This window comes from Ovis canadensis, chromosome 1, assembly GCF_042477335.2.
Source record: "Ovis canadensis isolate MfBH-ARS-UI-01 breed Bighorn chromosome 1, ARS-UI_OviCan_v2, whole genome shotgun sequence".
NCBI lineage: Eukaryota > Metazoa > Chordata > Mammalia > Artiodactyla > Bovidae > Ovis > Ovis canadensis.
In genome coordinates, this window is record NC_091245.1 from 112,726,021 (window position 1) to 112,870,199 (window position 144,179).

General features: G+C 42.1%; 3 protein-coding genes across 6 annotated transcripts; 1 reads left to right on the plus strand and 2 right to left on the minus strand.

Annotated features, from left to right (window-relative positions):
* Positions 1-2,858: 2,858 nt before the first annotated feature.
* Positions 2,859-12,350, minus strand: LOC138416622 (T-lymphocyte surface antigen Ly-9-like). Of its 2 annotated transcripts, XM_069546128.1 has the most exons (6): positions 12,193-12,346; positions 7,971-8,312; positions 5,553-5,825; positions 4,929-5,273; positions 4,560-4,826; positions 2,859-3,284 (listed from the first exon to the last, which is right to left on the minus strand). In XM_069546128.1, the coding sequence occupies exons 1-6, from the start codon at positions 12,239-12,241 to the stop codon at positions 3,211-3,213; spliced, it is 1,350 nt and encodes a 449-aa protein (XP_069402229.1). In that variant the 5' UTR covers positions 12,242-12,346; the 3' UTR covers positions 2,859-3,210. The 2 variants fall into 2 exon arrangements, with proteins under 2 accessions (XP_069402229.1, XP_069402239.1); XM_069546138.1 differs by lacking the exon at positions 5,553-5,825 and having other exon boundaries at positions 12,193-12,350.
* Positions 12,351-41,919: 29,569 nt separating this feature from the next.
* Positions 41,920-83,018, plus strand: LOC138438129 (T-lymphocyte surface antigen Ly-9-like). Its single transcript, XM_069586358.1, is given in 10 exon segments — positions 41,920-42,041; positions 42,074-42,119; positions 60,442-60,765; positions 66,663-66,938; positions 67,433-67,771; positions 68,928-69,197; positions 70,267-70,374; positions 71,340-71,393; positions 74,925-75,247; positions 78,236-83,018. Coding segments are annotated over 10 exon segments (1,887 nt in total). The 5' UTR covers positions 41,920-41,963; the 3' UTR covers positions 78,305-83,018.
* A 975-nt stretch (positions 83,019-83,993) lies between these two features.
* On the minus strand, positions 83,994-120,438 carry CD244 (CD244 molecule). 3 transcript variants are annotated; one of them, XM_069546161.1, is made up of 10 exons: positions 120,060-120,373; positions 117,568-117,646; positions 96,441-96,779; positions 96,076-96,351; positions 94,493-94,600; positions 93,979-94,043; positions 91,627-91,680; positions 89,885-89,950; positions 88,005-88,061; positions 83,994-86,464 (listed from the first exon to the last, which is right to left on the minus strand). In XM_069546161.1, the coding sequence occupies exons 3-10, from the start codon at positions 96,685-96,687 to the stop codon at positions 86,384-86,386; spliced, it is 954 nt and encodes a 317-aa protein (XP_069402262.1). In that variant the 5' UTR covers positions 96,688-96,779; positions 117,568-117,646; positions 120,060-120,373; the 3' UTR covers positions 83,994-86,383. The 3 variants fall into 3 exon arrangements, with proteins under 3 accessions (XP_069402262.1, XP_069402251.1, XP_069402271.1); XM_069546150.1 differs by lacking the exon at positions 117,568-117,646 and having other exon boundaries at positions 120,060-120,438; XM_069546170.1 differs by lacking the exons at positions 117,568-117,646; positions 120,060-120,373 and adding an exon at positions 119,818-120,012.
* Positions 120,439-144,179: the final 23,741 nt, after the last annotated feature.

Here is a 144,179-nt window from a genome sequence, read left to right on the forward strand (position 1 = left end):
CTGTGCCATCAGTCATTATGTATGTCCTGCCGCAGAGCATGCTGTGTGGGGTGCCTGATAGACAGCTGTGTGAGCAGTACACAAGATCACTGACAGCCCCAGAATGACTTCCTCAGTTAGGGCATTTCATTATCTTTTCAATAAGCATAAATATTAACTCATTAATAATGTTGAATTATGCTGAATGCATAATTGAAGCTGGATTTACTGAAAAGATATCCAACAGTGATTAAGTTTATTTGTTTCAACTAAAGCTTCACTGGCTATCCCTGCACCTTTGTTTAAACTGTTCTGAGGAACTCCCATCTCCTATCTAAGTCTTCCCAACCCCAGTCAGTTTCCTAGAACTTTCAAATATCTTGTTGTCGTTGCTGTTCCTTAACTCTTTATGTTTTTTAGTATTTTAATTTTTTAAATATTACATATATACACACATATGGCCTTTAAAGTTCAACTTAGTAACATAAAACATAACAAAAATTAGTCAACCTCTGCCACACGACGGAACTTCTCTCCCACATAGGTAACTATCATCAATTCTTTGTTTCTCATATTCCCTTGATATATAGAAATAATATATCTGGTTCTGCTATTTCTTGAGTTCAGGCACTATTTATTGACTTCATGCTATGGGAATGGGTATTTGGCTGTCTTATACCCTACGCTTCTTCGCCTTGCTCACTGCCACTCCACATTCCCCCTTAACAACACAAAAACTTTCCACAAAGTCTACCAGGAGAGTGGTGACATACCTTTTTGTCAAACTAATATTCAATATCAAAGATAATATATACTCACATTTGAGTCACATAGAGCATTACGACTGCATTTCCTTTTTAACAGCTCTTGGTTTTTCCTCAAGCCAATCATTTCTTTCTTCCACTTGTAAAACTTAGCTTAATGTGGTCAAATACAGGCATCAAGTAATCTAGCAATTCCACCTTTTCTGTGCCTTCAGAACTCTGAATACTACCAGTAGGGCTTCATAATATGTGACCTCAAAAAATGTCACTTTAGGATTTATCCTCTTAACTACTTTTACATGTAACATACATCAATTTTGATTATGTTTATCATGCTGTATATTACATCCCTGTATTTATTTATCTTATAACTGAAAGTTTGCACTTTTTAAACACCAGTTCATCCAATTCTCCCTTCTCCTACCTTACTGCTTCTGATAACCACAAATCTTATTTACGAAACAGAAGCAGATTCACAGACATAGAAAAAAAACTTTCGGTTACCAAAGGAGAAGGTGGAGGGGGTGATAAATCAGTTTGCTGTATGTCTGAAATTAACACAGTATTGTAACTGACTATATTTCAATAAAAATTAATAAATAAAATTTTAAAAATTTTAAAGAGTGGAGTCTCTATTCCCCACAGCTCTCTGGCTCTCCCACAAGTAAGCCCCAGTGATCTTCAAAGCCAAACATTCCGGGGGCTCACCTTCCCCGAGTGCAGGGCCTCTGCTCTGGGGATCTCAACATGGGGCTCAGACCACTCACTCCCTGGGGAGAACGTTTGTAATTGCAGTTGTCCTCTTATTTGTGGATGGTCTACCTGAGGATACTGGTCTTGACTATACCATGTCTCACTCTGACTACTTCCTTGTCTCTTTAGTTGTAGAAAATCTTTTCTGCTAGTCTTCCAGCTTTTCTCATTGATTGATAGTTCTCTGTAAATAGTTATAATTTGTGTGCCCATGGGCTTCCCCAGTGGCTCAGAGGTTAAAGTGTCTGCCTGCAATGCGGGAGACCTGGGGTCGATCCCTGGGTCAGGAAGATCCCCTGGAGAAGGAAACGGCAACCCACTCCAGTATGCTTGCCTGGAGACTCCCATGGATGGAGGAGCCTGGTGGGCTACAGTCCACAGGGTAGCAAAGAGTCGGACACGACTGAGCGACTTCACTTTCTTTCTTTGTTTATGGGAGGAAGAGAGTTCAGGGTCTTCCTACTCCATCATGCTCCATTCTATTCCTTTTAAAAAATGTAATATCTTCTCATGTTTCTAAGAATATTAAATACAGATGGGGGGGTATTTTTTTTCTCTTGCTCCCTGCATGCTCTCTCTTTCAAGTTTTTTTCTTTTTTCTTTTTTTAACTGATTCTGTTTGTTTGGAGACTCTCATTCACAGTTTTCCTCAAATATCTTGTGATCTTGGCTGCCTATTTATATTTCAGGATATACTTTACTAGAATCTTTGTAATGGATGGAGTGTCAATCCTCATTGTAAGTGAAGTAGAAACTAAAGTAATCGAGAGTGAAAAAGAGATGTTCAAGGTCATTCTCTCACCTAAATTATACTTTTGGCTCCATTGTTTGCACATGGTTCTAACTCTAGAGCAATCTATTTAGCACATCAAAGCAGCTTGCTGTCAAAACCTCCAGTTTCTTTCTTTTGCTAGCTATTGAACACTCAAGGAAATTTTAGGCTAAAGATTCCATTTTCTTCTTCCTTTTATCAAAAGCAGAAAGGAAAAAAATGCACAATCATATAGGACTCCAATTTTTATGAAACTTCCTAATAGTCCTCAAATCTTAAAAAGAATGTTCTCAACTCTGATCCATCTAGTCATTCATGTGTTAAAAAATATATATTGAGATATCTACCATAAACCAAGAACCCTCAATGGCTGAATGTCTTGTGGGGGAGATAGACAAAAAACAAGTAAACTAACAAATTAATGTATACTTACAAATTATGATAATTTAACAAAACCATCTGGGTACAATGACCCAGGAAGATTCACTTAAATAAGGTGGTGAAAGAATGCTCCAAGGAGACAAAATTTAAGTTGAATCTGGGCCCTCTCAGCCCATTTACATAAATTTTAACAAAAAATAATATCTATGCACAATATTTAACAATTTTATTATCATTATATATTATATTTCAAACCATTTAATTTTTCTTAAATTGAATAAGCCTCTTTTCTTCTGAACACGTTAAAACACAATTAAAACATAAGCAGATGGTTTTAAACAGAAAATACATAGCCGTTTCTTCATTGTTTTGAACTCAGTTTGCAAACAAAATCAGTTTCATGCTTTAATCAGTACAGGTGTTTCTCTCTCACACCTGGAGATTTGGGTATCAGGCCACATTCCTCTTTCTTTCTCTGTGTAGACTTCCTTATCTGTGTTTCACAGAGTGAGCTTCTTTTCACATTCCTACTCTTGGCTTTTCCGCATGTCAAGTTCCAATCTATTTAATCTGCAAAGCTCCCAGGATCAAAAAGAGAAGGAACTCTTTCCTCAGGCAGCAGGGTAGGAAGGAACCTGAATTAACAATGACCACAGGTTAGGATTACAGTTTAAACATCTATTCCAAGCTGGGTATTGGAGGTGCAGAGAAAGGTAAGCATGGGCTTTGTCATGATTCAATTGAAGAGACAGACACGTGCACAAAGGCCATCTTACAGCATGCTTGGGGTTCTTCTAAAGTCATTTACTAGAGTTAGCTGGAGGTGATGATGATTCCCCAACGGGTGGGAATTTATCCAGACCTCTTCTTCGCCATATCTTCAATGACTAGAACAACATAGGCCTTAAAAATGCTCTGTAAATGTGTGTTGCTTATGAACAAACGGGTGCTAAAATATTTATACTTTAGATACTGGGCAGACACAGAAGTGTTTTAAGCAGAAAAGAAACACAAGCACTTCTTTCACTTAGAAGTCCTAGCAGCACCATCAGGAGGGTGATTGGGAGGGGAGAGAAGTTAGGAGACCAGGTGAAGAATATGTGAAGCAAGGAAGGTGTGAGCATGGGCAGGTAGCATGCGGAAGATAAGTGTTCTAAATAACACCTGACTCTCTGCCTTTGGCAACAGGAAGAAAGGAAGAGGTGTGGGGAGAGGCTGGGCAAAGGACAGCAGCATTCCTGAAAAGGACGGTGGCTGGAGAGAAAAAGTCCAGGAGAGAGCTGCCCAGGTGGCTGAGGAAAGCAGGTTAGGGATAACAATTGAGGAGTAACCCATGAGCTTAGCCATCAGGACGCCAATGGGACAAACCAGCCATGAGGGGTTGAAGAGTGGATGGTTGGTGCGGAACCAGAGGCAGGAAGCAGAGACAACCGCTTCAGAAATCAGTGGAGAAGACGAGAGGAACAGGTGTGTTGGGACTGAGGTGGTTTCCTGCCGTGGCCTGTGAAAACCAGGAGAAGCTACCCTTGCCTACCAGAGGAACACAGTCCCATTGCCCTCTCAGAGCAGCTACAGGCAAGGAAAAGGGCAGAAGCTTCACAGGCAAGGAGGTCTGGGGCCCCTCCTCCAGGGGCTCTGCAGGGCTGAATGGGGTGAGTGAACCAGCTTTCCTCAGGGAGCCCCAGGAATGAGCCATTACCCAGCTGAGCCTGCCACACGTCTAGGCACGGGGCCGACAGAAGGTGAGCAGAGCTCCCAAGTTCTCATCTCCAGCCAGCCCAGAGACACTCCCTGTTGCAAACTAATCCAGCCCTCCTTTTCTTCAATCATTCCCAGAACCCCAAGGAAGGCAGGCAGGCATGCTGAGAATCTGGACTGGGAGAGAAGGGTTCTCAGAAGGAAGCAGTTACCTGAGCAGAGGGGCTTGACGGAGATGGAGCTGGAGCTCTGGCTGACAGGGTTCTTGACTGTACAGTGATAGCTGTCGCTGACCCCATATCTCCAGGAGATGCTGAGAGTGGTGCCCCCGTGTGACACAACCGCCCCCTGGCCTCGGGGGTCCCAGCTGTACTGAACATCCTCTCCAGCCTGGTCCAGCAAACAGGCCAGGGTGATGAAGCAGGTCCCATCCTTCATGATCTGAGAGCTGGCTGTGATTTTGGGCTCCTGTGGTTTCTCTGTGCCAAGAAAGGAAGGTTCAAGCTATGAGAAGGCTCCAGACTGGCCAAGCAGAGAAGAGGGAAAGTCAAGTCCAAACATTAGCCCTCTAACCCCCTCACCATAGACATGCAGGACGAAATCCTTGGTGATGTTGATTGGGGGACTATGCAGAGTTATCCAGGCTCTATAGGGGCCAGAGTCCTGCAGCCTCAGGGAGCTGATCTGAAGAGAGTAGCTGTGGAGGGGGATGCTCAGCCGCTGGCTGTAGGGTCCCTGAGTCCCAGCAACCAGGATTGGCTCCCCTGCTGGTCCTGGTTGCAAAATAGCAACAAGGCCTCGAGAGCTCCAGGTAACCTTTTCTACCTCCTGCCCCACTGGGACCTCCAGGGGCAGAGTGGCTGACTTCCCAAGGGTGCCGATCACTGTCTCCCCTACTGATTCCTCGCTGCCCAGGATTCCTGGCCCTGCAGATGGAGAGAGAAAAACCACAGCTTCTGCATCAGGGCCTCCCTGCCCACTCAGCGCAGCCACAGGTCTCAGCCATCCCCTCCTGCCCAGACCCCTCCAGGCTCCCCCTCGACTCCAGTGGGTCTCCCTCTCCCCGACCACTCGGACACACCCTGGCCCACCCACGCTCTCTCGAGTGTTTGCCTTTCTCCTCAGGGCCTGAAGGAGACAGGACTCCTTCCTCCACCTTCCATTTCAGAGCTGTCAAGCAGGGTACATGCTTGGATTCCAGGTACCTGAGCATGAAGGCGGCACCAAGATGGGAAGGGAGCTACTGTTACTGACTGGGTTCTTGACTGTGCAGGTAAAGTTCAGCACGCTGTCCCCAGGCTGCAAGGTGACACTCAGGATAGACCCTCCATGGGACAGAGTGGTCTGGGGTCCCAGGGGTGTCCAGCTGTAGGTCACAGCGCCTCCTCTGCTTTCTGCCACGCATGTCAGGATGATGAGGCAGTGTCCATTCCCACTAATCCTGGTGCTCATTGTGACATGGGGCTGGGTCAGCTGCTCTGTGTGTCAAAAAAAGAACCAGCTGAGGACTGGGAAACTGCTCTGGGCCTTCCCTTCATGGGGCAGAAGTAGGAAGTGCTGCCACCAAGCCCCTGCACCACACTGAATACACATAAGAAACAACAGAGATAGAATTCGGCCCACATCTATTCTAGAGCTTTGGACTTTATAAGACATGTCACTTAATATCTCCTCTGATTCTTGGAACAATAGTATGAAATAGTAGCTTCATTGATGGGTTTGATCTCCTTACAGCCCAAAGGACCCTCAAGGGTCTTCAACACCACAATTCTTTGGTGCTCAGCTTTCTTTTATGGTCCAACTCTCACATCCATACATGACTATTATAAAAACCATAGCTTTGACTAGAGGCACTTTTATTGGCAAAGTAATGTCTCTGATTTTTAATATGCTGTCTATCTCCTGAGCCTAGAAATAAAAACCCTTTTTCCTACCTGGGTTTCCCTTGTGGCTCAGCTGGTAAAGAATCTGCCTGTAATGCAAGACCTGGGTTCAATCCCTGGGTTGGGAGGATCCCCTGGAGAAGGGAAAGGCTACCCACTCCAGTATTCTGGCCTGGAGAATTCCCATGTACTGTATAGTCCATGGAGTCATAAAGAGTTGGACACCACTGAGTGACCTGCACTTTCCTACCTGCCAGCAAAGCTGTCATGGGACAACTATGACTTGGGAAATGCCCTGTGAAGCATGAAAATCTGGCCTTTTATCATAACTGTTGCCCCAGAAACCGTCTCTGGAAGACCCCAACTCTGATCAGTTAGCACAGCCTTATATCCTGTTCAGAATCCACACTGAGCTTGTCCTACCAGAACAGCCATCAGCACAGTGAGAGGGCCTCTCCCACCACCTCTGGGTTAACAGCCCTACCCCAGGTCCCAACAGCCCTCCAGCCAGTGTTCCCTTGCTCTGTCTGAGGAATGGGCCACAGTCATTCCAAGCCAATTTATGACAGAAATGCTTTCACCCCAACCATGTGAACCTGACCAGGGCAATTCTGTCAACCCAAGTTTAAAAAAACAAACAAACAAACAAACAAAAAACCTCTTCATCTATTAATAATAGGAATATTCCCTGTTCCATAACCCAGGAAATTGTATGAGAAGGTTCTCCACTTTCCCACAATCACTCATCTTCCTGTGTTCATCCTCATGATTCATTGATACCTTCCAGCCACAGCATCCTGGTGACCTTGCCTGGTGAACTTGCCATCCACGGCAACATTGTCCCTCAGGCAAAGACTGGAATCACAGCTAATCCAAGTCTTGCAAAGGCCTTGTGATCCTCCCAGAACATGAGAAGTGGGTGGCATGTGAGGCATTTCCTTGAAGCCATCTCCCACGGGCCTCCCACTGGTCCCTCCTGTCATGAGACTGTTTTTGTCTTGAGGTCCCAGACTTCCTGCTCCATCCCCACAGAACAGAGCTGCTGACTATGAAATTTCTCTGCAGGCTAGAATTGGCTTCTCAGCAACTCCCATTATGGTCATCTGGCCCCTTTAGCCTCAGTGTCACCCTTTCTGGGCTGAGGGATGAGGACCCCGGGATCTAAGCCCTTCGGCCCCTCTCCCTCTCTACATAAGTAATAAACAGGCTAAATCTAAAAGTGCCTGACTGTGTCTCCACTGGCCAACATTGCTGCTGTGTGTGCCTGGCACCCCCGCCCCACTGTATTCTTTATAGTTTCCCCTGCTAAAACAATCACTGACATTTCCTTGAGGAATGTGATAGTAGTGTTCTCCTACATCTGTACAGAGCTTTACAAAGCTCTTTCTCGTGAATTTTATTCTCACAAAAGGTAATGTTCTATTTTAGCAAGGAGGAGGCTTAAGACTTCACAAGTCTGTTGTGGCAGAAGCTGGTTCTCAGGGCCCAAAATCCCATTCTCTGCCCAAACGTAGGGATTCTACTGCAATTGGTCTGGGACACATCCCAGCCATCAACATTTTTTAGGATATTCTCCCAGGCAACTCTACTTTCCATGTTTTTCTCAGTTAAACACATGTTAGTCTCATAATTAGAAAGAAAACTATAATTGTTTCTAAAAGGGAAGTGGAAAAGGCTATAAAAGTAACTGAAAGTCAAGCTCCACACACACCCACCTGTTGCCATACCCCAGACACTCACCGTAGACGTGCAGGCTGTACTCCCTGGTGTGGGTGAGGCGGGAGCTCCGAAGATTAACATGGGCTCGGTAGGACCCCGCATCTGCCCAACTCAGGTGGCTGATCTGCAGGGAGCGGTCTGGGCCCACCACACTCAGACGACCCCAGTACCGCGAGTCTGCCTGGTGAAAGGTGTCTGGTCCTCCAGCTTCTACCAAGGTTACCGTGGCTATTGCCCCAGGGACCGAGCGACATACCCAGGAGATGCTCTCCACCTGCTGTCTATCCTGCAGCTGCAGGGGCAGAGTGACAGAGCCCCCCAGGGTCCCAGTTACCACCGTGGGGGCTCTGGAAGCCCCTGGTCCTGCAGACAGAGAACAGCCTGTTACATTGAAGGCTCACAGCAGGCCTGAGGGAGAGTCAGGGCCATGATTCAGTTCAGTTCAGTTCAGTCGCTCAGTGTGTCCACTCTTTGTGACCCCATGAATCGCAGCACGCCAGGCCTCCCTGTCCATCACCATCTCCCAGAGTTCACTCAGACTCACATCCATCGAGTCCGTGATGCCATCCAGCCATCTCATCCTCTGTCATCCCCTTCTCCTCCTGCCCCCAGTCCCTCCCAGCATCAGAGTCTTTTCCAATGAGTCAACTCTTCGCATGAGGTGGGAAAATAGAGACACACAGAATTTAGGTGCCTTGCTCAAGACAACATTGCTAGTAATAGACAGAACTAGAACTCAAGAGGGATTGATGCAGAAGCTGATGCTCCAATACTTTGGCCACCTGATGCAAAGAGCCAGCTCACTGGAAAAGACCCTGATGGTGGGAAAGATTGGGGGCAAATGGTGAAGGGGATGTAAGAGGATGAAAGAGTCCATCACTGACTCAGTGGACATGAGTTTGAGCAAATTCTGGGAGGTAGTAGAAGACAGGGAAGCCTGGTGTGCTGCAGTCCTTGGGGTCGCAAAGAGTCGGACATGACAGTGACTGAAAACGACAACCTCCATGCCACAATGGTTTCTTCCACATTTATATTAATTAATTAACATGTAAGGAAATAATCAATGAAGGCTGTCCTAAAGGTTGCAGGTGCTAAGTGCCCTGGAGAGTAAGCAAAATCCTTGAGAGGGGCCCTGGTGTGGGGGAAAAGAGGTGGATAATCTCTAATGTTTCTGTATCTCTTGCCAATTCAGGGAAAAGGAACAGAAATCATCCAGCCCAGTTGCATTCACACAAGAATTGCCTTGCAGCATCCCCCATGATTGCTTATTTGGCCACTTCTGAGACAAAAGCCAGCTCCTCTCAGGCACAGCCAGAATCTGGGAACATATCTTTCTAGAGCAGGGGGGGCTAGTGTTGTGCTGGCCAGGCCACATTAAGCATGGTGAGAGGGACAAGCATTTGGATACCAGCCTATAATGCACTTGAAAGAAGAGTGTAACTCCAGGGCGCTAGTCAGTTCAAGCCCTTGCTCTACCAAGTGCTAGCTGTGTGATCTTGGGCAAGTTACTTAACCTTTCTGAGTCCAAGTGTTCTAACCTGTGAAACAGGGTTGCCATCTTCCAGGATTTTGTGTTAAATTAGACAATCACGTAAATACTTCACTATGGTATTATTCAAGATACTTAATGTCACTGAGGGTTTCCTTGGTGCCTCAGATGGTAAAGAATCTGCCTGCAATGCAGGAGACCTGAGTTCGATCTCTGGGTCGGGAAGATCCCCTGGAGAAGGGAATGGCAACCCACTCCAGTACTCTCGCCTGGAAAACCCCAAGGACAGAGGAGCCTGGTAGGCTGCAGTCCATGGGGTCGCTAAGAGTTGGACACGACTGAGCAACTTTACTCTCATTTTTCACTTTCATGCATTGGAGAAAGAAATGGCAACCCACTCCAGTGTTCTTGCCTGGAGAATCCCAGGGATGGCAGAGCCTGGTGGGCTGCTGTCTATGGGGTCGCACAGAGTCGGACACGACTGAAACGACTTAGCAGCAGCAGCAGAGTACATCATGTGAAATGCCAGGCTGCATAAAGCACATGCTGGAATCAAGATTGCTGGGAGAAATATCAATAACCCCAGATACGCAGATGACACCACCCTTATGGCAGAAAGCAGAGAAGAACTAAAGAGCCTCTTGTTGAAAGTGAAGAGGAGAGTGGAAAAACTGGCTAAAAACTCAACATTCAAAAAATTAAGATCACAGCATCCAGTACCATCACTTCATGGCAAATAGGTGGGGGAAAAATGGAAACAGTGACAGACTTTATTTTCTTGGGCTCCAAAAGCACTGCAGATGGTGACTGAAGCCATGGAATTAAAAGACACTTGCTCCTTGGAAGAAAAGCTATGACAAACCTAGACAGCATAGACATTACTTTGCTGGCAGAAGTCCATCTAGTCAAAGCTATGGTTTTTTCAGTAGACGTGTATGGAAGTGAGAGTTGGACTATAAAGAAAGCTGAGTGCAAAAGAATTGATGCTTTTGAAGTGTGGTGTTGGAGAAGACTCTTGAGAGTCCTTTGGACTGCAAGGAGATCAAACCAGTCCATCCTAAAGGAGATCAGTCCTGAATATTCATTGGAAGCACTGATGCTGAAGCTGAAGCACCAATACTTAGGCCACCTGATGTGAAGAACTGACTCATTGGAAAAGACCCTGACGCTGAGAAAGATTGAAGGAGGGAGGAGAAGGGGACAACAAAGGATGAGATGGTTGGATGGCATCACGACTGGATGGACATGAGTTTGAGTAGGCTCCAGGAGTTGGTGATGGACAGGGAAGCCTAGCGTGCTGCCATCCATGGGGTCGCAAAGAGTCAGACACAACTGAGAGACTGAACTGAACTAAACTGTGCTTTTTGTTGGCTTGTTTGTTGGCTTACTTCATTCTGCTTCATACAAATAGCTGTGTTGTTTGTCCTTCCCCATAGCTCAGGAGTTCCCCAAGGAGAGAAGATAGAAGGGAATTAGTTAAGCAATAAAGTAGAGTAAGACTGATGGTTTAGCCGAGTGGCTAGGTGCAGTGGGATGTGTGCAGATCTTCCTTATCTGAATCCTGTTTCTGGATTTAAGTAGGGGAAAGAGACAGAAAGGGATCAGCTCAGGACATGAATCCTTGGTGCCAGACACTGGGCCAAGTGCATTACGCACACTATTTTATTTAACCTTCACAGCAATCTAGTAATGTCCATGTTCTTATTCCCACTTCACAGATGAAGACCATGACACTCAAAGATCTTAAAAAGCCTACTTGCCCAGAGTCACTGGCTATTGGAAGCAGCAGAGTCCATATGAAACCCAAGTTCGCCTGCCCCCAAAGCTGACGTTCTGTTGACTACCCTGTGCTGCCAACAGCAGGACTGTACCCCACCTCATTCCTCCCTGTGTACCACTCACCTCTACCCCATCACACACAGCGCAGCACCAGCACACCAGAGGCCTCAATAGATATTTCTGGAACTGAACCCAAGAAATATGAACATTTTTTTAAGGCAAGATCTGTCTCACCCATTTCTTCATGTGCCCAAAGGATGCCCCCATGGACAATGATCTCCAAGGGCATGACCTGAACACCACGGAAGAAGGGAAGCTGACTGATTCATTTACTCTGTGGGAGGACAGGAACGTGGCGGCAAGGGGAACCTGAGAGGAATCCGTTCTCTGAGTTTCAATTCTGTGAATTTGGTTGGAGACAGTATGGTTCTGAGTTTCCTTGTTGCTTCTGCATTCCCACAGCTGTGCTGACTTCCATTCTCACAGATCACCAGCTGTGTGCCAGAAGGTGTCACCTTATGTCTTAGTTCATCTTCTGTAAAGTGGGCTTAATACTCTCTGCCTTATCTATACCACAGGATTGTTGGAGGAATCAGACTATTTTAAATTTGAGTAAAAGTTCTTTATAAACTGCCAAGTTTTAAACACCTCTAGGGGATTCTATGGCAGGCTTAGGGCACACCCTAAAGGCTAGAGTGGGGGCCACCAGGAAGTCAGGTAACGTCCTGGTAAGGACGTCCAGGCTCCTTGTGACTCACTAGCAGTGTGAGAGTGACAAGACACAATCAGGGTTTGCATGATCTGAGATGACAGTACACACACCTCACACACACTACTTCCCTCCCTGCCTCAAACACATATACAAGCACTTACACACAGTCTGGCTCCCAGTGAAGCAACACCTCCAGTGAAAATGACCACCCAACATGTAAGGAGGTAGAGGTGCCTGGGAGGTAGTGGCAGGGACAGACTCACCAGGGAGAAGACCAAGGAGGAGCAAGGACCACAGGAGAGAAAAGGCCATTCTATACAGCAGACTGGCCCGCCTCAGGATGGCCAACGGACCGTATGTGTATAAATGTCAGCCCACAGACCTTCATTTCCGACGTTCAGAGCTCAGTTTAACCACATGTAGCTTTGAGTCACAGGATGTAAAAATAAAGGAACATGAAAGAAAGAAGCATGAGAAGCAGCAGAGTGAGCTATAAGCCAAAGCTGACAATGTCTCAGCCTCACTTTAAACCCTTCCAAAGTCCCCCACCACTTATAAGCTAGTCTAACTAAGGTCACAGTCTTGGAGGACAAAATCCTTCAGGCTCTGCTGGCTTCCCATCTTGAGCTTGGTCTCATGTTCTGTCACCAAGTCTCCCATCCAGGACTCTACTCCCCACACACGATTTCTTACTGCTGGGAATGGTTGCTGCAACCTGGTTTACCCTAGTCCCTGCCACCTAGTTCACCTTTCTCCACCACCCTCCCATTCTCCCATTAAAGTTGTGACCGCCTGGGGAAAGACTTCCTTGAAATTCCAGGCCAGAACAGGTGCCCTCTTCTGGGCCTCTCAGTTTCCTCCTATTCACCTCTATGGTTATATCCACCTTGCTTACTATAAAAGTCTACTTACTCTCATACTCTTTCCCCAGTATACTCTCAGCTCCTTGATGGTAGGGTCTACCTTTTTCATCTTTTAGTTCCTAGTGACTAACTCAGTATCAGCATATGATATGAATTTAGTTCTTACATACTGTACTTTCTTTAGCACAGAAACAAGGCTGGAAAGACCCAGGAGAAAAGACTTTTGGGCCCACATCTACTTCTAGCCACAAAGGACTACCAGATATTATTTTGCTCTCTTGGCCTGTTGGTGGTACGGTTGAGGGAGTTGTCTTAAAAGTCCTGATCCATGGGTGGATGGAGGGAAAAGGTAGAGCTGGGGCAGATATAGAGATCCCTCCCTTCTTCTCCGCACCTAAGAGTCCTGATGGCTTTGCGAGGCTATGCAAACTCTGCTGACATCTCTGTAGGATGTGATTTGACTAGTGTCCCCTGTTGGCTCCCTTACTTATCAAATTTTGACAAGCATCTCCCTAGTCATTAGTGTATGGTGGCTATACATCCTGACAAAACTTGAAGAGAATCCGTGCTGCTTTTAAGAAGGTCACATGCTATAGACCCTTTGACCCTTATCTTATGTGACTGCTTGGTGGAATTTGATATTGCAACCTTCCCTGCTTGAAACCTTCTCTTGGGGGTGCTCCAGGATGCTATTCTCACCGGGTTCTCCTCACTCATTTATTCAAGGCATTGCACTGAGACTGCTAATTCAAAGATGAAAAGAAGTCTCTGCAAGCATGTTGCTCATAGGCCAGTGGGGAAGAAACTCACATAAATAGAAAAATACAGTGATGTGGATGACTTAGCCTGGGGATTGGATGCAGTGGGATAGGTGGGAAACTTTTTGATCTGAATCCTTCCTCTGCTGCTTCCTAGCCTTGTGATCTTAGCAAACTACTTTCCAATCAATAAAACTCCCCCATTACCATTTATTTACCTAAAGATGGTTTTAGTGCATAGAAAATCATTCATAGGCTATATTTTTAAGAATTCATATTCAGTTTATAAAAAAATAAATTAAAAACCTTGGTCAGCCTTAAGGCCAGTTCAGCTTACAAGTCATGTTGGTCTATTTACTAATCAAGAAACTTTTAACAAACCTTTTTAGGGACTTTTGATAATATTTGACTGATTTTACAAATGTATAAATTGATTCTCTTAAGGACTTCAACCTATTCATAGATCACTGCCTTGTCATGGCAAAGGGGCTTGCATAACTCAATGAAGCTATGAGCCATGCCATGCAGGGCCACCCTAGATGGACGGGTCATAGTGGAGAATTCTGACAAAACATGAGCCACTGGAGGAGGGAATAGCCAACCACTCCAGTATACTTGCCATGAGAACTTCATGAACTATATAAAAAGACAAAAGGATATTGAAAGGTTGTTGTTGAATTACGACGCCAGGATTCTTGGCCCCCAGAGGAGAAGAATTTAATCCAGGGCCAGAGATGAGGCTTGATTGCTCAGAGCTTTTGTGTAACAAAGTTTTATTAAAGTATAAAGGAGATAGAGAAAGCTTCTGACATAGGCATCAGAAGGGGGCAGAAAGAGTACCCCCCTGCTAGTCTTTAGCTGGATGTTATATAGTCACCAGCAGTCTGTTAATGAAAGAAAGGAATGTCTCAAAACTTAGAATGGCACCAGACCCCTCACCCATAGGATGTATTTTGGGATAATCTTGGCTCCAAATGGTTCATCTTGGGCCATAAAAGGATTAACTTGAATCTTGAAGAAGGACAGAGCACCATACAAATAGTGTTATTTACATAGATTAGAGGAACGATATCGGAGTATAACATACTGGTTTATCAAGTAGTTTCTGAGCCCAAAAGGCGGAACTGACTTGAAGACAGAGTTTGGGTTAAATGCATAGTACATTAGCATAGCTTAAGATAAACATTTCCATAAGAAAAAGGCAATGGTTAACTTCAAGTGAAACCAGGTGTCATTATGGCAACACAGAATTTTAAGAGAAACCTCCTTTTAAATTTGTATAGAGAAGAAAAAAAAATATCGCTAGTTTGTTTCTTCCTGCCGCTTAAGGGAGATAAAAATGTCTGACACTTGCAGGCTATTTTCTCCATTTGGAGACCCCTGGCCTTCCTGCCTGTTACCCTCTCAATATGACACCAAAAGATGAGTCTCCCAGGTCTGAAGGTGTCCGATATGCTAAAGGGGAAGAGCAGAGGACAGCTACTAAGCCCCAGAAAGAGTGAAGCAGCTGGGGCAAAGCAGAAATAATGCTCAATTGCAGATGTATCTGATGATGAAAGTAAAATCCAGTGTTGCAAGGAACAGTATTGCATAGGAACCTGGAATGCTAGGTTCATGAATCAAGGTAAATTGGATGTGGTCAAACAGGAGATGATAAGAATAAACATCAACATCTTAGGAATCAGTGATCTAAAATGGACAGGAATGGACAAATTTAATTCAGATGATCATTATATCTACTATTGGGGCAAGAAGCACAGAGGAAAAATGGAGTAGCCCTCATAATCAACAAATGAATCTGAAATGCAGTACTAGGGTGCAGCCTCAAAAAAAAAAAAAAAAAAAAGAATGATCTTGGTTTCTTTCCAACGCAAGCCATTCAACATCACAGTAATTCAAGTCTATGCCCCTAACACCAATGCTGAAGAAGCTAAAGTTGATCAGATCTATGAAGACCTAGAAGACCACCTAAAACTAACATCAAATAAAGATGTTCTATTCATAACTGGGGATTGGAATGCAAAAGTAGGAAGTCAAGAGATACCTGGAGTAACAGGCAAGTTTGATGTTGGAGTACAAAAGGAAGCAGAGCAAAAGCTAACAAAATTGTGCCAAGAGAACTCACTGGTCATAGCAAACACCTTTTTTCAACAACACAAGAGACGACTTTATGTATGGACATCACCAAATGATCAATACTGAAATCAAATTGATTACACTTTTTGTAGCCAAAGATGGAGAAGCTGTATATAGTCAACAAATACAAGACCTGGAACTGACTGTGGCTCAGACCATCAGCTTCTCATAGGAAAATTTCAGGTTCAAACAAAGTGGGGGAAACCGCTAGGCTAGCCAGGTAAAACCTAAATCAAATCCCCTATGAATATGCAGTGGAGGTGTAGGATAGATTCAAGGAATTAGACCTAGTAACCAATGTGCCTGAAGAACTATGGGTGGAGATCTATAATATTGTACAGAAGACAGTGACCAATCCATCCCAAAGAAAAAGAAATACAAGAAGGCAAAGTGGTTATCTGAGGAGGCTTTACAAATAGCTGAGGAAAGAAGAGAAACAAAAAGCAAGGGAGAAATGGAAAGGTACATCCAACTAAACACAGGCTTCCAGAGAATGGCAAAGAGAGACAAGAAGGGCTTCTTCAATGAACAATGCAAAGAAACGGAGGAAAACAACAGAAGGGGAAAGACTAGAGTTCTCCTCAATCAAACTATATATATCAAGGGAACATTTCACCCAAAGATGGGCACAAAAAAGGACAGTAATGGTAGAGACCTAGAAGAAGCAGAGAGATCAAAAAGAGACAGAAAGTATACACAAAAGAACTGTACAAAAAAATATCTCAATGACTCCAGTAACCATGACAGTGTGGTCAGTCACCCAGAGACAGTCATTCTAGTGCATGAAGTAAATTAGGCCTTAGGAAGCACTGCTGTCAATAAAGCTAGTGGAATTGCTTTAAAGTTATTTAAAACCCTAAAAGACAATACTATCAAAATGCTTCACTTAATATGTCAGCAGATCTGGAAGACCCAGCAGTGGCCACAGGACTGGAAAAAGTCAGTCCTCATTCCAGTTCCCAAGAAGGGCAGCACTAAATAAGGTTCAAATCATGGGACAATTGCACTCATTTCCCATGCTAGTAAGCTCATGCTCAAAATCTTACAAGCTAGGCTTCAGGATTACATGAACCAAGAACTTCCAGATGTCTAAGCTGGGTTTAAAGAAGAAAGAATTAGAGGAAAAAATTGCCAACATTTGCTAGATTATAGAGAAAGCAAGGGAATTCCAGAAAAACATCTACCTCTGTTTCATCGACTATGCTAAAGCCTTTGACTGTGTGGCTCATAACAAACTGTGGAACCCTCTTAAAGAGATGGGAATACCAGACCATCTTACCTGTATCCTGAGAAACCTGTATGCAGGTCAAGAAGTAAGTTAGAACCCTGTGGAACAACTGACTGGTTCAGGATTGAGAAAGGAGTACAAGGCTCTTTTTGGTCGCCCTGTTTATTAAACTTACAAGCTGAGCACATCATGAGAAATGCTGGGCTGGATGAGTTACAAGCTGGAATCAAGATAGACAGGAGAAACATCAGCAACCTTGTATATGCCAATGATACCCCTCTAATGATTGAGGGCTGGAGGAAAAGGGGTCAACAGAGGAAGACATGATTGGGGTCCAATAAAATTCCAAGACAAGGAATTTGCACCATCTACGTTGGGCCACCGGCGCCACTTGAATATCGAAAGGTGCCCCTCCTTGGGCTCCTTCTTGCGTGGAACTTAAAAGCCGGGGCAAATAAGTAGACGTGGTGAGCACCCACGCTCCAGATGGGAATTCAGCCAGAAAACTGGAGAGCAAGAAAGAAACGACATGGAAGAATCAGTCTTTTCAGAAACTGATCCCATTTCTTTATTTTTTAGGTTTGCTTATATACCTTTTGTTACACATAGAGACAAATGGAAATTTTAAAGTCACGTGGGGGTCAGCAGTCCTGACCTTTATCAAAATCAGGTGCTTCACATAAATGGATTTTAAAAAGGTCTTTAGGGGTTTTACATCATCTTCTGGCCATGAGGCCTGCTGACATTTTATGATCCTTTCTTTCTGATAACCAAGAAACTTATTTCTTCCAAGGGTGTTTTTTCTTAAACCAGGCACCACCCTCTGAAGGTACCAGATAAAGTTGCATTCCTATAGGGTGAGGGTGTAGTGGGTTACAACTAAGAGAGGAATTTATTTAACCTAAAGTTAACATGATTATTCTTTTTTTTTTTTTTTTTTTAGTATTTGAGGATGGCAATATTTAATGGGAACAAAGAAATATGTATGATAATAATTGTAACATAATATAATAAAAACTCTGGTAGTCATTTGATTAATGCTATCTAGAGGAATCCTGGAATGTTTGAGAAAAGAGCTCTGTTTAATTGTCTTTTGCAAATTTATTTATTTATTTATTATTTTTTAAATTTTAAAATCTTTAATTCTTACATGCGTTCCCAAACATGAACCCCCCTCCCACCTCCCTCCCCACAACATCTCTCTGGGTCATCCCCATGCACCAGCCCCAAGCATGCTGCACCCTGCATCAGACATAGACTGGCGATTCAATTCTTACATGATAGTATACATGTTAGAATTCCCATTCTCCCAAATCATCCCACCCTCTCCCTCTCCCTCTGAGTCCAAAAGTCCGTTATACACATCTGTGTCTTTTTTCCTGTCTTGCATACAGGGTCGTCATTGCCATCTTCCTAAATTCCATATATATGTGTTAGTATACTGCATTGGTGTTTTGCTTTCTGGCTTACTTCACTCTGTATAATTGGCTCCAGTTTCATCCATCTCATCAGAACTGATTCAAATGAATTCTTTTTAACGGCTGAGTAATACTCCATTGTGTATATGTACCACAGCTTTCTTATCCATTCATCTGCTGATGGACATCTAGGTTGTTTCCATGTCCTGGCTATTATAAACAGTGCTGCGATGAACATTGGGGTACATGTGTCTCTTTCCATTCTGGTTTCCTTGGTGTGTATGCCCAGAAGTGGGATTGCTGGGTCATAAGGTAGTTCTATTTGCAATTTTTTAAGGAATCTCCACACTGTTCTCCATAGTGGCTGTACTAGTTTGCCTTCCCACCAACAGTGTAGGAGGGTTCCCTTTTCTCCACACCCTCTCCAGCATTTATTGCTTGCAGATTTTTGGATTGCAGACATTCTGACTGGTGTGAAGTGGTACCTCATTGTGGTTTTGATTTGCATTTCTCTAATAATGAGTGATGTGGAGCATCTTTTCATGTGTTTGTTAGCCATCCGTGTGTCTTCTTTGGAGAAATATCTATTTAGTTCTTTGCCCCATTTTTTGATTGGGTTGTTTATTTTTCTGGAATTGAGCTGCATAAGTTGCTTGTATATTTTTGAGATTAGTTGTTTGTCAGTTGCTTCATTTGCTATTATTTTCTCCCATTCAGAAGGCTGTCTTTTCACCTTGCTTATATTTTCCTTTGTTGTGCAGAAGCTTTTAATTTTAATTAGATCCCATTTGTTTATTTTTGCTTTTATTTCCAGAATTCTGGGAGGTGGATCATAGAGGATCCTGCTGTGATTTATGTCTGAGAGTGTTTTGCCTATGTTCTCCTCTAGGAGTTTTATAGTTTCTGATCTTACATTTAGATCTTTAATCCATTTTGAGTTTATTTTTGTGTGTGGTGTTAGAAAGTGATCTAGTTTCATTCTTTTACAAGTGGTTGACCAGTTTTCCCAGCACCACTTGTTAAAGAGATTGTCTTTACTCCATTGTATATTCTTGCCTCCTTTGTCAAAGATAAGGTGCCCATATGTGTGTGGATTTATCTCTGGGCTTTCTATTTTGTTCCATTGATCTATATGTCTGTCTTTGTGCCAGTACCATACTGTCTTGATGACTGTGGCTTTGTAGTAGAGCCTGAAGTCAGGCAAGTTGATTCCTCCAGTTCCATTCTTCTTTCTCAAGATTGCTTTGGCTATTCGAGGTTTTTTGTATTTTCATACAAATCTTGAAATTATTTGTTCTAGTTCTGTGAAAAAATGTGGCTGGTAGCTTGATAGGGATTGCATTGAATTTGTAAATTGCTTTGGGTAGTATACTCATTTTCACTATATTGATTCTTCCGATCCATGAACATGGTATATTTCTCCATCTATTAGTGTCTTCTTTGATTTCTTTCATCAGTGTTTTATAGTTTTCTATATATAGGTCTTTAGTTTCTTTAGGTAGATATATTCCTAAGTATTTTATTCTTTTCGTTGCAATGGTGAATGGAATTGTTTCCTTAATTTCTTTTTCTACTTTCTCATTATTCGTGTATAGGAATGCAAGGGATTTCTGTGTGTTGATTTTATATCCTGCAACTTTACTATATTCATTGATTAGCTCTAGTAATTTTCTGGTGGAGTCTTTAGGGTTTTCCATGTAAAGGATCACGTCATCTGCAAACAGTGAGAGTTTTACTTCTTCTTTTCCAATTTGGATTCCTTTTATTTCTTTTTCTGCTCTGATTGCTGTGGCCAAAACTTCCAGAACTATGTTGAATAGTAGCGGTGAAAGTGGGCACCCTTGTCTTGTTCCTGACTTTAGGGGAAATGCTTTCAATTTTTCACCATTGAGGATAATGTTTGCTGTGGGTTTGTCATATATAGCTTTTATTATGTTGAGGTATGTTCCTTCTATTCCTGCTTTCTGGAGAGTTTTTATCATAAATGGATGTTGAATTTTGTCAAAGGCCTTCTCTGCATCTATTGAGATAATCATATGGTTTTTATTTTTCAATTTGTTAATGTGGTGAATTACATTGATTGATTTGCGGATATTGAAGAATCCTTGCATCCCTGGGATAAAGCCCACTTGGTCATGCTGTATGATCTTTTTAATGTGTTGTTGGATTCTGATTGCTAGAATTTTGTTGAGGATTTTTGCATCTATGTTCATCAGTGATATTGGGCTGTAGTTTTCTTTTTTTGTGACATCTTTGTCAGGTTTTGGTATTAGGGTGATGGTGGCCTCATAGAATGAGTTTGGAAGTTTACCTTCCTCTGCAATTTTCTGGAAGAGTTTGAGGAGGATAGGTGTTAGCTCTTCTCGAAATTTTTGGTAGAATTCAGCTGTGAAGCCGTCTGGACCTGGACTTTTGCTTGCTGGAAGATTTCTGATTACCGTTTCAATTTCCGTGCTTGTGATGGGTCTGTTAAGATTTTCTATTTCTTCCTGGTTCAGTTTTGGAAAATCGTACTTTTCTAAGAATTTGTCCATTTCTTCCACGTTGTCCATTTTCTTGGCATATAATTGCTGATAGTATTCTCTTATGATCCTTTGTATTTCTGTGTTGTCTGTTGTGATCTCTCCATTTTCATTTCTAATTTTATTGATTTTATTTTTCTCTCTTTGCTTCTTGATGAGTCTGGCTAATGGTTTGTCAATTTTATTTATCCTCTCAAAGAACCAGCTTTTGGCTTTGTTGATTTTTGCTATGGTCTCTCTTGTTTCTTTTGCATTTATTTTTGCCCTAATTGTTAAGATTTCTTTCCTTCTACTAACTCTAGGGTTCTCCAATTCTTCCTTTTCTAGTTGCTTTAGGTGTAGAGTTAGGCTATTTATTTGATTTTTTTCTTGTTTCTTGAGGTATGCCTGTATTGCTATGAACTTTCCTCTTAGCACTGCTTTTATAGTGTCCCACAGGTTTTGGGTTGTTGTGTTTTCATTTTCATTAGTTTCTATGCATATTTTGATTTCTTTTTTGATTTCTTCTGTGATTTGTTGGTTATTCAGAAGTGTGGTGTTCAACCTCCATATGTTGGAATTTTTAATAGTTTTTCTCCTGTAATTGAGATATAATCTTAATGCATTATGGTCAGAAAAGATGCTTGGAATGATTTCGATTTTTTTGAATTTATCAAGTTTAGATTTATGGCCCAGGATGTGATCTATCCTGGAGAAGGTTCCATGAGCACTTGAAAAAAAGGTGAAATTCATTGTTTTGGGGTGAAATGTCCTATAGATATCAATTAGGTCTAACTGATCTAATGTATCATTTAAAGTTTGCGTTACTTTGTTAATTTTCTGTTTAGTTGATCTGTCCATAGGTGTGAGTGGGGTATTAAAGTCTCCCACTATTATTGTGTTATTGTTGATTTCCCCTTTCATACTTGTTAGCATTTGTCTTACATATTGCGGTGCTCCTATATTGGGTGCATATATATTTATAATTGTTATATCTTCTTCTTGGATTGTTCCTTTGATCATTATGTAGTGGCCTTCTTTGTCTCTTTTCACAGCCTTTGTTTTAAAGTCTATTTTATCGGATATGAGTATTGCCACTCCTGCTTTCTTTTGGTCTCTATTTGCGTGGTATATCTTTTTCCAGCCCTTCACTTTCAGTCTGTATGTGTCCCTTGTTTTGAGGTGGGTCTCTTGTAAGCAGCATATAGAGGGGTCTTGTTTTTGTATCCATTCGGCCAGTCTTTGTCTTTTGGTTGGGGTGTTCAACCCATTTACGTTTAAGGTAATTATTGATAAGTATGATCCCGTTACCATTTACTTTATTGTTTTGGGTTCAGGTTTATACACCCTTTTTGTGTTTCCTGTCTAGAGAATATCCTTTAGAATTTGTTGGAGAGCTGGTTTGGTGGTGCTGAATTCTCTCAGCTTTTGCTTGTCTGTAAAGCTTTTGATTTCTCCTTCGTATTTGAATGAGATCCTTGCTGGGTACAGTAATCTGGGCTGTAGGTTATTTTCTTTCATCACTTTAAGTATGTCTTGCCATTCCCTCCTGGCCTGAAGAGTTTCTATTGAAAGATCAGCTGTTATCCTTATGGGAATCCCCTTGTGTGTTATTTGTTGTTTTTCCCTTGCTGCTTTTAATATTTGTTCTTTGTGTTTGATCTTTGTTAATTTGATTAATATGTGTCTTGGGGTGTTTCGCCTTGGGTTTATCCTATTTGGAACTCTCTATGTTTCTTGGACTTGGGTGATTATTTCCTTCCCCATTTTAGCGAAGTTTTCAACTATTATCTCCTCAAGGATTTTCTCATGATCTTTCTTTCTGTCTTCTTCTTCTGGGACTCCTATAATTCGAATGTTGGAGCATTTCATATTGTCCTGGAGGTCTCTGAGATTGTCCTCGTTTCTTTTAATTCGTTTTTCTTGTTTCCTCTCTGATTCATTTATTCCTACCATTCTATCTTCTATTTCACTAATCCTATCTTCTGCCTCCGTTATTCTACTAATTGTTGCCTCCAGAGTGTTTCTGATCTCATTTATTGCTTTATTCATTATATTTTGACTCTTTTTTATTTCTTCTAGGTCCTTGTTAAACCTTTCTTGCATCTTCTCAATCCTTGTCTCTAGGCTATTTATCTGTGATTCCATTTTGATTTCAAGATTTTGGATCATTTTCACTATCAATATTCGGAATTCCTTCTCCGGTAGATTCCCTACTTCTTCCTCTTTTGTTTGGTTTGGTGGGCAACTCTCCTGTTCCTTTACCTGCTGAGTATTCCTCTGTCTCTTCATCTTGGTTATATTGCTGCGTTTGGGGTGGCCTTTTTATATTCTGGTAATTTGTGGAGTTCTCTTTATTATGGAGCTTCCTCACTTTGGGTGGGGTTCTATCAGTGGCTTGTCAAGGTTTCCTGGTTAGGGAGGCTTGTGTTGGAGTTTTGGTGGGTGGAGCTGGGTTTCTTCTCTCTGGAGTGCAGTGGAGTGACCAGTAATGGGTTACGAGACATCAAAGGTTTTGGGATAATTTTGAGCTGCCTGTATATTGAAGCTCAGGGGAGTGTTCCTGTGTTGCTGGAGAATTTGCATGGTATGTCTTGTTTTGGAACTTGTTGGCCCTTGGGTGGAGCTTGGTTTTGGTGTAGGTATGAAGGCATTAGATGGCCTCCTATTGCTTAATGTTCCCTGAATTCAAGAGTTCTCTAATGTTTTCAGGCTTTGGATTTAAGCCTCCTACTTCTGGTTTTCAGTTTTGTTTTTACAGTAGCCTCTAGACTTCTCCATCTATACAGCACCGATGATAAAACATCTAGGTTAAAGATGAAAAGTTTCTCCACATTGAGGGACACTCAGAGAGGTTCACTGAGTTATAAAGAGAAGAGAAGATGGAGGAGGTAGTTAGAGGTAACTGGAATGAGATGCGGTGAAATCAAAAGAGAAGAGAGCAAGCTAGCCAGTAGTCACTTCCTTATGTGCGCTCTATAGTCTGGACCGCTCAGAGGTATTTACAGAGTTATATGGGAAAGAGGAGAGGGAGGAAGTAGACAGAGGTGACCAGGAGGATAAGAGAGAGGAATGAGTAGGAGAGAGACAAATCCTGCCAGTAACCTGTTCCTTAGGTGTTCTCCACCGTCTGGAACACACAGAGATTCACAGAGTTGGATAGAGAAGAGATGGGGGAGAAAAGAGACAGAGGCCACCTGGTGGAGAAAAAGGAGAGTCCAGAGGAGGAGAGAGTGGTCAAGCCAGTAATCTCGCTCTCAGGTAAACTGGGGTAGTGAAGTTTGGGTTTTTAAATGTACAAAATTGACAACAAAAACCTAAGAGCAAAGATTAAAAATCTAGAGTAGAGGTTGGATTTTCAAAGATACAATATTAAAGAGAAGCAGAAGGAAAAAGGAAGAAAGAAAAAAAGAAAAAAAAGAATTATTAAAAAACAAACAAACAAACAAAACAATCAAAAAAAAAAAAACCATCAACAACCATCCAAAGACTATATATGGTGTTTGCCTTAAAAAAAAAAAAAAAAAAGTCTTTAAAAAAAATAGTAATAATAGGTTATAGAAATAGAAATTAGAGGAGAAATAGAAGACTTAACAATTAAAAAAAGTTAGAAGAAAAAGCAAAAAAAAAAAAAAAGGAATGATTTTAAAAATATTAAAAATATATCTGGCCCTCTCTGGTGTTATGGGCCGTGTGGGATCACTTCCAAGGTGGTTCCCTCTGTTTAACTTCTGTTTGCTGGTTTTTTAGGCTCACTAGTTCAGTCACGCTGTGGGGAGGGGGGATGCTGCAAACAAATAGCACTGTCGTGTGCACACAGTATCTCTGCCCCGCTTGACCTGTCCTTTCTCGCGGCGCACAAACCGCTCCGGCTCTAGGATGCTCAGCCGGGAACCGTCTGGGGCCGGCCCTAGGCTGTGTGCACTTCCCCAGTCCAAGCCACTCAGGTTTGGCGCTCAGGCAGCCCTCAGAGGCACAAATGCGGCTGGAACTGTGCTTTGTGCCCTTCCCAGGTCCGAGTAGCTCAGGAGTTTGGCGAGCGCGATCACCGCAGCTTGTCACCTTTTCTGCCGCTGCTGCTCAGCTTTCTGGGTGGACCGCTGGTGCACCCCGTGAGGCAGATTGTGACTGTCCAACACCCCCAGAAGTCTTAGCAAAGGAGCCTGCTTGCAGTTAAGTAAGTAAAGTCTCTCCGGGTCTGCAATTGCCCCTTTCCAGACCTTACGGCTCTGGCTGCCTGTCCCCGGCGGGGGATGGTCTGCAGCCGGCTTATTTCGTTCCGTCCTTTGTTCTGTGCTCGGTCCTGGCGGTGTCTTACGTTTGAGCTTTTCACGTGGTAGCTATCCCACAGTCTGATTTGCTAGCCCAAGTTAGATCGTTCTGGTTGCACGTGGGGCGTTCCTGCCCGATTCTTACAAAGCACTGCAGCCCGCGCCTCCCGCGGGTCCCTGCCCTGCCCCCACTTCCCAATGGCGGATGCAGGCGTCTGTGCTGCTTTTCCGCTGGGGGAGTTACTGGTGGGCTTGTAATCTGTTGGTTTTAATTATTTGTCTATTTTTCCTTCCTGTTATGTTGCCCTCTGTGTTTCCAAGGCTCGCCACAGACTCGGCAGGGAGAGTGTTTCCTGGTGTTTGGAAACCTCTCCTTAAAATTCCCTTCCCGGGACGGGCTTCCCTTCCTGGGACAGAGCTCCCTCCCCACCTCCTTTGTCTCCTTTTTCATCTTTTATATTTTTTCCTACCTGTTTTTGAAGACAATGGTCTGCTTTTCTGGTTGCCTGATGTCCTCTGCCAGCCTACAGAAGTTGTTTTGTGAAGTTTGCTCAGCACTGAAATGTTCTTTTGAGGAATTTGTGAGGGAGAAAGTGGTCTTCCCGTCCTATTCCTCCGCCATCTTTCCCTCCATTCAACATGATTATTCTTAAAGGTTAATACTTATTTCTCCTATATGCTAGTTATATTCATTATAAGGGCAGGGAATATGGAGATTTAGCAGCAAACATCAGCCCAACAAATGAAAACCCTTCACCAATGTTCCCCTTAAGATCTGTTTAGTCTTAAGATAGTGATAAAGTTACATTTTTACATAGCAAGGACACAGTGATTTATAACAAAGTACAGTGATCTATAACAAAAGAGAAAATTCATTAACTCAAAAAGTCTAGTATTGCTAACATCAAAAACTACTATATTTCCTTTTCTATATTCCAAATACATTAATATATTCCCAGGTGCCTAAGGATATGGAGGCCTGGCAGCAATCATTGACTCAACAATGAGAAAAGCCCTATGCTAATTAAGATTTTCAAAATACTCCAAACTCTCTGTGCTGTTTATGGCTGAGAGGCAGTAAACAATCATGTGCGTAGTGGCAGGAGTATGGATAATCCTGTCACACAAACTAGTCTGCCAGCAGAGAGGTTTGACCTGAGACACCCTTGTCACACCCAGGACAGGAAATATGGAGACTTAGCAATTATTGGCACCACAAATGAAAAACCCTTTACCAATATAATTCCTAACCAATCCGCTATACTAATAATTTCTAATTTCCCAAAAGAATCTGCCTTTAATAAGTCTAAAACATCTCATGCCTCTCACATTTGGGAGGCTGTAAACAATCACATGTGGCTGGACAAACCTGTACAGGCAGGCTAGAGGACCTTCAGAGGAGTTCGTAAGTTGAAACACTCTTGTCACGCCCAGGAATTTTTATTGACTTGGAGCTGTAACTCAACTCCTTCTCTGAGAGAGGTAATGGGGGTCAGCCCCCCATAAAGTCAGAGGTGTAGGTGAGAGCATGAAACAGTAAAGTAGGTGGACTCTGCTTTGGGGGGTAGATGCTCGGGAACAGGGGGTTTCCTGAGGCTCGATCCCACCTTTGCATAATGCCAAGCCTCCTTCCTCATGACCTTTGCCATGGGCGGAGTTCCTCACGCTGGCTCCCGGCAGATGGCATTGCCGACTCAATGGTTATGAGTTTGAGTAAGCTCTGGGAGTTGGTAATGGACAGGGAGGCCTGGTGTGCTGCAGTCCTTGGGGTTGCAAAAAGTCAGACACTATTGAGCAACTGAACTGAACTGAATGGAAGAAAGCAAAGAGGAACTAAACCTCTTGATGAGGGTGAGGGAGAGTGAAAAACCCAGCTTAAAATTAAATATTAAAAAAACTAAGATCATGGCATCCAGCTCCATCATATCATGGCAAATAGAAGGGGAAAAGGTGGAAGCAGTGACAGATTTCCTCTTCTTGGGCTCTAAAATCACTGTGGATAGTGACTGCAGCCATGAAATCAGAAGATGGTTGTTTCTTGGCAGGAAAGCTATGACAAACCTAGACAGTATATTGAAAAGCGAAGACATCACTTTGCCAACAAAGGTCTGTACAGTCAAGGCTATCGTCTCTTCAGTGGTCACATATAGTTATGAGAGCTGGACTATAAAGAAGGCAAAGCACCAAAGAATTGATGCCTTTGAAGTGTGATGCTGGAGAAGATTCTTGAGAGTTCCTTGGAGAACAAAGAGATAAAATCAGTCAATCTTAAAGGAAATCAACCCTGAATTCTCATTGGAAGGACTGATGCTGAGGCTGAAATTCTAATATTTTTGTCACATGATGTGAACAGCTGACTCAATGGAAACGCTTGAGGGCAGAAGGAGAAGAGGAAGTCAGAGGATGAGATGGCTGGATGACATTGCTGATGCAATAGACATGAAGTTGGGCAAACTCCAGGAGAAGATGAAGGACAGAGAGGCCTGGTGTGCTACAATCCACAGGGTAGCAAAGAGTCGGACAAGACCAGGCAATTGAACAACAAGAACTTCAAATCTCACTATCAAGTGTTATATATTTAATTTCCTTTTAAAGGTTTGATCAACAAATAAGCCCTCCCAAATACTTATAGAAGGCTTGTAAATCTAACCTATTAAAGTTTTAATTATGGTAATTCTTAATTTGTTTTAAAATATTCAATACCTCATATATACTTGATAAGATTTCCAACTAAAATCCTAAATGTAAATCAATTACTCAACTACATAGTTCAAATCAGAACCACAAAGTTAACTATAACTTTAATAAGCTAAATTTCTCAAACAATGCATATACTTAAACAAATGTATTAATTAATATCTTGAACATGTCTATTCTGAATTCTTTGTCTTTCCAGGACTGAAAGATTCATAACTACAAAGGAAATAATAGTCTCAAGACCAGTTATTCCTTGGGGAACCTTCTCAGCCAAGTATTTTAGTCACTCAATCACATCCCACTCTTTGGAGTGGGACTGTGGCCTACTAGACTTGTCTGTCCTTGGGATTCTCCAGGCAAGAATACTGGAGTAGGTTGCCATTTCATTCTCCAGGGAATCTTCTTGACCCAGGGATCACAGCCGCATCTCCTGCATTGCAGGCAAATTCTTTTACCACTGAGCTATCAAGGAAGTCCTCTCAGCCAAAAGCAGTTGCTTAATGACCAAGCATCACTGAGAAGTTAGCTGAGGTTCTATTTACTTGCTTTGCTGATGCCCTCTAAAACGCTGGTCTCATAGCTTGTGTCCTCTAGACTCAACTTGCTCACTGTGGTGTTATCTAATTCTTCCCCTCCCTGCAATTACAGAACTTGATTTTTCTTTTGCATTTCTTTTGTTCTTAAGATATTTAACTCTATTTCCTTTTAGGTGTAAAGGGTTTTGAACTTGTCAAAATTCTATACTCTTTTCATATTCTTCCAATCTTTAGGAGTTTATACATATTAAAACCCCACACAACATTAAAAGTAAAGTCCAAAAAAGTGCAGTTTTGTAAAATGCAGGGTCAGCCTAATTGCAGAATTCATGAAGAACTTACTAAGGGCTTATGATGAGTCTATGCAACTAAATTTAGGGCTGTGGCTTCAGGATCCAAATCATAGCCCAGGCTGGGGTTTGATGCTCTCTGAGGGCAATGCGCAGTAGATAAAAGCCTATGACTGTGTCTCTTTCCCTGTCTTGCATACACAGATGTGTATAACGGACTTTTGGACTCAGAGGGAGAGGGAGAGGGTGGGATGATTTGGGAGAATGACATTCTAACATGTATACTATCATGTGAATTGAATCGCCAGTCTATGTCTGACGCAGGATGCAGCATGCTTGGGGCTGGTGCATGGGGATGACCCAGACAGTTGTTATGGGGAGGGAGGTGGGAGGGGGGTTCATGTTTGGGAATGCATGTAAGAATTAAAGATTTTAAAATTTAAAAAATAAAAAACTAAAATTAAAAAAAATAAAAAATTTAAAAAAAAAATAAAAAAATAAAAAAGAAAAAAAAAAAAAAAAAAAAGCCTATGACTGGCTGGATTCCAGGACAGCAGCAGGGATTCAAGACATTTTCCAGGCATTTTTACCCTTTGCTGGTTTGGTTCAAGGACACTGAGAAACTGGAGATGCTGGGACCAACCTCCCTCCTCTCTGCCTCCCAGCACTAGGTGCCTTTGCATTAACAGCCAAATGAGAACATTAGCCTTCCTGTATGTGCACAGGGGCTAGGAAAATACAAGACCCCATTTGCTGACTACATTATATCAAAATTCACATTACTTTAGATTTTTACTGTACTTAATTACTATACTTAAATGATACTTCATTTGGAGTCTGTGTATCACAAGACTCATCTATGTTCATAACTTCAAAAAAGGTCCTCCCAATGACATTTCCCTCAATAAGCCTCAGGTGGCTTCCCTGGTGGCTCAGATGGTAAAGCGTCTTCCTGCAATGCAGGAGACCTAGTTTTGATCCCTGGGTCAGGAAGATCCCCTGGAGAAGGAAATGGCGACCCACTCCAGTATTCTTGCCTGGGAAATTCCATGGATAGAGAAGCCCTGTAGGCTACAACCCATGGGATCGCAGAGTCGGACACGACTGAGCGACCTCACTTTCACTTTTCCTCATCTCTAAAATGCGGATATCAGGAGTATCAATGAAGTAGGGTTGATTTGAGAATTGAAAGAGAAAACATATTAAATTTTTGAGAGAAATTAAAGATAAAAAGAGAATTGAAAGAGAAAAGGAGAAAAAGCTCCAAGCACAAAGCCTTACCTATAGTAATTACTCAACAGATATTAGTGATTATTTTTATTATTATCAATACCTTTGTTCTCTCCTCCCACACAGGCTGTCATGCTCTTACCTGGGCTCCCTAAAAGCCCCTTACCTGTCTTCTCATACTGCAGTCTCATTCCTTCCATACACCTTTCACTACTGCTGTTGGAGTAAGCTTTCTACAAGTCCTTGAATCATGCCATTCCTCTGCTTCAAAACACATGCTAGGGCATTCTCTGCTGACTCAGTGGTAAGGAATCCATCTGCCAATGCAGGAGACATGGGTTTGATTTCTGATCCAGGAAGATGCCACGTGCTGTGGAGCAACGAAGCCCACGCACCACACCTACTGAACCCACATGCCGTGACTACTAAAGACCAAGCACTGTAGAGCCTGTGCTCCACAACAAGAGAAGCCAATGCAATAAGAAGTTTGTGCACCACAACTAGAGTAGCCTCCACTTGCCACACTGAGACAAAAAGTCCAAGGAACAATGAAGACCCAGCAGAGCCAAAAATAAATAAAGTTGTCTTTTTTTAAAAAAAAGAAAAACACCTGCTGGATCACCACTGCCTTTAACTTGTTGTCTTAGTCCATTTGGGCCTCTAAAACAAAAATACCATAGACTGGGTTCCTTATAAACAAGAAATTTACTTCTCACAGTTCTGGAAGCTAGGAAGTCAAGGTTTAAGTCACCAGCAGATGTGGTGTCTGGTGAGAGTCTACTTCCTGATTCATAGACAATCATCTCCTCATTGTGTCCTCACATGGCACAAACTCTGGGATCTCCTGTATAAGGATGCTAATCCCATTCTTGAGGGCTCCACTCTCTTGACCTCATCATCTCCCACTTCCTAATACCATCATATTTGGAGTTATATTTCAACACGTAAATGTTAAGGAGACCCAAACATTCAGTCCCTAGCTCCTAGGTTGTAAGACCCTTTATATGGGCTTGGCAACCATTCTTGGCCCCACATCCTGCAGCTCCTCTCTAGACAGCTATGTTTTAGCCACAGGGCCAGTACTAGAGTGAAGTGATAGAGGCACCTAGAGCAGGGGTTCCCCACCCCTGGGCCATGGCCTGTTAGGAACTGGGCCATACAGCAGGAGGTGAGCAGTGGGCAAGTAAGCAAAGCTTCATCCGAATTTGCAGCAGCTCCCCATCGCTCTCATTAACACCTGAGCTCCACCCCCTGTCAGGTCAGCAGTGGCATTAGATTCTCAAAGGAGTGCAAACCCTACTGCACTTGAATCACCCCAAAACCATCCCCCACCCCCCACTTTGCAGAAAAATTGTCTTTCACAAAAAAGATTGGGGACAACTGATCCCCAAATTTAAGGAGACACAAATTTAAGGAGACATTCTCTCTCTCTGGATTGCATCATCAGCATGACCAGCCTCTGGAGAAGCTCTCCATGGGCAGAGGCTGCTCTTCTAATTGTCCTCCCCTTCCTCTCCATCCTCTTAGACTTCCTAGGTTCAAATTCTCATTGACTACAAAACTCAGAGCGAGCTACTTAATCTCTTTGTACTTCAGTTTCCTGTTCTATTCAAGCTAAGTCACTTCAGTTGTGTGACTCTTTGCTACCCTATGGACTGTAGCCCACCAGGCTTCTCTGGCCATGGGACTTAGAGTGTTGACTCTGTCTATAGAGTAGAAATTATTTTTTAAAATAGCCATCTCATAAAGCTGTTGTGAGGACTAATGAATTAATACATGTCAAATATTGGAAGAGAACTCAGCACCCAAAAAGCACTCACTGAATGTTAACTAAAACTACACACTCCACCATCCTGAAGTTTTCAAGTCCTCTAATGTTCCAGCCTAAGTAAATATATGAATCTCAAGGTACAAGAAGTTACAGCTATTACACTGTCAGTTCAAAAGAAGCCAGCATCCCAAGGTAAGATAAAAGGAATTATGTCACCCCCAACCACCAGGACCCAGTGACTCCACAGAGACTGAGCCAGACCTGACTTTGAGTGTTTGAGTGTTTCCTGTGGAGGCACAGGTCAGCAGTGGCCTGCCACAGGGACAGGGGCTCTGGCTGCAGCAGCCCTGGGACATGAAGCATGTGGCATAAGCCCTCTTGGAGGAGGTCACCATTAGCCCCACCATAAAGCCGCCAAGCAGATGATGCACAAACTGCAGAACAATTATATCAAAGAAATTCTCTCACTGTTAAGAAAGTTCTTAAGGACTCACAACAGATTTCCCATCCTGGGAATCTGGCAAAGGGGCTGAGAAATCTCAGGGAATTTGACCTTGGAGGCCAGTGAGATTTGATTACAGAACTCCCACAGGAATGGAGATACAGACTCTTGGAGAGCACAAGCAAAACCTTGTGTGTACCAGGAGCCAGGAGAAAGAAGCAGTGTCCCTATAAGAGACTGAGCCAGACTTGCCTGTGAGTGTCCAGGAGTCTCTAGCGAAGGCATGGGTTGACAAGTGGCCTGCTGTGGGGTCAGGGGCACTGAATACAGCAGTACAGGAGTAAGTCCTTTTGAAAGAGGTCCCCATTACCTCCACCATAGTTTGGTCTCAGGCTAAACAACAGGGAGGGAACACAGACCAACCCATCAACAGAAAATTGATTAAAGGTTTACTGAACCCAGCCCATTAGAATAAGACACAGATTCTCCCACAGTCAGTCTCTCCAATCAGGAAGCTTCCATAAGCCTCTTATCCTTATCCATCAGAGGGCAGACAGAATGAAAACCACAATCACAGAAAACTAACCAAACTGATCACATGGATCACAGCCTTGTCTAACTCAATGAAACTATGAGCCATGCTGTGTAGGATCACTCAAGATGAACAGGTCATGGCAAAAACTTCTGACAAAACGTGATCCAGTGGAGAAGGGAATAGCAAGCCATTTCAATATTGTTGCCTTGAGAACCCCATGAACAGCATGAAAAGGCAAAAAGATATGACACTGAAAGATGAACTCCCCAGGTTGGTAGGTGCCCAATATGCTACTGGAGAGCAGTGGAAAAATAACTCCAGAAAGAATGAAGAGATGGAGCCAAAGTGAAAACAACACCCAGTTGTGGATGTGACTGGTAATGAAAATAAAGTCTGATGCTGTAAAGGAAAATGATGCAGAGGCATCTGGAATGTCAGGTCCATGAATCAAGGCAAATTGGAAGTGGTCAAATAGGAGATGGCAAGAGTGAACATCGACATTTTAGGAATCAGTGAACTAAAATGGACTGGAACGGGCAAATTTAATTCAGATGACCATTGTGTATACTACTGTGGGAAAGAATCCCTCAGAAGAAATGGAGTAGCCCTCATAGTCAGCAAGAGTCTGAAATGCAGTACTTGGGTGCAGTCTCAAAAATGGCAAAATGACCTCTGTTCGTTTCCATTGTAAACCATTCAATATCACAGTAATCCAACTCTATGCCCCAACCACTAACGCTGAAGAAGCTGAAGCTGAACGGTCCTATGAAGACCTACAAGACCTTCTAGAACTAACACCAAAAAAATATGTCCTTTTCATCATAGGGGCCTGGAATGCAAAAGTAGTAAGTCAAGAGATACCTGGAGTTACAGGCACGTTTGGCCTTGGAGTACAAAATGAAGCAGCACAAAGGCTAACAGAGTTTTTCCAAGAGAATGCACTGGTCATAGCAAATGCCCTTTCCCAAATACACAAGAAATGACTCTACACATGGACATCACAGGATGGTCAACACTGAAATCAGATTGATTATATTCTTTGCAACCAAAAATGGAGAAGCTTTATATAGTCAGCAAAAAGAAGACCAGGAGCTGACTGTGGCTCAGATCATGAACTCCTTCCTGCAAAATTCAGACTTAAATTGAAGAAAGTAAGGATAACCTCTAGATCATTCGAGTATGACCTAAATCAAATCCCTTTAGGATTATACAATGGAAGAAACAAATGAATTCAAGGATTAGATCTGACAAACAGAGTACCTGAAGAACTATGGATGGAGGTTTGTGACATTGTACAGGAGGCAACTGTACATAGTCAACAAAGTGATCAAAACTATCCATCCCCAAGAAAAAGAAATGCAAAAGGCAAAATGATTGCCTGAGGAGGCCTTACAAATAGTTGAGAAAAGAAGAGAAGCTAAAAGCAAAGGCAAAAAGAAAAGATATACCCATCTGAATATAAAGTTCCAAAGAATAGCAAGGAGAGATAAGAAAGCCTCCTAATGTGATCAATGCAAAGAAATAGAGGAAAATAATGGAATGGAAGACTAGAGATCTCTTCAAGAAAGTTAGAGATACCAGGGGAATATTTCATGCAAAGATGGGCACAATAAAGGACAAAAATGGTATGGACCTAATAGAAGCAGAAAATATTAAGAAGAGGTGGCAAGAATACACAGAAGAACTATACAAAAAAAAAAAAATCCTAATGACTCAGATAACCATGATGGTGTGATCACTCACCTATAGCCAGACATCCTGGAACTCAAAGTCAACTGGGCCTTAGGAAGCATCACTACGAACAAAGATAGTGGAGGTGATGGAATTCCAGGTGAGCTCTTTCAAATCCTGAAAGATTATGCTATAAAGTGCTGTTGTAGCCACACCTTCCGGGAAACAAACTCACTTCAGAAGGACGATGCAGATAGTGAAGAGCAGTTTATTACACCAGCGGGCCCAAGACAGAGTCTCCTCTTAGCCAAGGACCCTGACCAGCTTCTGTGAAAATCTTTTATACCCTTTGTGTAGGTGTTCAAACCCATCTCCCCAAATTCCTTGAAACCTGCGTAATCAAAGAGAGGTAGATCCAGTCACAATAGCCCCATCACTCATGTGTCATGTGCTTAAACAGTTAAACAACTGGTCATTAATCGATAAGCCCAAGGTTGCTGCTAAGTCACTTCAGTCGTGTCCGACTCTGTGCGACCTAATGGACTGCAGCCCACCAGGCTCCCCCGTCCCTGGAATTCTCCAGGCAAGAACACTGGAGTGGGTTGCCATTTTCCTTCTCCAATGCATGAAAGTGAAACGTGAAAGTGAAGTCACTCAGTTGTGTCCGACTCCATGCGACCCCATGGACTGCAGCCTACCAGGCTCCTCCATCCATGGGTTTTTCCAGGGAAGAGTACTGGAGTGGGGTGCCATTGCCTTCTCCAGGGAGAACATTATACGGAGCCATCAAGTCCCTCAAATACTTTTAAAATCCCCTGTTAGTAGTTTAGCCAAATCTACTAAAATCACACAGCAATGAGCCCTTTACTTTTTCCTAATAGTAGGATCACAAAGCACTGAAGAAAAAATTACTGTGATCAACACAAAGCAATGCAAAATGACTGAAGACAAATGTGTTCAGTTACTCTTTTAAAATCTAACAGTTGTTAATATTGTTTTAAAAACATCAGGTTTTAGATTTAAATCTCTTGCACAAAATTGATGATTCTATCATGTCAGAGATGGATTAGAAAAATGCAAGAATTTAGTGCCTACATCCACTCTCATAGTCCTGTCTGGGAAACGATTCCCCTCCACCTTTTTTTTTTTTTTTTTTTTGGCCCTGCAGTAAGTTGTCCTGAGATTAATGATGAAACATTAGGTAAAATTAGCAAGCTTTTTTCTTCAAATTATATAAAATCACCATTTAAAATATTCTTTAAAAATATTAACAGCTGTTTTCTATCTTGTGCTTGATTCAGAAACAGGTATAAATTTGCTCCTTATAGATCAGAAAAACCCAATGTTACACTCTGATAAGTACAGAAAAAAAATTATGACCTGTCTGGAGATAGGGATGATTAGTAGATGTTTTCTCTTAGGTGACGAGTAATCTAGGTATGACTCTCAGGGTTCCTTTGTCCGGAGTGGGTCTTATCCTTCTGCTGGTGTGTCATTTCCATAGGCACTAAGCACAGAGTTCAGAGTCCATGGAAAAGGCAGCCGCACATGGCCAGCACTGAACAGGCCTAGGACAGAATCCAGGCCCTATGGTCTCCTCCTTCAGTGCTGCACTCAATATGCCAGCAAATCTGAAAAACTCAGCAGTGGCCACAGGACTGGAAAAGGTCAGTTTTCATTCCAATCCCAAAGAAGGTCAATGCCAAAGAATGTTCAAACTACCACACAACTGCACTCATCTCACACGCTAGCAGAGTAATGCTCAAAATTCTCCAAGCCATGCTTCAACAGTACGTGAACTGAGAACTTCCAGATGTTCAAGTTGGATTTAGAAAAGGCAGAGGAACCAGAGATCGTATTGTCAACATCCATTGAATCTTAAAAAAAAAGAAAAGGCTGAGAGCTCCAGAAAAAATCTACTTCTGCTTTACTGACTATGTCAAAGCCTTTGACTGTGTGTATCACAACAAACTATGGAAAATTCTTCAAGAGATGGGAATACCAGAGCACCTGACCTGCCTCCTGAGAAATCTGTATGCAGGTCAAGAAGCACCAGTTAGCACTGGACATGGAACAACAGACTGGTTCCAAATTGGGAAAGGAGTATGTCAAGGCTGTATATTGTCACCCTGCTTATTTAACTTGTATAAGTCCATCTTGCAGAGTCCATCATGAGACATGCTGGACTAGATGAAGCACAAGCTGAAATCAAGATTGCCAGAAGAAATATCAATAATCTCAGATATGCAAATGACACCACTCTTATGGCAGAAACCAAAGAGGAACTAAAAAGCCTCCTGATAAAAGTGAAAGAGGAGAATGAAAAAGTTGGCTTAAAACTCAATAGTCAAAAAACTAAGATCATGGCATCTGATCCCATGACTTCATGGCAAATAGATGGGGAAATAATGGAAACAGTGACAGACTTTATTTTCTTGGACTCCAAAAGCACTGCAGATGGTGACTGTAGCCATGAAATTAAAAGAAGCTAGCACCTTGGAAGTAAAGCTATGACCAACCTAGACAGCATATTAAAAAGCAGAGAGACATCACTTTTCTGACAGAGGTCTGTCTAGTCAAAGCTATGGCTTTTCCAGTAGTCATGTTTGAATGGATGTGAGAGTTGGACCATAAAGAAAGCTGAGCACTGAAGACTTGATGCTTTTGAACTGTGCTGTTGGAGAAGACTCTTGAGAGTCTTTTGGACTGCAAGGAGATTAAACCAGTCAATCCTAAAGGAAATCAGTCCTGAATGTTCAGGGGAGGGACTGATGCTGAAGCTGAAACTCCAGTCTTCTGGCCACCTGATGTGAAGAACTGACATCACTGACAGTATTGGAAAAGACCCTGATGCTGGGAAAGTTTGAAGGCAGGAGAAGGGAAAAACAGAGGATGAGATAGTTGGATGGCATCACAGACTCGATGGACATTAGTTTGAGCTAGCTCTGGGAGTTGGTGATGGACGTGTCCATGGGGGTCACAAAACGTGATTTTGTGACAACTGAGTGATTGAACTTACAACCTACCTTTTCAACTCAATTATACAACTGTCACTTACAATATCCATCCTAAGTGCAGTTTCCCTGGTGCTTTTTCCAGATTAGTTAAGTCTTTCAGTTGCATTGCCAGAAATTCAACACAAACTGGCTTAAGTAAAGTAGGGAATTTGTTGGGTCATAGTATTATTTGTCCATTGCTAGGTAATCAGTTATTACCGGGGACCAGCCCCAGTTGGATCCAGGGTATCCGAAGCGTGGACGACGTTGGCGATAAGAGAATTATTTATTTAGAGATATAGAAGGAGATAAGGAAAGAATGTTGCAGTTAAGAAAATAGAGGAGAGAAAGAGGCTGATATTCCTTGGTTTACACAGAAAGCCAATAAAGTCCCAAGACAAGGGACTTACACCGTTCACGTAGGCTACAGGGGCCTGCTTGAATAGCGGAGGGTGCCCCGCCTTGGGCTCCCTCTCGCATGGGTCTTAGAAGTCTGGGCAGAGAAGTGAACACAGCAAGCCCCTGCACTCCAAGGGATCAGCCTGAAAAACAGAGTAAAAGAGAGAAAGAAAGAAAAAGAGAATTGACACGGGGAGCCAAGCAATGATGAGGCGAGGCCCAAAATTTTATTTTTTCCAGGGAGCTTATATACCTTAAGCTGTACATAGAGAATAATGGAAAATACAAAGTCATGCAGGGTCAGCAGTCCTGACCCTTATCGATACCAGGCTTTCTCTCTGCATACCTATCTGTATACACAGGTCTTAGGTGATTTACATCATCTTCTGGCCAGGAGGCCTATTAGCATTTTATGACCCTTTTCTGATAAAGGTCCGTCAACCAGAAAACTTATTTGCCCTAAAAGTGTTGTTCTTTCCAAAGTCTGGTGCCACTCTCAGAGCACTAAATAAAATTACATTCTTACATAGCAAGGATACAACGATTTATAACAAAGAAAGAGGAGTACAGTGATTTATAACAAAGAGAAAATCCATTAACTCAAAAGTCTAGTATTGCCAACATCAAAACTACTATATTCCTATTTCTGCATCCCAATTACATTGATTAATATCCTCCCAGGTGCCTAAAAGATAAAGGATATGGAGGCCTGGCAGCAATCATTAACTCAACAATGAAACCCTTCACCAATATAATTCTTAGCTCTTTAAGAGACTCTATATCTTTAAGACGTTTTAAGCTTCTGTGCCTCTCACAGTTGGGAGGCTGTAAACAATCACATGCATAGTTGTAAAAGTCTGGGGAAACCTGTCAGGCAAGTTAGAGAGCTATCAAAGGGGTTTGAGCTGAGACATCCTTTTATTTGTAAGGCTCCCCCAGACAGCCATTTTGCTTTTTTGCATTTCATTTCTGTGGGTATGGTCTTGATCCCTGTCTCCTGTACAATGTCACGAACCTCATTCCATAGTTCATCAGGCATTCTACCTATCAGATCTAGGCCCTTAAGTCTATTTCTCACTTCCACTATATAATCATAAGGGATTTTATTTAGGTCATACCTGAATGGTCTAGTGGTTTTCCCTACTTTCTTCAATTTAAGTCTGAATTTGGTAATAAGGAGTTCATGATCTGAGCCACAGTCAGCTCCTGGTCTTGTTTTTGTTGACTGTATAGAGCTTCTCCATCTTTGGCTACAAAGAATATATCTGTCTGATTTTGGTGTTCACCATCTGGTGATGTCCATGTGTAGAGTCTTCTCTTGTGTTGTTGGAAGAGGGTGTTTGCTATGACCAGTGCATTTTCTTGGCAAAACTCTATTAGTCTTTGCCCTGCTTCATTGCGCATTCCAAGGCCAAATTTGCCTGTTACTCCAGGTGTTTCTTGACTTCCTACTTTTGCATAAGAAGAGAAGCAAAAAGCCAAGGAGAAAAGGAAAGATATAAGCATCTGAATTCAGAATTCCAAAGAATAGCAAGAAGAGATAAGAAAGCCTGCCTCAGCCATGTATGCAAAGAAATAGAGGAAAACAACAGATTGGGAAAGACTAGAGATCTCTTCAAGAAAATTAGAGATACCAAGGGAACATTTCATGCAAAGATGGGCTCGATAAAGGACAGAAATGGTATGGACCTAACAGAAGCAGAAGATATTAAGAAGAGATGGCAAGAATACACAGAAGAACTGTACAAAAAAGATCTTCACAAAGCAGATAATCATGGTGGTGTGATCACTCACCTAGAGCCAGACATCCTGGAATGTGAAGTCAAGTGGGCCTTAGAAAGCATCACTACGAACAAAGCTAGTGGAGGTGATGGAATTCCAGTTGAGCTATTTCAAATCCTGAAAGATGATGCTGTGAAAGTGCTGCACTCAATATGCCAGCAAAGTTGGAAAACTCAGCAGTGGCCACAGGACTGGAAAAGGTCAGTTTTCATTCCATTCCCAAAGAAAGGCAATGCCAAAGAATGCTCAAACTACCACACAATTGCACTCATCTCACATGCTAGTAAAGTAATGCTCAAAATTCTCCAAGCCAGGCTTCAGCAATACGTGAACCGTGAACTTCCTGATGTTCAAGATGGCTTTAGAAAAGGCAGAGGAACCAGAGATCAAATTGCCAACATCCACTGGATCATGGAAAAAGCAAGAGTGCTCCAAAAAAATATTTATTTCTGCTTTATTGACTATGCCAGAGCTTTTGACTGTGTGGATCACAATAAACTGTGGAAAATTCTGAAAGAGATGGGAATTCCAGACCACCTGACCTGCCTCTTGAGAAATCTGTATGCAGTCCAGGAAACAACAGTTAGAACTGGACATGAAACAACAGACTGGTTCCAAATAGGAAAAGGAGTACGTCAAGGCTGTATACTGTCACCCTGCTTATTTAACTTATATGCAGAGTACATCATGAGAAACGCTGGACTGGAAGAAACACAAGCTGGAATCAAGATTGCTGGCAGAAATATCAATAACCTCAGATATGCAGATGACACCACCCTTATGGCAGAAAGTGAAGAGAAACTAAAAAGCCTCTTGATGAAAGTGAAAGAGGAGAGTGAAAACGTTGGCTTAAAGCTCAACATTCAGAAAACGAAGATCATGGCATCTGGTCCCATCACTTCATGGGAAATAGATGGGGAAACAGTGGAAACAGTGTCAGACTTTATTTTTGGGGGCTCCAAAATCACTGCAGATGGTGATTGCAGCCATGAAATTAAAAGACGCTTACTCCTTGGAAGAAAAGTTATGACCAATCTAGATAGTATATTCAAAAGCAGAGACATTACTTTGCCGACTAAGGTCCGTCTAGTCAAGGCTATGGTTTTTCCAGTGGTCATGTATGGATGTGAGAGCTGGACTGTAAAGAAGGCTGAGCGCCGAAGAATTGATGCTTTTGAACTGTGGTGTTGGAGAAAACTCTTAAGAGTCCCTTGGACTGCAAGGAGATCCAACCAGTCCATTCTGAAGATCAACCCTGGGATTTCTTTGGAAGGAATGATGCTAAAGCTGAAACTCCAGTACTTTGGCCACCTCATGCAAAGAGTTGACTCATTGGAAAAGTCTTTGATGCTGGGAGGGATTGGGGGTAGGAGAAGAAGGGGATGACAGAGGATGAGATGGCTGCATAACATCACTGACTCGATGGACATGAGTCTGAGTGAACTCCGGGAGTTGGTGATGGACAGGGAGGCCTGGCGTGCTGTGTTTCATGGGGTCACAAAGAGTCAGACACGACTGAGCGACTGAACTGAACTGAACTCCTTTTATATGCAGGAGACTATTAACTGGAGTGCTAAGTTAACTTTTTCCAGAGAAAGGTGGTCGGGGATAGCCCCTGTTAATGTCAGAAGAATGTAGTATAGCAGACAGTAAACAGACAGATTTTGGTTTCGGGGTAGATGCTCGAGCAGAGGACCCCTTGAGACCTGACTCATCTTTGCCTTTCAGGCCTCTTCCTCATGACCTTTGTCATTGGTGGGATCTCCCGTGCTGGCTCCCGGCAAATTATGAAACTTGGCAGCTTAAAACTGTAAACATTTATTATCTCACAGTTTCTATGGATCAAGAATTTAGGCACAGCTTAGCTGGGCGCCTCTGGCTCACAATCCCTCACTAAGCTACAGTCAAGGTGTCAGCCAGGACTACGGTCATTTCAAGGCCCTCCCAGGGGAGGATTCACTTCCAGTTTCACCTCCATGGCTCTTGGAAGGCCTCAAGTTCTCATCAACTATTGACATTAGTTCCTTGCTGGCTGGAGGCCATCCTTACAATGTAATAACCTATCTCCTTGCATGAGGTCAGGGAAGGATGGAGGTGTGAAGGGAGGGTAGAGAGGGTCAGCCCAAAATAGAAGCCACATCTCGTCCCTTCTGACACATTCTACTCACTAGAACCAAGTCACTAAATCCATCTCATACTCAAGAATAGTTCATTACACCAGGGCATGTATTAGTTATCTCTGTCAGGAGGTAGAGATTTTTAAGGGGCATCTTCAGAGCCAAGTTTAGAACTTAATCCTCCTGAGACTGAAGCAAGTTATGCCAGTTATAGGTTTGCAAGTACCGTGAAGGTTAGTAATAGATTTGGGAGCTCTGCCCCAGCCTGAGCATATGGGAGGAGTCTGTGGTGCTTGGTATAAACAGCCCTTGCTGGGACACACACACACACACAGTTGCGGAAGCTGTGGTAAATGCTTCTTCCTTCAGCCCATGATCTGAAAGTAGATCATCATGGCGAGCCCAAGGAGACACACAGATGACTGGGCTCTGCAACCTTTCTCCAAAAAGCCACCGAAGAGTCAACCACACATATTCTCTCCCTACCGAAGAGTCAACCACACATATTCTCTCCCTATCTATGGACCCCTCTCCTCTTCTTGCTCATGGGTAAGTCCACACTGGGGCCACTGGTATTCCCGTGAGGCTGGTCACATTTTTGCTGGGGATTCTAGTTATTTAAGGACTTCCCAGGTGGCACAGTGGTAAAGAATCTGCCTGCAAATGCAGGAGCTGCAGGAGCTGCGGGTTCCATCCCAGGGCTGGGAAGAGCTCCTAGAGGAGGATATGGCATCCCACTCCAGCATTCTTGCCTGAAAAACTCTGTGGACAGAGGAACCTGGTGGGCTACTGTCCTTGGGGTCTCAAAGATTCAGACATGACTGAGCAACTGAGCATGGCACACAGCACTAATTGTTAAAAGCAGGAAACTGTCTTCTTTTGGTAATTTTTCTGTGGGTTCCACCTTACTGTGAGCTCTGTGTGTGTGTGTGTGTGTGTGTGTGAGAGAGAGAGAGAGAGAGAGAGAGAGAGAGAGAGAGAGAGAGAGAGAGAGAGAGTATACATAGTTACACACCATGAGTAGGTAAATTTCTAGCCCCAGACTCAAATAACCCCAGGTTCAGAGTCTATTCCTCTTGCTCTCACATTTTCAAGATAAGAAATGCTGCACGATGAGTTTGTTCCCTGTGCAATGTGGGTAAGACCTGCAGAGGGATACAGGAAAGTTGTCCTGATAACAAATCACCTACCAGTTTCCAAGGGAGGGATAGGACTGCTGCTGCTGCTGCTGCTGCTGCTGCTGTTGCCAAGTCACTTCAGTCGTGTCCAATTCTGTGCGACCCCATAGATGGCAACCCACTAGGCTCCTCTGTCCCTGGGATTCTTCAGGCAAGAACACTGGAGTGGGTTGCCATTTCCTTCTCCAATGCATGAAAGTGAAAAGTGAAAGTGAAGTCTCTCAGTCGTGCCCAACTCAGCAACTCCATGGACTGCAGCCTACAGGCTCCGCTGTCCATGGGATTTTCCAGGCAAAAGTACTGGTGTGAGGTGCCATTGCCTTCTCCGGATAGGACTGCTGGAGCTTCTTTTTATATCCTGCCTTGTTTATCACATGTTTGGAGGCTTCACTGGGGATCTGGAGATGGTCTGGTGGCCCTCAGCTAATTGGCTTCTATCTGAATATCCTTTCTTCCCAACATTCTAGCTCCCCCTGAAGGCCCAATTTCTGCTAGTTTCTGGGAACTTTTCTCAGGAACATGGCCTGAGCCACCTCTCTCCAGTGGGCAGAACTGACCCAGTACCTAGAAAGGATCTCAACCACTGACACAGTGGCAGCTACTGTCCCTCTGGAATTCTGCTTCCTCATCAGGGATTTAGGGAGGATAATGCAGGACAGGGACCTGACAGCAGTAAGGATGAAGTTAGTGGCCAAGCAGTGAGGAGAACTCTAGAAAACTCTCAGATGCATATATAGGGTAGAGGGACCCTAGACCTCAGGCTGCATTTCAGTCTAACCTCTCTTCACTTTCTATTTCATCTTTGTTCACCATAAGAACACAGGTAGCAGCAAGGCTATTTATATTCACACTCAGCTCTTGGGGTGCTTCCTGGTTGTGTTGGATAAACCTGGAATTAGCCACATTCAACAGCATCCAGATGGTCAACACAGTGAATTTCAAACAGTTTGGGGCAGAGAGACATCTCCCTCTGTCTGACATCACCAGTTAGGGTGACCTCAAACCTCACTGTTTTGGTCTAGAAGGCAGTTTTCTTGATGCTTCTGTGTTTCCAAGGAGTGATTTCAGGAACTTAGGAGGCAGTAGGGTGAACAAGTCCAAACCCCTGCCCCCAGCTTTAATATAAGGAATATTCAAAATTAAGTCCTTGTTTCATCATTTATCAGGTGTGTGAGATTCTATTTCTTAAGTGTAGAATACAAACAATAAAATGTACTATGCAAGACTGTTTTATAGATTAAGGATGTATGTGTAAATGCTTGGCATACAGTTGGTGGAAGCTATGTTTGTTATTATAATAATCACTGTTATAAGTACATTATTCAGAAAATATTAAAGGATGGGCAAGTCAAATTCAGTTATCACAATCTTTAAACCCTCCCTTTAATAATTTGGCAAACGATGTAGTTTAAGATAAGATGGATGATACCTGCAACTCCTGTATGGGACCTATGTAGCACTGCTTGCTGCTATAGGATCTGACCTGTGGAAACCACATCCTGCTCCTCCCACTGACATGTGTGTTTTTGTTTACCATTGTGTGTGAGGAGAGACAAGGTCAAGACACATTCATATGCTCCCAGCCAAGACCTACCACCTTCTGGGCTCCCAGGATGGGGTGTCAGTGCTCCCAGCCTCTATACCCCAGGGTATCATCTACCCAGAATCTGGGTTCTGCCACTGATCAACCCTGTAATCTCAGGCAAGTGGCTTAAACTCTCTAAATTTCAGCTCCTTGTCAGAAAAAAAGGGCTGCTGATGAGATTAATTTTGAGAATTCAAATGAATGATTTCTACAAAGTGCCTAACACACATAGCAATCATAAGCAGGGTCTTCCAGATCACAAGAGCTCTTTTCAGTTCAGTTCAGTTCAGTCGCTCAGTCGTGTCTGACTCTTTGCGACCCCATGAATCACAGCATGCCAGGCCTCCCTGTTCATCACCAAATCCCAGAGTTCACTCAGACTCACGTCCATCGAGTCCGTGATGCCATCCAGCCATCTCATCCTTGGTCATCCCCTTCTCCTCCTGCCCCCAATCTTTCCCAGCATCAGAGTCTTTTCTAATGAGTCAACTCTTCGCATGAGGTGGCCAAAGTACTGGAGTTTCAGCTTTAGCATCATTCCTTCCAAAGAAATCCCAGGGTTGATCTCCTTCCGAATGGACTGGTTGGATCTCCTCCCAGTCCAAGGGACCCTCAAGAGTCTTCTCCAACACCACAGTTCAAACGCATCAATTCTTCGGCACTCAGCCTTCTTCACAGTCCAACTCTCACATCCATATGTGACCACAGGAAAAACCATAGCCTTGACTAGACAGAACTTAGTTGGCAAAGTAATGTCTCTGCTTTTGAATATACTATCTAGGTTGGTCATAACTTTGCTTCCAAGGAGTAAGCGTCTTTTAATTTCATGGCTGCAATCACCATCTGCAGTGATTTTGGAGCCCCCCAAAATGAAGTCTGACACTGTTTCCACTGTTTCCCCATCTATTTCCCATGAAGTGATGGGACCAGATGCCATGATCTTCGTTTTCTGAATGTTGAGCTTTAAGCCAACGTTTTCACTCTCCACTTTCACTTTCATCAAGAGGCTTTTTAGCTCCTCTTCACTTTCTGCCATAAGGGTGGTGTCATCTGCATATCTGAGGTTATTGATATTTCTCCCGGCAATCTTGATTCCAGCTTGTGTTTCTTCCAGTCCAGCATTTCTCATGATGTAATCTGCATATATGTTAAGTAAGCAGGGTGACAATATACAGCCTTGACGTACTCCTTTTCCTATTTGGAACCAGTCTGTTGTTCCATGTCCAGTTCTAACTGTTGCTTCCTCACCTGCATACAGATTTCTCAAGAGGCAGGTTAGGTGGTCTGGTATTCCCATCTCATTCAGAATTTTCCACAGTTTATTGTGATCCACACTGTCAAAGGCTTTGATATAGTCAAGAAAGCAGAAATAGATGTTTTTCTGGAACTCTCTTGCTTTTTCCATGATCCAGCGGATGTTGGCAATTTGATCTCTGGTTCCTCCACCTTTTCTAAAACCAGCTTGAACATCAGGGAGTTCACGGTTCATGTATTGCTGAAGCCTGGCTTGGAGAATTTTGAGCATTACTTTACTAGCATGTGAGATGAGTGCAATTGTGTTGTAGTTTGAGCATTCTTTTGCATTTCCTTTCTTTGGAATTGGAATGAAAACTGACCTTTTCCAGTCCTGTGGCCACTGCTGAGTTTTCCAACTTTGCTGGCATATTGAGTGCAGCACTTTCACAGCATCATCTTTCAGGATTTGAAACAGCTCAACTGGAATTCCATCACCTCCACTAGCTTTGTTCGTAGTGATGCTTTCTAAGACCCACTTGACTTCACATTCCAAGATGTCTGGCTCTAGATTAGTGATCACATCATCATGATTATCTCTTTTAGGCAACTTCAAATCACCACCACATCAGCTGAGCTTCTGTCTTCTGAATCTGCCCCAGAGTCTACCTGAACAGACCCTCTCACATCTAGGGTGTCTAGTCCTGTGTCCTCCCTGGCAGCCTCTCCAGAAGGTCCAAGTGCTCAGCTGATGGGGGTCTAGGCAGAGACCACTCCCTTGGCCTGCACCAGGCTCTACTCTGCATCTGTGTTTTCTGTGACCTTTAGGCTTTAAGAACACACTTCAAATTTTTCCCATCCTTCCCAGCTATTTTTTGGCCTCTCCACTCTCTCCAACATTCTCTACATATTTTTCTTTTTTTCTTTCTTTCTTTCGAATATAAATTTTATTTATTTTAATTGGAGGCCAATTACTTTACAATATTGTATTGGTTTGCCATACATCAACATGAATCCACCACGGTATACAGGTGTTCCCCATCCTGAACCCACCTCCCACCTCCCTCCCCATACCATCCCTCAGGGTCATCCCAGTGTACCAGCCCAGAGCATCCTGTATCATGCATCAAACCTGGACCGGCGATATGTTTCACATATGATATACATTTTTCAATGCCAGTCTCCCAAATCATCCCACCCTTGCCCTCTCCCACAGAGTTCAAAAGACTGTTCTATACATCTGTGTCTTTTTTGCCATCTCACACACAGGGCTATTGTTACCATCTTTCAAAATTTCATATATATGCATTAGTATACTGTATTGGTGTTTTTCTTTCTGGCTTACTTCACTCCTTATAATAGCCTCCAGTTTCATTCACCTCATTAGAACTGATTCAAATGCATTCTTTTTAATAGCTGAGTAATATTCCATTATGTATATGTACCACAGCTTTCTTATCCATTCGTCTGCTGATGGACATCTAGGCTGCTTCCATGTCTTGGCTATTATAAACGTGCTGCAATGAACACTGGGGTATATTAGTCTCTTTCAATTCTGGTTTCCCCAGTGTGTATGCCCAGCAGTGGGATTGCTGGGTCATATGGCAGTTATATTTCCAGTTTTCTAAGGAATCTCCACACTGTTCTCCATAGTGGCTGTACTAGTTTGCCTTCCCACCAACAGTGTAAGACAGTTCCCTTTTCTCCACACCCTCTCCAGCATTTATTGCATGTAGACTTTTGGATAGCAGCCATTCTGACTGGTGTGAAATGGTACCTCATTGTGGTTTAGATTTGCATTTCTCTGATAATGAGTGATGTTGAGCATCTTTTCATGTGTTTATTAGCCATCTGTATGTCTTCTTTGGAGAAATGTCTGTTTAAGTCTTTGGGCCATTTTTTGATTGGGTCATTTATTTTTCTGGAGTTGAACTGCAGGAGTTGTTTGTATATTTTTGAGATTAATTATTTGTCAGTTGCTTCATTTGCTATTATTTTCTCCCATTCTGAAGGCTGTCTTTTCACCTTGCTTATAGTTTCCTTTGTTGTGCAGAAGCTTTTAATTTTAATTAGATCCCATTTGTTTATTTTTGCTTTGAGTTCCAATATTCTGGGAGGTGGGTCATGCTGTGATTTATGTCAGAGAATGTTTTGCCTATGTTCTCCTCTATGAATTTTATGGTTTTTGGCCAGATCCTTAATCCATTTGGAGTTTCTTTTTGTGTATGGTGTTAGAAAGTGTTCTAGTTTCATTCTTTTACAAGTGTTTAACCTGTTTTTCCAGCACCACTTGTTAAAGAGATTGTCTCTTCTCCATTGTATATTCTTGCCTCCTTTGTCAAAGATAAGGAGTCCATAGGTGCGTGGATGCCAGGGTCCTTCCCCGGTGGATCCAGGGTAATTTGAAGGTGGGGACAGAATTGGCCTCCTAGGAAAAAACTTATTTAATTACAGATAGAGAGAGATTAGAAAATTAGCGGAGCAAAAGAGGCTGAATAACTTGGTTTACATGGAATACCAATCACCACCTACATAGGCCACAGGCATCTTTCCATTCTCCCGAAGGAGAAGAGACACTGAAGCCTCCCCAATCTGATCTTAGAAGCCCAGGCAAAATTAGTAGGCTTGGTGAGTACCCACGTACCAGATGGGAATTTGGCCAGAAAATAGTAGGCGAGAAAAAGAGGCTGAATAACTTGGTTTACGTGGAATACCAATAAAATTCCAAAGCAAGGAATTTGCACCATCTACGTTGGGCTACCGGTGCCACTTGAATATCGTAGGTGCCCCTCCTCGGGCTCCTTTTCGTATGGAACTTAAAATCCAGGGCAAGTAAGTAGACGTGGTGGGTACCCACGCTCCAGATGGGAATTCAGCCAGAAAAAGAAAGAAGCGACATGGGGGAATCAGTCTTTCCAGAAACTGATCCCATTTCTTTATTTTTTAGGTTTGCTTATATATCTTTTGTTACACATAGGGATGAATACAGAGTCACATGGGGGTCAGCAGTCCTGACCTTTATCAAAATCAGGTGCTTCACATAAATGTATTTTAAAAAGGTCTTAGGGGTTTTACAACATCTTCTGGCCATGAGGCCTGCTGACATTTTATGATTTTTTCTTTCTGATAACCAAAAACTTATTTTTTCCAAGGGTGTTTTTTCTTAAACCAGGCACCACCCTCCAAATAAAGTTGCATTCCTATAGGGTGAGGGTGTAGTGAGTTACAATCAAGAAAGGAGTTTATTTAACCCAAGGTTAACATGATTAATCTTAAAGGTTAATACTTATTTCTCCTATATGCTAGTTATATTCATTATAAGGGCAGAGAATATGGAGATTTAGCAGCAAACATCAGCCCAACAAATGAAAACCCTTCACCAATGTTCCCCTAAGATCTATTTAGCCTTAAGATAGTGATAAAGTTAGATTTTTGCATAGCAAGGACACAGTGATTTATAACAAAGTACAGTGATCTATAACAAAAGAGAAAATTCATTAACTCAAAAAGTCTAGTATTGCTAACATCAAAAACTACTATATTTCCTTTTCTATATTCCAAATACATTGATTAATATATTCCCAGGTGCCTAAGGATATGGAGGCCTGGCAGCAATCTTGACTCAACAATGAGAAAAGCCCTATGCTAATTAAGACTTTCAAAATCCTCCAAACTCTCTGTGCTGTTTATGGTTGAGAGGTAGTAAACAATCATGTGCTTGGCAGGAGTATGGATAATCTTGTCACACAAGCTAGTCTGCTGGCAGAGAGATTTGACCTGAGACACCCTTGTCACACCCAGGGCAGGGAATTAGCAGCAATTATTGGCACAACAAATGAAAAACCCTTCACCAATATAATTCCTAACCAACCCACTATACTAATAATTTCTAATTTCCCAAAAGAATCTGCCTTTAGTAAGTCTAAAACATATCGTGCCTCTCACGGTTGGGAGACTGTAAACAATCACGTGTGGCTGGACGAACCTGTACAGGCAGGCTAGATAACCTTCAGAGGAGTTCGTAAGTTGAAACACTCTTGTCACGCCCAGGAATTTTTATTGACTTGGAGCTGTAAGCTAACTCCTTCTCTGAGAGAGGTAATGGGGGTCAGACCCCATAAAGTCAGAGGTGTAGGTGAGAGCATGAAACAGTAAAGTAGGTAGACTCTGGTTTTGGGGGTAGATGCTCGGGAACAGGGGATTTCCTGAGGCTTGATCACGCCTTTGTGTATGCCGAAGCCTCCTTCCTCATGACCTTTGCCATGGGTGGAGTTCCTCACTCACATGGATTTATCTCTGGGCTTTCTATTTGGTTCCATTGATCTATATTTCTATCTTTGTGCTGATACCATACTCTCTTGATGACTGTGGCTATGTAGTAGAGCCTGAAGTCATGCAGGTTGATTCCTCCAGTTCCATTCTTCTTTCTCAAGATTGCTTTGGCCACTCGAGGTTTTTTTGTATTTCCATACAAATTGTGAAATTACTTGTTCTACCTCTGTGAAAAATACCATTGGTAGCTTGATATGGAATGCATTAAATCTATAGATTGCTTTGGGTAGCATACTCAACTTCACTATATTGATTCTTCCAATCCATGAACAAGGTATATTACTCCATCTATTAGTGTCCTCTTTGATTTTTTTCTATATATACGTCTTTTGTTTCTTTAGGTAGATATATTCCTAAGTATTTTATTCTTTTCGTTGCAATGGTGAATAGAACTGTTTCCTTAATTTCTCTTTCTATTTTTTCATTATTATTGTGTAGGAATGCAAGAGATTTCTGTGTGTTGATTTTATATCCTGCAGGCTTGCTATATTCATTGATTAGCTCTAGTAATTTTCTGGTGGAGTCTTTAAGGTTTTCTATGCAGAGGATCATGTCATCTGCAAACAGTGAGAGATTTACTTCTTCTTTTCCAATTTGGATTCCTTTTACTTCTTTTTCTGCTCTGATTGCTGTGGCCAAAACTTCCAAAACTATGTCGAATAGTAGTGGTGAAAATGGGCACCATTGTCTTGTTCCAGACTTTAGGGGAAATGCTTTCCATTTTTCACCATTGAGGATAATATTTGCTGTGGGTTTGTCATATATAGCTTGGAGAAGGGAATGGCAAGCCACTTCAGTATTCTTACCTTGAGAACCCCATCAACAGTATGAAAAGGCAAAATGATAGGATACCAAAAGAGGAACTCCCCAGGTAAGTAGGTGCCCAATATGCTACTGGAGATCAGTGGAGAAATAACTCCAGAAAGAATGAAGGGATGGAGCCAAAGCAAAAACAATACCCAGTTGTGGATGTAACTGGTGATAGAAGCAAGATCCGATGCTGTAAAGAGCAATATTGCATAGGAACCTGGAATGTCAGGTCCATGAATCAAGGCAAATTGGAAAGGTCAAACAAGACATGGCAAGGGTGAACGTCGACATTCTAGGAATCAGCGAACTAAAATGGACTGGAATGGGTGAATTTAACTCAGATGACCATTATATCTACTACTGCAGGCAGGAATCCCTCAGAAGAAAAGAAGTAGCCATCATGGTCAACAAGAGTCCAAAATGCAGTACTTGGATGCAATCTCAAAAACAACAGAATGATCTCTGTTCGTCTCCAAGGCAAACCATTCAATATCACAGTAATCCAAGTCTATGCCCCAACCAGTAATGCTGAAGAAGCTGAAGTTGAATGGTTTTATGAAGACCTACAAGATCTTTTAGAACTAACACCCAAAAAAGATGTCCTTTTCATGATAGGGGACTGGAATGCAAAAGTGGGAAGTCAAGAAACACCTGGAGTAACAGGCAAATTTGGCCTTGGAATGCGGAATGAAGCAGGGCAAAGACTAATAGAGTTTTGCCAAGAAAATGCACTGGTCATAGCAAACACCCTCTTCCAACAACACAAGAGAAGACTCTACACATGGACATCACCAGATGGTCAACACCAAAATCAGATTGATTATATTCTCTGCAGCCAAAGATGGAGAAGCACTATACAGTCAACAAAAACAAGACCAGGAGCTGACTGTGGCTCAGATCATGAACTCCTTATTGCCAAATTCAGACTTAAATTGAAGAAAGTAGGGAAAACCACTAGACCATTCAGGTATGACCTAAATCAAATCCCTTATGATTATACAGTGGAAGTGAGAAATAGATTTAAGGGCCTAGATCTGATAGATAGAGTGCCTGATGAAATATGGACTGAGGTTCGTGACATTGTGCAGGAGACAGGGATCAAGACCTTCCCCATAGAAAAGAAATGCAAAAAAGCAAAATGGCTGTCAGGGAAGACCTTACAAATAGCTGTGAAAAGAAGAGATGTGAAAAGCAAAGGAGAAAAGGAAAGCTATAAGCATCTGAATGCAGAGTTCCAAAGAATAGCAAGAAGAGATAAGAAAGCCTTCTTCAGTGATCAGTGCAAAGAAACAGAGGAAAACAACAGAATGGGAAAGACTAGAGATCTCTTCAAGAAAATTAGAGATACCAAGAGAACGTTTCAAGCAAAGATGAGCTTGATAAAGGACAGCAATGGTATGGACCTAACAGAAGCAGAAGATATTAAGAAGAGGTGGCAGAAAAACGGAAGAACTGTACAAAAAACATCTTCATGACCCAGATAATCATGATGATGTGATCACTAATCTAGAGCCAGACATCTTGGGAAATGAAGTTAAGAGGGCCTTAGAAAGCATCACTACAAACAAAGCTAGCGGAGGTGATGGAATTCCAGTTGAGCTGTTTCAAATCCTGAAAAATGATGCTGTGAAAGTGCTGCACTCAATATGCCAGCAAAGTTGGAAAACTCAGCAGTGGCCACAGGACTGGAAAGGTCAGTTTTCGTTCCAATTCCAAAGAAAGGAAATGCAAAAGAATGCTCTAACTACCGCACAATTGCACTCATCTCACATGCTAGTAAAGTAATGCTCAAAATTCTCCAAGCCAGGCTTCAGCAATACATGAACCGTGAACTCCCTGATGTTCAAGCTGGTTTTAGAAAAGGTGGAGGAACCAGAGATCAAATTGCCAACATCCGCTGGATCATGGAAAAAGCAAGAGAGTTCCAGAAAAATATCTATTTCTGCTTTCTTGACTATGCCAAAGCCTTTGACTGTGTGGATCACAATAAACTGTGGAAAATTCTGAATGAGATGGGAATTCCAGACCACCTAACCTGCCTCTTGAGAAATCTGTATGCAGGTGAGGAAGCAACAGTTAGAACTGGACATGGAACAACAGACTGGTTCCAAATAGGAAAAGGAGTACGTCAAGGCTGTATATTGTCACCCTGCTTACTTAACTTATATGCAGAGTACATCATGAGAAACACTGGACTGGAAGAAACACAAGCTGGAATCAAGATTGCCAGGAGAAATATCAATAACCTCAGATATGCAGATGACACCACCCTTATGGCCAAAAGTGAAGAGGAGCTAAAAAGCCTCTTGATGAAAGTGAAAGAGGAGAGTGAAAAAGTTGGCTTAAAGCTCAACATTCAGAAAACGAAGATCATGGCATCTGGTCCCATCACTTCATGGGAAATAGATGGGGAAACAGTGGAAACAGTGTCAGGCTTTATTTTGGGGGGCTCCAAAATCACTGCAGATGGTGATTGCAGCCATGAAATTAAAAGACGCTTACTCCTTGGAAGCAAAGTTATGACCAACCTAGATAGCATATTGAAAAGCAGAGACATTACTTTGCCAACTAAGGTCCGTCTAGTCAAGGCTATGGTTTTTCCTGTGGTCATGTATGGATGTGAGAGTTGGACTGTGAAGAAGGCTGAGCGCCGAAGAATCGATGCGTTTGAACTGTGGTGTTGGAGAAGACTCTTGAGAGTCCCTTGGACTGGGAGGAGATCCAACCAGTCCATTCGGAAGGAGATCAACCCTGGGATTTCTTTGGAAGGAATGATGCTGAAGCTGAAACTCCAGTACTTTGGCCACCTCATGCAAAGAGTTGACTCATTGGAAAAGACTCTGATGCTGGGAGGGATTGGGAGCAGGAGGAGAAGGGGACGACAGAGGATGAGATGGCTGGATGGTATCACAGACTCGATGGACGTGAGTCTGAGTGAACTCTGGGAGATGGTGATGGACAGGGAGGCCTGACATGTTGCGATTCATGGGGTCACAAAGAGTTGGACACGACTCAGCGACTGAACAGAACTGGTGTTGAGGTATGTTCCTTCTATTTCTGCTTTCTGGAGAGTTTTTATCATAAATAGATGTTGAATTTTGTCATAAACTTTCTATGCATCTATTGAGATAATCATATGGTTTTTATTTTTCAATTTGTTAATGTGGTGTATTACATTGATTGATTTGTGGATATCGAAGAATCCTTGCATCCCTGGGATAAAGCCCACTTGGTCATGATGTATGATCTTTTTAATGTGTTGTTGGATTCTGATTGCTAGAATTTTGTTGAGGATTTTTGCATCTATGTTCATCAGTGATATTGGCCTGTAGTTTTCTTTTTTTGTGGCATCTTTGTCAGGTTTTGGTATTAGGGTGATGGTGGCCTCATAGAATGAATTTGGAAGTTTACATTCCTCTGCAATTTTCTGGAAGAGTTTGAATAGAATAGATGTTAGCTCTTCTCTAAATTTTTGGTAGAATTCAGCTGTGAAGCCATCTGGACCTGGGCTTTTGTTTGCTGGAAGATTTCTGATTACAGTTTTGATTTCTGTGCTTGTGATGGTCTGTTGAGATTTTCTATTTCTTCCTGGTTCAGTTTTGGAAAGTTGTACTTTTCTAAAAATTTGTCCATTTCTTCCGCGTTGTCCATTTTATTGGCATATAATTGCTGATAGTAGTCTCTTATGATCCTTTGTATTTCTGTGTTGTCTGTTGTGATCTCTCCATTTTCATTCCTAATTTTACTGATTTGATTTTTCTCCCTTTGTTTCTTGATGAGTCTGGCTAATGGTCTGTCACTTTTATTTATCCTTTCAAAGAACCAGCTTTTGGCTTTGTTGATTTTTGCTATAGTTTCTTTTGTTTCTTTTGCATTTGTTTCTGCCCTAATTTTAAAGATTTCTTTCATTCTACTAACCTTGGGATTCTTTATTTCTTCCTTTTCTAGTTGTTTTAGGTGTAGAGTCAGGTTATTTATTTGACTTTTTTCTTGTTTCTTGAGGTATGCCTGTATTACTATGAACCTTCCCCTTAGCACTGCTTTTATAGTGTCCCACAGGTTTTGGGTCATTTTGCTTTCATTTTCATTCATTTCTATGCACATTTTGACTTATTTTTTTATTTCTTTTGTGATTTGTTGGTCATTCAGCAGCGTGTTGTTCATCTTCTATATGTTGGAATTTTTAATAGTTTTTCTCCTGTAACTGACATCTAATCTTACTGCATTGTGGTCAGAAAAGATGCTTGGAATGATTTCCATTTTTTAAAATTTACCAAGGCTTGATTTATGGCCCAGGATGTGATCTATCCTGGAGAAGGTTCCATGTGCGCTTGAGAAAAAGGTGAAATTCATTGTTTTGGGGTGAAATGTCCTATAGATATTAATTAGGTCTAACTGGTCTATTGTATCACTTAAAGTTTGTGTTTCCTTGTTAATTTTCTGTTTAGTTGATCTGTCCACAGATGTGAGTGGAGTATTAAAGTCTCCCACTATTATTGTGTTGTTGTTAATTTCCGCTTTCATACTTGTTAGCATTTGTCTTACATATTGTGGTGCTCCTATGTTGGGTGCATATATATTTATAATTGTTATATCTTCTTGGATTGTTCCTTTGATCATTATGTAGTGTCCTTCTTTGTCTCTTTTCACAGCCTTTCTTTTAAAGTCTATTTTATCTGATATGAGTATTGCTACTGCTGCTTTCTTCTGGTCTATGTTTGCATGGAATATCTTTTTCCAGCCCTTCACTTTCAGTCTGTATGTTTCCCTTGTTTCGAGGTGGTTCTCTTGTAGACAATATACATAGGGGTCTTGTTTTTATATCCATTCAGCCAGTCTTTGTCTTTTTGTTGGGGCATTCAACCCATTTACATTTATGGTAATTATTGATAAGTATGATCCTGTTGCCATTTACTTTATTGTTTTGTACTTTATTCGAGTTTATATGCCCTTTTTGTGTTTCCTGTCTAGAGAAGATCCTTTAGCATTTGTTGGAGAGCTGGTTTGGTGGTGCTGAATTCTCTCAGTTTTTGCTTGTCTGTAAAGCTTTGATTTCTCCTTCATATTTGAATGAGATCCTTGCTGGGTACAGTAATCTGAGCTGTAGGTTATTTTCTTTCATCACTTTAAGTATGTCCTGACATTCCCTTCTGGCCTGAAGAGTTTCTATTGAAAGATCGGCTGTTATCCTTATGGGAATCGCCTTGTGTGTTATTTGTTGTTTTCCCCTTGCTGCTTTTACTATTTGTTCTTTGTGTTTGATCTTTGTTAATTTGATTAATATGTGTCTTGGGGTGTTTCGCCTTGGGTTTATCCTATTTGGAACTCTCTGTGTTTCTTGGACTTGGGTGATTATTTCCTTCCCCATTTCAGGGAAGTTTTCAACTATTAACTCAAGTATTTTCTCATGGTCTTTCTTTTTGTCTTCTTCTTCTGGGACTCCTATGATTCGAATGTTGGAGTGTTTAATATTGTCCCAGAGGTCTCTGAGATTGTCTTCATTTCTTTTAATTCATTTTTATTTTTTCCTCTCTGCTTCATTTATTTCTACCATTCTATCTTCTACCTCACTAATCCTATCTTCTGCCTCCATTATTCTACTATTTGTTCCCTCCAGAGTGTTTTTGACCTCATTTATTGCATTATTCACTATATATTGACTCTTTTTTATTTCTTCTAGGTCCTTGTTAAACCTTTCTTGCATCTTCTCAATCCTTGTCTCCAGGCTATTTACCTGTGATTCCGTTTTATGTTCAAGATTTTGGATCATTTTCACTATCATTATTCGGAATTCTTTATCATTTAGATTCCGTATCTCTTCCTCTTTTGTTTGGTTTGGTGGGCATTTCTCCTGTTCCTTTACCTGCTGGGTAGTCCTCTGTCTCTTCATCTTGTTTATACTGCTGTGTTTGGGGTGTCCTCTCTGTATTCTGGCAGTTTGTGGAGTTCTCTTTATTGTGGAGTTTCCTCACTGTGGGTGGGGTTGTACGGGTGGCTTGTCAAGGTTTCCTGGTTAGGGAAGCTTGTGTTGGTGTTCTGGTGGGTGGAGCTGGATTTCTTCTCTCTGGAGTGCAATGAAGTGTCCAGTAATGAGTTATGAGATGTCAATGGGTTTGGAGTGATTTTGGGCAGCCTGTATATTGAAGCTCAGGTCTATGTTCCTGAGTTGCTGGAGAATTTGCATGATATGTCTTGCTCTGGAACTTGTTGGCCCTTGGGTGGTGCTTGGTTTCAGTGTAGTTATGGAGGCATTTGATGAGCTCCTGTTGATTAGTGTTCCCTGGAGTCAGGAGTTTTCTGGTGTTCTCAGGATTTGGACTTAAGCCTCCTGCTTCTGGTTTTCAGTCTTATTTTTACCCTAACCTCAAGACTTCTCCATCTATACAGCACTGCTGATAAAACATCTAGGTTGAAGATGAAAAGTTTCTCCACAGTGAGGGACATTCAGAGAGGTTCACAGAGTTACATGGAGAAGAGAAGAGGGCGGAGGGAGATAGAGGTGACCAGGATGAGATGAGGTGGAATCAAAAGAGGAGAGAGCAAGCTAGCCAGTAATCACTTCCTGATGTGCACTCTACAGTCTGGACTGCTCAGAGATGTTCACAAAGTTACACAGAGAAGAGAAGAGGGAGGAAGGAGACAGAGGTGGCCAGGAGGATAAAGAGGGGAATCAAAAGGAAAGAGACAGATCTAGCTAGTAACCAGTTACCTAAGTGTTCTCCACACCGCAGAACACACAAAGAGATTCACAGATTTGGGTAGAGAAGAGAAGGAGGAGGGAGGAGATAGAGACGACCTGGTGGAGAAAAAGGAGAGTCTAAAGGAGGAGAGAGCAGTCAAGCCAATAATCTTGCTCCCAAGTAAAAACGGGTACTGAAGATTGGGTTCTTAAAGGTACAAAATTGATAACAAAATTGATAACAAATACCAAGCAAGATTAAAAATCTAGAGAAGAGGTTGGATTTTCAAAAATACAATATTAGAGAAAAAAAGTCACAAAAATTATTTTAAAATATATATGTGAAGTTTACTTTTAAAAATAGGGTCTCTCTCTCTTTTTTTTTTTGCAAAGTAATAGTAGGTTATAAAAATGAAAATTAAAGCAATAATAAAGTGAAAGAAAGTGAAGTCGCTCAGTCATGTCTGACTCTTTGCGACCCCATGGACTGCAGCCTACCGGGTTCCTCCATGGGATTCTCCAGGCAAGAGTATTGGAGTGGGTTGCCATTATAGAGGACTTAAAATTTAAAAATATAAAAAATTAAAGAATGATAGTAAAAATGTATCTAGACCTTTGTCTGGTGTTGTTGTGGGCAGTGTGGGGTCAGTTTATTTTTGGATAGTACCTTGAACTGGCTTATATTTCTCAAGATCTATAGGGCCCTTCCTATGTAGTTGGTACTAACTACAGGGTGTTTTTTAGTTTGTTTGTTTGTTTGTTTTAACTACAGTGTTTTAATCTATTGCACCTGTCACTTCCAAGGTGGTTCCCTCTGTTTTAGCTGCTTCTGTTTGCTGGTCTCTTCAGTGTCTAATTTCCACCCTGACACAAGGGGGCGGTGGTGGACACTTTTTTTAGGCTCATTTGTTCAGTCTTGCTGTGGGGAGGGAGGGACGCTTCAAACAAATAACACTGGCGTGTGCTTGCAGTGTCTCGGCCACACTGGGTTTGCCCCCACTTACCGCTTAGGCTTAGGCTCTAGGTTGCTCTGCTGGGAGCTGTCTAAAGCCAGCCCTGGGCTGCATACACCTCCCAGGTCTAAGCCGCTCAGTTTCAGGTACTGGGGTACTCCTCAGAGGTGCAGACTCGGCTGGGCCTGCGTTTTGTGCCCTTTCCAAGTCCGAGCAGCTCAGGTGACCAGGTTTTTGGCGAGCGCAGTTGCTGCAACTTATCGCCTCCTCCATCCCTGCCACTCCGTTTTCTGGGTGTACATCCGGCACACCTTCTCAGGCGGATGTTGACCATCCAAAATCCCAAGAAATCTTGGTTAGCAAAGAAGCCTGCTTGCAGTTTGGTAGATAATGCCTCTCTGGGGCCACGATTGCCCGCTTCTGGCTCTGGCTGCCTGTCACCGGAGGGGGATGGTCTGCAACCGGCTAGCTCTGTTCAGTCTTTTGTTCTGTGAGCGGGCCTGGCGGTGTCTTAGGTTAGGGCTTTTCCCATCGTAGCTATCCCACAGTCTGGTTTGCTAGCCCAAGTTAGTTCGCTCTGATTACCCTCAGGGCATTCAGGCACGATCCTTACTCTAAGCAATGCAGCCCCCTCTTGCTAATGGTGGGTGCAGGAGTCTGTGCTGCTTCTCTGCTGGGGGAGTTACCATTGGGCACATAATCTGTGGGTTTTAATTTTTTATTTATTTTTCCTCCCGGTTATGTTGCCCTCTGTAGTTCCAAGGCTCATCACAAGCTTGGCAGTGAGAATGTTTCCTGGTGTTTGGAAATGTCTCTCTTTTTTAAGACTCCCTTCCCGGGATGGAGCTCCATCCCTACCTCTTTTGTTTCTCTTTTTATCTTTTATATTTTTTACTGCCTCCTTACAAAGACAACGAGCTTCTTTTCTGGGTCCCTGATGTCTTCTTCCAGCATTCAGGAGTTGTTTTGTAGAATTTACTCAGCGTTCAAATGTTCTTTTGATGAATTTGTGGGGGAGAAAGTGGTCTCCCCGTCCTCTTCCTCCCCCATCTAAGGACCGCCCCCTCTCTACATATTTTTCTACCCAAAATTCCTGGTGGGAACAGCCTGAGTCCTGAACCCATCTGGTTTAGTCTAGGGTTTGCAGAGCACTCTTGAGAGCCGTAGAAGCCTGGAATCTGAGAATCCAAGCTGGAGTCACCCAGCAGAATGCACAAGGCCTCTCCAAGGAAATAAGCTGCTGTAGCCAAACGTCAGGCCTCTGGAAGCCTTGGAAACAATGGTTATCCATGACCTGAGTCTTTCCTGAGAAGAGGAAATCAGGTGCTTAATCAATGCTACCTACTATTCCCAACCCCAAGTCTTTTTCCTAAGGATAGACCAGATTTTCCTGGCCTTGCCAAAGTTAAGTAGAGATTCCCTGGACACTGAGGAAAAGGTAAGATGAAAGGTGAGAAGATTTTTTTTTGTTCCCAATATTTTATTATGAAAACTCTCAAACATATAGAAAACTGGAAAGAATTTTGCAGTGAACACTCAGATACCTCCCATCTCAGTTCTCCCATTGGGGTTTTACTCTTCTTGCTATATCACACACCTATTCATCTATCCACTGGTTTAGTCATCCATCAATACATCTTGGTTTTTTAAAGGTGCTGCTTTTTTACTTCTTTAGTTCTTTATGATTTACAGCAACCTGGTTTTATTTCATCTCTAACACATTTCTGGAAGAAGATGGTACAGGTGGGACATTTCTAGCTTATAGATGAGTAAACTCATTCTCAGGGAAATTCAGAAATTCATCCAAAGTCACTATTCTCATTTCCTTGTGGAATGGAAGACTATAAAGTCTTTTGTACTGATTATTATAGATACATTCATGATAGAAAATGTCAGGTGAGTGAATGAATAACTTTGCTAAGCAATGGACCTAGAGGGAGGATGGCCAAAATATCATCTCATTTCTCAACATTTAGCATTTATTATCAACATGTGTTTTTACAATGAATGAATGACTGCATGCATGAATAAACAAACAAATGAATGAATGCTGGCTAGAGGATCCCAGCTGCTTCTCCAAGTCCCTCTTTTGTCTCTGCAGGGCAAGGAGCCTCTGAAAAGGACTCAGCCTCAACAGTGGTGAAAGGCTTTGTAGGGGGTTCAGTGATTCTCTCCCTGAACATTTCAGTGGATGCAGAAATTGAGCACATCACCTGGAGTGGCCCCAAAGAAGCTTTTGCTTTAGCACTCCCAAGTGGAAAGATTTTTTGGTTAGACAAAAGCTACCAAGGGCGAATAAACATCCCAGAAAGCAACTATTTGTCTATTAACAATCTGACTCTGAAAGATGCTGGTTCATACAAAGCCTGGATAAACCAAAAGGGATCTAAAGACATCGATGAGAGATTCATCTTATATATCTATGGTGAGTTCTAAAGAGCATGTGTGAGCTTTGACCTTTTATTTTTAAAAGCAGTCTTTTTTCCTCTCCAGGAATTTATCTAAGATGAAGAGAGCAATGATGTTGGCCATTTTCACCCAATTCCATAAATACAGATGTCAAGAGCGAAAAACAACCAAAATATGGTTAAGAGCCATTTAGAGTCTCTCTCTGTTAATATACTTTATCCATCTTGTTAGAGTTGCCATAACAAAATATCACAGACTGGGTCACTTAAACAACTGGAATTCATTTTTCTCACAGTTCTGGAGGGTTGAAGCCCGAGATCAAGGTGTCAGCAAGCTTGATTTCTTCTGAGCCTCACTGCTTGGCTTGCAGGTGGCCAGCACTTCAGCATGTCCTCACATGGTGGTCCCTCTGTCCGCACTGTCTTAGTCTCCTCTCTTTACAAGGACACCAGTCATACTGGGTTAAGGCCCACATTACAACCCCACTTTAACTTAATTATCTCTTTAAAGGCTCTGTCTCCAAATACAGCCACATTCTGAGGCACTAGGGATTATGACTTCAACATAGGAATTTTTATTCAGCCCACTGAATAAAAATAAAGATAGCACTGTGGTCTCTGGCCCCCCAAAACTCTTGTTTTTGTCACAAAATACATTAACCTCATCTCAATAGCCCCCAAAGTCTTAACTCATTCCATCATCAAATTCAAAATCTTATCTAGGTATCATCTAAATCATATGTATGTGAGATGTGAGGCAAAATTCCTCTCCAGTTATGGACCTGTGAAACCAGACAAGTTACCTGCTTTCATGTTGGCACAGGGACACAATAGACATTTACATTCCAAAAGGGAGAAATTGGAAAGAAAAAAGGGGTCACAGGTCCCAAGGAAGTCTAACCCTATTAAGGCAAATTCCATTAGGTTTTTAAAAAAATTTTATTGGGGTATAATTGATTTACAATGTAGTGTTAGTTTCAGATGTACTGCATAGTAAATCTGTTACACATGTGTGTATATCCACTCTTTCTTAGATTCTTTTCCCATATAGGCCATTACAGAATATTGAGTAGAGTCCCTGTGCTATGCACAGGGACCTATACAGTAGTTCCCTGTGCTATACAGTAGGTCCCTATTAGTTAATCTGTTTTATATGTAGTACTGTGTATATGTCAATACCAATCTCCTAATTTCTCCTTCTCCTTCTCTAGTAACCAGTTTATTTTTTACATATGTAACTCTATTTCTGTTTTACAGATGTTTATTTTTAAGATTCCATGTATAAGCAATATCATATGATGTCTTTCTCTGTTTGACTTACTTCACTCTGTTCGACAATCTCTAGGCCCATTCATGTTGCTATAAACGGAATTCTTTCTTTTTTTATGACTGAGCACTGCATCTTTTTAAGGTTCAAGAACCACCCCCACCAACACACCCTGGGCCTACATCCTTTAGGCCCATGATGCCAGTGGCAGACCCGTGGGGGGTCTGAACTTCCCATGGGGTCATTCTTCCCTTTTCCTGAAGGATAAGGGATGATCTCAGCTGGATATCTCTACTGCCTCATTCTTGAAAATCCCCCAAATCAGATAGCCTTCCTTCATTTAGTGCCATCTGTGTCTGTTTAGTCCAAGCTGGCAGAATTTCTACGTAGATAGTTGATTGGATCCATGCATCACACCATTGTCTATCCATACTCTCAGTGTTTTCTTCAGACACAAATTCTCATTTTTTGCAATATAGATAGACGGAGACGTTTCCAAATCTTCAAATTCTGGTTTCTTCTTGCTTAAAAATTCCTTCCTCAATTTATCTTTCCTTTCTGACATTTTACTAGTAGTAAAAGGAGAAAACAGGCTTCTGGGGTAGTTCAGTTGGTAAAGAATCCACCTGCGATGCAGGAGACCTGGGTTCAATCCCTGGGTTGGGAACATCCCCTGGAGGAGGGCATGGCAACCCACTCCAGTATTCTTGCCTGAAGAATTCCACAAACAGAGGAGCCTGGCAGCCTACGGTCCATGGGGTCACAAAGAATTGGGCTCAACTGAGCGACTAAGCACAGCACAAAAGGAGAAAACAAGTAGTGCCCTCAGCGCTTTGCTTGGAGATCTCCTTAACTGAACAATAAGTTCATCACTTAAATGTTCAAAAGTAGAACTCAATTTGTCTAAGTTTTTTGCTGCTTTATAGTAAGTATCACTTTTCCTCCAATAACATGTTCTTCATTTTCAACAAATACTTTACCAGGAACACCGTTAATGTTTATATTTCTACCAATGTTATGTTGATGATAATACGTCTATCTCTGAGATAATAGAGGCTTTCTCTACAGCTGTCTTCTTTCCTTTTAAACTCTTACCAGAATCACCTTTAACATCCCTATTTTTATGAACAGTCTCTTGAAGACAATCTAGGCTTTTTCTCATATGCATCTTAAAACTCTTCCAGCTTCTATCCATTAACCAGTTCCAAAGTCACTTCAACATTTTTGGGAATTTGTCACAGTAGCACCCCAGGTCTGGTGCAAAAGTGTATTGGTTGGCTAGGGCTGTCATAACAAAACAGAACAGACTGAGTGACTTAAACAAGAAAGATTTATTTTTTTCACAAGTCAGAAGGCTAGTTAAGATGTCAGCAGGTTTGGTTTCTTCTGAGGCCTCTTTCCTTGGCTTGCACACGGTCACCTTCTTTCCCTGTGTCCTCAGATGGTTGTCTCTGTCTGTGTTGTCTTTATCTCAGTCTCCTTTTTTGTTTTTTGTTTTTGTTTTTGTTTTTTAATTTATTTATTTATTTTAATTGGAGGCTAATAACTTTACAATATTGTAGTGGTTTTTGCCAAACATCGACATGAATCAGCCACAGGCCCACATGTGTTCCCCATCCAGAACCCTCCTCCCACCTCCCTCCCCATCCCATCCCTCTGGGTCATCCCAGTGCACTGGCCCTGAGCACCCTGTCTCATGCATCAAACCTGGACCAGTGGTCCACTTCACACATGATAATATACACATTTCAATGCTACCCTCTCAAATCATCCCACCCTCGCCTTCTCCCACAGTCCAAAAGACTGTTCTTTACATCTGTGTCTCTTTTGCTGTCTTGCTTATAGGGTTATCATTACCATCTTTCTAAATTCCATATATATGTGTTAGTATACTGTATTGATGTTTTTCTTTCTGACTTACTTCACTCTGTATAATAGGCTCTAGTTTCATCCACCTCATTAGAACTGATTCAAATGTATTCTTTTTAATACCTGAGTAATATTCCATTGTGTATATGTACCACAGCTTTCTTATCCATTCGTCTGCCAATGGACATCTAGGTTGCTTCCATGTCCTGGCTATTGTAAACAGTGCTGTGATGAACACTGGGGTAACATGGGTCTCTTTCAATTCTGGTTTCCTCGGTGTGTATGCCCAGTAGTGGGATCGATGGGTTGTATGGCAGTTCTATTTCCAGATTTTTAAGGAATCTCCACACTGTTCTCCATAGTGGCTGTACTAGTTTGCATTCCCACCAACAGTGTAGGAGGGTTCCCTTTTCTCCACACCCTCTCCAGCATTTATTGCTTGCAGATTTTTGGATGGCAGCCATTCTGACTGGTGTGAAGTGGTACCTCATTGTGGTTTTGATTTGCATTTCTCTAATAATGAGTGATGTGGAGCATCTTTTCATGTGTTTGTTAGCCATCTGTATGTCTTCTTTGGAGAAATGTCTGTTTAAGTCTTTGGGCCATTTTTTGATTGGGTCATTTATTTTTCTGGAGTTGAACTGCAGGAGTTGTTTGTATATTTTTAAGATTAATTCTTTGTCAGTTACTTTATTTGCTATTATTTTCTCCCATTCTGAAGGCTGTCTTTAAACCTTGCTTGTAATTTCCTTCATTGTACAAAAGCTTTTAAGTTTAATTAGGTCCAATTTGTTTATTTTTGCTTTTACTTCCATTATTCTAGGAGGTGGGTCATAGAGGATCCTGCTGTGATTTATGTCAGAGAATGTTTTGCCTATGTTTTCCTCTAAGAATTTTATAGTTCCTGGTCTTAAATTTAGATCTTTAATCCATTTTGAGTTTATTTTTGTGTATGGTGTTAGAAAGTGTTCTAGTTTCATTCTTTTACAAGTGGTTGACCAGTTTTCCCAGCACCACTTGTTAAAGGGTTTGTCTTTTCCCCATTGTATATTCTTGCCTCTTTTGTCAAAGATAAGGCATCCATATGTGTGTGGATTTATCTCTGGGCTTACTATTTTGTTCCATTGATCTATATTTCTGTCTTTGTGCCAGTACCATACTGTCTTAATGACTGTGGCTTTGTAGTAGAGCCTGAAGTCATGCAGGTTGATTCCTCCAGTTCCATTCTTCTTTCTCAGGATTGCTTTAGCTATTTGAGGTGTTTTTTTTTTTTTTTTTGTATTTCCATACAAATTGTGAAATTATTTGTTCTAGTTCTCTTAAAAATACCATTGGTAGCTTGATAGGGACTGCATTAAATCTATAGATTGCTTTGGGTAGGATACTCATTTTCACTATATTGATTTTTCTGATCCATGAACATGGTATATTTCTCCATCTCTTTGTGTCCTCTTTGATTTCTTTCATCAGTGTTTTATAGTTTTCTATATATAGGTCTTTTGTTTCTTTAGGTAGATATATTCCTAAGTATTCTATTCTTTTTGTTGCAATGGTGAATGGAATTGTTTCCTTAATTTCTCTTTTTGTTTTCTCATTGTTAGTGTATAGGAATGCAAGGGATTTCTGTGTGTTAATTTTATATCCTGCAACCTTTTTTTAGGACATCAATCATGTTGGACTAGGGACCATCCTAATGACCTGATTTTAAATTAATTACCTTTGTTTCCAAATACAGTCCTATATTCAATCACACTCCGAGGTACTAGGGGTTTAAGACTTCAACATATGCATTTGGTGTGGGGGGGAACAAAATTAAGCCTATCGCTTAATTTTTCTATCATATTGTTTGACCTGCTTTTCTGATTCATAGGGAGCTCTGTGTATATCAAGGAAGTGGAATTCTATGCTGTTAAGAGAAACAGAAATAACCAACTTAATATTTACTAATATACAACAATTTCTAAAATATATTATTAAAAATTTTATAAGCTTCAGGACTATGTATAATATGCTATCATACATGTGTCTATAACTAGAATATCTCTGAAAAGATCAACAAGAAATTCATAACACTAATTCCCTCCAGGAACAATAATTCCTAAGGAGAAAAATTAGGTGGCTAGGGGCAAAAGAGCTTGTTTCTTTGTGTGTGTATGTATACCTTTTGTATCTTTGCAATTTCAATTTTATATATTGCCTATTCCAAAAAAAAAAAAAGTGAACTTACACACACACACATGCACACACACACACTGTGAACAGAGGAGATGGAACAAAAGGGAAGGAGAGGACCAGGAAGAAAGTCTGAAAGCAAAATGGATTCCAAATTTAGACCAAAAGGCAAGGGCAACTCAAATTATATAGGTAGAGCTTCCAACTCCCTAGAGTCTGAGGCTAGCTCAATTCATTCATTTATTAATAATTACCAACAATTCATGAGTGCCTTTTATGGGTCAAGCAGATGCTGGATGTTCAGGTATGGATACTGGCTCTGTCTTTAAGGAATTCACAGACTGGTTGGGGCGGGGGGGGAGAGTATTCAGACTATTGTCATGTAGTCACAGTGATAACACCTGTAGAGGGTACTAGGAAAGCAGAGGAAAGGCACTCAACCTTTGTGGGAAACTATGTAAAAAAAAAAGAAAAACTTCCCACAGGAACAGACAATGCTGGCCTCTCCCTTCCGCCCTCTGCTCTTCTACCATCCCCTTCTTTTTCCCTTAGCCCTTTCCTACTGGGGAAGCAGTCAGAGTATTTTCATTGCCATTGTCCTTGCAGAACAGCTGCAGGAGCCCCAAGTCACCATACAGTCTGTGAACATGTCTGAGAACGTCTCCTGTACCATCACCCTGGTATGCTCTGTGGAGGGGGCAGGGGGAGATATTCAGTACAAATGGACTTCGAGGGATCCTCATGCTTCTGAATCCTGGGGGCACCCTACTCTCACCATCTCTTGATTGCCCTGTGACGCAGACCTACCATACACCTGCACAGCCAAGAACCCTGTCAGCCAGAGCAGCTCCCACCCTGTCCATGTTTCACAGTTCTGTACAGGTAACTGGCTCCACTAAGACCCAAAAGTAGTCTAAGCAGCTATAGAGTCTAAACCCCAGGATTCTGGCAGGACACATATGAAGTAGTGAGGTAAGAGAATAGACTTGCAGATTCCTTTTTCTCTACCCTCAAGAGGCTAAGAGAGACTGACAGGGGACTTAGGCACTCCCAGGGCACTGTGAAACCCTAAGAGTCTGCAGAGAGAGGGAAAGAAAGTATGGATGCAGAAATCTAGATTGCTCTTTGCTGGGGTAGGGGTGTCTCCTAGGATGTCCTCAAAAGGGCAGAGAGGCAGGAGAGGCCTAGGGATGCACTAGGCAGAGCCAGGTGCTTACTTGGCATGACATGTGAAAGCAGGAGGTATGCTTCATCAGAAAAGTGGGGAAGGGATCCTGGGCAGGAGGGTTTCTGGGACTTCAGTCCCTTCAGGCAGGCTGAGGGTCAAAGGGTCAGGACCAGTAGCTGAAATTGCAATATCTCATCTCTGACTACAGATCTAGGAGCCTCCCAAGGAGGACAAATGGGGGAGATGGTGCTGGGGGTCCTGGGGGAGCCAATCACCCTGTCCCTGGCACTCCTGGACAGTCAGCACATAGACAATGTTGTCTGGATGTTTAACACGTCTCTTATCAGCAAAGAGTAGAGAGAAGAAGCAACAGCCAATCAGCTCGTTGAGTTCAAGGATCTGGATCAGAACACAGTGTGGGTCTCGAGCCAAGACTACTCTCTAAAGATTGTCCAGCTGAAGATGGAGCACACTGGCATCTACCACGCCTATGTGAGCTCAAATGCCACAGTTGCCAGTGTGAAGCACATCAATCTGTGCATTTACCGTGAGTTTCTGAGTTGAGCACCCATCATTAGATTCCTTTCCTGAAAGATTTCTCTCTTTCCTTCCTATCCCACCTCCCTCCTCCTACAAAATGCCTCAGACCACTAGGACGACTACTCAGTTCACACCAGTCAGTTCACAGGAGGACAATACAACCAGCAGATGGGCAAAATCTCCCTGCTCAGAACCCGCTTCTTCTAGGTTTCCAGTTAAGCCTCAACCAAGCAACTTTTGGTACTTGCCCTGTCCTCCTGCATTGATTATTGGGTAGGACAAGGAACTCTCCAACATGTATTTTTACAGAACATTGCAATTTTGTATAAAGGCAAAGCTGGCTGGGATAAAATCATAGAAGACTGTGGACAAAGTCTTTAATATCCTGTGAGCTTCAAGAGCTTGGAAGGGTACTCACCTTCCCTAAGTGTGAGGTATAGAACTCACACTATCCCTCCTCCACCTTGGGCTTCATTGGAGCTTTGCTGGACACTCTGTATGATTTATATTTGCCAGGTCCTTCACCTGTGCCATTCAGACATAGTCGACCTGTTTCCTGCCTGGGCGTGTTGGTGTCTCAGTACTTGGGAAAGGAGTCATAATCCATGATCCTGTTAAAATATGTAAGTCAGCTAGTTCACATCTATTGTTGCCTACTGTGACTCAAATATCAAAGAACCAGGAAGAAAACCAAGTAAAAGGAACAAGAAACTGGGAACAAAGGGTGCCAGCCATATGTTGCTTTTAAAATTGCTAGCACTTATTAAGTACTTACTCTGCAACAGTGCTCTGCTCTCCTTTCTGTGTTCCTTTTCTTGTGTAAGTAAACAAATTAGATGATGGGACCTCAGAGTGTAAGCCTTGGAGGGTCTCAGGGCAGGTGGAAGCATTGTGCTTATCTGCACTGAATGGTTTGCTTGTTCTTCACGATATACAATATAGAATGATGCAGCATGTTTTTTCACCTCTCATTAACTCCTCTATTTCACATATCTGAGCATCAAGTGGTAAGCTGAGATTTCATAGCAACCAAAGGAAAGGCCAGATGAACCTTCCCAGCCCTAAGGCAGTGTCAACACACAACTTCATGAATATGTTTTGAATGGCCCCTGCCCAGTGGGCGGGCCTGACTCCACATCTGGTCTGCCTTTCTCCTCACACAGAGAGGCTGAAGAAGCCAAAAGTCACGAGGAGCCTCGGGCTCACAAAGGATGGCATCTGCAAAGTCAGCCTGACATGCTCAGTGGAGGACAGTGGACACAATGTAACACATGGATAGACCCCTCTGCCTAAAGGAGCTGTCATTTCCCAAGGGGGAGCTCACCTCAGCATCTCCTGGAGAAGTGGAGAAAAACACCCCAACTCCACCTGCACAGCCAGCAACCCTGTCAGCAACAGCTCCCAGCAGTTTCTTTCTAGGGACCTCTGTCCAGGTTGCTCCCCATCTCTGTTCAGCCAGACCTCAGAGCCTTGGGTCCTTGGACCCAAGAGTTTTCCTTCCGAGTGGTTCTGTATGAAGTGCAGCAAGCAGAGTGAGAGTCTTTAGAGCAGCACATGCCAATAGAAATATAACAGAAGTCACATAGGTAATTTAAATTTTTAAGTCATATGGAAAAGGTAAAATTAATTTTAATCATATATTTTATTTTACCCAACATATCCAAAATATCATCCTTCAACATGTAATCAATACAAAGAATTAATTCATGACATAATTTGCATTTCAGTTTGTATGAAGCTTTTGAAATCCAGGATGTACTTTACCCTTATGGCACATCTCAATGAAGATGCTAAATTCTCATGGGAAGTACTTGATCTGTATTCAAATTTAATAAAACTTGACATTGAAAAAATATATTTATATCCAACTTGTTCCAAATATACTTGACAGTTTTTCAATTAGGAATTGAGTAACTATTTTTAAATTTAAATTTTAATTAATTGAAATTAAATAGTTTAATTCCTCAGTCATACTAACCAAGATCACACAGCAAAAGCATAATTGAGATTCAACATTCTGTGCTCTGCTCTTCCCTAGGGAGAAGTAGAGGGGGAAAAAAAAAGGAAGGTCATCCAGGGTGTGAAAATGCTGAGTCAGGCTGTGACTGGCAAATGGGTTTAGAGCCCTGATCAATAGTAATCTGGACCTAGAACTACCTACCTAGAACTCTCCTTATGCCATTTTTAGAGAAGGGCAGTGGTGTGATGGATAAGGGTGTTTTAGAGTCTGGCAGCCTGCATTCAAGTCCCAGCTCCAGTTCTCTGTGATGCTGGCCAAATAAACCTCACCATCAGGGATGGCGCCTGCCTTACTGCTATAATTTCTTGCTTAGAGGATGACTGCTCAATTCACAGCTGTAGCATGAATGAATGAAAAGGAATATTTTCTGCAATAGTGTGGGATTGTAAGAGGCAGGTAGGATGCCCATTTTGTTCTGTCCACAGTTTTCCCTAACTCTCTTGTTATTACTTATACTAATATCCCCCATTTCCTCTTCACAGGACCTGAGAGAAGCACAGAGTTTTGGATCGGGCTCTCCCTGGTGGTTCTTTTCATCCTTCTGGGCTTTGGGATCTCTGGCTGGTGCTTTTGGAAGCAACAAAGACGATGGAGTTTCTGAGATCAGGGACATCTGCCAGCACTAGGCCATTTCCTTGGAACCTTTAGAGACGTCCTTGTCCTCTTATAATCCCCTCCTACTCCTTCTCTCTCAAGACCTCATTTCTTCTCAGAGTGATCAGGGAGGGGTGTCAGTGAGGACTCTTTAGTTGAAACCCAACTCAAACTAGCTTAGACAAAAAAGGGTGAGGAGAAGCGTAAGGGGAGTGAGTTGTTATCTGAGGGCTCATATGGTCAATCTTTGGGGAAGGAAAGGAAGAGCTGGCCTAGAGACAAATATCACCAGAGACTCAAAAGTCACTAGAGCGCTCCATCTTTCATCCCTATCTTTCCCTTTGAGCCAGCTTAGCTCTCTTTCCTCAGCCAGCTGAAGGGCAGGGTGGGTAAAATGTACCAAACAGAGCAGCTAGCAGCTCCAGAAGCACATGTACTAGTAGTTCAGACACCAGGAGGGGGGGGAAGATGTTTCCCCACCAACTCCAGTTTGCAGAACCTTAGAAACCTGATTGGCTCCACTTAAGTCATGACTTTTGCTTGGACTAATCACTGTGGGCAATAGGATGAACTTTTGTGATTGGCTGCTCTTTCTGGAATATTGAAGGGAGATGGAACAGTTTCAGGAAGAACAGATTGGTTAGAACACAGGGTCCCTGGAAGAATTACTGTGAGTCAGCAAACCAAACAGATAAGTGGCTACCACAGAAGGATTATAGCTCTCCCTTTCACAGAGATGGCAGGAGCCTGCAGAGCATTCTCCTCAGCTGAAAATGACCCTAGACTCTGGCCATCCCTTCCTGTGGGCTTGTACTCACATCAGGGTTCACCCTCCTCCCAAAAGCCTTTTCCCTGTCTACATCTTCAGAAATCTCTCTCCCTCTCCTCTGACTCACACAAAATCAGAGACTCTCTCCTCTCACAGCCCTATTGACACTCCTTCTCTAACTTGGTTTCCCAGGTTCAGCCCCAGCTTTCAGTTCCAGTCAAGCTGAGGCATCAGTGAACACACCAGGTAATGTGTCACCAATGACACAGGCTATGGGGTCCCAGGCCACACGGAAGCTCCAGAGCATGGCTACTCAGAGTGTGATCTGCATGTGAGACCAGCAACATGAGTATCCCCAGGAGCTTGTTAAAAATGCAAATCTTGGGCACCACCCCGTAATACTGAACATGAATCTGTATTTTAACGAGATCTGTAGGTGAGTCACAAGACCGTTAAAGGTTGAGAAGCAATGTGTTAAAGGAAGGTGATTTGGGGAACAAAAGACCCAAGGAGGCTGGACTCCTGAAAGATGGTAACCGGAGCTAGGAGAGGTAGTCTGGCCTCTGGGATCTCTAGGATTCCGCAGGCACTGACTGTCATCACTGCAGTGCGCCCCATGATGAGGAGGAAGTTACTGGCTCCACTCCAAGAATGGAGACACAAAGACCAGATGCAATAGTGAATCTGCGACAGAAGGGAAATTAACACTTCACTGAAATTAAAATTCATAAGACTTTCTAGTTACCTATTACCCAGGAGTATTACTGGAGCAGTGGTTTTCAGATTTTTGAAAAAGCTAAGGAATGCTTTCTTCAAACAAAATATTGTGCAACACGCCAAAAGTACAATGCATGTAAAGTGGAGCTGTTCTGCTGAGCTTTGGGATGGAGAGCTGAGATGCCTGCACCCTACTCTCCCACTCCGGAATCTCAGTGTTCTAAACTGCCACCTTGAACTCTGGAGCTCTGGCATTCTAAGGAATCCCCAAACCCTGACCACTCAGTCAAACCCTTCTTTTAAAAATATCCTGTGTTACCTCTCATGGAGGGGATGCCCCAAGGAGGTAGAATAGGAAGAGGGCCTGCTGTGGGAGTCAGGGGCTCAGTGTCTATTTGTAGCCTTTTCTGATAGGAAAGTGTAACCAAGAAAAAAGGGGCAAGAAATGGAAATAAACCTGGACTTTGGAGATTCCCCCCAGCTTCCTCCTTAGAGATGGCAGGACAGACCCTGGTCTCCGCTAGCCTGAAGTCCCCTTCCTTGGCATCCTGGGCACAAGAGGAAGAGTGAAAAAGTATTGGGGATGCCACTGTCATCCGTGGCCCTCCTGCCTCCCTCAGCACCTCTCCCCAGTGCCTAAGTCCTGCTTCTTTCATTTCTCCACTATCTCTTCAGCTTCCTTTTCTCTAAAGACTGCCACTGCCTGAGTTCATGCTGTCACCAATTTTTTGTTTTATTGAATAGGTTCTTTTTTTTTTTTCATTGAAAAGTCAAATACTCACATGATATAAATTAAAAATAATCCCCTCCTTCCAAATCCCAATGCCCAGGTATTTCCCTGAAAAGACCTCCATTGTTAAGATATGTGTATGTTTACACCCTTTGAGAGCATTTTCATGCATTTACAAGCTATACATTTTTCCTTTGATCACATATGCGAGAGTAATCTATTACATTTTTCTGAGTCTGCTTTTTTAACTTAATTGTAGATTAAGACTGACTCTCATTTATTCCATTCTACAGATATACCTTAACAAGTCTTTATTAACAGACATTCCCATTCCTTGTAACTTCCTCTCTAAAATACTATAATAGTTTCCTAACTAGCCATTCCCTCTCCAGATTTTCTCCTTTTTAACCCTTCTGATCCCACTTTGCAAAGCCCAATTATGACTATTCTATAAACATCAACGGCTCCTTGTGGTCTTTGTCTGTTACTCAAAAGGCAAGATAACCTAGTGGTCATGTGTGTAAATTCTTTAATATTTATTTATGTATTTATTTTTGGCTGCATTCAGTCTTAGTTGCAGACGCTGGATCTTCATTGTGGCACACAGGCTGCTCTCTAGCTGTGGCGCAGGCTCCAGAGCATGTGGGCTCTGTGGTTTGTGGTATGCAGGCTCTCTAGTTGAGGAGCATGGGCTCAGGAGTTGCGGTGCACAGGCTTAGTTGCCCTGCGGCCTGTGGGATCTTAGTTTCCCGACCAGGGATCCAACCTGCATCCCCTGGTTGAAAGACAGATTCTTAACCACTGGACCACCAGGGAACTCCCAGGTGTATAAGATCTGAGGTCAGATAATTCTGTGTTTCAATCTTAGCTCTCCCCCTTTGTAGTGATCTTGGGCATTTCAGTCTCTAAACCTTAGTTACCTTACTTTGCAAAATGAGGGCACCAACCTCTCAGCATTGCTGTGAGGACTGCAAGGGACAACAGGGAGTCCACAGTATACACTCAATAGGAGATAACTCTGTGTGTCAGAGCAGGGAGGCTCAGACATGTCCAACTCTTTGTGACCCCATGGACACAGAAGCCCACCAGGCTTCCTCTGTCCATGGGATTCTCCAGGTAAGAATACTGGACTGGCTTGACATTTCCTTCTCCAGGGGATCTTCCTGACCCAGGGATCGAACCTGCATGTCTTATGTCTCCTGCATTGGCAGACACGTTCTTTACCACTAGCACTACCTGGCTTCCCAGGTAGATAAGTACTATTATCACTCAATATTGGGCCAGGTCACCTTTAGTCTACTTTTTTCTTATGTAAAAGTCACAGGGGGCAGTACTGAGTATCAGGTAAGAACATCAGGGAGCAGACTACTTGCATTCAAATCCTGGCTCTCCCACTTAAACTTGGGCAAATATTCAACCTTAATGTGCTCCGTTTCTTAACCTGTGAAACATAAATAAGGATAGTTATTATCTATGCTTAATGGGGTTTTATGCAAGTTGAATGAATTTATTCATGACAAGCATTGTTTTTAGAACAGTGCCTGACACCACAGTTGGCACCTAAAAAAGTGTAAGCCATTATTATTCTACATGTAGATCAAATGGGCTGATTGATATGCCCCAAAGGCAGTAGAGGTCCACCCAGTTGTTTAAAGCAGCCACCCATTCTGATTATCCTATGCCCAAACCAGGTGGTTGCTAAATATTTTAAATATCAACCTTTCCCAAAAGAGAGGGTGCCTCAAGTTTCATACCTGCCTTTAATCATGCTGTTCTCTCCGCCAAGAATCCACTTTCACTCATCGAAGTCCCAGTGTGAAGGCCCACCTTAATTCCGTCCTTTCATAAGCTCTTCTCTGCTTCTGAACTGGAGGCTATGTCCTCTCACTGATGCACTTTCCTCCTAGATTTCCTGTGGCATTGTCGGAGCTGGCCTGACATAATTTGATTTATGTATGTATCTGACTCCCAGCTAGACAGTGTACTCCTTCAACACCAGGTCTAATTCACCTTTATGTTTCCCCAGAATACCTAGTTTACTTTATTCAACAAGGCCAGTTTTGCTCACTGAGAGATGCTAAGCCCATCACATGTCACACTCGATGAATGTTTATCAAATGAATGAATAAGTGAGTGCTTGAAAGAGAGGAGGAAGGGGGAGGGGAAGGGGAATGGAGCCCCATGAGGGAAGACAGGAAAACACCTTCCTTCTCCTCCAGCTCTCTAGGCCTCATCTGGGGTAGGGGTCAAAGCAGCCTGAATCCTTACACAAAGCAAGAGAGAGGGGGCTGCTGGTACATCCTTTACCAACCCTGAACAATGTGTTCCAGAGCCCACTGCTGGTCACACACCATACTCCATTTTTTCCCAAGGGTATGAGAAGCTGGACACTCTCCCTAAGACTGCCAGGCATGCCTCCGAGAGCAGCTCTGACAGCAATGGGACGACTGAGGAGGATGAGGAGAGGACAGGGATGCACCAGCCCGTCAATGGAAGAGACCGGATATGTGACTCGGTCACTAAGGAAGAAGCCGGACTTGACTTGGACTCTGAGGGCCAAGCAGAGTATGATCTCGTCACTCCAGATGACATGGCACCAGCGCTTGTCGTTGAAGGGGAAACGGTGTACACACACGTATTCCTTAATTTGCAGGTGAGCTCTTTTGATCAGTACACCTTCCCTCACCCTTCCCTTCGAGGACCATCCAATATTCTGGAAGGCTAATCCCTCCAAACTGGGGGACAGGCACAGTGATGCATGGGTAGAGAATTGTGATTCTATCCATGTTTACCAACCTCAGGGACCCTCAAAGCAAAGGAACCCATCCCTCAGCTCCCAATCTTCTGCCATAAATAAGGGAGGTGCTGGGAAAAGAGAGGTGCTGTCTCCACTGCACTAAGGCAGGGCCACTCTCTGTGTGAAATCAGAATGTGGTGAGATGTTCCTTCACCTCAAGGACTGAGGGCGAACCTCTGGAAAACTCTTTTTGGGTGATTATGGACAGTCTGGCGTTGATCCGTTGCAGGGAAAGACTCCAGTTCCTCAGAAGAAAGAGGATTCAGCCACACTCTACTGCTCTATACAGAGAACAATTCGCTCTGTATCCTGAGGTCCATAAAGTGAGACCCAGACCATTTTAACTGAAAGAGAGGAACTTAAGCTCCACCTACTGTGCACCCCCTGACACACTCCTTGGTCCTTAGAAACAATTATTCCTGATTTACATCTGTGCAGCCAAAAACTGAACATTTCTAATTAATTTAATAATATCTTATATTGCTTGGTCTTAACACTGACGAAAATAAGTCTGTAAACACAAACACTATATGGTCCATATATGTTTCTAAATCTATCTCTCATCCATCAAAATGGAAACTTTCCAAAACAATTGGAATATAACCAACAGTATAATGTCAAGATTTTTTTGAAAATGTGCTATTAATTAGAGCACATTGGTCTCATTATAGTGTTAAAAGATCCCTTAAGCATAGAAATGGAGAAGGAAATGGCAACCCACTTCAGCATTCTTGTCTGGAGAATCCCATGGACAGAGGAGCTTGGGGCGGGTGGGGGGGTGGGGGGTGGGGTACTGTCCTTGGGGTCGCACAGAGTCAGACACAATTGAGTGACTGAGCACTAAACATAGAAATTCCCATTAATCATAAGTTTATATGAACTTTTATAGTTTGTAAAACATTGACAAACATAGTCTCATCTGATCCTTTTAATACCTCTGTAAGTGTGCTATTGTGCAAATTTTATAGCCAGGGAAGCTGAGATTGAGGAAACTAAGTTTGCCTAAGTACACAGAGCTAGTGGTTAGGAAACCAGAGAGTTTTTAATTAATCCAGAAAACTCTTAAACGATTAACTTTGATCTGAATCTGGCTGTCTGTTCCACTTTCATTTTCCTGAAAATATTGGGCCCATTCATACTTTCGCTTTAAAGTCTCCCCCAGAATTCCCTCCCTGTAAAATGTTCAAATAAGATTTTATTTTTTAGCTCTCAAAGTTTTTCAGTTATGCTCCTTTTCCATAGTTGATGAATCAAACAGTAGATATTTATTGAATACCTTTTGTTTGCCCAGAACTGGGCTGAGTGCTCTGGGGATTCAGATATGTTTAAGGCACTAGCCTTGACTTTTAAGACTTGTTATATTATCTATCTTTAATGTAGGAGAGTTGGAGTGATTTAGTAACTTGGATGGGGAGAAACAATACTCCACATGACCACATATTATGTATGCAGTTTCCAAGGGTTTTTCATACATTGGAAATGGTAGATAGCACTACACAGAGGTAGACAGGAACGACTTCATGGAAAAAATAATTTGGACTAGACCTTAAAGGGCTGATAGAATTTGCTTGGTAAACACTTGTGCAACTATATAGTTTGATTCAACCATCTTCTGCCTCACGTCCTGATTTCTAGAGCATGGCCTAATGCTTAATCAGCTAAGAACTTTATCTTTGGCCTTGAACCCAAATCTGTAGTATTCACCGTTCCCAAAGCTGCTTGGGCCTGGCCCTTTGTGTTTACATCAATACTAGTCAATCTTAAAGTCATGAACATCAGTCAGTCCCTGCTCCGAGTTTCAGACAGGTCATGAGACCCCCTTTGTCTGGTCAGTCCTGAATGACTCCTACACCACTCTAGGAACTTAAGGTCCCTAAAAGCACCCTCACCCACAATATAAGTGAAAAATCAATTCATTTCCTGAGCCAACCTCCAGATCAAATTTATTCTTTACCTTCAGAATTTTAAGGAATCCTAGTTCTGGGTTTCCTAAAGCCACTATTTCCCACTTGATCAGGAAATCCTCAAGCCTTCTTTAGTTATTATTTTCTAACACTTGTACCTACATGATATCTCAAAGAAGGCTGTGCTATTCCCAAGCTGTTGCTGGTACCTGACCTCCTCTCTGGGCTTCCCAGGTGGCTCAGTGATAAAGAATTCACCTACAATGCAGGAGACTCAGGTATGATCCCTTGATCGGGAAGATTCCCTGGAGGAGGAAATAGCAACCCACCCCAATATTCTTGCCTGGAAAATCCCATGAACAGAGGAGCCAGGCGGGCTACAGCCCATGGGGTGGCAAAAGAATGGACACGACTTAGTGACTAAAGAACAACAGACCTTCCCTCTGCCTCAGCTTATGTCTCATCCGCTCTTTTGAGCCTTTCCTGAACACTCATAAACAAGGGATTCCTAGAACCCTTGGAACATGAAGGTCTAATGGTTTGGACTATTACTATGGAACTCAACCTCTAAAACTTGAATTATCTTTATAAATGTTTCTCTCGCTAGGGTGAAGATTGGGATCCTAAACGGAACCTTCTTGAGAGCAAGGCCTTTTATTGTCATTTATGAACCCCCTCAACTTGTTGCACAAAACTGTCCTAAATCTCCCTTCCAGAGAGCCTGGCACATAGCGCTTACCATTAGGAGATTTTCCATAAATGCTTATCATCAGCTTGAATGACTGCTCCAACCCTAGGCCAATCCATATGACCTTACTTCTATAGGATGGACCAATCATAGCCTTGCCTCACCTTCCTCTTTCCTCCCAGCACAAGGCTGAGAAAATTGGTACCTTCCAGGCTTTATTAACCATATCCTTGTGTGTCTTTTGGCTCACAGGTTGTGCCACCACTGCAACAGAATGACCTTAAGTCTCCTGAAATACCTACCTATGAAAATGTCCCCTGAAAAGAAAAGCAGCTACCTCCCTCAGTGAGGTTGGAGAGGCTGCTAGACCTAATAAGACCTGGGCCCCTGCAGACAGAAGAACTTCAGAATTTCCTTCATTGTCTCAGAATTGCCTGGATTTGTGCCTCCTCTTTTTCTCACACCTCATGAATTCCCACATCCATTAACAAATCAGACAGCCTCTGGGCTCCGTTTGTCTCCTTCTGTGCTCATATTGTACAACCTCTCAGCTCAGATGCATGCCTCAAAATTCTGCCAAGGCTTGACACGTCGTCGAAGGGGACCAGGATCTTCACATGGTCCGATAAGCAGCTGCTAAAATAAATCCAACAGGTAGTCTCACTTATGAACACAAAGATCTAAGTGAAATCATGACCACTGTAGTATTTTTTCAAATAAAAGATTAGAAATAACCTAAGTGTCCATTTAGTAGGAATCTGATTAGACACATGAAAGTGTACCCATGCAATGGCAAAGCCTGCCACCTTTTTAAAGAAGGAAAGTAGAGACTAATATGTCCTGCTATAGAAGGAGCTCTAAGATACATCATTTGATGGACAGAACAAAGTCCTGGACAGTGTGTATCATATGTCACCAGTTGAACAAAAAAGAAATAGATAGCTGTATGTTCACATAAAGAAAAATTCTGAAAGGAAATGCAAAAAAATTATCAGTGGCTGCCTCTGGGAGGAAGCTGGGTTGGTTTGGGGATTTTTTTTTTACTGCATATATTTTGTACAGTTGGATTTTTTAAACCATTTGTGTGTATTACTCTTTTTAACCAGTATGCTTGGGCTTCCTTTGTGGCTCAGCTGGTAAAGAATCTACCTGCAAAGCAGGAGACCTGGGTTTGATCCCTGGATTGGGGAGATTCCCTGGAGAAGAGAAAGGCTACCCACTCCGGTATTCTGGTCTGGAGAAGTCCACGGGGTTGCAAAGAGTCAGAAACGACTGAGTGACTTTCACTTTCAAATTACTCTATTTATATATTTTTTAAGCACTTAAAAGTGATGGAATTTCAGATGAGCTATTTCAAATTCTAAAAGATGAGCTGTGAAATTGCTGCACTCAATATGTCAGCAAATTTGGAAAACTCAGCTGTGGCCACAGGGCTGGAAATGGTCAATTTTCATTCCAATCTCAAAGAAAGGCAATGTCAAAGAATGCTCAAACTACTGCACAATTGCACTCATCTCATACGCTAGTTAAGTAAGGCTCCAAATTCTCCAAGCCAGGCTTCAGCAATATGTGAACTGTGAACTTCCAGATGTTCAAGCTGGTTTTAGAAAAGGCAGAGGAACCAGAGGTCAAATTACCAACATCTGCTGGATCATGAAAAAAGCAAGAGAGTTCCAGAAAAACATCTATGTCTGCTTTATTGACTATGCCAAAGCCTTTGACTGTGTGGATCACAATAAACTGAGGAAAATTCTGAAAGAGATGGGAATACCAGACCACCTGACCTGCCTCTTGAGAAACCTATATACATGTCAGGAAGCAACAGTTAGAACTGGACATGGAACAACAGACTGGTTCCAAATAGGAAAAGGAGTACGTCAAGGCTGTACATTGTCACCCTACATATTTAACTTCTATGCAGTGTACATCATGAGAAATGCTGGGCTGGAGGAAGCACAAGCTGGAATCAAGATTGCTGGGAGAAATATCAATAACCTTAGATATGCAGATGACACCACTCTTACGGCCGAAAGTGAAGAAGAACTAAACAGCCTCTTGGTGAAAGTGAAAGAAGAGAATAAAAAGTTGGCTTATAGCTCAACATTCAGAAAACTAAGGTCATGGCATCTGGTCCCATCACTTCATGAGAAATAGACAGGGAAACAGTGGCTGACTATTTTTCTGGGCTCCAAAATCACTGCAGATGGTCACCTCAGCCATGAAATTAAAAGACGCTTGCTCCTTGGAAGGAAAGTTATGACCAACCTAGACAGCCTATTAAAAAGCAGAGACACTACTTTGCCAACAAAGGTCCGTCTAGTCAAGGCTATGGTTTTTCCAGTGGTCATACACGGATGTGAGAGTTGGACTATGAAGAAAGCTGAGCGCTGAAGAATTGATGCTTTTGAACTGTGGTGTTGGAGAAGACTCTTAAGAGTCCCTTGGACTGCAAGGAGATCCAGCCAGTCCATCCTAAAGGAGACCAGTCCTGGGTGTTCATTGGAAGGACTGATGTTGAAGCTGAAACTCCAATACTTTGGCCACCTGATGCAGAGAGCTGACTCATGGGAAAGATCCTGATGCTGGGAAAGATTGAGAGCAGGAGGAGAAGGGGACAACTGAGGATGAGATGGCTGGATGGCATCACTGACACAATGGGCATGGGTTTGGGTGGTCTCTGAGAGTTGGTGATGGACAGGGAGGCCTGGCATGCTGCGATTCATGGGGTTGCAAAGAGTCAGACACAACTGAGCAACTGAACTGAACTGAAGCGCTTAAAATGCCCCTTCTGTATAAGATTCCCATATTTACCCAAAGGGATTTTCCTCCTTTTTGTCATGTCCAGATGCATAAGAGCCATATCTCTCTTCTGCCCCAAACAGTCACCTCCATCTTGTCTCCCTGCCTAAGGCTGTATATTGTCAACCTGCTTATTTAACTTATATGCAGAGTACATCATGAGAAACACTGGACTGGAAGAAACACAAGCTGGAATCAAGATTGCCGGGAGAAATACCAATAACCTCAGGTATGTAGATGACACCACCCCTTATGGCAGAAAGTGAAGAGGAGCTAAAAAGCCTCTTGATGAAAGTGAAAGAGGAGAGTGAAAAAGTTGGCTTAAAGCTCAACATTCAGAAAACGAAGATCATGGCATCTGGTCCCATCACTTCATGGGAAATAGATGGGGAAACAGTAGAAACAGTGTCAGACTTTATTGTTTTGGGCTCCAAAATTACTGCAGATGGTGACTGCAGGCATGAAATTAAAAGACGCTTACTCCTTGGAAGAAAAGTTATGACCAGCCTAGATAGGATATTAAAAAGCAGAGACATTACTTTGCCGATTAAGGTCCGTCTAGTCAAGGCTATGGTTTTTCCAGTGGTCATGTATGGATGTGAGAGTTGGACTGTGAAGAAGGCTGAGTGCCGAAGAATTGATGCGTTTGAACTGTGGTGTTGGAGAAGACTCTTGAGAGTCCCTTGGACTGCGAGGAGATCCAACTAGTCCATTCTGAAGGAGATCAGCCTTGGGATTTGTTTGGAAGGACTGATGCTAAAGCTGCAGCTCCAGTACTTTGGCCACCTCATGCGAAGAGTTGACTCATTGGAAAAGACTCTGATGCTGGGAGGGATTGGGGGCAGGAGGGAGAAGGGATGAGATGGCTGGATGGCATCACTGACTCGACAGATATGAGTCTGAGTGAACTCCGGGAGATGGTGATGGACAGGGAGGCCTGGCATGCGGTGATTCATGAGGTCACAAAGAGTCAGACACAACTGAGCAACTGAACTGAACTGAACTGAACTGACTTACATTCATGATACTCTTGTATCATGCACTTGTGCACTTGTGTTACTTACGCTTTGCGGCCCATTTGTGTTTTTTAATATTGTGCTTCCTCTGTCATTTGCCCCAGCACATGGTCTGTGGAATCAGAATGTCCTCTGTGGCCTGCAGTGGGTACTCCCGGGGAGCCAGGCAGTGCTTCATACACAGCAGGAGCTTAACTACTGCTTTGTTCATTGGCTGGCCATTGCATGGATAATTTTTTTTAAATTTTATTTATTTGGTTGCTGCCAGGAGCCAGCACAGGAGATCCCACCCATGACAAGGTCATGCGGAAGAGCCTGACAAGGCAAGGTGGATCAGGTCTCAAGGGTTCCCCTGGATCTGCTTGAGCATCTACCCCGAAACCAAAATTTGTCTGTTTACTGTCTGCTATACTATACTCTTCTGACATTAACAGGGGGCTAAACCCGACCACCTTTCTTTGGAAAATTAACTTAGAGCTCCAGTTAATAGTCTTCTGCATATAAAAGGAGTGTCTCAGCTCAAACCCCTCTGATGGCTCTCTAACTCGCCTGACAGGTTTACCCGGACTTTTACAACTACGCATGTGATTGTTCACAACCTCCCAACCATGAGAGGCACAGGAAGCTTAAAACATCTTAAAGATATAGAGCCTTTTAAAGAGCTAAGAATTATATTGGTGAAGGGTTTCATTGTTGAGTTAATGATTGCTGCCAGGCCTCCATATCCTTTATATTTTAGGCACCTGGAAGGATATTAATCAATGTAATTGGGATGCAAAAATAGGAATATAGTAATTTTGATGTTAGCAATACTAGATTTTGAGTTAATGAATTTTCTCTTTGTTATAAATCACTGTACTCCTCTTTCTTTGTTATGAATCGTTGTATCCTTGCTATGTAAGAATGTAACTTTATTTAGTGCTTTCTGAGAGTGGCACCAGACTTTGGAAAGAACAACACTTTTAGGGCAAATAAGTTTTCTGGTTGATGGACCCTTATCAGAAAAGGGTCATAAAATGCTAATAGGTCTCCTGGCCAGAAGATGATGTAAATCACCTAAGACCTGTGTATACAGATAGGTATGCAGAGAGAAAGCCTGGTCTCGATCAGAGTCAGAGCTGCTAACCCTGCATGACTCTGTTTCTTATGTTTATCTCTATGTACAACCCAAAGTATAAAAGCTTCCCTGAAAAATAAAGTGACGGACCAGTTCCACGAAAGCCTGGTTCCCCCCATGTCAATTCTTTCTTTCTCTCTTTCTTTCTTTCTTTCTTTCTTTCTTTCTCTCTTACTTTCTTTTTCAGGCTGATCCCTTGGAGCACAGGGGCCCTCCGTCTTCACTTATCTGGCTAGACCTCTAAGACCTGAACGGGAAGGTGCTCTGCGTCTTCACTCCCTCGGGAGACTGGGAGGGTGCCTGTGGCCTACGTGAATGGTGCAAGTCCCTTGTCTTGGGGCTTTGTTGGCTTTCTGTGTAAACCAAAGATTATCAGCCTCTTTCTCTCCTCTATTTTCTTAACTATAACATTCTTTTCTTATCTTTCTATATCTCTAAATAAATCTCAGTTGCCAACGCAGTCATGCTTCGGATACCTTGGATCCAACCGGGTCTGGACCCCAGTAGGCTGCATTGAGTCTTAGTTTTGGCATGTGGGATCTTTTGTTGTAGTGCATGGGCTTCATTTCCAGCGGCATGTGGGATCTTAGTTCCTGGACCAGGGATTGAATTCAGGTATTCTGCATTGCAAGATGGATTCTTAACCACTGGACAGTCAGGGAAGTCCTGAATTCCAGTATTTTAAATGGAAATTTTGACTATACTTCACTTTTGCTTTCTGCATGCATTTTGCAACTGCATTCCCTGACTATGAGTTGACTCCATTATAGAAGACCATGGCCATGTGACCCCTTTCATAAAATAAAGAACAAAAACCTGGCAACTCAAAGGTCTGTAAAGCCTCTGATGACCATTGGTAAGTAGATGCTGGTGTCAAGTGCCTCAGACATCAAACATACTGAAAAGCGTCCCAGGTTCATTTTCAATTTGAATAATTCAATACGTTTCCATTTGTTTCAATAAACAATTCAACATGAAGCTTTCTTGCTTCCAACACAAAACCCGTGGCAGCCCAGCACCATACACAGAAAAGAACATAAATCCAACTCCATAAAGCACTGAGGAGTAATAACTAATGTTTTCATTCTGTTTTGTTTTTTTTTTAATGAGGCTACAGAAGAGGTGGAGGGTGCACAGTCACAAACACATTCAGATTTCCTACCACTCTCTGTAGCTATCGTTCATCTTGAAGGTTCTGTAGTCACTCCAAACTCCTTCCCTTTCTGCTCAGACTTTTCCCTCTTCCTCCTCAGTCACCCATCCTGCCCCTAGTCTTCTTTCTTCCATGCATCTCATGACATTTGTAGATCAGTGATGACTAAGGTAGATCAATGAAGTTTTCTAGTTGGGTTTTTGTTTTTGTTTTTGTTTTTGTTTTTAACAACAACCCTGCTTCTGCACTGGGCACGATAAAGGGGAAGAAGAGGCAAGGAGAATTTTCCTCTCCCTCAGGCACAGGCCAGGCTCCTCCATTGCTGGTTGTTGTTTAGTCACTCAGTCGTGTCTTTTTGCAACCCCATGGACTATAGCCCACCAGGCTCCTCTGTCCATCGGTTTCCCAGGCAAGAATATTGGAGTGGGTTGCCATTTCCTTCTCCAATAATTATCTTTTTAAGACATTATCACAGAGTTCAACAAAGACATACAAGACGATAATGATAATCATTATTATACTCCAGAATAGAGCATCCTAGAAGTCCCTGGACCCATAGGATCTCTTCTGATCCTTAAATAAATCCGCCCAATTCCAGATCTATGCAATTCAGGACATGTAAAAGGCCAGCAGTAGGCAATGGTTAGTATCTCTGCTGTTCATCTCAATTGCTGTGACCCCTATAATTTGCTACTGCTTCTTCTCACGAAACTCCTGACTCAGCTGTTCAGCTGCCCACAATTGCCTTGGATCTTCTCCCCATCCTTTTGCATATATCCTCCGATTTGTACCCCAACACTTTCTCCCAGATGTGGTCTGTGGACTATTCTCCAGGAAGAAGCTAGCTTGACCAATCACACACCCACTGGAGAGAAGGATCTGAGGGGCATTAGCAAGTGGCTATCCCCCAACCTTAAGTGACCCCTGGGATCTGGGGACCCTAGAATCTGCTGTTCCAGTGTGAACAGGGCTAGGAGACAACTGACAGCTCACCAGGAGTCCAGACTCCTCTCCAGCAGGAGTTAAACAGCGTGTGTTTATTGATGGCCTACAAGTGCCCTTTGGCTGGGAGAGGAAAAGTACAGAGTAGGGAAGAGACCCTTTTACATTTTCTTTCCTAAATTTCAGAAAAGAAATTTAGACTGCCTTTAAGTAATAGCACAGTAATAGTTCTATATTAAATTCATACCTTAAGCACAGAGTGGGGCAATTGAAAAATCAGACTCCATGCAATGTTACCTTTTGGGGTCTCTGACCAGGCCCTCTTCCAGTTTCCCCTTTCCTGGGCTCAGCTAGACTTTCAGCTTGCTCCCCACAGTCTTGTGGAAGAGTCTGGCTTGAAGGGTCAGGGGAGCCCAGCAAGGTGACTGGTCCCTAAGCGCTCAGCTGCCTGAGCCCTCCCTCCAGTGTTTGCCATGGGGAGCATCAGAACTCAGAACTTAAATGATACTGTTTCTAAAACTGAGGAATGTGTAAATAAGCTAAAATAGATGTCTAATAATGTGTTTTTGTAAATCAAACATCATTCTGCAGGCAAAGCTGCTTCCGCTGCCCGATTGTTAGGATGGCATGGACTCTGGGTGGTTTTCCCACTCAGCGATGGGCTTGATTTGCATCATCTACTCTTGCTCCTGCCCACACCCCTTTGTGACCAGATGGCTAGAGGTAAAGTTTAATATGTAGTGGGGAAGTTTTTCCTCTGTATTTGAATATAGCCCAGGCCTGGCCTCCTTGGAGAACTTGCCAGTGGCTTAGGGCTCTTCAGTATACCTTCACAGAGAGACCTCTTTCTTCTCCTCTGAGCCCCTGCTATCTTTCCTTCCTTTTTGGAAGATGGGTCTGGGCCAAGGAAGGGTCTAGAAATGTGGTCATCACTGATTAGGGAAGAGTGAAGATGAGTCACCAGGGGAAAACCAGGGAAACAGAATCTTAATGTGATAGTAACACCACCACACATTTGCATAGCACTTGAAGATGACCAGCACTGGGACATGCTGTGTCGTCTTTTGGAAACTACCCAACCTCTCTATCTGTTCTTGTCTGGTCTGTGAGTTGAGATATTATTTAACAGCCTTGCTCTTAAAGCAGCTGTTAGACATCATTTTCAAATAAATAAAGTTATATTTTTTAAAAAATACAAGTAATGTTTAAAAAAAAAAAAGAAATCATTTTCAAAACAAATATAGACCATGCACAAACTCTTATATCATCTCCAGACTAGGAACCACTCTGCAGAGAATGATGTGGCATCACCCATTGTGCTAATTCCCAAAGCAGAAGTTGGGCTGTAAGAGGGGTGAGAACAGCCGTGGCAACTAGGAATATATCCAGAAGTTCTCCAGCTCCCTACGACTCAGTCGAGCAGGGTTCTCAGCTTTGGAAGTTCTTTTTCCAACCTGCAGAAGAAAAGAAGAATTTCAGACTCTCCCACTAAGAGATCCTTGTAACAGCCCTGTGGGCTATGGATTATTATCCCCATTCATCATTCATAGCAAAAGGAAGCTCAGCCAGGTAAGGGAAATAACTCAAGGTCAACAACCAGTAAGAAGTAAGAGGCTTGAATCCAGTTCTTCTGGCTCCATTCCTAGCGCTTTTTAACGACACCATGCTTCTTCATGACCCACTTTGCCTTGGCCCACACAGTGTCCTCTACAAACCTTGACTGTCCAGCTGGCTTTAATGTGGGGCCACAGCTCAAGTGCCAGAAATTCCAGCAGGCACCCATCCACACTCTCCCTTGTGACCCGTGGCAACATCTTTATCAGGCCACAGGTGGAAGCTCAGGTGTTACATGAGGCTGATGAGCGGGGTGCTCTCCATGCCTTAAATTCTCTGGGTATAAATAGGGAGTGTAATTATACTACCTCATAACATTCTGTGAAGATTAGATGAGATAGTGTACATGAAGCCACTGGCAGGCTACCACTTATATAGTGCCTACTTTCCATTCCCTAAAAGGCTTGATGAGAATCAATCCAGCCACCAGGCTCAATGGTCACCATTGTGCAGTGTCCATCCCAGCAGCAGCTGACGATTATATGTGTCCTGGAGTGATGCCCTATTACTTGCTAACTTGGGGAAATCATTAAGATTCATTTATCCTCCCTTCTCTGCTCCCCACTTCCCAACACACACATATCCATGGAAGAGAGAGAGAGGTCCAATGTGTGGCCCACAGCCAGGAAACCAGTCTGGGGACATCCCTAGTTTAAAACTCAGTCTTGGGACCTTCCCTGGTGGTCCAGTGGCTAAGACTCCACATTCCCATTGCCGCAGGCTGGAGTTTGAATCTTGGTCAGGAACTAGATCCCACATGCCACAGCTAAGAGTTCATATGCTGCAACTAAAGATATCACATGCAGCAGCGAAGATTGAAGATCCCACATGCCACAAATAAGACCTGGAGCAGCCAAATAAATAAACAAATAGTGGGGAAAGATCTCCCCAAAAGAAGTCAAATCCACAAAATATGATAAGATCTTGGGTTAGACCATAGCTCTTCTTGAACCTCCACCTCCTCATTTCTAACATGAAGATTCACATTAGAAGATCCCTGCTGCTGCTGCTAAGTCGCTTCAGTCGTGTCTGACTCTGTGTGACCCCATAGACGGCAGCCCACCAGGCTCCCCCATCCCTGGGATTCTCCAGGCAAGAACACTGGAGTGGGTTTCCATTTCCTTCTCCAATGCATGAAAGTGAAAATGAAGTCACTCAGTCATGTCCAACCCACAGCGACCCCATGGACTGCAGCCTTCCAGTCTCCTCCATCCATGGGATTTTCCAGCAAGAGTACTAGAGTGGGATGCCATTGCCTTCTTTGAGAAGATCCCTGAAATCCCTCCAACTCTGAGATACTATGGACGACATTTCTCACGTGTGATTTCAGGGCTCTGCTGTGAGCACTAAACCCATTCAGAAAGAATTCCAGAATCTTACCTCTTCATAGATAGTTTTACTGAAGGACGGGCTCTTTTTTGTCTTCTTGGATCCAGTCTGAAATTTCAGAGGGGAAAGAGTGCTTAACTTCAAGTTAAGAAATGTCTTACTTTTAACTGATGTGAGAGGTCCCAAAGGAGACTCAGAACCCAGAAAGTCCTTGAAGTTTTCTCACCCAGAATTGTCTAGAATTTTCTACCCCAGGAGTAAACAATGGTGCTCATGGTTTCCAAGAAGGCCTAAGACACACTTGCCTACGATATGATATTTCTGAACCAAAGTCAACCACACTCACATACCCCTGAAATCCACACATACACATATTCCCAGCACCCACACAGACACACACCCTTCAGACAAATCTAATTCATATACTGCCTCAAACTGTGTATCTTTTCAACACATAACATACATACACATGGTTCATGTAAACAATTCTGCCACACACTTAAGTACCAGTCTTAGCACATACTCTGAACACAGAGAAACACTGGAGACATGGGAACTCAGAAGCTTTCTCAGCAGTATACGGAACTTTCAAAACCTAATACCAAAGCATATGATCACGATGTCTGTGACTGCATGTTCATAAACTACAATGTGTAATTTAAATATGGGCTCCCCTCATGGCCCAGCAGTGAAGAACCCACTTGCCAATGCAGGAGATGAGGATTTGATCCCTGGATTGGGAAGATCCCCTGGAGAAGGAAATGGCAACCCACTCCAGTATTCTTGCCTGATAAGTCCCATGGACAGATGAGCCTGGTGGGCTACAGTTCTTGGGGTCACAAAAGAGTCAGGCACGATTTAACAAGAAAACAACAACAACATAATTTAAATATAAATATCTCTCATGAAATCTGGGCTTCCCAGGTGCCACTGGTGGTAGAGAACCTGCCAGTACAGGAGACGTTAGAGATGCAGGTTCAATCCCTGGGTCAAGAATATCCCTTGAAGGAGGGCATGGCAACCCACTCCAGTATTCTTGCCTGGAGAATCCCATGGTCGGAGGACCCTGTAGCCCATAGGGTCACAGAGTCAGACAGGCCTGAAACAACTTAGTACACATGCATGGTAGAATCCAAGTTGACTTAAAGACTTATTAGAACAGGAGTGAATGAAAAATCTAAAGAACTTCCAAAACCCTCTCCTCCATTTGACACAAACACAGGAGCCTTGGCCCATATGAGTGCAACACTCCCACAGTTTGGCAGATTCCCAACTTCCACACTACAGTGGCAAGGTTTTGGCTTCATATTCTGACTCCAGCCTTGGACTTAACATTCTTCCCACACCCTTTCTTCCAAGGTAGAAATATGACCAGGGGCATTAAGATGCCCTACTTTATGGTCCCAGGCACAGTAACAGCCATGAGCTCAGCTTGGAGCGGGTTTCCAGGGGACTGTGATGGGTTACCTCAGTCTAGAGACCACCAGCAGCAGGTGACTGGCCAGAACCTTCATCTGAAAGTCAACACTGTGTCTCTCTTGGCCCAGTCTACTCCTCCAGCTGTAGATTATATGCCCCTGCCTTGAAAACCTCTCCAGGATCTCTCAGCATAGCCTCAGCTGGCCTAATGAGGACTCCTTGGTCCTTCTGAACAAAGCACCTCCTCTCTGTCTTTGATGATCTACTGCCTCTCACAGAAACTCACAGAGAATCCAACTCTCCTCCTAATCTCAGAGCTGTTCTTTTTCTCCAAACAGAACCAGAACGGCATTTCTAGTTGATCCATTAACATTTAAAGAGTCATTTCACACAAGCTGCTCAGATACACACAGTGGAAGACAACTCACTTAGAAGTACACCCACGCAGACACACAACACACCGTCTGCAAACACACACCTGCATATGCACGCAGCCCATGGAGAAGACTTACCTTGCGGGGAGTCTGTACCAATGAATACAGTGTATTTGCATTATCTTGTGACGTGGAAGCAGAAGCCTAAAGAGAACAGAAACAAAGCCATTTCAGAAGCAACAGCCAGCACAATCCTAGGGAGGCAGGCATCTATCTCCTCCATTCCTCGCCCTCAATCTTCCCCAGATGGAAGCTCGAGATGTTAGTGAAAAGAACCCCAGACTATCTGGGAGGTCAGACAACCTGAATGCTAGACCTGCTTTGCCATTAAAGACAGCTGCTAGTTGCTGAGTGCTTACTCTGTATGTGCATCCTCCCCTAACCCTTATAACAAGCCTACAAAATAAGAATGCTCAAAATTCACCCCATTCTACAGATGATACTCCAAAAGGGTAAATAACCCAATCAGACAGTGTGCTCGCAGTAGAAGCAGAATTTAAACCTCAGACTCTCCAAGCTTCTTTCTTCCACACCTCAGTAGCTCCCTTTGACATCACGCCTTCCCTCTCTGGACCTGACCCAGGTGTTCTCAAAGGCAGGTAACCACCCTCTTTTTGCTCAGAGGAGAAAGCTCATTCTCACCAGCATCTCAGTCTGAGAGGAGCTCTTCTCTTGCATTTATTTAAATTCCTCTTGTTATAATTCAGAGTGGCTGAAGCCAGAAGTTGTCCTTACATCTCTCTTTGACACACTCTGACCCAGCAAATCACATCATCTTAAGAGGAACAAGAGAAACCAACACCCAGCTTGGGAATTCCAGAATGGCTCTGAGCGGTCGGGTGCCTCCCTCCCTCCTTTCCTCTTTCTTTTCCATTTCTCTCTTTCTCTCCTTGGATTGCCTCTCCGTGTCCTCTTCCCCTTCCCTTTCTTCTCTTCCTTCTTTTCTTGATCTTCCTCGGAAGCGTATCACCATTCCCTAAGAGTTTTCTTTGCCCTGCAGCCTAGCCACAAAGCTAAAGAATTTGCTGCTTGAAGTCTTAGTGTAAAAAAAAAGAAAAAAAAAAAGTCATTTTTATCAGAAATTTTCATCACTGGCCACCAGGAGGCAGCATTTCTTTTGAAAAAGATGCCCCAATCTGGGTTATCAATAGTCACTTTAGCAGTCAATTTTAGAGGTTGCTTCTCTAGTCTATGAACGAAGTCCTACAATCCCAAAATGTTAAAGATGAAGTAGGTAGAGGTAGAGAGAAGGCTCGAAAGTCATTTGGCTCAGCTTTGTCACAGCAGAGCTATGTGGCCTTGAGCACATTTAGTTAGACTTTGAGTCTGTTTCCTCATCTATGAAATGAGGTTCCTATTAGACCTGTTTCATGAGGTTGTTCTGTGAGATTCAGTAAGAAAATGGCATGTTACATGCTTAGTAACTGTTATTATTAAGTTGTAATTAGATAAAACAACAACACAGATGCATTCTCTCCTAAAAACAGGTATAGTTAAGGGCAAGAATGAAAAGTACCAAGTCCCCAAGTACAGGGAGCATCAGGAAGAGAAAACAGAAGTTGAGCCCCCTAAGAAGTTTCCTCCTCCCACTGGACCACCCTTGCTACCAAGCATGGAAGAGAAAAGAATGTCTGTGTCCGACTTTCCAGTCCTGTTCAGCTGTCAAGACATTCCAGAACCGCACTCATCTATACGAACAATGTAACACAACTGAGGCCAAGCTGTCTTCCAGACTCCAGGAGCACCAAGGGTGTGAGTTTCTAGGGTGGCATTAGGAAACCCTAATGGCATGGAATGGATTCTAAAAACCAGAGTGGTACCTGGGACTGGATCATGGAGTAGATGGTATTCCCTTCTCCAGGGGGTTTCTGCTCCTGCACAAAAGATAGTAAAGAGACATATGGTGACGTGAGCAGACAGCTGTGTCTGTCTTGACTTGAATTGACTGGGGAGAAACAGGATAAGAAATGGGGCTCCGGGGAGCATGGGAAGGAAGTGGTCCTTGCACATCTCAGGATGGGGACAGATACTCACCATGCAGCAGTTAGTGTCAGGAGTGAGAAACCACCCAGGTGTGAAAGAATCGCACCAAATGACCCTGCCCAAGGGAGTCTCCTGTAACTTGCTTTACTTTGGTAACTTAGAAACTTGCCTTTGCTGACATTCTGATTAAATTTGCAGTGTAATTATTGACAATGGGCTGAGCTTTGGGTGGGGCTCTAATCTGAGCCTTACCTATTAAGAAGGGGCTTCCCTGGTGGCTCAGACGATAAATAATCTGCCTTCAATGCAGGAGACCCGGGTTCGATCCCTGGGTCAGGAAGATCCCCAATAGAAGAAAATGGCAACCCACTCCAAAGGACACAAATTTGGGGACCCTAATTGTTCCAAATCCCCCTCTCTAGACCCAACTTTGGTGGCCAGCTTGCCCTTGGCCTCAATCCAGCCCCATGCAGCTGTGGTGCTGAGTGGAGCCCTGGCCAAGACCCAGGGCAGGGAGCACACTGCCTCCCTGCTCCCCTCTTCAGCCCTGCCCCACAGGAGACTGGGGCTTGTGGCATTTCATGGTCCCTGAGTACACACTGCCAGGTCTGGCCCGGGGAGAGCCCATGGAGCCCATTACAGTCGACTAGACAAGGAACAAGCTGAGCTCCCCGGAAGCAGGACAGCACTAAGAGAAGCAGGAAACAGCCATCCTCGGAGGCTAGACTCAAGGCATCTGGCAAGAAACAGAAGTTTATGCTTTTCTCTTCTGCCCAGACCTGACTGAAGTATCTCCAGAAAGGTCAAAGCCAGGACCACCTGAAGCTTGAGATATAAGCCTTCAAGCAGAACCCTGGGGACTCTAGGGACAGGCTGTGGAGAGATGGGGCCACAGAAGGAGAAAGACCTGAGTCAGAAGCAGAGTAAGACTTCAATCCCCAACAGGTCTCTTTCACTCTAAATAGTTACTTTCCCCTGTGTTCTCCTTTTACCTAATTTAAAGTCATCTTTATTCTGCTGGGGAGGAAAGGCTATTTTTACTGAGTATTTGGGCATCAGTGACTGTTGGAAGATGCACTTGCTCCCAGGAACTGTACCAGCATCCAGTAGTGATGGGAGAGATAAAGTCTCCTGCAGTTTTTCATGCCCCATTATTCCAAGGAAAGAGGCCAGGGGAGCTGCTCTAATTTCAAGTTCCCTCATTCCAAAGCCTAGACCTTTAGGAAGCTGCTTCTCTGTTCTGTGAGGCCTCACAGGGCCTCACACTGGTCACCAAGAGGAGCCCCACTGCAGTGACTTCCTCCTGAAGTGAAGCATCAGTAATGGGAGTGGGAAGAGGGCCCTTCCTGCCTACACCCATCACCCTTCCCTCCTGGCATTTCAGCTGGGTACTGCCTTTCCCCAGGGCCTGTCCCCACAACCTGCCCTGCTCAGGGGCAGTGCAGCCCCTGCGGTTTCCTCCTTGACAGCCCTGGACAACAGGCGGAGTTGGCCACAGCCTGCAGATACTGACTGGCCAGAGAGGTTCCCAGGGGAACTAACCTTTGCTCCAACCTGGTTGCTTTTTAGCACCTCAGCCAGACTCTGGCATCTTCTTTCAAAAATACCATGAGCATAGGTCACGGAGCCAGCTATGAAACTGCTGTGCTTTGTCTAGTCAGGCTGGCATCCTTCCCAGCCTGGGCAATGATTAAGGGACCTACAAAAATAAACTCGGATTTGCAAGGACCTATTGTGAGTTTGAGTGAACTCTGGGAGTTGGTGATGGACAGGGAGGCCTGGCATGCTGCAATTCATGGGGTCTCAAAGAGTCAGACACAACTGAGTGACTGAACTGAACTGAACTGAAGAATTTGTGGTCAGACACAAAAAGCAAGCAGGCTGGACTCTTCCTGGAGCTTATCTTGGCTGGTGAGACCAGGCAGAAATGAGGATACCAGGGCACCATCCCTTCCCAGGGGGTAAAATTCTGCACCAAGATCCCCTTCTGCTTCTTTTGTCTTCTCTGCCCCCTGATTTTCCTCTTCTCCTCCATGGCCAGAGCTAAGAGGCTAACAGAGAGAGAAGATGCATGGAGAGAACTGAGGACAATTGTCTGGTCCTCACTCTCCCCCTGCCCAGAATGGCCGTCCTCCAAAAAATATCTTTCAGATTAGCTGAGAGAAATCCCAGCCCCTAGCATGTCGTACTTGATTCCTCCTGGTTCGCATGGTGTTGACATCTTCATAGACTGTCAGAACTTCTGGGATTGTCCCTGTTAGAGGAGGGAAGCAAAGAAAAGAGCTGCAGAGATCTCCAGAAGATGTTCCACCCAGGCTTCCACTTCCAGCAGCCCCATCTCCATCCCATATGACTTAGACCCTGAGGAAAGTTCTAGAAAGGAGGCAAGTTACTGTTTTTCCCAGGATACCTGAAGAGCACAGTGGCAGCAACCTCGCCTGACATACCCATTCTATCAGGCCAGGCAGACTGTAGGCACATTTGCAAGTTGGGGAATGGGCTGTAGGCATCCAGCATCTACCCCAGAGGGGAAGAACAGAAAGAGGGCCCAGCGGCCACTGCCACGCCTCCACCAACCATACACACACACACACACACACACACACACACACACACACACACACTGCTCAATTTACTGGGGGCCCAGGCACATGCCACCGGGGATGTCAAATCAGGCGACACATCTAGGGATTCTGCACTTACGTGACTGTTTCCTCTTCCTCCTCCACACACAGAAGCAGGTGAGGGTGCCCAGGAACAGTGCCACGAGGAGAATCACGATGCTCACCAAAATGAACAGAAAGGTGAAACCTGAGGGAGATGGAAGACACGAGCCTTGAGTGCTAAGCCCTCTCTCTTCTCCCTTCCCATCCGTCTGCTGTGGAATCTGTTTCAGAACCACACCCCCCTCTCAGGTGGCTGGTCTCCTCCCTCCCTGTGAATTCACCATCAAAGTCACCTCCCTGCTCATTTGGGCGACCTCCCTTGAGTGATGCTAAATCATGAGTATTAGTATCTCACAGACCTAGCTCCATTCTAATTCTATAGACTCCGTGCTCCTGGATAATGTCCTTAACCTCTCTAAGCCTGTTTTCTCACTTAGAGAAAAGAGATAGTGTTATCTACACATGGGGGTTAATTATGACTTTAATATATGTAAAACATCTGGCACAGCAAATGTTACATCCATTCTTTTGTTTTTAACTCAACAAACATTTGTTGGACACCTACTACGTGCCAGGCAAGTCTTCCACTTCACCTTCTGTTATTCCTGCCTTCACTGCTCTTCTTCATTCAAACGTTAACATTTGTGTCACAAATGAAGCCTGATACATAACCCAACCAACATGGGGAGAAGGGAAATGAATTAATGTTCCAGGTGCCAGCTGACTAGGCTCTTTACAAACATAATCTTAATCTTAACAGCACTCCTGTGAGATACTTATTACTATCATCTCTAGTTTAGTCAAAAGAAAAGCTGAGGTTCAGAGAGGTAATGAATCAGCTTGGGATCTGAGAGCTGGTGAATGATGAAGCCACGGCTGGCATGAACAAAACTCCAGGGTCCTTGTCACTCCATATTCCTTCAGCTTGTTTCTTTTTTGCTCACGAGTGTTTAGTTTGCTGCTGTGTTTGGTTAGAAGTTCCTTGAGAACGGGGACAACAGGTTTTTTCCTGTGTCCCCTATGCTGATACCTATGCTGATGGCACATTACGTTTTTGTTTATATAATGAAAAATGGTATAAACTTAACTCAGAAAAAAAAAGGGAAAATAAAACTTAACTCAGGATAGCTCTTAGAATGAGCATAAGCAAAAAGAGAAAAGAAACAAGAACTCTACTAAGTACCCCCAAGATGATCCTGATGACCACGTGACCCAGAGCACAGTGTACAGCATAGTTACCTCTTGGGAAACTATATGGCCTGGGGGAGTTATCACTCAGGAGGAGGAAGGAGGTCTCCATCAGTCTCTCAGAAAAAGAATGTAATGATCAGCACCCACGTCAGGGCAGTGACTCATCAAACAACTAAGCATTCCCTATACGAAGGAGAAACTCACATCTCCCGAAAGGAAGTTCTTTATGGGGATAAAATTCTTCCCTGACCAAGACAGCCCTGGTTTTACAGGGACTGTATGCCTAGAGGACAAGGCTTACCTGGGGAAGGGCTGCAAAGCTCTGTGGGAGTCAGTCAGGGGATCTCTTATCAAGTCTCCTTTGCAATGAGCCTGGCTGTGGGGCTCCACACCTTCAGCCCCTCTTATATCCCAAAGTGCTCCACTTACCTTGGTGGTCTCTCTGACAGCCCTGCGTTAGCTGGAGGCTACGGTTTGCCCAACTGACTAGATTGCTGACATTGCAGGTATATAAGTGCGAACCATTGACATCAACGTTCTCCACCAGTTCTGTGATGTTCCCAGGTATCTGGATCAGATTACTCCCTTTATACCAAGCATAGCTCACATCACCACCTCTGGTGACTAAGCAGGACAGAGTCACTTGACAAACGCCCCCATCCAGGACCTTCCACTTCTCCACCAGGTGGGGCTTCTCAACACGATCTAGAAGCAGAGATTCTGATCAGAAAGATGCTGGAAATACAAGCCCTGCAAGAGTTACAGGGGCAAGATGAACTGTCCTGAGGACTCACCAAATATAGAAACCTGGAACTTGTGTTCCCAGAATTTCCCAGAGTGATCGGTGACCTCCAGGATGTAGAGGCCACTGTCCTGTGGCTGAGCTGCCTTGATGAGAAGAGTGAAGTCCTTGCTTGTAACACTGAATCTTTGGTTGAAATGATTTAAAGTCTGATTCAAAGTTCCCCTTTCTTCAGTCCAGTCAGAACCATTCTTCCAAGACGGCATAAAATTATTACTTGAATTTGAATATGAGGGCATCTTCCATTTAACAGAGTATATATTTGTTTGTAAGCTGGGGGCGCGTAACTGCACAGGCTCTCCTGAGATTCCAAACACATCATCAGCAGAACCTAGGAATTACAGGAAAGAGAACCCATGCTGGAGCTGGAAGGAAGGGTATCAAGCCTGAGCAATGTGGGTTGTTGAATGTGAGCTCCCTTAAACCAAGAGGATGGAAATGCATATGAAGAGCCTGGAGTCTAAGAAAACCTGAAAGTCTATCTCCCTTATCTGCCTCCCCTACCCCATGCTCTGTGCCCTCATCTGAAGAGCCCACAAACCAGTAACAACAATGAAAATCTCTTGAGTGCCTATTATGGGACAGGAAGATTTTAAACACTTGACATATTTTTTACTTTTTCACTTTACAATGACTCAAAAATGGTCTTAGCCCCATTTTAGAGATGAGGAAACTGAGTTAGAAAGAACTTAAAAGTAATTGGACCAAGTTACACAGAGAAAGATGAATCTAAAATCCAGTCAGTCTGGCTTTAGAGGACAAATCTTTAACCAATATGTTGTAAATATCGTATATGAAGTCTCTCTTTCCCTGTAGTGCTGAGGTAAGCAACAGTGGCCAGCAGTGACTACTGGAAATTCTTTTTATTTTTTAATTTTTAGTTTTAATGGAGGATAATTGCTTTACAATACTGTGTTGGTTTCTGCCATGTATTAACATGTATCAGTCATAAGTATACTTACATGTCCACTTCCTCTTGAACCTCCCTCCCATCTCCCACCCCATCTCACCTCTCTAAGTTGTTACAGAGCACTGGGGTTGAGCTCTTCGCCTCATACAGCAAATTCCCATAATCTATTTTACATATGGTAACGTACATGTTTTAATGTTACTCTTTTTCAATTCATCTCCCGCTCCGTCCCCCACTGTGTCCATAAGTCTGTTCTCTAGGTCTGCATCTCCATTAACACTCTGCAAATAGGTTCATCGGTTTCATGTTTCTAGATTTCATATACATATGTAATTATGTGTTTTTCTTTTTCTGACCTACTTAACTCTGTATAAATAGGCTCTAGGTTCATTAACATTGACTCAGATATGTTCTTTTTTATGGCTGAGTACAAGCTGGAGTCAAGATTGCCAGGAGAAATATTAATAACCTCAGATATGCAGATGACACCACCCTTATGGCAGAAAGTGAAGAGGAACTAAAGAGCCTCTTGATGAAAGTGAAAGAGAAGAGTGAAAATGTTGGCTTAAAGTTCGACATTCAGAAAACAAAAATCATGGCATCTGGTCCCATCACTTCATGGGGAATAGATGGGGAAACAGTGGAAACAGTGTCAGACTTTATATTCTGGGGCTCCAAAATCACTGCAGATGGTGACTGCAGCCATGAAATTAAAAGACGCTTACTCCTTGGAAGAAAAGTCATGACTAACCTAGATAGTATATTCAAAAGCAAAGATATTACTTACGCCAACTAAGGTCTGTCTAGTCAAGGCTATGGTTTTTCCTGTGGTCATGTATGGATGTGAGAGTTGGACTGTGAAGAAGGCAGAGCGCCGAAGAATTGATGCTTTTGAACTGCAGTGTTGGAGAAGACTCTTGAGAGTCCCTTGGACTGGGAGGAGATCCAACCAGCCCATTCTGAAGGAGATTAGCCCTGGCATTTCTTTGGAAGGAATGATGCTGAAGCTGAAACTCCAGTACTTTGGCCACCTCATGCGAAGAGTTGACTCATTGGAGAAGACTCTGATGCTGGGAGGTATTGGGGGCAGGAGGAGAAGGGGACAACAGAGGATGAGATGGCTGGATAACATCACTGACTCGATGGATGCGAGTCTGAGTGAACTCCGGGAGTTGGTGATAGACAGGGAGGCCTGGCGTGCTGCAATTCATGGGGCCGCAAACAGTCAGACACGACTGAGCGACTGAACTGAACTGAACTGAATATTCCATTGTATACATGCACCACAACTTCTTTACCCATTTATCTGTTGATGGACATCTAGGTTGCTCCCATGTCCTAGTTATTGTAAACAGTGCTGCAGCAAATATGTGTACATGTGTCTTTTTCAATTATGGTTTCATATGACCAGACCCAGTAAGGTTAACTCCTCAAGCTGAACTCATGGCTCCCTCATCTGTCCTCCCATAGAACTAGAACTAGATTCATAATCCTTTCTTTTAGCACTTAAAGTGTTCATTTTAGGACTGTGATCATTACTCATTAAGGTTTGCCAATTTTTTAGTTACCAGAAATTATCCACAGGATTGTTCCATAGAAAACAAATTAAGAGAGAAAAATAAAACTATACTTCCAAAGCGTATCCCAGTACATCCCTCCCAAAGGACAAAGAAGGGGACTAATGAACATAGAAGTGTGACCTAGAGCTGCTTGTCATTGCCTATGCTAAAGCACCCCACTGCGATCAATGTAAACAAGTGGAAATTCCTGTGGCCATTTTTGTCAGGGAAGCTATGTGGCATGGCCCAGTGAATGCAGAGACAGGTGGATGCCTGTTTGAGTGGGCTGAAAAGGGTCAGGGAGAATCTGGAGGAGAGAACAGAAGATGGAGGTAGTTATACAAACATATTTTTTCAAATGGAGAACATTGAGAGTAGAGCAATGGACAGAGATTTCTAGATGTCCACATGCATTATAAACATTCATTCCTAACCATACATTCACACTGGCATTTTCTCAAGAGACTAAGTAAATAATTAAAGGACTTGTAATTGCTATTTGGTGGAGATAATATGTTTCTCTGATTTGACACTCCTAAAAGGAAAACACATGGAGTTCCTATTCATATTCTTATGACTTGAAATGGCTCTGCTCATTACCAGACCAAAAGCAGAGACTGTGCTATACGCCTCTGCGACTGTCTCTTGAGATCCTGCCCCTATCTAAAGATCTTGAGAACAAGGGTGAACAATAAAATAATTACTAAACCTATGAAAAGGACGTGCACTGTGCTCACCAATTATACAGCCTTTACCCAGGGCCCTAAAAAGGCAGAGCCTCTTCATGAATAAGATATGATTCTTGATGCTAGAGAATTTGTGATCTAGAGAATTTGGAAATAGAACATGTTTTCATTCTGCAGCACACACTTCAACATTGAGATAAATAATCATCTAAGCAATTCTAATTCCAATAATGGAAGACTAGACTAAGACATACAGCCAATACTTCCACTGAAAATAACTAGAAAAATGAGCAAAATATAAATATATGTTGTTAACAGCATCAGAGAGCTAATAAAGTCATATAAAGTTATATGTCCAAGATCTGTAAGAAGGAAATTCAGAGAAGTGAGACCAGCATTTTTGACTCCTACTCCTTAGAAGCATCTTCTGAGTCCATAAAAAGCAGCTGAAAAGCTGAGAATTTGAGCAGAGTTTACAGTAAACTCAAGGACCTAAAAGAACATGGAGTTCAGGAATATCTTGCTAAGAAGTGAGTGCGCCTAAAATTCATCATATTTAGGGTTGGTACCACAAAGAGGTGCACAGTAAAAGTAAGGATGAATAAGGAATAGGCCAGCTCTTGTAGAGATTAAAGCCCAATTTTGAATAATCTCAACCCTGGATTGGATTAACATTATAAAAAATCTCCAGTATTTCTAATCTGGCTGCCTATTAGAGACAAATATAAATTATTCTTGTAGGAAAATAACAAAAGCCAGCACATTAAATATTTCTAAAATTTTTCATACAACAATGTCCAAAATGAAATAAAAAATAAACAGACATAGGAAGAAGAAACATGTCCATAAACCAAGAGAACTAGGCCCAAGGGACATTTAAATAATAATGTTATCAATCATAAGCTTTAAAGTAATTTTGTTTAACATGTTTAAGGAAATAAAATATGCTTGAGAATTATAGCAACAAACAAGTGTGATAGAAAGCAAAAGCGGCCATGCTCTCTGCAGTGTGACTTTGTAGCTCCTTCCATCATCAAGAGATAGAGTTCCCTTTCCCATCTCTGTAACCAGGCTGGCCTTCTGAAGAGAATGCAGCAAAAATTAGGTTCTGTTAGTTCTAAGCCTAAATCTACACAGGCATTGCACATGCCTCTTGGAATGTGCCTTTACACGTTCTCTTGAAACCTGTCTAGATGGCATACAAACAAGACTCAGATAGCCTTCTGGAGGATGAGAGCTCACATGGGGCAAGCTAAGGCCATCTTAGATTCGCCATCCCCAGCCAATCTGGCAGCTGACCATATTTGCATAAATGGTGCAAGCTGAAATGAAAAGAATAACTCAGTTGACCTCTGCCCAAATTGCCAACTAGTGGAATCATTGACTAAATAAGTGGTGATAGTTTTAAACTACTAAGATTGGAGGTGCTTCATTGTACAGCAATAATTAACCTGAAAAAATGAAATTTTTTAGGTTCTGTTAGTTCTAAGCCTAAGATCTGAGAGCCAAATGAAAATGAGCCAACTCATTAGAAAAGACCCTGATGCTGGGAAGTATTGAAGGCAGCAGGAGAAGGGGACGACAGAGGACAAGATGGTTGGATGGCATCACTGACTCAATGGACATGAGTCTGAGCTCTGGGAGATGGTGAAGGACAGGGAAGGCTGGCATGCTGCAGTCCATGGGGTTACAAAGAGTTGGACATTGACTGAGTGATTGAACAACAGCAAAAATGAAAATTGTAGAAATAAAACATAAAATAACTGAAAAATAACTCAATTGAGAACTTTTCTGATTACAACAGTATGAAACTGTTTGAAACTGTAACAGTATGAAACCTGTTTCTTTTTTCACAGAAAGAAAAATAAGAAAAGAACAAACGTATGGAGACTAAACATCATGCTACTAAAAAGCCAATGGGTCAACAGTGAAATCAAAAAAGAAATCAGAAAAAGCCAGAATGTGTTTTATAACATAGATTATAACAAAGATTATAACCTCATGAGATAACCTTATGAGTTATCAAAGATAATGATATCATAACCTTATGAGTTAACAAACTTATGAGATGCAGCAAAAGCAGTTCTAAGAGGGAAGTTCATAGCAATATAGGCCCACCTCAAAAAAATAAGAAAAATCTCAAACAAGCTACCTATAGCCTAGAAGAATTAGAAAAAGAACAAACAAAACCCAAGTCAGCATAAGGAAGAAAATAATGAAGATCAGAGAGAAAATAGAGATCAAAAAACAATAGAAAAGACTACTAAGTCTAAGAGTTAATTTTTTGAAAAGGTGAACAAAATCAACAAATCTCTAGCCAGGCTCACCAAGAAGAAAAGAGAGAGGACCCAAATAAACAAAATAAGAAATGTAACAGAAGACATTTTAACCACTAAAACCACAAAGAAAAAACATTTTTTAAAGACTGAGAACACAGTGAATAGTTATATGCAAGCAAGTTGGACAACCTGGAAGAAATTAACAAGTTTTTAGAAACAGATAGCCAGCTAAAACTGAGTCAAGAAGAAACAGATCATTTAAACAGACTGAACACTATAAGTGAAATAGAATCTGTAATTTAACAAAACTCCCTGCAAACAAAAATCCAAGACTGGACAGCTTTACTAAGGAATTCTACCAACATACCAAAAAGAACTTCTACCTATCCTTCTCAAACTATTCCAAAAAATTTAAGAGGAGGAAACACTCCCAAATTTATTCTGCAAAGCCACCATAATGCTGATACCAAAACCAGCTAACAACAAAACCAAGACACAACAAAAGAAAATTACAAGCCAATAAAGCCAATATTTTTAATGAATGTAGATGCAAAAATCCTTAATAAAATATTAGCAAACTGAGTCCAACATTACATAAAAAGGGATCATATACTATGACCAAGTTGCTTTCATTCCAGCGTCACAAGGATGGTTCAACATACATAAATCAATCAATGTGATACACCACATTCACACAAGGAAAGATAAAACATGATTATCTCAATAGACACAGGAAATGCATTTGACAAAATTCAACATCCACTCATGATATTTAAACAAACAAACAAAAAAAAAAAACCCTTACCAAACTGGTTATAGAGGGAACGTATCTCAACATAATAAAAGTCATTTATGACAATGCCATAGTCAACATAATACTCAATGGTGAAAAGCTGAAAGTCTCCCCACTAAAATTTGGGATAGGAAAGAATTCTGATTTTCCACAGTTCTATTCAATATAGTATTGGAAGTTCTAGACACAGCAATCCAACAAGAAAAAGAAATAAAAGGTATCCAAATTGGAAAGAGAGATGTAAAATTGTTAGCAGATGACAAAATACAGAAATATAGGAAACCCTAAAGACTCCACACAAAAACAATTAGAACTAACAGATGAATTCAGCAAGGTAACAGAATATAAGAGTAATACACAGAAATAAGTTACATTTCTTTACACTAACAATGAAATACCAGAAAGGGAATGTAAAAAAGAAAAAACAATACCTGTTAAAATCACCCCCCCCACACACAGACACACACACAAATACTTAGGAATAAACCTGACCAACGAGGTAAAAGACTTATATGCTGAGAACTATAAAACATTAACAAAGGAAATTAAAGATAATTCAAAGAAAAGGAAAGATATCTCATAATCTTAGATTAATTAATTAAAAATATTAATTATTGTTAAACTGGCCATATTACCCAAAGCAATCTACAGATTTAATACAATCTCTACCAAATTACTCATGACACTTTTCACCAAACTAGAACAAATAATCTTAAAATTTATATGGGATCATAAAAGACCCAGAAAGGAAAAAGCAATACTCAGGAAAAAGAACAAAGCAAGAGGCATAACCCTCCCATGCTTCAGATAAACACTACAAAGCTACAGTAATCAGAACAGTGTGGTATTGTCACAAAAACAGACATATGGATCAACGGAACAGACTAGAAAGCCCAGAAATAAATCTACATATCTTCAGTCAATTAATCTTCAACAAAGAAGGCAAGAATATAGAATGGGAAAAAGACAGCTTCTTCAGTAAGTGGTACAGAGAAATTTTGACAGTTGAATGCAAATCAATGAAGTTAGAGCACACCTTCACACTGCCATGCACATCAGAGTAGTCTCCACTCAGATGGGGGTTAGTGGGTTAGAGAATGGGAGTCAGGCTCTGCCACATGGATTGACTCTTCCTTTAACAAATGATTTTTCTGTAGCAGGCAAGGCTGTTCGATAGCATTTTAACCACAGTAGAACTTCTTCCAAAATTGAAGTCAGTCCATTCAAACTCTGCTGCTTCTTTATCAACTAAATTTATGTAATATTCTGAATCCTTTGCTGTCATTTTAACAATTGATTACATTCACCATCTCTTATGAGTGCAGTTTGTGGCAACCCAAAAGAATTGCAATAATGACATCAAAGATCACTGATCACAGATCATCATCACAAATATAATAATAATGAAAACATCTGAAATATTGAGGGAATTACCCAAATGTGACAAGGAGACACAGACTGGCAGGCAGGCACTTGACAAAAACCTGATACTCAATTGGCAAACAAGCAGCAAAAAGATTCCCAACATTGTTGGGAATCAGAAAATGATGAGACTACTATATCTGCACCAAAATGGCTAAAAGACTGAAAATTCCAAGTGTTGGTAGGGATGAGATGCAATTGAGGCTCTCATTCATTGCTAGGGAGAGTCCAAATTGGCACAATCACTTTGGAAAACTAACAATATCTTTTAAAACTAAAGTTACATATGCCCTATGGCCCACAAGAGTATTTCTTGTGAATACTCAAGAAAATGTATACAAGAAAGCTCATAATGGCTTTATTCATAATAATTCAAGAAGGGGGAAAATCCCAAATGCCAGTCATCGTTAGCTTAGTAAATAAATCATGTTATATTCATATGATGAAAAATTACACAGCAATGAAAAAGAATAAACTACTCTACAAGCAAAAATGTGGATGCATCTTATCAACATTGTTATTAATAAAGAAGTGTTTTACTTCTTGAGATGGGTGGTGGTTACATGTACATATATATGTAAAAGTTCATCTACATGTAAAAGAATGAAATTAGAATACTCCCTAACACCATACATAAGAAGAAACTCAAAATGGATTAAAGACCTAAATGTAAGGCCAGACACTATAAAACTCAGAGTTTAACACAGGCAGAACACTGTCTGACAGAAATGACAGCAAGATCTTTTTTCACCCACCACCTAAAGTAATGAATATATTAAATAAAAATAAACAAATGAGAGCCAACCAAACTTAAAAGTTTTTGCACAACAAAGGAAACCATAAACAAGACAAATGAAAATCATCAGGATGGGAGAAAATATTTTCATATGAAGCAACTGACAAGGGATTAATTTCCAATACATAAAATCATTGTTTAATATTAAAAAATCCAATCAATAATCAATAATGGGTGGAAGACCTAAATAGACATTTCTCCAAAGAAAACATACAGATGGACAATAAACACATGAAAAGATGCTCAACATCATTAATTATTCAGTTCAGTTCAGTTCAGTTCAGTCGCTCAGTCATGTCCGACTCTTTGTGACCCCATGAATCGCAGCATACCAGGCCTCCCTGTCCATCACCAACTCCTGGAATTCACTCAAACTCTCATCCATCAAGTCGATGATGCCATCCAGCCATCTCATCCTCTGTCGTCCCCTTCTCCTCCTGCCCCCAATCCCTCCCAGCATCAAAGTCATTTCCAATGAGTCAACTCTTCGCATGAGGTGGCCAAAGTACTGGAGCTTCAGCTTCAGCATCATTCCTTCCAAAGAAATCCCAGAGCTGATCTCCTTCAGAATGGACTGGTTGGATCTCCTTGCAGTCCAAGGGACCCTCAAGAGTCTTCTCCAACACCACAGTTCAAAAGCATCAATTCTTTGGCACTCAGCTTTCTTCACAGTCCAACTCTCACATCCATACATGACCACTGGGAAAACCATAGCCTTGACTAGACGGACCTTAGTTGGCAATGTCTCTGCTTTTCAATATGCTATCTAGGTTGGTCATAACTTTTCTTCCATTAATTATTAGAGAAACACAAATCGAAACTATAGTGAGTTACCACCTCACACTGATCAGAATGGCCATCATCAAAATATCTACAAACAATAAATGCTGGAGAGGATGTGGAGAAGAGGGAATCCTCTTACACTGTTGGTGGGAAGGTGGTGTAGCCACTATGAAGAATGGTATGGAAGTTCTTAATAAGGCTGCCACGTGACCCAGCAATCCCACTTCTGTGCATATACCTGAGTAAACCATAATCCCAAAAGACACATGCACCCAATGTTTACTGAAGCACTGTTTACAATAGTCAGGATATGGAAGCAAACTAAATGTCCATCAACAGAGGAATGGATAAAGAGGATGAGGCATGTATATACAATGCCGTATTACTCAGCCATAAAAAGGAATGAAATTGTGCCATTTCGACAGACGGCACAGATGTGGATGGACCTAGAGACTGTCATACGGAGTGAAGTGAGTCGGAAAGAAAAAAAACAAATATCATATACTAACACACATACTAACATGTTTCACATATATTTGAAATCTAGAAAAATTACACAGATGAACTTATTTTCAAAGCAGAAAGAGACACAGATGTAGAGAACAAATGTATGGACACTAAGCAGGGAAAGGGAGAGAGGAATGAATTGGGAGATTAGGATTGACATACAGACACTACTGATGTTATGTATAAAACAGATAACTAATGAGAGCCTACTGTATAGCACAGGGAGCCCTTCTCACTGTCTGTGGTGACCAAATGGGAAGGAAATTAAATAAAGGAGGGGGGTAAATGTATCCTTATGGCTGATTCACTTTGCTGCACAGCAGATAATAATATAACGTTGTAATATAAAATTTTTTAACTTTATCAAGCTGTTTGCTTAAGCTTTTTGTATATTACTATACCTTATATTTTGATAAAATATTAAAAAGGAGTAATTACTACCCTTCAGAGAGCTCTTTTGATCATTTAACTTGTACACTTAATATGTGCAAGTTATGTACAAGTTCTTACCAAAGTACATTTGTAATATGTACAAGCTCTTGTAATATGTACAAGCTCTTATCAAAGTACATTTAATATGTACCCAAATAAACAAAGTACATTTAATATGTACTTTGATAAGAGCAAAGTGTGATATTGCCACTTGTGGAAACATTACCAGAGCAAGAGTGGAAAAATAGATTTCTAAATCTCCTTTTAACTGATTATTAGAAAAGTCTTCCTGATACTTAACTCAAATGACAACCAGAAATCAGTGGATCAGAAACTTTCACAGGTAAAACAGACTAGAAAGTAGGCTAGGTAAATTTACAGATTGATGAAGATTTCCTAAACCCATGGTACATCTATAAAAATCAGTGAGCTCCTTTGAGGCAATGAGAAGACTATTCACTCCTGTACTCAACAAGTATTTACTGAATATTCTCTATGAGTCAGACATTGTTCTAGGGAAGATATGTTAATCTCAACAGTTGATCTTTGAGGCCTGTTAATTCCCTGTTGCAGGGGACAGAGGAGAAGGCCTGTGAATCATAAGGATATGTAATATCATCCCTGGCATCTGCCCACTAGATGCCAGCACCCCTACCCCAGGCATGACAACAATGACAAAAAAAATTTTTTTCGACATTTCCAATTGTTCTTTGGGGGGCAAAATTGAGACCCACCGTACAGGGGCATTGAACTAGAAAAGTGAGCAAGAGACAAGATCCCTGCACTTGTGAAGCTTACACTTCAGTTACACACTATAAATAAGAGAAAAATGAAACAAGATCTTTTCAGAGAAGCATAAGTGCCATAAAAGTAGTTTTAAAAGATAATGTAACGGAGTGATTGGTAGATTCATGGCCAGAGAAAGTGGCATTTGAGCTAAGAAATGAAAGATGTGAAGAATTCAGTCAAGAGGAGAACTATAGAAAAAGCATTCCAAGTAGGGGGAACCACAGCTTCAAGGGCCCTCTGGAGACAGGGAATCAAGCAGAAGGTCCAGCCCTTACGCAGAATATTAGAGATAGAATTAGAGATAGAATTAAGAGAGATGGAAATACATATATATCATAAGTCTTAATTTTCTAGAAACAGGACATCACCTTCACAGACTATGGAAACAGGAGACAATTTTTTTATAAAATTACATCCAAGAGATTAGCCCAGGCAAGTAGAGTTGGGGGGAATTGTGAATAGAATGGTACAGGGAAAGATGGAAATGCCCCAGTACATCACAAGCAAGTGCTAAAGGAAGGGCTGCCCGGATGGCTCAGTGGTAAAAAATCCTCCTGCCAATGCAGGAGATGTGAGTTCAGTCCCTGGATAAGGAAGATCTTCTGGAGGAGGAAATGACAACCCACTCCAGTATTGCTGCCTAAAAAAATCCCATGGACAGAGGAGCCTGGCAGGCCATGGTCCATGAGGTTGCAAAGAAGCAGACATGACTGAGTACACACACAGACATGCACAAAGGAAGATATGGAACTCCCCAGACTGGTTAACTGACAGCAGTAGTATCCGTCAAATGAAGGGTAAAGGGTAAGACCCAGTGGAGAGGGAACCACATCAATAGATACACATTTTACTGGCCAGGCACTGGGCTAAGTAATGGGTATCCAAATTTCCACCCCACCTAAGGTGGTAAAGGGCTTCTCAGCTGGCGCTAGCGGTAAAGAATCCATCTGCCAGTGCAGGAGACAGAAAAGTCCCGGGTTTGACCCCTGAGTGGGGAAGATCTCCCGGAGGAGGGCATGGCAACCCACTCCAGTATTCTTGTCTGGAGAGTCCCATGGACAGAGGAAACTGTCAGGCTCCAGACTAGAGAGTCGCAGAGAGTCGCAGAGAGTCAGACGTGACTGAAGCAACTGGGCACACACTCAAGGCAGTAAAGAGCTCAGGCTGCAGATGGCTCCTGAGTATTCCATGGGTGGTAACTCCAAGCGCAATAATAAAAGCCGAGTTTGGGACTTTCCTGGTGGTCCAGTGGTTAAGAGTTAGCTTTCCAGTGCAGGGAATGTGGGTTTGATCCCTGGTGAGGGAACTAAGATCGCACACACCATGGGGCAACTAAGCCCATGGGCCACTAGAGAAGCCCAGGAGCCACAAGGAAGGGTCTCACATACCTCAACTGAGACCCGATACAGCCAAAAAAGAAAAAAAAACAAGTTCAAGGGCTCTCAAGGAGGGGTGCCAGAAGTCCTTGATACAAAACCAAAATTTATAGGGCAGGGCATGATTTTAAATAAGGAATGAAAGCCAAATAGTAAGAAGAGAACAGGACCAAAACAGAAGCATGTACAGATAATATGGAAGCTGTGAAGACCCACAGTTGCTAGTGCATGCATGGAGGCATCTTACTGGCCCAAAGGCAGGGAAGAAGTTCAGCCAATACACCAAAGAAAGCTGTCTAGGTTTTGCTCAGAGCCGGCATCTGTTATGATTACTGTTGCTCATATCATATCTGCGAGTAGATATTTGCAATATTGCTCCTATTTTAGAGAATAGGATTGTTAAGGGTATTGGGCAAAGACATAAAAGAAAAGTTACAATCTCTGTTTTCCTATGCATACAGTCTAGAGGAATATAGACCTAAAAGAGCCAAAGACTTGATGTGAGCTGTGCTATGAGGGTATGCCCAAGGCGTGACACAAGCATAAGGAAAGCGTGAGTTATTTTTCCCTGGGGCATTAAGAATGGCTTCCCAGAGGAGGTGACCTAGCTGTTGCCTAGGGCATCCACACCTGCCAGGGATATAGCGAAAGGTGAATAGAATAGGGCATCAGAGACAGAGCAGCCGCATATGTGTGGACACCCATGTCTCTGACTTACAGGTCTGCTAAGGATGGGCCAAAGGCTCTCTCCAACAGGTTTGGATAGTGGAGTGATAGAACATAAGTTTAATTTTAGAGGGTTGTGATGGTTTTATTTTACTTTTACCTTTTTTAAAATTGAGAGGTAGCACAAACATCAAAGTGTGCCTAAGATATAAACATAACATAATGAATAATTATAAATTCCTGTATAATCACTACCAGATCAAAACATAGAGTCTTCAGGACTTGCTGGTTGCATAGTGGGATGAGTTCACCTGCCAATGCAGGGGTCACAGGTCTGATCCCAGATCCTGGAAGATCCCGCATGATGAGGAGCAACGGAGCCGGTGCACCACAGCTACTGAAGCTTGCAAGCTCTAGGGCCCATGAGCCACAGCTGAGACCCTGTGCCACAACTCCTGAAGCCCACGTGCCCTAGAACCAGCAAGTCGCAGCTGCTGAGCCGGCTTTCTGCAACTGCTGAAGCCTGTGCTCCTACAGCCCATGCTCTGCAACAAGAGAAGCCACCACAATGGGAAGCCTGCATACCGAAACTAGAGAATAGCCCCCACCCTGCACAGTTAGAGAAAGCCCACAAGCTCAAAGAAGAGCCAGCGCAGCCAAAAATGAAAAAATAAAATAAATGTAAAATAAATAAATAAATAACTGTGTTTGACAGTGTGTGCAAGTCAAAATTAAAATAAATTAAGGAAATAGAGCCTTCATTCTAGTTCTCCTTCATTGTGACAAAATTGAATAGAAAGTACACAAGGAGTGATTAAGCTATAGACTAGACTGTTAAATACTTAAGGAATCGAATGTGTGATCTACACTTCTGATGCTATGCTGCCTTTGTGGTCATTTTTAAATTACACTATTCTATTTTCTTTTACTTTCATGTGAATTGCACCAGTTTGTACACTTACAAAGAGTCTGTCTCCAAATAAAAAGGAGCTAGGAAAGAAACTACCAGAGGAAGAACATCAGGTGTTATTTTGCTTTGTTGGTTTGGTTTTTCTGAGGTAATGGAAATATACACATATGGACAGTATGTATATTTATATACACATATATGTGTCATTTTTATATACATAAAAGTCTCTCTCCACTCCCCATTCCTGGCACAGAGTTTCTGATCCTTATAATTTCCCAGTGATAAAGGCATCTTTTGCTTTAGCATTTAGTCTTTGACCCCATCCCTGACACAGGGCTCCTAAAACCTTTGTAAATTCCTTAGTAAGAAGAGCACCAGGAACATCCTTTGTTTTATTAAAATGACTCTGGGGACTTGCCTGGTGGTCCAGCGGTTAAGAATCCACCTGCCAACGCAGTGGGCACAGACCAACCCCTACTCAGGTAAGATCTCACATGCTGCAGGACGACTAAGGCCACGCGCAACAACTACCGAGGCCCACACACTCTAGACCCCACGCTCTGCAACAAGAGAAGGCACTGCAGTGAGAAGCCTCACACTGCAACTAGAGAGCATCCTCCACTCTCCACAACTAGAGAAAAGCCTGCAGGTAGCAACAAAAACCTAGTGCAGCCAGAAAGTAAGTTAAATAATTTTTAAAAAATATATTCTAAAGGTGACTCAGGGTGGACTCAAGTGGGAGGGACTGGGCAATAGAAAAAAAAGCCAAGCCACGATTAAAAGCTTGAAATTTTCAGCCACATTCCCCATTCTTCAGAGGAGGGACAGAGAATGAAAATGGAGTTAACAGGAGCTAACAGTTAAAAACTGACCACATCTAAGTGAAGAAGCCCTCACAAAATCCCAATAGAATGAGTTTAGTGGAGCTTCCCGCTTGGTGAACGTCAACTCCAAGGGAACAGAAGCTCCCTTTCAGACCTTGCCCTGTGTATCTCTTCATCTGGCTGTTCATCTGTACCTTTTTTCATATTATTTAATAAACTGGGAAATATGTTTCCTTGAGTTCTATGAACTGCTCTAGCAAATTAATTGAACCAGAGGACGAGATCACTGGAACCTCTGATCTACAACCTGGGCTTGAGACTGGTGTCTGTAATACCAGGGGGAGGCAATCTTGTGGAAACACAGCCCTTAACCTCTGAGCTCTAACTCTGTCTCTGGGCAGATGGTGTCAGAACTGAGTCAAATTGTAGGACACACAGCTGGTGTCACAGAAGATTCCTTGGTGTGGGGAAAAAAATCACAAACACATTCAGTGACCAGAGGTACCAGAAGGAAAGTGTCCTGTATGAGTAGTAAAAGAGACACTTGGGAAAGAAAAACACAGGAGAGGAAAGCTGGGTGGTATTCCAACACAGATTTTCAAATGGCAGGATAATGAACTAAGAGCGGAGAACCAATAGAAAAGGAACAGCTGAAGAAAGATCAGAGATATCATGGACTGGGCAGGTCCCGGATGGCCTCCCAGAAGAAGGCATGATGACCTTGGACAGGGACAGACCAAGGACGGGAGGAGAGCTGCCTAACACGGAGCAGATCCGAGTGTGGTCACCTAAAGGAGATAAGGTGAGGTCAGCTAACATTAAGGGATTGTTGATGGAGTTGGCAGAATCCCTGACTGGGATCTCCATTTCCTTGGAGAAGGAGAGTGTAGGCCAATAGAGGCTGTGATGATGGAATAGGATCTTGAAGAGACAGTGAAGGTTCGGAATCACCCCTCTGGAGAATGGGGAAAGCTGTAGATCAAAAACAAGGATTCCCAGGACACCTGTGGACCCAGCAGAAATTGAAGACCTTCAGTCTGTAGCTGCTCTTTGTTGAATATTCTTCTGCAGCCTTCAACAGCCCGGTGTGGGGGAAAGGAAGATATTTAAGGGTGAGGCAGGGCTGGACAGGGAGGCAGATAGGGTGAGGTTGCCGTGGGAGCGATACAGCAATAAGGTGACTTGGAGTGTAATTGATGCAGAAAGACCTGGTCCCTGTCCCTGAGGGCCGTGCGTGCCAAAGAGAGAGACAATAAACTCCAGTGCGGAAAGGTAACTCAACAGAAGTTCTCACTTGCTTAGTGAGAGGTAGAGGTGGCCGGGACAAGTGGCGAGGTGTTCAGAGGGGAGAGGCCGCAGCAAGTTCCGGTGGCCAGAGGAGGCCCCGGGGCTGCAGCCGCCCCCGCTGTTAGCGCTCAGCAACTTTGAGGCCCCTTTTCCGGTGGTTAAGAAAGAATGGGGTAAAACAACTTTGCAAAGGGAGGGCAGAGCTGCTGCCTCCAGAGCCACGCAGTGTCCACAATCAGCCCAGCTTCCTCTGATGTGGACGTGCTGATCTGAGGAAGGGGAGGTGGGAGGAAGGGTGTGGCCTGAGCCCCGGGAGAGGGGGCAGGAGAGAGAAAATACAACTTTCAGAAAAGTATAACTTCCCCTACCCAGCAAAGGATGTTGAGGTTTTCTCAGTTCTGAGTTATGACACCAGACTTGGGGTGAGGCAACAGAAGGGGTTCCTGATGTGGACTGAGTGGATAAAGCTCAGTGAGTTCCCCAAAGTGCTGGGGCAGGTCTGGCTCTAGTTAAGGCAAAAGTACATAAAATACCCTCCAGGTCCACAACCCACTTTATCACCTCTCTTCTTCTCAGCCTAGCCCCTCCCTTGGGAGCTTCCTACTGACTGCTCCTCTTAGATAAAGCAACTTCTCCTCCCCACCCCACCCCCACCCCCACCCCCACCCCCACCCCACCCCCACCCCCACCCCCACCCCCACCCCCACCCCCACCCCCACCCCACGTCAAATTTATCTAGCCTAGGTCCCACTCATTGTATCAGTTAACTGAATCATGCCATTTGTAATACTGTCTTTCTCCAAGATAAATGTGTGTTTGTTTCTCATGTTTCCTTGTTCAAATCTGTGTTTTCCCTCCTGTTTTGGCTCTTCCCTCTGCCTATCTTGTCCTACCTTACTCCTCTCTCCTGAACTCTTATTATTATTATTATTATTTATTTTTTTATTTTTTTATTTTCGGCTGTGCTAGGTCTTTGTTCCTATGCTCAGGCTTTCTCTAGCTGTGTTGAGGGTGGGCCACTCTCCATTGTAGAATGCAGGCTTCTCACTGCAGCGGCTTCTCGTATTACAGATCATGAGCTCTAGGTGCTTGGGCTTCAGTAGTTGTGGCACAGGACCTTGGTTGCTCTCTGTCATGTGGGATCTTCCCAGACCAGGAATCGAACTTGTGTCTTTTGCATTGCAAGGCAAACTCTTAACCACAGGACCACCAGAGAAGTCTCATCCTGAACTCTTGCTTATCCTTCAAGGCCACTTCCCCAGTGTCCCAACCTAGAAGGAATTTCCATCTTCTTTGCACCCTTTGTGCTTGGGATTAATCTGCCTGTCAGTGACACGTAGTATTTTCTGTCTTCCCTTAGAGTTGATATTATACAGGCCTATTTTCCCCTGTCTGAAAGATTCATAAGGATGGAACCAAATTGTGTTTCATCTTTGTTTCCTCTACAAAATCTTACATAGTTCTTGGAACATAGGAAAGGTTTAATGAAATGTTCAGTTGATTAAATAATTAATTAAATTCAGTTCCCAGAAATGACTCTTTGTAGGAATCTCGTGCAGAATACCAGGGACGCCACAGATATGTGGTTCCCCTGGCTTTGACTTTCACCTTTCAGGCGTCACAGCCCTGCGCTTTCATTTCCCATTTGCAGGTCTAGAGAACACAAAGGCAGTGACCCTGAAGCTACTTGGAACTCTCACACACTGCTTGGTTCAGCCACTTTGGAAAAGAGTTTGGCAGCATCTGCTAGATGTATATATACATACCCAGGGATTCTACCCCCAGAGATACACCCAGCAGACATGCGTGCACAAAAAGGCCCATAGGGGACTTCCCTAGCTGTCCAGCGGTTTAGATTTTGTACTTCCACTGCAGAAGGTGCAAATTTGATCCCTGGTCGAGAACTAAGATCCTGAGTTCCACACAGCACAGCCAAAGAAAGAAGAAATAAAAATGGCTCATAGCAGTGTGATTATAATAGGGAAAATACTTTGGGAACAACCCAAAGGTTCATCAATAGTAGAATACATGAATAAACTATTGTACAGCCATGAAAACAACCAGCTACAAGTGAAAACAGAGATAAATCTCATCAGATGTTGAGCAAAAGAAGCCAAATGCAAGAGTACATAGTTATGATTCCATTTATATACAGGCAAAACTAACCTATGATGTTAGAAGTCAAAAGAGTAGTTATATTTGTGGAAGACAGAGGAGATAAGAAAGGGAGAGAGCGTGTGGTAGATACATGGGTGTATTCACTTAATAACTCATTACCGTATATGTTTATAGTTTTGTGCGCTTCTCTGCACACATATCATGAAGACAATGGTCCAGCTACCTCTGGAGATATTTCTACAGAATTGACTCCCTCTGGTAGTGCTGCAGCCCTGAGTTTCCTGAGTCCTCATCTCTCTCCTATACACAGGAACTTCATTGTTCATGCTTTGTTTGAGGGGAAGTACAAAGAGGAAAAGATGGACAGAAATGAATCCAGTCTTCTTAGAACTTACCTGGATCCCAGCCAAAGCATTTGCAATCAGTGACTCCCACCTGAGAAGTGAAAGTTTCAACACAACCTACAGGAATAGTCTGCAGCCTTCAGAGCTGTCTGTAAGATGCTGTCCCTGCCCTTATTTATGTATTTTTTTGTCCAGCACATCTCACCCCAAACTTTGCAGCTCCTGGGCATTGAGTCTCTGGTGTGTCCTTTAGAGTTTCCTCAGAATGCATAGCCAAAATCTGAATTTAGGGTTCAAAGTGAGCTTTAGGGCTCAAGTCCACTCTTATGAGCGGTGATTTGAAGTTCCTTGCTCCCCAACACATCTGACCCAAAAATCATCCCAGTTGTCCTCTAAGATGTCTGAAAATAATTCATTTATTTTCTCAACTAACATGTTTTGACGACTTGCTGTGTTAGGCACTTTGTTGTGCGCTAACCACAACTGTAATTGTATGTTCACTGATGTAAATGGTGCAGGCTCTGTGAATGAAGGAGTTGTGTGCTGATTCACATCTGGATCCTCAGTTTCTAGCCCAGCACCTGGTGCAGAGCTGTTCAAAGCATATCAAGGGAAGGAATGCAAAAAGAGAGGGAAGACGCTATTGTGAAAACAGACTGTTTTACAATACAGTATAATCACGTGCTTCAATGTCTTGAATACATGTTGCCTTAAGATAAAAATATTGACATCTATATATGCATACTTATAACTGATTCAAGTTGTACAGCAGAAACTAACACATTGTAAAGAAATTATCCTCCAATTTAAAAGTCAAAGAGAGAAGCAAGTGATACAAACTGCTAAAACATTTTCCAAAAAAATTCAACATGGTAGCTATCTAGAAGGCATATAAAATTGATAAATTGTCAAAACTTTAAGAGAATAAAAACACAAATTTACAGAGCATACCTGCATATGAAATTATATATACAGGACTCTATGAGAAATAAATGCATTAGTCATTTTTTGAATAACAAATGCCTGTGCACTGCTTATCTGTGTGTTATTTTGATGAAAACTCAAGCTTTAATAAATACTTGTTTTAATAAAATAAAACATAAAACTTCTCTTAAGACTGTGCAATATCAATCTATCCATCCAATTCAAAGATCTTTATCTCAAAAATATTTTCATATACCAATAGTAAAAGAAAAAATGTTGAAGTCTCCCTAAGATCTTGGTTATGACAACAAGAAACCCTCAGAAAAGGGTCACACTTAAAACTTTATCATCTTATCTCAACATGCTCTAACTCACTTTCTATTCAATTAATTAGAGTTCAACAAAAGATTACCAAATAATCTCTCTCTTCTTAACTCTGACTACAAAACTAAGTGAAATATATGCCTTGCTTCCAAAGAGCTGAATAACATGAACTTTCAGTTTGGAGTTCTTGTAATAACTCACCATTTCTCTAAGCACTTTATATACTATATCTCATCTAATCCTCACACATCCCCTCGGAAGCAGACACCACTGTTAATTTCATGATTTGAATGAAAAATTGAGAAACAAGAGGTTGGTTAACTTCCTCAAGGCCACAGAGATAGTACATGCTTTAAAATTTAAACAGTTTTCCCAATGAAACTTTCTGGTAGGCCAATAAACTCACTTTATTCTATGGATTATTTAAAGTATTCATTCATTCAATAAATATTTATTGAGGATATACTTGTGCCAGATACTGCTCAAGATGCTGGAGATAGAGGAGTGAACAAAACAAAAGCCCTGCCTTCATGGATCTTACATTCTAATAAGGTGAAGTGGAAACTGGGAGACAGAAAATAAAACGAAAATAAACATGTAGTATGTAAAATGGAGACGAGCATGCAGAGAGAAATAAGCCAAGAGGGAGACAAGGAGGTGCAAGATGGAGGGGCTATTTTTAGTGGAAAAGACATCATTGCGGAGGTAGTACCTGAGCAGAATAAGGAAACAAACCTCACAGAAAATGAGGAGGAAGCAGCATTCCATGTAGAAAACAGTGCAAAGGCCCAGTGAAATAAGTGTGAGGGCCATAGGTCAGCGAGACTGAAACGCAATGAGAGGAGCAGAGGAGAAGCAATGGCCGGGGGGGTGGGGGGGGGGATGGGGGTGGGGGGGGGATGGGGGGGGGGCTGGATCACACGCACCACGGTGAAATGTATGGCTTTTCTTCTGTGAGAAGTGAGAGAGCTTTGGAAGACTTGTGCAAAGCATAACATGAACTTCTTACACATATGTGATACGTACTGAATTCTTCAGTAAACCAAGTTTTAGAAAAAAATGTTTCACTCTCATTGTGTCTCCAGATTGGATACACTGAAAAAGACGTGATGTCACTTTTGTGGTATTCCTGCCAAAAATGCTTGCCCTGAATCTTATGACCAAATGTCAGACAAACTCAGATTGTAGAACTCTCTGGAAAACAACTGACTTGTACTCCAAAAATGTTGATGTTATAAAATATGCAGAAAGTTTAGGGAATGACTGTAGATTAAAGATGACCAAAAAGACACAGCAACTGGAACTTCCCTGGTCCAGTGGTTAAGAATCTGCCTTGCAATGCAGGTGATACAGGTGTGATCCTTGGTTGAGGAACTAAGATACCACGTACCTTGGAGCAACTAAGCCTGCATGTCTCCGATACTGAAACCCGAGAGACCCAACTGCTAGTAGAGAGTTTAGTCCATGCACTGCAATGAAAGATCCACGTGAAGCGAAGAAGATCCTTTGCACCACAAGTGAGACCCAATACAGCCAAATAAACAAATAATTTAAAAAACAGACATAATAACAATGCAATATGTGATCCTGGTTGGATTCTGGATGGGAAAAAAAAGATGTTATATCACACATCTGGGGCTTCCCAGGTGGTTCCAATAGTAAAGAACCCGCCTGCCAATACAGGAGACTAGGAGATGTGGGTTCAACCCCTAGGTTGGGAAGATCCCCTGAAGGAGGGCATGGCAACCCACTCCAGTATTCTTGCCTTGAGAATCTCATGGACAGACAAACCCAATGGGCTATGTCTATAGGGTCACACAGAGTAGGACACGACTTAAGCGACTTAGCAAGCATGCACACAGCACTGGGGGGACATTTGGTAATATTTAAATATGTATTATATATTTGATTGCATTGATGTTAAATTTACTAAATTTTATAACTGTGCTGATATCATGATATGGGGACATTCTTGGTTTTTGAAGATGTGTGCTAAAATAGTTAAGAGTAAAAGGGGGTGATGTCTGCAATTTACCCTTGAATATTCCACAAAAAATTATTATTATTATACAGCTATTCACACATGCATATATTTGGAGAGAAAGAGAAATACAGCAAATGTGATAAAATGTTAACAACTGGTGAATCTAGATGAAGGAAATACAAGAATTCTTTGTACTATTCTTGCAACTTCCCTGAAATGTCAAAATTATTTTAAACTAAGACGTTTAAAAATTGAAACAAATAACTATAGCAGTTTCAGTCAACTTACTCAAGGCCAGCCCCACAGACACAGTGTATAGTAAGAAGAGAGAAAAGTTCCGTAAGGCCCAAGTCCATCCTTTCCAGTGCTCAAAGAATCGCCACCTGGCTTCCCCCTGCAATGGATTTGGCATGGCCGTGCCCAGAGACAGTGCCACAAGGATGGAGGGAGCATCATGTAGGCTCATGATCTCAGAGTCAGCCCGGACCTTCTGTTCCTGCACTCCCAAAGCCAGGCATCAAACCCTGTGGGTCCTACCTTGGCTTTCAAGGTTCTAATCTAGCTTTCTTGCCTGGGATCCTGTATCTTTGGATCCCCGCCTAGCCCACATACATGATCCCCAGGCTCCAGACTTCTCTCTCTTCTCCCTGTTCCTCATCACACCATGCCCTACTCCACCTGTACTCATACAAATGCCGGAGCCTAGAATCTTCTTCTTGAAGGATATCTGAGTGCCAGGGGCTCAGTGATTGAACTGGGTACCCAGGGACAGCTTGTAACAGGCCCTAAACAAACACTTCCCTGTGCCTCAGTTTCCTCCCTTTGCAACCAAGTGTGCCTTCCTCTCATTCCACCTCCATTCACCATGCCCTGCAAAGAGTTACTGATTTAAAATGCAGGCTCCAAGTTTCAGAGCATCCTAGACAAGGTTGGAGAGAAAGGGGGAGCACCCCTCATTGAGATTCCCTGCCCCCTCATTTGTTGGCTCAGGGCCCACCTGAGAGTTTTCAGTTTGTGATGGAACTTCCTAATAGTGTCTCCTTCTCTTCCCTTCCCCGCCCCCTGCCCCCAGCCAAAGTGAAAGTGTTAGTCACTCAGTCATGTTCAACTCTTGGTGATCCCATGGACTTCTGCCTGCCAGGCTCCTCTGTGCACAAAACGCTGCAGGCAGGAATACTGGAGTAGGTAGCCATTCCCTTCTCTTGAGGATCTTCCCAACCCAGGAATCGAACCCCAGTCTCCCTCATTGCTGGCAGATTCTTTACCATCTGAGCCACTAGGAAGGCCCCCAGTCAACATTTCCCTAATAATTCTCAGGCTCACTTGGCCTCTGGGCTGCTGACAGAGTTGATGGAGAGGGACCAGCTCTTGCAAGTAAAGCCTCTGTTCAGGCCTTCATCTCACGCCTCCTATCCCCCTCCCCCACTCCACACCGCCTATCACTTGCCAGGGCTCAACTTTCCTGCCTCAGAGAATAATCTGTCAGTCTCTGAGCTTCAGAACCACTCGACTTCCTTTGAGAAAGTTCATGGCCGCTTCTTCTCTCTTTTGGCAACTGCACCAAATGAGAGGATATTTCATTCTTACAGCCAGCAGAGAGGACACTTTCTCCCCCCTAGACAGAAAGGAAAACTGAAGCTGGTGCGAAGGACTCACCTTGCCAAGGTGGCCTGGATTGTTGATGGCATGGCCAGATGCACACTTCTCAAAGACCTCCCAACCCACTGCCAGCCTTTGCTGTCTGACCCAGCCTGCCCAGAGCTGCAGGGAGCTGCTCCGAGTCACAGGTTCAGGTGACCAGGTAAGCAGCACAATCCGGAGGCTCACATCCTGATTTCCCTGAAGGCCACAGCTCCTGGTCCATGCCAGCCCACCCCTACCAGGCTGGGCCTCCTTACCTTGGCCCTGATGTCCCTTGATGAGCAGGAGGAGTGTGAGGGCAAGCACTTGCCCCAGCATGCCCACAGAACAAATGTAAGAAGCTCACAGAGGGGTCAAGCCAGCTCCCTTCCCACCAGATACTCTGCCCTGCACAAGCTCAGCAGCCACCCATCAGCAGAAGGGTGACAGGGAGCAGAACTCTGTCGGGCTTCAGCCACAATTTCCTCAGCTTGAGGATGTTCTCATCAGCTGAACGCTAGCAGGGTTGTTGAGGAAGCCCCAGTCCCTGGACCTGGTCTGATAGTTCCCACAAGCTAAACTTGCGAAGTTCGCCTCAAGTGGGCGGATGCTCAGAATACACAGTGACTCACAAAACCAACTTAGAAATCTTGTCCTGAGCTCTGCCCCAGCCCAGCTGCTTTGTTTAAAGGACAGATGCCCAAGAAAGTTCCCAATTCTCTGCATCCTACTGGCAATATAGAGAAAACTATATGGGGACCAAACAGCCATTGTGTAAGCCTGTCCAATCCCAACAGACATTGTGAAGATGAAGGACAGAGGGTTTGGGAAGGATGTAGATTGAAAAGTGGATCACTATATAAATAGGTGAAATGCCAAAGGAGACAAGTAAAGGCACTGGAAAAATCTAGCAGCCTGGGGGTTTTCTGAAGGTTGATACCAAAGTTTCAACCTTAAGCACATCCAAATTAAAATGTTTCCATAATAATATCCTTTTGCCTAGCTTCCGATGTACTTTTAAATTCCTTCCCATCCTCTTTTTCTACTTTCCCGTAATAGTTCTTTCTTCTCAGCTTCTCCCACCCAGACTGCATGTAGACCCATTTTTGCTGCCCCCCCAACACACACTTTGATCCCACCTTCCAGAAAGGCCAGGCAGCCTTTGACTCTTCACACTGCCATGGAGGGGTGGAGGCATCCCACTTTCCCCAGAACTCAATAGCTTTGAGACCGCACCCAGAGTTCTTTGCCCTTCTTTTTCTTCTGCTTTCCCCTCAGCAGAAAATATTTTCAGTTCCCTTCAGTTCAGCCTTTCTTCTCCTTTTCCATCTGTTGATCCATTTCCAGTCACTGTGTCTGAAGTTGGGCTGAGGGGAGGCAGAATGCAAGACTTGCCTGCCAAAAAAAAAAAAAAGGCAGCAATGATTTTCTGGGTCGAACACTGGATTTGCAGTCAAGAATGTAGAATTCCCAGGTAGCACTAGTGGTAAAGATTCCACCTGCCAATGCAGGAGACCTAAGAGACACAAATTTGATCCATGGGTAGGGAAGATCCCCTGGAGGAGGTCAATATTCTTGCCTGGAGAATCCCATGCACAGAGGAGCCTGGCAGGCTACAGTCCATAGGGTCGCACAGAGTTGGACACGACTGAAGCGACTGGCACACACACGCATGTAGACTTGAGTTCCAGTTCAGCAACTCACAGCCTGTGCGATCCTGACCAAATTATTTTCTGAGCCTGTGGGGCCAACAGTTGGCTCCCAACAGCACTTGGCTCTCATCCTTCACAAGGTATTTTTCAGAATCAAATTAGGTGTATAATCTCCATTAATTGAAGTAAAGAAAAACAAGCAGGTGAACAAGTTATTTTGATATGTATATGCATATTACACAAACAAATGTATTTTTTTAAAGAATCAAATTAAAAACTGTACCTGAGAGTATGCATAGTAAAAACTCTGAACAATAAAGTTTTTTTTTTTTTAATGCAGACCTACATAGATTTTTCCTGTTGATCTAATGGTTATCATTTCTTCTTTTTTTTTCCCCTCCCAAGAGGCAGCCCTTTAGCCCTGGGAAGTTTCCTCAGAGTTGATCTGGCAGTGCCCCTGACCTTGAGATGGTGCTCAAGGCATGATACAGTAGGAAGGACAAATTTCCTCCCATGAAAGATGGAATAGTCCCAGTTCTGAGACTAATTGTAAATTTGGGATCCCTAAGACTACCTTCAATTTTGGTAATTTACTAGAAGGCAATTTAACAGAAATCATTACTGTCTTAAATATATATGCTCTGGGACTTCCCTGGTGGTTCAGTAGTTGGGAGTCTGCCTGCCAATGCAGGGGACACAGATTCAGTCTCTAAGATCTCACATGCCATGGGGCAATTAAGCCAGTGCACCACAAGTATTGAGCCCATATTCTAGAGCCCGCGTGCTACAACTGCTGAAGCCCTAGAGCCTGTGTTCCATGAGAAGAGAACCAAACTCGATGAGAGGCCCATGCACCGCAACTAGAGGGTAGCCCCTGCTCACCAAGACGAGAGAAAATCTGTGCACAGCAGTGAAGAGCCTGTGCACTGCAACAAACACAGCCAAAAAAGAAAAAGCGGCCCTTTCAACTAGCAATACCCACTCTTTGAGTTTATCCACAGATATACTATCATTAATGCATGAAAATATTTTCATAAATGCTCAAAGGTTCTTCCTTATAGCATTGATAAGTAAAAAATCAGAAATAATCTATATGTTAATCATAGGGAACAATTTTATAAATATGGTATATTCATTCTATATTATAGTATATTAAAAAGCCTTCTAAAAGAGTAAACTCTGTAACAGCCTCAAGAGGTAGGGTGTGGAAGGAGGTGGCAGGGAGGTTCAAGGGGGAGGGAACATATATATGCTTATGGCTGATTCATGTTGATGTTTGGCAGAAATGAACACAACACTGTAAAGTAATTATCCTTCAATTAAAAACAAAAAAAAAATGAAAGAGTAAAATAAATGTCTGCATATTCATATGAAAAGAGCTCTAAGACATTCACAAAACCATCTGCATAATATAATTCTGTTTAGGTGGACAAAACGAATGTATGTATATTTATGTTCTCTGAATGGTTGTAAATGTAGGGAAACATGCCTGGGGAAAAAAATATTCACGATGATAACTTTTAGATAAAGAAACAGAATTTTGAGTAGAGGTAAGTGAGAGAGTGAGTTTTACTTTTTATTCCACATATGCTTCCTGTTCAGAACTTTTTTTTTTCATTTTTTCACTTGTATTTATTTTCTAAGAGAAGAATATGAACTTATGAGGGCGCTCTGATAACTGAAAATTACACCATGGGACACTACCTGTTTAGCAAAAAGAGACTAATTGACATTTGAACAATAATAATATATAGCTTACAGTCTGATTTTTTGAAAGTTAATAGGCAAAAATATATTGATTTGTATCAAACTTTCTTGGGTAAAGCCCACACAAACTAACAGATAAAGTACACTAATTTTACAAGCAAAAAGTAGGAAGAGCAGCAGATGAAAATTATGACCAACTCACAGCACTGCTGACGTATTATTTCAGACAGCAGTTCATTCGAAAATTGTAGGAATTCTAACTATCTGCCTCTGCTCATTAATTGTGGGAGCTCAACAACCTGCCAAGCCCTATGCAGCTGCCAGTTTTCCTGTGGAATTCTAATTTGGAATCTTCATATATCAAGGTCAATTCATGTATTAGGCACAGTAGACACAGTGCCTAGGGTACAGGATGTTTCAGGAGCCCACAAATGCCTTGATTTCTTTTAAAATAAGAAAATAAATAAAACAAGAATGGATATACAATAATGAATCTTCCTGGATTACATTTGTCTTTATATCAGTGCAGTCATAGAATAGAATTACAAATTTTTTTCTTATTTTTTTAATGGAGGAAGAGGTCTACAAAGGCAGAAGTGCCTAGGGCTCTCTGAAATCATGGTAAAACTTTTATTGTAAGCTCTAATACTCTGCTAATGTTGCTTATGGATACCACATTTTCATGGATCTTAATAATTCACAATAGCAATTAATGCTATATGAAATTCTATGGAGCTGTTCGTCATGTGGTAAGAACTAAAGAAAGAATGTGTGTTTCAGCATCTGAGTTGGAGGATCCTCATAGTCCACCCAAAACATAGGGCCGTAATTCAGTGATCGCAGCTCTCCCTGATGTAGGCAACAGAAAGGAATGTGTTAGAGATTCTGAACCTGAGGCCCTAGTCAGTCTTGCTAATCAGAATGTGCATTTTTTTTTTACTGCAAATATTTATCTATTTTTCTTTTTTTATTTTTTTTACATTTTTTATTTTATTTTTACTTTATTTTACTTTACAATACTGTATTGGTTTTGCCATATATTGACATGAATCCACCACGGGTGTATACGAGCTCCCAATCCTGAATCCCCCTCCCACCTCCCACCCCATATCATCTCTCTGGATCATCCCCATGCACCAGCCCCAAGCATCCTGTATCCTGCATCAAACATAGACTGGTACTTCGTTTCTTACACGATAGTATACATGTTTCAATGCCATTCTCCCAAATCATCCCACCCTCTCCCTCTCCCTCTGAGTTCAAAAGTCCATTCTATACGTCTGTGTCTCTTTTGCTATCTTCCATACAAGGTCATCATTACCATCTTTCTAAATTTCACTTATATGTGTCAGTATACTGTATTGGTGTTTTTCTTTCTGGCTTACTTCACTCTGTATAATCGGCTCCAGTTTCATCCATCTCATCAGAACTGATTCAAATGTATTCTTTTTAATGGCTGAGTAATACTCCATTGTGTATATGTACCACAGCTTTCTTATCCATTCATCTGCTGATGGACATCTAGGTTGTTTCCATGTCCTGACTATTATAAACAGTGCTTCAGTGAACATTGGGGTACATCTGTCTCTTCCAATTCTGGTTTCCTCGGTGTGTATGCCCAGCAGTGGGATTGCTGGGTCATAAGGCAGTGTTCAGAACTTTTTACAATGACTATATTACATGTGCAATGATTTAAAATATCAGCTCTCAGGCTGCCCTGGGTGTTCCAATGGTTAAGACTCCACAAGGGCTCCATGGCTGGTGGGGGAACTAAGATACCACATGCCTTGAGGTGTGGTCAAAACAAAAAGGAATGTAAAAAATATGTGTATAATATATCAGTTCCCCAGGTTTCTAGATTTTCACGTACATAACATAAGATCAATGTATTCATGGAACTTTCTAAACAAGCAGAACCAATACAAGATATATAGACATAGGGAGATAGAGATGGAAATAGAGATAAAGAGAAGAGATTCAACAAGGTACAGAGACTGACAAATCCAAAATCTGCCAAGCTAATGACAGTTTGAAGGTCCTCAGGCAGGAGAATTTGAAGGAGAGTAAACCTTCCCCCAACCCCTGCCCCATTACAAAGGTGCTACAGTACATGATCTGTGACTGGTTGAATCTATGAATGTAGAACTGCCTGAATGGAGGGGCAGCTATAAAGTTACACTCAGATTTTAGACTGGTGGGGACAGAATTAGCACCATTCACCCCGACATTGTTCGTTTTTCAAGGGTCATCTGTATAGAAAGCAAAATCTGATTTAGCATAAATTATATACTTAAATTGTTACATTTGACAAAAATGGAGAGAAAATATGACTCTAGGTGCCCTGCCACCAGTTTGTGAACTACAACTATTTTGTGAATTATAAATTTAGGAGATCAAAATTGAATGATAAGGCAATTTGTGCAAGACAATGTTCCCTTTTCTTATTAAAACTGTGCTCACTTGTTGCTGTTCAGTCGCTCAGGCATGTCTGACTCTTTGTGACCCCATGGATTGCAGCAAACCAGGCCTCCCGTCCTTCACTACCTCCATTAGGTGGCCAAATTATTGGTGCTTCAACTTCAGCATTAGTCCTTCCAGTGAATATCCAGGGTTGATTTCCTTTAGGATTGACTGATTTGAACTTCTTACTGTCTAGAGACTCAAGAGTCATTCCCAGCACCACAGTTTGAAAGCATGAATTCCTCAGTTCTCAGCCTTTTTTATGGTCCCACTCTCAGATTCATACAACAACTATTCATTCATAGCTTTCACTACACAGACCTTTGTCAGCAAAGTGATGGCTCTGCTTTTTAACACTCTGTCTAGGTTTGTCATAGCTTTTCTTTCAAGGAGCAAGCATCTTCTAATTTCATGGCTGCAGTTACAATCTGCAGTGATTCTGGAGCCCAAGAAAATAAAGTCTGTCACTGTTTCCATTGTTTCCCCATCTATTTTCCATGAAGTGATGAGACTGCATGCTGTGATCTTAGTTTTTTATGTTGAGTTTTAAATCAGCTTTTTCACTCTCACCTTTCACCTTCATCAAGAGACTCTTTAGTTGCTCTTCGCTTTCTGTGAAGCAGTGTCATCTTTCTGTGAAACAGTGTTGTCTGCATATCTGAAGTTGTTGATATTTCACCTGGAAATCTTGATTCCAGCCTGTGATTTCTACAGCCCAACAATTTGCATGATGTACTCTGCATAGAAGTTAAATAAGTAGTGTGACATTATACAGCATTGATCTACTCCTTTCTCAATTTGAACCAGTCCATTCTTCCACGTCCAGTTCTAACTGTTGCCTCTTAACCTGCATACAAGTTTCTCAGGAGGCAGGTAGGGTGGTCTGTATTCCCATCTCTTGAAGAATTTTTCACAGTTTGTTGTGATCCACACAGTCAAAGGCTTTCATGTAGTCAGTGAAGCAGAAGTAGATGGTTTTTCTGGAACTCTCTTGCATTTTTGATGATCCAGCAAACATTGGCCACTTGAACTCTGGTTCCTCTGCCTTTTCTAAATCCAGCTTGTACGTCTTGAAGTTCTCTGTTTATGTACTGTTGAAGTCTAGCTTGAAGGATTTTGAGCATTCAGTTCAGTTAAGTCGCTCAGTCATGTCCGATTCTTTGTGACCCCATGAATCACAGCACACCAGGCCTCCCTGTCCATCACCAACTCCCGGAGTTCACTTAGATTCACGTCCATCGAGTCAGTGATGCCATCCAGCCATCTCATCCTCTGTCATCCCCTTCTCCTCCTGCCCCCAATCCCTCCCAGCATCAGAGTCTTTTCCAATGAGGCGACTCTTTGCATGAGGTGGCCAAAGTACTGGAGTTTCAGCTTTTGAGCATTGCCTTACTAGCGAGTGAATTAAGCCCAATTGTGCAGTAGTTTGAACTACAATCTTTTGGCATTGCCTTTCTTTGAGATTGGAATGAAAACATCTTTTTCAGTCCTGCGGCCACTGCTGAGTTGTCCAAAATTGTTGGCATATTGAGTGCAGCACTTTCACACCATCATCTCTTAGGATTTGAAATAGTTCAAATGGAATCCCAATACCTCCACTAGCTTTGTTTGTAGTGATGCTTCCTAAGGCCCACTTAACTTCATACTCCAAGATGTCTGGCTCCAAGTGAATGACCACACCATTGTGGTTATCTGAGTTATTAAGATCTTTTTGTACAATTCTTCTTTGTATTCTTGCCACTTCTTCTTAGTATCTTCTGCTTCTGTTAGGTCCATACCATTTCTGTCCTTTATTGTGCCCATCTTTGCATGAAATATTCCCATGGTATCTCTAATTTTCTTGAAGAGATCTCTAGTCTTTCCCACCCTATTGTTTTCCTCTATTTCTTTGCGTTGTTCACTTAAGAAGGCTTTCTTATGTCTCCTTGCTATTCTTTGTAACTGCATTCAGATGGCTATATCTCTCCTTTTCTCCTTTTCTTTTCACTTCTCTTCTTTTCTCAGCTATTTGAAAGCCTCTTCAGACAACCATTTTGCACTGTTGCATTTCTTTTTTTGGGGGGGGGGATGGTTTTGATCACCACATTCTATACAACGTTATAAACCTCCATCTATAGTTCTTCAGGAACTCTGTCTATCAGATCTAACCCTTGAATCTATTTGTCACTTCCACCATATAATTATAAAGGATTTTATTTAGGTCATATCTGAATGGTCTGGTGATTTTCCCCTACTTTCTTCATTTTAAGCCTGAATTTTGAAATATGGAGCTCATTATCTGAGTCAGAGTCAGCTTCCAGTCTTGTTTTTGCTGACTGTATAGAGTTTCTCCATCTTCGGCTGCAAAGAATATAATCAATCTGATTCCAGTGTTGAGCATCTGATGTCCATGTGTAGTGTCATCTCTTGTGTTGTTGGAAGAGAATGTTTGCTATGGCCAGTGTGTTCTCTTGGCAAAACTCTGCTAGCCTTTGACTGGCTTCATTTTGTACTCCAAGGTCAAATCTGTCTATTACTCCAATATCTCTTGACTCCTACTTTTGCATTCCAGTCCCCTAGGATGAAAAAGACATCTTTTTTTGGTGTTAGTGCTAGAAGGTTTTGTATGTCTTTTAGAAGATCTTCATCTCCTTCAGCGCTAGTGGTTGGGGTACAGACTTGGATTGCTGTGACACTGAACGGATCGCCACACTGTCACTTTTGAAAACAAACGCATGTGATCAAAGTTTCAACTTGCAGTTCGAAGCTTACAGCCAAGTTATCTTATCATTTTAATGACATGAGCATTCATTAACCAATTAACCATAAATGAAACTTTCTTGATTTGATAAACTCTGTTCTGGAATATTTTATTTTCTTCACATTGTTGTTTGTCTGTCATGTATAATCCATATCGGTGTTGACAGATTCCCTGATTCTTTGTGCAGTTGTATCGACCACATGGGTTTCACATGCCCACATACCCACTCACTAGACCACAAAAAAATGAAGAGCCTAGATCGGATATCCCAATCCCCGGGAGTTCCCCTTTTCTCTACCTTCCCCCCCAATACCACCTCCCTACATAACTCTCACGAGTTCTCTCAGTCTTTCTGGCAGACTGTTCTAGCTGTCTCTGCTGGTATTTCTTAGCAGGTCTATGTGCTTTCTTCTTGTGAGGACGGAGTCTTGGGGATCACGGGCTGGGGCCTCCCCTTGCCCCAATCTCTTATCTGATACTTTGCTCCATCTCCTATCCCAGTCAGGGCAGTCCTGCACAAGCTCAGGCAGCTAGACACATCATTAAGAGTCTAAAAGTACACCAGTCTCATTCCAACTGATGGTTTTAAAGTATCATTTCAGATTTATAAATCTTAAGTGGAGACTTTTGCTGTCTTGTGTCTTAATATTAACAGTTCTTACCAGCCTATATCAAAGGATAACTTTTGGATCTTGGACCCCATAGATTTTACTCCTATTCACTTCCTCAAGTCTGAAAAAATACCATTTTATTTTTCATATCTAGCCCCTTTTGATTAATTAAAACTTCCACCCCACTAGTGGGAAAAACAAGTTGGAATTCCACCAGTCTGAATCTTTAGATATTATCAATGAAATAACAGTATCTACAGGTAATGCTTAAAGAAAGACAGTAAAATTTCCTCTTTTTCTACCATTTCAACCATTAGTAGCTTTCCAATTTAGTTGTATATTTACCTCATGAAGAATGAAAGCTGTGGGGTTCTGCCTGGAGGGAGTAGTTTAAAGAAGTCATGTAAGAGAATCATAGAAGTACAATCTTGATGAGTTGTTCTTTTTCCCATTGTCTATGGAATTTGCTATAGGATCCTATGGTTAATCACGTCCTTGAAATTTCAAAACAATGTAAATGAGACACTCGCATCCTTTCATTTTCTTTCTCACCTTCCCTATGATCCCAAGATTTCAAGCTTTCTTTAAGTGAACTTGGTATATCAATCACCAACAGATTTACCTAACCTCTTTTCCTCTGAATCATCAAAATCTTGAGAAATATGGAATGAACTATTCTGACAATCAGAATTTTTCATATGAAAAATCATAGTAAATTCTTCAAGGGACCAGCAAAAGATCTTGAGCACAGGAAATAATAGCAATTAATACAGACTATAACACCTTTCTTATTTCCTAATTCTATGCTCATCATAAAAGGATGGATTGAAAATCTTTGACACTGAAAACTTCTTAAAACATACTATTACTAAAGTAAAAATACATGATACACATTAAAAGAACATATTTGTAACATGTATAACCAACAAAAGGTTAGTATTAACCACCCTTATGGCAGAAAGTGAAGAGGAACTAAAAAGCCTCTTGATGAAAGTGAAAGAGAAGAATGAAAAAGTTGGCTTAAAGCTCAACATTCAGAAAACTAAGATCATGGCATTTGGTCCCACCACTTTGTGGGAAATAAATGGGGAAACAGTGGAAACAGTGTCAGACTTTATTTTGAGGGGGCTCCAAAATCACTGCAGATAGTGATTGCAGCCATGAAATTAAAAGATGCTTACTCCTTGGGAGGAAAGTTATGACCAACCTAGATTAGCATATTCAAAAGCAGAGACATTACTTTGCCAACAAAGGTCCGTCTAGTCAAGGCTATGGTTTTTCCAGTAGTCATGTATGGATGTGAGAGTTGGACTGTGAAGAAAGCTGAGCGCCGAAGAATTGGTGCTTTTGAACTGTGGTGTTGGAGAAGACTCTTGAGAGTCCCATGGACTGCAAGGAGATTCAACCAGTCCATTTTAAAGGAGATCAGTCCTGGGTGTTCTTTGTAAGGAATGATGCTAAGCTGAAACGCTAGTACTTTGGCCACTTCATGTGAAGAGTTGACTCATTGGAAAAGTCTCTGATGCTGGGAGGGATTGCGGACAGGAGGAAAACGGGACGACAGAGGATGAGATGGCTGGATGGCATCACCAACTCGATGGCGGTGAGTCTGAGTGAACTCCGAGAATTGGTGATGGACTGGGAGGACTGGCGTGCTGCGATTCATGGGGTCGGAAAGAGTCGTACACGACTGAGTGACTGAACTGATTATATAAAGAAATTTTATTAATCAATCAATTAATAAAAGGATGGACAATCTAATAGGAAAATTTGCAAAATATATGAACAAGGATTTTACAGAAAAAGAGATACATATAGGCAATAAACACATGAAGATTTATTCAACCTCACTAGGAATGAGAAAATTCAAATTATGAATATTTAATTCATAAAAAATAAAGTCTGATAATACCAAGTATTCAAGAAGATAGGTACTGATTGAAATTGTTATATATGCTGATGGAAATATAAATTGGTACACTTGGGAGGGTGAAGACTATTATCTTGAAAAGTTGAATATTCGCAAACTGTGATGACACAGAAATTTGAATTCTAGTCATATCCTTAAGAGAACTTTAGCACATATGTACCCAGAGACACATACAACAATGTTCTTGGCAGCATAGTTCTTAATTGGAAAAACGAAACAAATGCTCAATAATGAGACAGTAGAAATATAAATTGTGGCATATGCATACAAGGGCTTCCCTGGCAGCTCAGATGGTAAAGAATTCACCTCCGGTGCAGAAGACCCAAGTTTAATCCCTGAGTTAGGAACATCCCCTGGAGAAGGGAATGGCAACCCACACCAGTATTCTCACCTGGAGAAACCCAGGGACAGAGGATCCTGGTGGGCTACTGTCCTTGGGTTCACAAAGAATCAGACACAACTGAGTGACTAAGCACGTACACATATCCATACAATGGAACATCAATAACATTACAAATAAGTGAACTGTACAAAAACATAGAGGAATCATAGAAATATAACTTAGGAAAAAAGTATGCTCCCAAAAGACAACATATGATATGATTTTATACAGTCTGAAAACAGAAATTAAACAGTGATTTGCTAAAGAATCCACCTGCAATGCAGGAGACCCCAGTTTGATTCCTGGGTCAGGAAGATCTGCTGCAGAAGGGATAGGCTACTCACTCCAGTATTCTTGGGCTTCCCTTGCAGCTCAGCTGGTAAAGAATCTGCTTGCAATGTGGAGACCAGGGCTTGATCCCAGGTTAGGAAGATCCCTGGGGAAGGGAAAGGCTACCCACCTCAGTAGCCTGGCCTGGAGAATCCCATGAGGTCTCAGAAAGATGTCTGAGAGGTTTTCACTTTCATGATTGCCAGCATGTGAGTGTGAGCGTTAAGAGTAATTTAATCAACAAAATGAGACTTTCTGTTACTTCCTTTATCTGTTAATATCTGTTTTATGTATTTTAGTGCTCCTATGTTGGATGTGTATATATTTACAGCTGTTACATCTTCTTGGATTGATCCTTTGATCATTAGGTAATGGTTTGTCTCAGGTTATAGTCTTTGTTTTAAAATATACTTAGACATAAGTATTGCTACCCCAGTTTTCTTTTGATTTCCATGTGCATGGAATACATTTCCCCATCCACTCACTTTCAGTCTGGGTGTGCCCTTAGATCAGCATAGGCAGCATACACATGAGCCTTGTTTTGGTATCCATTCAGCCATTCTATATCTTTTAATTGGACCATTTAGACCATTTAAACATTTAAAGTAATTATTGATAGGTATGTAGGGCCACCCAAGATGGGCAGGTCATGGTGGGAAGTTCTGACAAAACATGGTCCACTGGAGAAGGGAATGGCAAACCACTTCAGTATTCTTGCCTTGAGAACCCCATGAAGAGTATGAAAAGGCAAAAATATAGGACACTGAAAGATTAACTCCCCAGGTCGATAGGTGCCCAAAATGCTGCTGGAGATCAGTGGAGAACTAACTCCAGAAAGAGTGAAGAGATGGAGCCAAAGCAAAAACAACACCCAGTTATGGACATGACTGGTGATGGAAGTAAAGTCTGATGCTGTAAAGAGTAATATCACATAGGAACCTGAAACGCTGGGTCCATGAATCAAGGCAAATTGGAAGTGGTCAAGCAAGAGATGGCAAGAGTGAACATCAACATTTTAGGAATCAGTGAACTAAAACGGACTGGAATGGGTGAATTTAACTCAGATGACCACTATATCTACTACTGTGGGCAAGAATCCCTTATAAATGGAGTAGCCATCATAGTCAACAAGAGATTCTGAAATGCAGTACTTGGATGCAATTTCAAAAACGACAGAATGATCTCTGTTCCTTTCCAAGGCAAAGCATTCAATATTACAGAAATCCAGGTCTATGACCCAACTAGTAATGCTGAAGAAGCTGAAGTTGAATGGGTCTATGAAGACTTACAAGGCCTTCTAGAACTAACAAATGAAAGAAATGTCCTTTTCATTATAGGGGACTGGAATGCAAAAGTAGGAAGTCAAGAAATACTTGCAGTAATGGACAAATTTGGCCTTGGAATACAGAATGAAGCAGGGCAAAGGCTAACAGAGTTTTGCCAAAAGGACACACCAGTCATAGCAAACACCCTCTTCCAATAAAACAACAGAGGACTCTACACATGGATATCACCAGATGGTCAATACTGAAATCAGATTGATTACATTCTTTGAAGCCAAAAATGGAGAACCTCTATACAGTCAGCAAAAACAAGACCAGGAGCTGACTGTGGCTCACATCATGAACTCCTTATTGCCAAATTCAGACTTAAATTGAAGAAAGTAGGGAAAACCACTAGACCATTCAGGTATGACCTAAATCAAACCTCTTATGATTATACAGTGGAAATGACAAATAGATTCAAGGGTTAGATCTGAGTGCCTGAAGAACTATGGACAAAGGTTCATGACATTATATAGGAGGCAGAGATCAAGACCATCCCCAAGAAAAAGAAATGCAAAAAGGCAAAATGGTTGTCTGAGGAGGCCTCACAAACAGCAATGAAAATAAGAGAAGCAAAAGGCAAAGGAGAGGAAGAAAGATATACCCATTTGAATGCAGAGTTCCAAAGAATAGCAAAGAGCAATAAGAAAGCTTTCTTAAGTGAATAATGCAAAGAAATAGAGGAAAACAAGAGAATGGGAAAGGCAAGATATCTCTTCAAGAAAACTAGAGGTACCAAGGGAACATTTCATGGAAGATGGGCACTATAAAGGACAGAAATGGTATGGACCTAACAGAAGCAGAAGATATTAAGAAGAGGTGGCAAGAATACACAGAAGAACTATGCAAAAAAGGTCTTCATGACCCAGATAATCACTATGGTGTGATCACTCACCTAGAGCCAGACATCCTGGAATGTGAAGTCCGGTGGGCCTTAGGAAGCATCACTACAAACAAAGCTAGTGGAGGTATTGGAATTGCAGTTGAGCTATTTCAAATCCTAAAAGATGATGCTGTAAAAGTGCTGCACTCAATATGCCAGCAAATTTGGAAAACTCAGCAGCGGCCACAGAACTGGAAATGATCAGCTTTCATTCCAATCCCAAAGAAAGGAAATGCCAAAGAATGCTCAAACTACTGCACAATTGTACTCATCTCACATGCTAGCAAAGTAATGCTCAAAATTCTCTTAGCCAGGCTTCAAAAGTACATGAATCGTGAACTTCCAGATGTTCAAGCTGGATTTAGAAAAGGTAGAAGAACCAGAGATCAAATTGTCAACATCTGTTGGATCATTAATAAAGCAAGAGAGTTCCAGAAAAACATCTACTTCTGCTTTATTAACTGCACCAAAGTCTTTGACTGTGTGGATCACAACAAACTGAAAAATTCTGAAAGAGATGGGAATACCAGACCACCTGACATGCCTCCTGAGAAATCTGTATGCAGGTCAAGAAGGAACAGTTAGAACTGGACATGGAACAACAGATTGGTTCCAAATAGGAAAAGGAGTACGTCAAGGCTGTATATTGTCACCCTGCTGATTTAACTTCTATGCAGAGTACATCATGAGAGACGCTGGGCTGGAAGAAGCACAAGCTGGAATCAAGGTTGCTGGGAGAAATATAAATAACCTCAGATATGCAGATGACACCACCCTTATGGCAGAAAGTGAAGAGGAACTAAAGAGCCTCTTGATGAAAGTTAAAAAGGAGAGTGAAAAAGTTGGCTTAAAGCTCAACATTCAGAAAACTAAGATCATGGCATCCAGTCCATCACTTCATGGCAAATAGATGGGGGAAAGTGTGGAAACAGTGGCAGGCTTTATTTGGGGGGGGGCTCCTAAATCACTGCAGATGGTGATTGCAGCCATGAAATCAAAAGATGCTTGTTCCTTGGAGGAAAAGTTATGAGCAACCTAGACAGCTTATTAAAAAGCAGGGACATTACTTTGCCAAGAAAGGTCCATATAGTCAAAGCTATGATGTTCCCAGGAGTCATGTATGGATGTGAGAGTTGGACTATAAAGAAAGCTGAGCGCTGAAGAATTGATGCTTTTCAACTGTGGTGTTGAAGAAGACTCTTGAGAGTCCCTTAGACGACAAGGAGATCCAACCAGTCCATCCTAAACAAAATCAGTTCTGAATGTTCATTGGAAGGACTGATACTGAAGCTGAAACTCCAATACTTTGGCCACCTGATGCAAAGAACTGATCTTGGAAAAGACCCTGATGCTGGGAAAGATTGAAGGTGGGAGGAGAAGGGGACAGCAGAGGATGAGATGGTTGGATAGCATCATCGACTCAATGGAGATGACTGAGTAAATTCTGGGAGCTCATGATGGACAGGGAGGCCTGGCGTGCTGCAGTCCATGGGGTCGCAAAGAGTCAGCACAACTGAGCAACTGAACTGAACTGAACTGATGTACTTATTGTCATTTTGTTCATTGTTTTGGGGTTGTTTTTGTTGTTCTTTTTTGTTCCTTACTTCTTTTGTTCTCTGAGTTATCAATAGAAACAATTTCAGAAGGCTTGGCTCTTTTAACTGTGGAGACTGTCACAACAGGCTGGCTCCATATGACATCTGTCTGTATGCTTTGTTGCTATTTTCACCCTAGTTATTCTAAGACTGAACCACTTTTCTCCTTAAAATATCTCAATGTTCATAGTTTTGTCATCTAGATCTCACATATTACTAGTTAAATTTATCCCCAAATATCTTTTTTTTAATTTTTATCATGAATGGAATATTTTCATCCATTATGTTTTTAACTTGTTATTTAAATAAAAGGGAGAGTTACTGATTTCCATACATACAGTTTTGTCTCATGTCCACTGTGATGGGTTGCAGTTTTTTCTTGATTCTAAAGGAATAGAAATAATATACAAAGAAGAGAGTATTCCTTCTCTAAGATTCCAAGAGAGCGGAACCAGAAACCCAACTCTGTTGCAAGCCTAACATATGAAGGAAGACAAAGGCATCTTACAGGTAAAAAATGGCTGAGTCCAGAACAGGATTGGGGAAAAGGAAAGAACAAAATTGCCTGTGAAAAGGCTTAATGTGTTGCTGAGTGAATTGCTCACCCATGTGGAGACTAATGTATATGAGACCTATTATGGGTTGAATTGTGTCCCCCCAAAAGATGCTGAAGTACCAATCCCTAGTACCTCAGGATAGGACCTTATTCAGAAACAGAGTCTTTGGAGAAAATCACATTAAGATATGTCTTTAGGGTAAGCCCAAATCCAATATGACTGATATCCTTATGAAAATGGAAAATTTGGACACAGAGACAGGTACATCTTGTGAAGTGGGAGGTGAAATCTCAGTGATGCATCTACAAGTTAAGGGATGCCCAAGTTTGGTGGCAAACAACCAAAAGTTAGGGGAGAGGCATAGGACAGATTTTCCCTCACACCCTTCAGAAGGAACTGCTGCTGCTGCTAAGTCACTTCAGTCATGTCCGATCTGGGCAACCCCATAGACGGCAGCCCACCAGGCTCCCCCATCCCTGGGATTCTCCAGGCAAGAACATTGGAGTGGGTTGCCATTTCCTTTTCCAATGCGTGAAAGTGAAAAGTGAAAGTGAATTCACTCAGTCGTGTCCGACTCTTCGCGACCCCATGGACTGAAGCCTATCAGGCTCCTCCGTCCATGGACTTTTCCAGGCAAGAGTACTGGAGTGGGCTGCCATTGCCTTCTCCGTCAGAGGGAACTAGCCCTTCTGAAATCTTGATCTTAGACTTTCAGATTCCAGAACTATGAAACAACACATACACACTAGTCACTCAGTCGTGTTCAACTCTTTGAAACCTCATGAACTGTAGCACATCAGGCTCCCATCCATGGAATTTTCCAGGCAAGAATACTGGTGCGGGCTGCCATTTCCTTTTCCAAGGGATCTTCCTGACCTAGGGATCGAACCCAGGTCTCCTGCATTGCAGGCAAATTCTTCACCATCTCAGCCACTGTCTGCTGTCTGAGCCCCCAGTTTGTGGTGTTTTTCTACAGCAGCTCCAACAATCTGATACAAGATCCTCACTATAGAAAAGAAATTGTTTTCAAAGTGTAAGTGCTTCCAAGACCAGCAGCATCAGAATCACCTGGAACTTGCTACAAAAGCAAACTCCTGGGTCCTCCTCTATATCTGCTGAATCAGCAACCCTGGGATGTTCTAAATCACCTTCTACATTATTCTGATGCACTACAGTTTGAGAACCACAGCTCTGGAAAAATTCCACATTCCTGGGCAGTGGAAGGACTCTGAAAAATGGGAATCTGAAGCTGTTGGAATACACATAACAAAATTTACCATCTTTGGCCACCTCATGTGAAGAGTTGACTCATTGGAAAAGACTTTGATGCTGGGAGGGATTGGGGGCAGGAGGAGAAGGGGACGACAGAGGATGAGATGGCTGGATGGCATCGCTGACTTGATGGACGTGAATCTGAGTGAACTCCAGGAGCTGGTGTTGGACAGGGAGGCCTGGCGTGCTGCAATTCATGGGGTCGCAAAGAGTCGGACGCGACTGAGCGACTGAACTGAACTGAACTGGAACATTTTAAGAGTGTATTTCAGTGGTATTAATTACATTCTTACTGCTGTACAACAGTCAGCACAGTTTGTCTTGCAACACTGAAATTCTATACGTATTAAATAATAACTCTCCATTTCATCCTCCTTCCAGTCCCCAGGAACTGCCATTCTACTTTCTGTCTCTATGATTTAAACACATTTAAGTACCTAAGCAAAACTGTACAGAATTTTTTCTTTTCTTCACTGGCTTACATTACTTCACACGATGTCCCCAAGGTTCATCTATGTTGTAGCATTTCAGAATTTCCTTCCGTTTAAAGGTTGAGTAATATTCCGTTATCTGTATTTACCACATTCTTGCTAATTCATTTATCTATCAGTGGACATTTGGTTGTGTTCCTGTTTTGGCTACTGTGCAGAACGCTTCTATGGACAAGATGTACATATGTCTTCAAGACCCTGCTTTCAGTTCATTGGGGTATATACCTAAAAGTAGAATTGCTATATCATATGGTAATTCTACCAATATTCTTTTGAGGAACTGCCATATTTTGTTCCATAGGGGCCATACCATTTTTTTTTTTTACTTTATTTTACTTTACAATACTGTATTGGTTTTGCCATACATAAACATGAACCTGCCACGGGTGTATATGAGCTCCCAATCCCGAATCCCCTTCCCACCTCCCACCACATATCATCTCTCTGGATCATCCCCGTGCACCAGCCCCAAGCATCCTGCATCCTGCATCGAACATAGACTGGCGCCTCGTTTCCTACATGATAGTATACATCTTTCAATGCCATGCTCCCAAATCATCCCACCCTCTCCCTCTCCCTCACAGTCCAAAAGTCCATTCTATGCATCTGCGTCTCTTTTGCTGTCTCGCATACAAGGTCATCATTACCATCTTTCTCAATTCCGTATATATGGGTCAGTATACTGTATTGGTGTTTTTCTTTCTGGCTTACTTCACTCTGTATAATCGGCTCCAGTTTCATCCATCTCATTAGAACTGATTCAAATGTATTTCTTTTTAACGGCTGAGTAATACTCCATTGTGTATATGTACCACAGCTCTCTTATCGATTCGTCTGCTGAAGGACATCTAGGTTGTTTCCATGTCCTGGCTATTCTAAACAGTGCTGCAGTGAACATTGGGGTACCTGGGTCTCTTTCAATTCTGGTTTCCTCAGTGTGTATGCCCAGCAGTGGGATTGCTGGGTCATAAGAGTTCTATTTGCAGTTTTTTAAGGAATCTCCACACTGTTTTCCATAGTGGCAGTACTAGTTTGCATTTCCATGAACAGTGTAAGAGGGTTCCCTTTTCTCCACACCCTCTCCAGCATTTATTGCTTGTAGTCTTTTGGATTGCTGCCATTCTGATTAATGTGAAATGGTACCTCATTGTGGTATTGATTTGCATTTCCCTGATAATGAGTGATGTTGAGCATCTTTTCATGTGTTTGTTAGCCATCCGTATGTCTTCTTTGGAGAAATGCCTATTTAGTTCTTTGGCCCATTTTTTGATTGGGTCATTTATTTTTCTGGAGTTGAGCTGCATAAGTTGCTTGTATATTTTTGAGATTAGTTGTTTGTCAGTTGCTTCATTTGCTATTGTTTTCTCCCATTCAGAAGGCTGTCTTTTCACCTTGCTTATATTTTCCTTTGTTGTGCAGAAGCTTTTAATTTTAATTAGATCCCATTTGTTTATTTTTGCTTTTATTTCCAGTATTCTGGGAGGTGGGTCATAGAGGATCTTACTGTGATTTATGTCTGAGAGTGTTTTGCCTATGTTCTCCTCTAGGAGTTTTATAGTTTCTGGTCTTACGTTTAGATCTTTAATCCACTTTGAGTTTATTTTTGTGTGTGGTGTTAGAAAGTGATCTAGTTTCATTGTTTTACAAGTGGTTGACCAGTTTTCCCAGCACCACTTGTTAAAGAGATTGTCTTTACTCCATTGTATATTCTTGCCTCCTTTGTCAAAGATAAGGTGTCCATAGGTGTGTGGATTTATCTCTGGGCTATCTTTTTTTTTTTCCCTTTTTTTTTTTAAATTTTAAAATCTTTAATTCTTACATGCGTTCCCAAACATGAACCTTCCTCCCACCTCCCTCCCCATAACATCTCTCTGGGTCATCCCCATGCACCAGCCCCAAGCATGCTGTATCCTGTGTCAGACATAGACTGGCGATTCGATTCTTACATGATAGTATACATGTTAGAATGCCATTCTCCCAAATCATCCCACCCTCTCCCTCTCCCTCTGAGTTCAAAAGTCCATTATACACATCTGTGTCTTTTTTTCTGTCTTGCATACAGGGTCGTCATTGCCATCTTTCTAAATTCCATATATATGGGTTAGTATACTGTATTGGTGTTTTTCTTTCTGGCTTACTTCATTCTGTATAATCGGCTCCAGTTTCATCCATCTCATTAGAACTGATTCAAATGTATTCTTTTTAACGGCTGAGTAACACTCCATTGTGTATATGTACCACAGCTCTCTTATCCATTCATCTGCTGATGGACATCTAGGTTGTTTCCATGTCCAGGCTATTATAAACAGTGCTGCGATGAACATTGGGGTACACGTGTCTCTTTCCATTCTGGTTTCCTCGGTGTGTATGCCCAGCAGTGGGATTGCTGGGTCATAAGGTAGTTCTATTTGCAATTTTTTAAGGAATCTCCACACTGTTCTCCAAAGTGGCTCTACTAGTTTGCATGCCCACCAACAGTGCAGGAGGGTTCCCTTTTCTCCACACCCTCTCCAGCATTTATTGCTTGCAGATTTTTGATTCACAGCCATTCTGACTGGTGTGAAGCGGTACCTCATTGTGGTTTTGATTTGCATTTCTCTAATAATGAGTGATGTTGAACATCTTTTCATGTGTTTGTTAGCCATCTGTATGTCTTCTTTGGAGAAATGTGTATTTAGTTCTTTGGCCCATTTTTTGATTGGGTCATTTATTTTTCTGGAGTTCAGCTGCGTAAGTTGCTTGTATATTTTTGAGATTAGTTGTTTGTCAGTTGCTTCATTTGCTATTGTTTTCTCCCATTCAGAAGGCTGTCTTTTCACCTTGCTTATATTTTCCTTTGTTGTGCAGAAGCTTTTAATTTTAATTAGATCCCATTTGTTTATTTTTGCTTTTATTTCCAGAATTCTGGGAGGTGGGTCATAGAGGATCCTGTTGTGATGTATGTCGGAGAGTGTTTTGCCTATGTTCTCCTCTAGGAGTTTTATAGTTTCTGGTCTTACATTTAGATCTTTAATCCATTTTGAGTTTACTTTTGTGTGCGGTGTTAGAAAGTTATCTACTTTCATTCTTTTACAAGTGGTTAACCAGTTTTTCAAGCACAACTTGTTAAAGAGATTGTCTTTACTCCATTGTATATTCTTGCCTCCTTTGTCAAAGATAAGGTGTCCATATGTGTGTGGAGTTATCTCTGAGCTTTCTATTTTGTTCCATTGATATATAGGTTTATCTTTGCGCCAGTACCATACTGTTTTGATGACTGTGGCTTTGTAGTAGAGCCTGAAGTCAGGCAAGTTGATTACTCCAGTTCCATTCTTCTTTCTCAAGATTGCTTTGGCTATTCGAGGTTTTTTGTATTTCCATACAAATCTTGAAATTATTTGTTCTAGTTCTGTGAAAAATATGGCTGGTAGCTTGATAGGGATTGCATTGAATTTGTAAATTGCTTTGGGTAGTACACTCATTTTCACTATATTGATCCTTCCGATCCATGAACATGGTATATTTCTCCACCTATTAGCGTCCTCTTTGATTTCTTTCATCAGTGTTTTATAGTTTTCTATATATAGGTCTTTAGTTTCTTTAGGTAGATATATTCCTAAGTATTTTATTCTTTTCGTTGCAATGGTGAATGGAATTGTTTCCTTAATTTCTTTTTCTACTTTCTCATTATTCGTGTATAGGAATGCAAGGGATTTCTGAGTGTTGATTTTATATCCTGCAACTTTACTATATTCACTGATTAGCTCTATTAATTTTCTGGTGGAGTCTTTAGGGTTTTCTATGTAGAGGATCATGTCATCTGCAAACAGTGAGAGTTTTACTTCTTCTTTTCCAATTTGGATTCCTTTTATTTCTTTTTCTGCTCTGATTGCTGTGGCCAAAACTTCCAGAACTATGTTGAATAGTAGTGGGGAAAGTGGGCACCCTTGTCTTGTTCCTGACTTTAGGGGAAATGCTTTCAATTTTTCACCATTGAGGATAATGTTTGCTGTGGGTTTGTCATAGATAGCTTTTATTATGTTGAGGTATGTTCCTTCTATTCCTGCTTTCTGGAGAGTTTTTATCATAAATGGATGTTGAATTTTGTCAAGGCCTTCTCTGCATCTATTGAGATAATCATATGGTTTTTATTTTTCAATTTGTTAATGTGGTGAATTACATTGATTGATTTGCAGATATTGAAGAATCCTTGCATCCCTGGGATAAAGCCCACTTGGTCATGGTGTATGATCTTTTTAATGTGTTGTTGGATTCTGATTGCTAGAATTTTATTGAGGATTTTTGCATCTATGTTCATCAGTGATATTGGCCTATAGTTTTCTTTTTTTGTGGCATCTTTGTCAGGTTTTGGTATTAGGGTGATGGTGGCCTCATAGAATGAGTTTGGAAGTTTACCTTTCTCTGCAATTTTCTGGAAGAGTTTCAGTAGGATAGGTGTTAGCTCTTCTCGAAATTTTTGGTAGAATTCAGCTGTGAAGCCAGCTGGACCTGGGCTTTTGTTTGCTGGAAGATTTCTGATTACAGTTTCAATTTCCGTGCTTGTGATGGGTCTGTTAAGATTTTCTATTTCTTCCTGGTTCAGCTTTGGAAAATTATACTTTTCTAAGAATTTGTCCATTTCTTCCACGTTGTCCATTTTATTGGCGTACAACTGCTGATAGTAGTCTCTTATGATCCTTTGTATTTCTGTGTTGTCTGTTGTGATCTCTCCATTTTCATTTCTAATTTTATTGATTTGATTTTTCTCTCTTTGCTTCTTGATGAGTCTGGCTAATGGTTTGTCAATTTTATTTACCCTTTCAAAGAACCAGCTTTTGGCTTTGTTGATTTTTGCTATGGTCTCTTTTGTTTCTTTTGCATTTATTTCTGCCCTAATTGTTAAGATTTCTTTCCTTCTACTAACTCTGGGGTCCTCCGATTCTTCCTTTTCTAGTTGCTTTAGGTGTAGAGTTAGGTTGTTTATTCGACTTTTTTCTTGTTTCTTGAAGTATGCCTGTATTGCTACGAACTTTCCTCTTAGCACTGCTTTTATAGTGTCCCACAGGTTTTGGGTTGTTGTGTTTTCATTTTCATTCGTTTCTATGCATATTTTGATTTCTTTTTTGATTTATTCTGTGATTTGTTGGCTATTCAGAAGTGTGTTGTTCAACCTCCATATGTTGGCATTTATAATAGTTTTTCTCCTGTAATTGAGATCTAATCTTAATGCATCATGGTCAGAAAAGATGCTTGGAATGATTTTGATTTTTTTTGAATTTATCAAGTTTAGATTTATGGCCCAGGATGTGATCTATCCTGGAGAAGGTTCCATGAGCACTTGAAAAAAAGGTGAACTTCATTGTTTTGGGGTGAAATGTCCTATAGATATCAATTAGGTCTAACTGATCTAATGTATCATTTAAAGTTTGCGTTTCTCTTAATTTTCTGTTCAGTTGATCTGTCCATAGGTGTGAGTGGGTATTAAAGTCTCCCACTATTATTGTGTTATTGTTGATTTCCCCTTTCATACTTGTTAGCATTTGTCTTACATATTGCGGTGCTCCTATGTTGGGTGCATATATATTTATAATTGTTATATCTTCTTCTTGGATTGATCCTTTGATCATTATGTAGTGGCCTTCTTTGTCTCTTTTCATGGCCTTTGTTTAAAGTCTATTTTATCGGATATGAGTATTGCCACTCCTGCTTTCTTTTGGTCTCTATTTGCGTGGAATATCTTTTTCCAGCCCTTCACTTTCAGTCTGTATGTGTCCCTTGTTTTGAGGTGGGTCTCTTGTAAGCAGCATATAGAGGGGTCTTGTTTTTGTATCCATTCGGCCAGTCTTTGCCTTTTGGTTGGGGCGTTCAACCCATTTACGTTTAAGGTAATTATTGGTAAGTATGATCCTGTTACCATTTACTTTATTGTTTTGGGTTCAGGTTTATATACCCTTTTTGTGTTTCCTGTCTAGAGAAGATCCTTTAGCATTTGTTGGAGAGCTGGTTTGGTGGTGCTGAATTCTCTCAGCTTTTGCTTGTCTGTAAAGCTTTTGTTTTCTCCTTCATATTTGAATGAGATCCTTGCTGGGTACAGTAATCTAGGCTGTAGGTTATTTTCTTTCATCACTTTAAGTATGTCTTGCCATTCCCTTCTCGCCTGAAGAGTTTCTATTGAAAGATCAGCTGTTATCCTTATGGGAATCCCCTTGTGTGTTATTTGTTGTTTTTCCCTTGCTGCTTTTAATATTTGTTCTTTGTGTTTGATCTTTGTTAATTTGATTAATATGTGTCTTGGGGTGTTTCACCTTGGGTTTATCCTATTTGGAACTCTCTGTGTTTCTTGTACTTGGGTGATTATTTCCTTCCCCATTTTAGGGAAGTTTTCAACTATTATCTCCTCAAGGATTTTCTCATGATCTTTCTTTCTGTCTTCTTCTTCTGGGACTCCTATAATTCGAATGTTGGAGCATTTCATATTGTCCTG

Excerpts from the sequence above, each read along its gene's own strand:
- CD244 (XM_069546150.1), bottom strand. The coding sequence starts at position 120,120 with ATGCTGGGGCAAGTGCTTGCCCTCACACTCCTCCTGCTCATCAAGGGA. Across the intron at positions 91,681-93,978 it reads TGCGAACCAGGAGGAATCAA|GAGCAGAAACCCCCTGGAGA; the intron begins GTACGACATGCT and ends TCTTTTGTGCAG. Across the intron at positions 88,062-89,884 it reads TGGTACAGACTCCCCGCAAG|ACTGGATCCAAGAAGACAAA; the intron begins GTAAGTCTTCTC and ends CTGAAATTTCAG.
- LOC138416622 (XM_069546128.1), bottom strand. The coding sequence starts at position 12,241 with ATGGCCTTTTCTCTCCTGTGGTCCTTGCTCCTCCTTGGTCTTCTCCCT. Across the intron at positions 8,313-12,192 it reads CCTCCTTGGTCTTCTCCCTG|GACCAGGGGCTTCCAGAGCC; the intron begins GTGAGTCTGTCC and ends CTCTGTCTGCAG. Across the intron at positions 3,285-4,559 it reads CGTCAAGCCCCTCTGCTCAG|GTTCCTTCCTACCCTGCTGC; the intron begins GTAACTGCTTCC and ends TTGTTAATTCAG.